The following is a 104550-nucleotide window of genomic DNA, read 5'->3' on the forward strand; positions in this document are numbered from 1 at the left end:
GATATGCAGCCTTCAAATCTGCAGCAAGTGCGTGATGCTATCATGACAACATGGACCAACACCTTGTTGAAAGAATGCCACAAAAAATTAAGGCAGTTCTGAAGGCAGTCCATCCCGGTCCTAGCAAGGTGTACCTAATGAAGGGCAGCCTTGAGAATATTGTCAAGCAAAGCTGATTCAAGAACTTGGGGGAGCTTCACACGGAGTGGACTGAGGCTGGAGTCAGTGCATCAAGAGCCACCAGGCACAGACGGGTACAGGAAATGAGCTCCAAATGTCACATTCCTAATGTCAAGCCACTCCTGAACCAGAGACAACGTTTGAACTGTCTTACCTGGGCTATGGAGAAGAAGAACTGGACCGCTGCTCAGTGGTCCAAAGTCCCCTATTCTGATGAAAGTAAATTTTGCATTTAATTTGGAAATCCAGGGCCCAGAGTCTGGAGGACGAGAGGAGAGACAGAATCAGAAGTTGCTTGAAGTCCAGTGTGAAGTTTCCACAGTCTGTGATGATTTGGGGTGACATGTCCTCTACTGGTGTTGGTCCACCGTGCTTTATCAAGTCCAGAGTCAATGCAATTCCACCTGCTGACAAGCTTTATGGAGATGCTGCTTTCCTTTTTCAAAAAGACTAGTAACTGGTTTGCTGACCATGGTATTACTGTGCTTGATTGGACTGCCAGCTCACCTGACCTAAGCAACCTGGGCTTCATAACACCTCAGCAGTGCCACAGGTTGATTGTCTCCATGCCACGCAGCATTTGATGCAGCAATTTGTGCAAAAGGAGCCCCGACCAAGTACTGAGTGCAATAATTAACCGCATTCTGTTTAACTTTTCAGAAGGTCGACATTTTGTGTTTTATACATTCTTTATTCTAATATTTTGAGATATGGATCATTGATTTCAATGATAATGTAAAAATCAAGATTAAAACAAGAAAGGCCTGAAAAATTTCACTTTCACTGACTCATGTAATGAATCTATGTGAAAGTTTCACTTTTTGACTTTACGGGAAAAAAAATTTCTTTCTCACGACATTCTAATTTTCCGAGATGCATCTAAAAAAGGTGTATATAGTGTACATACTACTCTTACTTTTCTACTTCTATTATATCTTGTACCTTTTCTATTCTATTTTTATTTAATCTGTATTTTCTTATCTGTTGTGTTGTATCTGGAGCTGCTGTAACAACTGAAATTCCCCTGTGTGGAATCAATAAAGTCCATGTTATCTATCTGTCTATGGTATTAACAACATCCACCTGAATGAATCAAATCAATCAACATGGTTCCAATTTATACTACTTTATGTTCTGAATATAAAATAAGTCATTTGAAAGGAAAAAAAAAATACTTTGTGGCTTCTAAAGTAAAACAAAATGCATGTCTGTAATTCACAGAACCACAACCGTAGCCAGCATTTTAGAAGTATTAAGGCCTAAATGCTAAAAACTCCATAATTTATTTATTTACTTTGTGGCTTGGAAGTACTAACAATACTGCAAGCTGCCTATACAATTCTGTAAGTAGTTAAAACTAGTGTAGAATTCAACATCAGGCTCTTAAAAGATAATATTACTCCTGCAAATGTGAGCAGCTCAATGAGGTTACAAGTAGACAATTAGACTGTATATTCTACATCAACGGTGACCGTGTATATTTGGTGAGAAGGCAGCTGGTATGTAGAAGTTCCTATAATAGTCTGAAGTACTATGGAAGAAAACAAAAGAAAAAGGAGAAAACATTTCACACAACCATCCATTACTTGTAAAGCAACTTTATTTCTCCTTTATCAGCATATTATTTTGGTACAAGAAGCACCGTTTCAACTCCGATATTCACAAACTATAACAGATGGCCTCTGTAAAATCCAAACCAGGTGTAAAGTCACGATCTAGCCACCCTCCGTCCACAGGGCAACACAGTGAGATGACTCGAGTTTATGTGGGCAAGTATGAAGTCCAATTATCTGCCTGCACACTGTGAAATCCAGTTACACAAAGAAAAATCACAGGGGGAGCCTGACAGTAAAAAGTACACAGACGCAGCGTTTGGAGAGAAGGCAGGGGCTGGTTACAAATAACAACCTCACCTTTCAATAATAGTTAAGACTTCTTCCAAATAAAAAAAAAAAAAAAAGAGGGGGGGGAATACATAAGTAAATTTACGAATAGGTGCCAGCACAGCGAAACTCTGCACATGCAAGACAAAACAAAAACACATTAAAAATGTAGTCCATGTACAATTATACACACAAAATAAACACATAAGAATTTAATCACAGGTGATGATAAAGATGCAAGTGCAACAGAGCAAAAGTTTGTTTGCCTCCTCCCATATACTACGGCAGGTTCCCCATTGTGACCGATATAAGGTAGCAAAAATAATCTCTAAATGTCAGGCTACTGGAGCCAAATTTCTATGATGAATCTTGATCAGTAGTCCTGTGATCAGTGTTTCAATTCTCAGATGCCTAATGACCATGGATTCAGTTTTAATCAGGAGGGTATGCACTGCACAGGGAACACATCATTATCCAAAGTCTTATTTTTAAACCCTAAATTCATAACCTAAACCAAGCTGTAACCTTGATCTTAACATTTAAAAAGCTACAGCTGTCCACAGTCTGTGATGACAAGCTTCTTTGTGGGCGTTCCTCCCTTCGTGCCCAGCTCTTCCATCTGCTGCACCACATCCATTCCGTCCCTAACAAAGCCGAAAGCCACGTGTTTGAAGTCCAGGTGTTCGGCTTTCTTCAGGGTGATGAAGAACTGCGAGTTGTTGGTGTCGCGCCCGCGATTGGCCATTGACAGAATGCCCGGGCCCGTGTGCCGAACGTCAAAGTTCTCATCCTCAAACTTGTTGCCGTAGATGGACTTGCCTCCTGAGCCATCACTGTTGGTGATGTCACCAGCCTTAAAGACCAATGGGGGACTTGTTAGTAGAGTTACAAAAGTAATATTGTACTTTATTAGTTGAATAATTATATTTTAACAACTTTAAAGCATGCATTCTGCAATATTTACATTAATATATGATATGGTCTATCTAGCTGTAGCACTGCTGTCTGAACATTGATGAAACACGAGAAGCCTGCACTTTGAACCTCAACAGATTTTGAAGACCAATGTTTCTTCATCCTCATTTTGATCTCGGCTCCATTCTGTATTGCTTAATAGTCCTGTGAGTTTTATTTAAATTTAAATGATCTTTTGATCTGTTCAAATTTACTACTACTACCACCACCGTCTGAAATAAATGCACAAACAGGACCTATAGCAACAATAAATGGAGAAATGTCAGAGCGAGGGGGACTGCGGCGCCACAAGCAGTTCAGTGGGGTTCAGGGGCTTGCTAAAGGCCTCCTTCGGCAGTGCCCAGGAGGTGAACTGGAACTCTCCAGCTACCAGTCCACCAGTCAACTCTGGTCCGAGCTGGACCCGAACCAGTTTCCAGACAAGTCCTCACGGACTGAGATGCTGCCACCCCTATTGTACTCCAGATGTTCCTAAAACGCAGCGTCTGTCTGACCCTTTGCTTGTCCCTGTTGCCCAATCAGTGAACAGGACTACTGTTCTCTTTACGCAAAATGAAAAATCTAGTGAGCTGTATGACGACACCAAACAATCTGAGAAGATTTGTGGATTCAACAGCACAGATGAGAAAAAAAAAAAAAAAACATGGACAAAAGTAACACTGTTTGCTGACTATGTAAAAGTGGAAATGCAGCAAATGAATGCAATCAATGTCTACCATGTCTTTTTAGATAGGCTGCGTGGATTCTGTTTAAATTCATTTTAACAAACTGAGTGTTAAGAGTTCGATTTTCTGAAAAAGTTACAGCCCTAGTGCTGAATGCCTGCATGGTCAATTAAACTACCCCTGAACCAGAGCTTGTATCTGAACTGTGTGTGAAACTTGATAACCTCCTCACCTGACACATGAAAGACGGTATGACCCTGTGGAAGATGGAGTCCCGAAACCCGAAGCCTTTCTCGCCGGTACAGAGAGCCCTGAAGTTTTCCGCTGTCTTGGGGACAATATGGTGGAAAAGCTCAATAGTGATGGTTCCCAGTGGTTGGCCGTCGGCTGCCACTTTGAGGAACACCTGTGGGTTAGTGTCTCTGGAGTGCTCTTGAACTCTGGACATCTGCGGCTCTGACTGGCCTATGCGGCTCTGACACTCGCAGAAGGTCTTCTTGAAGGATTCGGCTATCTCGGGGGTTTTGAACTTAGCCGCCAGCTGCTCCACCACACCCTCGCCGTCTGGAAAAAAAACAGGGAAAGACGAGAGACAGTCAGCAAGAGGTCAGCTGAAGACATTTCTATTGACTGTTATTAATTTTGGCATTACTGGCAATACAATTACCTTCTGTTGAATCTACAACTATGCAACACCACATATTTTGTAATCAGTGTAAAAGAAAGTAAGACAATAAGGTAATTGTTTAAAAAAAAAAGTTTAAAAAATGTGAGTTATCAGCGTACAATTATGTGATTTTAGACAAGAATTAACAGCAGTATGTAGGCTTGCACGTCTTGCATGACATCAACTGGCGCTCTAACAGGGTACCCCCAGGATTCTCAAAGTTAAATTTAAGACTTTTTAAAGACCTTTTTAATACCACCTAGGATGAAATTTAATACCAACTTCACTGCCGTATGAAGGAAAATCTTCCCCAAGAAGATTTTGAACATTCAATACTTAAATTTCCTGCATTATGGAAACATTTTCTGCACCAATTTAAGGTAGAATAGTCTATTTATATAAAAGTGGGACATAAAATTCAGGTGACAATTCAAACAGAATATAATGTAGTTATACATTAGCTTAAGTTACTTTTTTTTGGACAATGCACATTTGTTCTATATTTACATTGCATTGCATGTTCTCATTGTGTAAATACACCTTTCTCAAAGAATTTCATTTGTTGCAAGCCATTTTTCAGAACATATTTAATAAATGCTTTTAAAAGAAGTGATGGAAACAAGTCCCCAGCGTCCCGAGTGTAAATGAAACCTATGGGTGAAATGAATACTTTATTTGTCACATTAATAACTCTTATGGTGTGAAACCAAAAATAGAAAATAAATTGTGCAGTTTGAGTTCATACAATTAGTTACACCCTGGCTAGATAAGGTAATGTAATGCAACATAATATGCCAATGTAGATGCCAATTGCTTCAGTGATTATTCATCCTGTTCTGTTTTTGCATCTAAAGGCTGCTTGAAATATAGTATTGATTAGTACAGGCTTGAAAGCAGCAGGGACAAGAAGTTGGGCTCCGGTTTGTTTTTTCCCGGTGATCTGGGTGGTTTAAGTTTAAAGTGCGTTAGCATGTTGGATGTTTCCATTCACATAACGTTACCCTACAACAGTGGCGCAACGACACAACTGTCTCTCCGTTGCTGTTGTAATGTTAACTGACCAGTAACCTGCAGCGGGTCTTGATGCTCCGCTGTTCCATTAGCGCTCGCCATAGTGTGACTGACTTGCACTCCTGCCCGCTTGCTGCGCTAACCTCAGCGCCACTGCCTTCTATGCCCCAACTTGTCCGTATCTCTGGCCTTCTGAACCTCAGACACTTGCCCATTCTGAGTCGACCAACTAATGTTAGCTTGTTAGTAGCACTTCAGAGACGTTTTGTTTTCTTTCCTAAATAACCGATACGCCCCAGAGCTTAGATGGCAGAGCTTGTGCACCGCGATCACTCCACAGTCCAGAGCGCAAAGCGAAACACTGACGTAAACAGTACCATCACCAAATGGAGTAAATTATAAAGTCACACAGACAAAGTGTTTACTTATGATGTTACAGCATTTATTTAATCCTACGAAAGAAAAAATTTAAGACTTTTGTAAATGAAATTTAATACTTTAAAAAGGGTCTTAATTTTATAATATGAAATTTAAGACTTTAATACTTTGAAAACCTCACCGGTACCCTGTTTAAACATAGGAACCACAGGAAGTACGGCTGTGTGGTCCCTGCGAGATGCTTCTACTATAGCTAGCTAATTAACGCCAGACTGAAACTAACAATAGACACTTACAGAAACTGACTTCAAATCAACACTGTGTGTGTACCTGAGTAGTCGGTGGCAGTCCAGATCAATGCGTTGGGTGTGGTGTTCATGGGACGAAGTTCCATCGTCGTTGTGATGGTGTGGTTCGCACAAACCCTCAGCACCTGCTCTCTTCTCATCAGGATTCGGTAGAAATGTTTGGTTGGGTGGAAGAGGATCTTGAGGTCACCGATGCCACGCTCCTTCCACTGGCCGGGGTCCCGGTCCCATCGGAACAGCTTGGCGCGCTCCTTAAACAGGATTTCCTCGTCCTCCTCTCCAGACTTTGTCTCCACCTGAGAGACACACAATTGCGCAAGAATAAAATGTGGTCCTGTGTCTCATTCACTAAACTTCATGTGAGAAAATACCAAAACATTGGCGTTAGCAGTTGAAGATACCTCTGGTAGTGACACTATTGGCTCAAAGTGAATGTCCACATTATTAGTAGCATCCTCTTCATCACTGCCTTCCTCATCGCCGTTGTTTTTTGGCGCCGAGGTCGCTGCGGACCCAAATACCGTTGCTCCCGCGTTTGCCCATGAGAAGTTGTCTTCACATAAGGGAAAACAAATATGTAGCGACATGTAATTTTGTTGTGGCGAGGCATTGGTAACAAGTCAGACTGAACATGTCAACATTGAAGCAAACCTTGTTTTGCTCCAAATGCAAATCCGTCTGTCTTTTGGGCCAAGTCCGCAAAAGAGAAGCCTCCGAATGAGTGGAAGCCGAAGTTGGAAGAGTCTGCAGTAGGAGGGACAAAGTTATCATTAAATACTGAATTGAATGCAGTTTTCTTTTACTCCTCTCACTTTTGTATGCAGGATCCCTGCACACAGCAGGCTGGACACAACAGCAAACAACACTGTATAAAGTCATCTAACCATCTGCAGCTCTGCAATATACTCAACTTGAAGCTGAAGATGTTACTTGGTGGTAGCTAGTTTGAAATCACTTTATATGGTTAAAAACATTTTATTTATTAATTTCGTTTAGTGCAGCGGTTCCTCACCCAGCCCCCTCAAAAGATAAATCTGGGGGGTCGTGACATAACTAATTTGAAAGAACTGCACTTCTCTAATTTTACCTCTGCATTCAATAGCAGCGTTTAGAAAATCTAGCAAGGGAGACATTTCAAATGATATACAACCAAGGATCCTGTAAAACTGATAAAGTGAAAGTCACAGCTTCTTCAACTTAGAGGAGCCAAGAAGCAGCCTTAGGTCATTTATTTGCAATACTTAACCCACCACAAATTCCTAAACCTAAACTGTGGGAAAGCATCACCGCATCGTTGAGGCTTAAGCAGAACTACAGCTACACATATACTGTGCAGTTTTCACAATATGAGCAACAGTATGTGTTCCTCTTCTTAAACTTCTGTGCTACAACTTTCCTTTATATTATCCCATCAGTCAGCATTGTAGCATTCAGACAAACCTACTCAGGTAAGCAGGTGAACTGGTCAAGACACCAGTAAACCAGCATGTGTGTAACCAAAAGAGACAAAATCAGTATTTACTGAGGATGGTTGTTTAAATTTGTTTATAAAAGTTGGCAGGAACATTTTGACACCTGTCTTACATCAGTAGTAATGAACAGGAAGAGGTCTCTACCTTGACTAGCTGTTGTAGCAGTAGACGCCGCAGCTGCACTCCAAGTAGTGGACTCTGGCTCTGGGCTCTTCTTAGTTGACAGATCAATAGGAGAGCTGCTGCTAGGAGCTTCACTCTGAGTCTCTGCAGGCTGGTCTGAGGTCTGCTCCTCTGGAGTTGGTGTGCTGCCTGCAGCTTCTGTGGTGCTGGATGACGGGCCTGACGTCGGCTCTTCTGGGGCTTCAGCAGGGGGGCTGGAGGCCCTTTCAGCTTGGTTTAACTGGGAATCCTGAAACAATTTAGGAATTAAACTACAAAATACTGACAAAAACCAGCAACTGGTTAAACAAGCTCCAAATTAAACCAAATATTCTCACTGCTTTAGCCAAGAGAAGTAACCTACAATTAATGACATTGTTTCCTGTTTAGTATGATGTTCGATAATGCACTCTGAGTGTTCCTACATCAGAATTAGTGCTGGACAAGGAATTTTTTATCGTTATTAATCACATGATTTTCTTGCAGTGTTATATAAAATGTTACAAAAATTGGGCTATGAATAATATATGAACAAAGCCCTCTGTAAAAATCTCCTAGGTTAGTAGGTTACACAGTAGTAGGCTACTTTATATAGACACTATACGCTGGCATGCAAATTCAGTGCCCTTTCTGTGAGTGTTGTGTCAGTTACCAGGTCTTGCTGTGCTTTGCGAACTTCTGTCTCAAAGTCTTCAGGCTTGTCGTGGTCCGGATCGCTGTCTGTGGTGCTAATGCCGCAGAAGAAGGTGGGTGGCAGCTGGAGGCTTTTGGCCTTCTCCTCCTCCTCTGGCGTTGGCTTCTTCTCCCACACCACCTGGCAGTCGGGCTCTGAATGCAGTACACACAAGTTTAGGGTTAAGAGCATGACTGGCAGGTGGACGTGACTTTTAATCAAGTCCACATACTTTTTGCCATGGCGTGTGCAGTATACGTGGACAATATCCTCATTAATCTATCACAGCCCTAAAAATGTCTGCACAATCAATCGAACCAACATGATGCCTGACAAATGACAAAAATGAAGGCGAGAAACTGGATAAAATTGTGAGAGACAGGATGACATACCTTCACCACATGCTGCAGCCCTTTTCTCAGGAGGATCAAGGTAAAGCTTTCCATTCAGTGCTTTAACTGCTGACTCGTAGTCTTCATCTAAAAAACACATTAAATTACTTTTTGTTGATATCAAGAAAGATGTAGATTCTACAGTACCCACTTCACTCCCACAGATCTTGGACAATACCAGTGATTAACAATGTAAGTAGATTTGCTTCAGTAAAACACAGCACTGATAAAAGCACTGGAGCTTGTTCACCCCTCTAAATCATATTTTGTTTCATGAAACAGCTCAATTAATAAAAAATGACACCATCCATCGTCAACCGCTTATCCTGCGTACAGGCTCGCGGGGAAAATGACAACACCTTCTCTGTAATGAGTCATATTAGTCATTCTCGTTACCATGTTCACTTCAACAAAACACATTATTATACTTTGGTTTCAAATCTTTTGGTCTCACCATCCGTTTGATCGTCGCTGGTATAGCCTGGTTCGTTCTGGTAACAGAAAAAGGTGGGAGGCAGAAGAAGTTTCCTGGCTAATGCTGCCTGTTCAGCGGTGGGTTCCCTGACATACACAACCTCCACCTCAGAGTCCTCATCCGACCCTGCACCGCCTCCTTCTGCCTGAGGTGAGCCTGTGATGGACAGATGCGACAGAAGTAAAACAATACATAGTCAGGGTGGGAAGGAACTGCTTAGAAGAGAAGCCGAAATGAAGCTTCTTTATTCCCTTTACAACCACAGGTGTTAGTTCACACACACAAAAGTCATGCACAGCAAAAATGAATAGCATGCATTTCATTTACAAATGTATGAGACAAGTTGGATTAACACATTTCTGTATGCATGTCTCTGTGTGACTCCACCACTTACTGTTGGACACATGGTATTGTAGCATTAAATAGCATAAATACCTCAGCTAACTCTAATTAGCCTTTGCTGAGGTGCACATCACTGGCAGGAGCCAGACTAGAAGGGGAATTGCATTTCATACTGTTGCTACACATCCTGCACTAAAAATGGCACGTGTGACGTTCACACAACATTCCTCTCTGAGGAATCTTCTCAGCTCACCTTTCAAAAGGCTTTTACTGATGTGTCTCCTGTTGCTGTACAAAACTCTAGGTTTGATTCCGTCTATTGATTAATGAAATGCTAACTGGTCATTAATCATTTCCAAATTTATCTAGTTACTACACTACCACATTCCAATCTTAGAAACTTTACATTAGGGAAAGGGGAAATTTTAACTGTTTACATAGCAAAACCTTTAAGCCTGAACTGAATCACATTATGAGAACTTCTGATTGTGCTTCAATCTAAATTCAGGACTCACATAAGTTAGCATTTTACCTAGAACAAAAACAAAACTATTGAAAGAGCGCAAACTAACAGTTGGGGGGGGGGTTAATTTAGACAAGGGATCTCTGAACCACAATATTAAAATGAGAATTTCACCATGGCATACTTTTTATATAAAAAGATAAATGATCAAATTGAATCACTCAGCCATAATAAAAGGGCTGAGGATCTCTGATTGTAAAAATACAGATTTAAGTTTAGCCAGCTGTAAACCTATTCCTATAAATTGCCCTTAATGAAATAACCGCACACTAGTAACACCATCACGCTGATGAATTAGCTGATACACTTCCTCCTGATTGAGAAGATTATGACTATTATTACTAAATTTCTTTGTACAATAAAAAACTTCACCTCCACACACTGGACATGCAACATATTAGCATCAATGTTGTTTTCCACTCCGTGCATCCAGGTTATTTCTGTCTAGTAGTAAGGGCCAGCCAGGTGACAGCTGAGAAGTGTTAACACACACTGCAGTGATTAGAGTACCTGGGGGTTCAAATTGGGTGGTTGATGTGCTGGTCCAAAAGGCCATTGGATTATCTTTGAAAAGCCTAAAATCCAGTCCTAAAGGATGATGGGTTGTTGGGCGAAGAGAAACTAATTGTGAGGCTGGTATCATAAGTCAAAACAAGGCTAAAAGTGCTCAATGAAAACGTAAAATACTATACCAGTGTGTGCTGAATGAATTGTGTTTGAGATCTGAAGTTATGTTCAGCGTGTTCTCTAAAACCTCTTGTAGATGATTTACTGTATACAGTTTTACTAAAAAGGTACAGAGCATCTTCATATAATGAATAAGATGATAATGAAACAATTTATATAAAAAAGGGGCTACATGGGGAGGAGATGGGAACTCAGTGATTTTAATCCAATTCTGTGCTAGAATTTTTTGAAAGGGGTCTTGGCTGGATCAGCTAAGAAGATTATGGAGCAATGAGATGCAGATGAAACAAGACAATGGAGTGAAACTCAAATAAACAGAAACAGTTGTGATACTCAAATACAGAAATCATATTTTTCTTTACCTTTCTCTGGGATTTTGAATGCAGGTGCTGCAAGCGAAGCCTTGGCAGGACGTCCAGAATCTTTGGCTTTCAAGCCGGATGGTGAATCCTCAGCCTCAGAGTGAAATTTAGGGGAACCGAAGAACTTCTGAACGCTATCAGTCCCAAAGACAAACTTAGGGGGTGACACCACTGTCTTTGTGGGGTTGACTGGACTTGGAGACCCAGCTGCACATGGCTTATTGTCGGGGGAAAGCTCTGTGCGTTCCTTTGTGGTCTCTTCCAGAACAGCGATTGCTGCCTTCCCACACACAGTTGTAGCAGATGTCTCTGCAGATGCTGTGGCTCCACGGTCCTGAGGTGCGGCAACCCTGGATGTCACTGGAATCATGAGTTCCTCTTTTTCTTGTGCAACCTTGGCCTCTTCAAAGACCTGTTTGAATGTGTTTGCAGTGTCCTGCAGCTTGAATCTAACAGCCAACTGCTCAATATTTCCCTCTCCTACTTCAGCAAAGTCCAAGGCACTCCAGACCCAGGCCTTCTCTGCGCCCTTCATAGGTTCAAGCTTCATAGCTACTGTGATCCAGTGGTTGGCACAGATCTTAAGTACCTGGTCTCTCCTCATTATCAACCTCACTCGTTTGGTGTCATAATTCTGCAAGACCTTGAGGTCTCCAATACCCCTCTCCTTCCACTGAGCCAGTTCCTTATCGTAGCGATACAGTTTGGCCCTGTGACTGAAGACCACCTGTTCATTTTCCTCTCCTGTAGAAATCTCCACTAGATCAGGCAAGGGGACCACAGGTTCAAAGTACTGGCCATCCCTCTCCTCCTCCTGGGTTACATCCTGCTCGTCATCAGTACCCACTGAGGCTCTGCTCTGGTTAAGCTTAGCAGGAGACTTGGAGGGGCTGATGCCAGGTTGGAAGCTGAAGTTGAACCCACAAGTGGATTCCCCAAAGCGGAAAAGGTTCTTTCTCAGGGGGCTGCTGGCGAGGGGAGAGGCATAGACTGATGAGTCAGTAGTATCATCTAAAGCCTCTTCTCTTAGGTCGTAGTTATCCCACTCCAAGGTGGGGCCGGTGGTTTCGCCGTGAGGCTTGTTTACAAGGCTTGAAACATTGCTAGATGATGTAATTTCTACCTGGCTGTCGTCATCTTTGATCTTTGTTTTCTCATCTGTCAAGAAGGACTTCAGGTCTTTCAAACCAGACTTCATTTCCTCTGCTTTCTGAATGAGGCGTGCTGTTCTGCCTGTGTCAACAAGCTTGTGGGGTGTTTGTAGGGGGATGTCCAAGAGAAGTCTCTGACACTCTTCAAACTTCTCCTTAAACTCCCCAGCAAGCTCTGGGTTTTTGAACTTAGCAGCCAACTGTTCAGTTTTAGCATCGCCATCAGAGAAGTCATTGGCTAACCACATCCATGCTTTGTCTGAGCCTGACAAGGGCTTAAGATTCATGGTGGTGGTGATCCAGTGGTTGGCACACACCTTCAGGACTTGCTCTCTTCTCATCAGCACCCTTAGTCTGCCATTACTGTTGTTTTTCAGGAATTTAAGGATTCCTACACCACGCTCTTTCCACTGACCGGAGTTGGCGTCAAATCGGAACAGTTTCACACGCTGAGAATAAAGAACCTGTTCATCTTCTTCCCCTGTCACCAGGTTCACCTTTTCTGGCATCTGGACCACTGGATCAAACTGGATATTGTCATTTTCCTCTGTTTTATACATGTCGTCGTCATCCAGCTCATTTGAGGCATCTGTCTTGGTGGGGGTTGCTTGTAACGATGAGAATAACTTCTCACCAGCACCAGAAAAACTGGGGTTGTTCTGGCCAAACTGGAAGTTTCCCCCAGAGGAATTTGCCAAGTCTGCAAAACTGAACGCATTGGTTTTTCCAGCAATTAATGGATTTTCATCTTCCTCTGTTTGGCCTACTGAGGGTGTAGATACATTTTCTTTCTCCTTGTGTTTGTCAGCTATGCTTTTCAGGAAACTGGAGGCTGACCCTGATGGAGGTGTTGGATCACCAGCGGACGAAGTTTCTTTTGCAGGTTCCTCAATGCCAAACTTGAAGCCACCAGCTGAATTAGGCATTGAGAAAGAGAAGCCTGAAGAAGTTGTGGTACTAGATCCGGACTGAGGAACTTCAAACTTGAAAGAAGAAACTGAGTTAGCTTCTTTGTTTTGACCAAACTGGAAGGTACTGCCAGTTTCAAAAGGCATTGTAAATCCAGTTCCAGCAGGCTGGTTTGATGAACTCTTGGTTCCAAAGCTGAAGCTGAACGTGGAGGCAGAGGGAGCAGTGCTTGTTGTGCTTTTAGCATTTGGATTTGGTGTCTGACAGGCCACACACTTATTGGCAGAGGCATCATTTCTCACCAGACAGGTGTCACAATCCCATTCCCCATGCTTCTTTCCAAACATGACTTCTAAAGAGCCAGCTTTGTGTGGGGCATGGCAGGAAACACATTCAGCAGCTGATGCATCATTTCTGACCAAGCATTCATCGCAGTCCCACTGCCCATCATATTTTGCTAAATCAGCCCCAAATCCTGACACTGCTGGCAGATGTGATGGCCCTGTTGATTTAGCAGCAGGGTTGGGGCTTTTACATGCGACACACTTGTCTGTAGAGGCTTCATTTCTTACTTCGCATACATCACAGTCCCACTGCCCAGGTTTCTTGCTAAACTGGGCACCGAACCCAGAGCCAACAGCAGATCCAGAGGGCTGCACTGCCGGTGCATCTGCAGCTGGTGCGGTTTGTGCTGTTGCAGTTGTTTTAGGTAAGGCTTTAAGAGCTTTACAAGAAATACACTTGTCTGTAGAGGCTTCATTTCTTACTTCGCATATGTCACAGTCCCACTGTCCAGGCTTCTTGCTAAACTGAGCTCCAAAGCCAGAACCCATAGCAGATATAGAGGGCGGTGCTGCAGGAGCATCTGCAGCTGGTGCGGTTTGTACTGTTGCAGTTGTTTTAGGTAAGGCTTTCAGAGCTTTACAAGAAATACAACTGTCTGCAGAGGCTTCATTTCTTACTTTGCATATGTCACAGTCCCATTGCCCTGGCTTCTTACTAAACTGAGCTCCAAAGCCAGAACCAAACGAGCTTATTACTGTGTCAGCGGGTTTTGAGGTGCTGGTACCAAACGTAAATGAGGAGGGTATAGACGCTCCAAAAGCACCAAATCCAGTAAATGTAGAGCCAGAACTGCTGGGTTTTGATGAATCAGTCCCAAACTTGAAAGTGAAGGGACCGGCTTTGGGTTCACTAGCAGACTGAATGTCTGGCTTGAATGAAGAATTGGGATTGGCACTTTGACAAGCGACACATCGCATTTCCTTGGGTTTATTTCTTACACAGCATACAGTGCAGTCCCATTCCCCTTCTTTAAGACCAAACTGGGCTACCAGCGAATCAGAATCTTTTGAGCTTTCCTTTTTATTCTCATCGGGCTGACCGTGCTTTTCTGATGATTTGAGCACAATTTTCTGGGCTTCCTCAAATTTAGCTTTGAAAAGTGACGCTTCATCTACAGTTTTGAAGCGGATGGCCAGCTGTTCGGGCTTAGGCTCTTCATCTGCATAATCAATGGCGTTCCAGACCCAGGATTTGTCAGAGCCAGCGTTGGGTTTCAACAGCATATCCGCATTGATGTAGTGGTTTGCACAGATCTTAAGGACCTGTTCCCTTCTCATTAGGAGGCGGACCTTCCCTTTAGTGCTGTGTTTCAGGATTTTAACATTGCCAATGCCCCGTTCCTTCCACTCTTTTGTCTCTGTGTCAAATCGATATAGCTTTGCCCTGTTGCAAAACATTTCCTCCTCTTCCTCCTCACCTGTTTTCACATCTACTTTATCAGGAAGAGGGACAATGGGTTCAAAGTGTGGACCATCCTCATCCTCCTCAACATGAGTGCTGTCATTGTCGCTCTCCGCTGCTCTTTCCTCTTCTGCTGCAGACTGGACAACCCCAAACACTGGCTTGATAACATCTCCAAATTTAAATGGCTGGTCCACCTTGCTAAACAGACTTCCAGTGCCTGTGCTTTGCGGAGAATCAACAAAGGAGAAGCCAGTAACATTTTTATTGCCGAAGGTGAAGATGCCGGTTTGACTGGGGGGCTGCTCATGGGCTGAAGGCTTCTCTGAGGTTTCCAATACCTCTGTTTTAGTGGGCATGTCTGACGTAAGAAGACCAAGCAGACTTTCACTGTGCTTGGCCTGGGAAGCTGAGAAAGTGAAATCTCCATCGTTGGATTTAAAGTTTGAGTTGAATTTAAAAGCAGCTGAAGGCGTTGACTGGGCAACTGCCCCTGCTCCAAAGCTAGGCACTTTTGGGACTTCAGCAGGTGCCTGCTGACTGAAGGAGAGTTTCCCAAAGTCCATAGGCTTTCCCTCTATGCTCTTTGGAGGCTGAACAGGGATTACAGCTGGCTTGGTGAAGTAGCCAGGTTCAGGCAGTGGAGGGTTAGTGGTTTGGTGGGTTACACTCTGGCCATAGTATTCTTCACTGTAAGGGGAAAGAAGGCTTGTGGCTGGCGATTCAAACCGAAGAGGGGCACCAAAGACCTGCTCTTGAGGAGGGTAAATGCAGGCTGGGGCTGTCTGCAATGGAGGTGTATGAGTGGGCTGCTGGTAGGCATACATATGCTGCTGAGGCGGCATACGGTTCATACCATACATTGGACCCTGTGTAAAAAAAAAAAAATCATTCAGAACACTCTGAACATGTTTATTAATGTTAATTAGTGTTAAACAGTGACAATTATTACCTTGGTGGGGGTCACGTTTGCTGCTGTGCGCAGGAGATACTGAGAGTTATAAGCTGGAGACTGGTTGTAATACACAGAGGGGCCTGTGGTGGCAACTTAAAAGAGAAATATGTAAATATTTTGTTAAATTTTATAAACTGCAATACTTGCAGACAAAAATATGGAGCTTTGCTTTGGTTCTATGTAGTGTGCTGACCTGTTAGTGGGGCCCCATGGTAGGACTGGACTGGGGTAAAAGGCTCCTGTAGGCCCTCAGCCCCGTAGCTCTCCCCATACATCTTGTGATGAGGGGAACCTGCTGTCCCTGAAGAGTTGTGTCTCAGATCATGGACCTCATTCTGCAAAACAAAAAGCGTAATTAAAGAGAAGTGACGCAATGTGACTGATCTATGAAGAACATTTAACTTGCATTAAAGGTAGATTGTGTAGGATATCGACTTCATATACGGAGTCGTTCTCATGTTAAATATTGTACACTGTCAAAATAGTTGCAGGAAGAACCGGGCTTTTATTTGAAACAGGCCATTATTTATTATTTTCCCCTGCTATCTAAATACACATCCAATAAACATTTACTGCTGTAAACTTAAACTCTTCCTCCACATTTACTTTTTGTTAAAATAAATTCAGCATAATGTACCCATCTATTTCAATAATACCACACTTCAAACTCTATTGCTTTGAGTTTCTCTTTTATACTTTAACACTGTTCTCACTCATCAATTTATTCCTTCTAAGTGGAACCAGTGTGAAATGAAATAAAAAAACAAAAGATCATCTCTTGTCCCGACCTTCAGGGCTTCAACTTGCTGACACAGCATCTGGAGGAGACTTTTCTGGTCCTCCACCCAATGAGGCGGTGTCTTGGGAGAAATCTAAATAAAGGGGGAAAGAAATTATCAAGAAGTTACTTGTTTGTGTGGTGAAATCTCTCTGTATAAACCCATGGAAACATTAATATATAGACATTAAGAGATCTCAGATGGTCTTCTGAATGAGAACCAATAACCTGAACCTACCAGGTGTCTTTTGGAAGGAGAGACGATGCTTTTGTTAGGAGAGGGAGTGGAAAACTTTATGTGGGATATGGTGGCAGAGATTTCTGTGGGATGAGCAGGGCTGGAGTGGGTTGGTCCTCTTCGACCCCCCGCCTCCTCCTTCTCCTCCTCTTCATCCATGGCCTCCCCACTGTCCCCGAGCTGCTGGTTCACATCGTTCAGGAGGTCCACAACCTCCTCCATGGAAACAGGCAGCTGGAACACAAGTGTAATAAATGGTTACACAGCTGCAGGGTTATTCACATATACAAGTAAAAGCTCAAATAAATGGGACTTGCCTTCTCAATTTCATCTGCATTAGCATTGTAGATTTTTGACAAGTAGGTCCGGAACTTTCTCAGAAAAGTGATGCACCTATCTTGGGTCTCCTCAAGCCCGTTGCTGGCCTCCTCTGATAGCCGCTGATAGATCTGCCAAAGGAACACAGCACATCATAGAAGACAAATTCAGGTGCCAGAAACACTTTAGGGCATTGTTCTACATAGCAGCTTAGAGGATGTCTGTAACAATGCAGCAAACCTTGGAGGATTCAATGAAAAAATTAACAAATACAACCATACTGTCAGACACCATGGAAGTGAGTGCTTTTTATGGCATCAACAATGAATACCTTGAAATTCCACCTACTATTTTTTTAGGCAGGTGTAGAAAGAAGGCTGTAAAGTAAGAATGCTTTAAAAAAAAAAAAAAAAAGGCATTTTAGTTGTTTATAGCCAATTGTCTGCTTTTAACAGCCAAAGCGGGAATCATGTTTCAGCCAATCATGTGGTTCCACTGACGTAAGGGTTTGTTATTCTTCTACTGCGCATGCGTAGAAGTGGTGACATATGCGTAGTAGAATTATAACCGGACGGGGAAAACGCTTTTTAAACCTTATTTTGGGGCAAAGTTGTCAAACTTTTTCAGCGATTTTTTCCAGATTTTACTGCTGATTCAATTCATGTAGTTTTTATGTCCCGGTGACCTGTGCAGTGGTATTGTTAGTCCGAAAATAGCTGCCCGGAGGCGTTGCCAAGATGGCGGCCGAGTGGCATGACTTGCCTATAAGGACTTTGGTATGACTTACCTGTGCCAATTGCCAGATGGATGACATGTTATTGATGGTTTCCAAGGTAGCAATGGCCTCCTCTGTCTTGCCTTCGATGTCGAGGAGAGCCGCGTATGCTATCTTGGCTTCCTGTTCATAACCCCTAACAGAAGAAATCTAAACAGGAACACATACAATTTGTAAGTCACATGGTTCAACTTGGATCTGTCATTTGGCAAACTCTTCATTCTAAACAGCTATTAATTTCATAGGTGCTTACATATTTCATGTGGTGGCCCCAGTGGGAATCAAATGCCAAACCCTAAGATCTACCGTACGACCTACAGAAACACTTCCTGATCGAGAAATATCAAAAACCTGTGACACGTGAAACTACTACTTATTAGTTTCTTCACTAAAATCAAACATTCTTAAACTAAAACGTACTTTAACTAGCAACACACCCACAAGGTGTAAACACCATAAGATGAAGCACATCATTCATATATAGGAAAACAGCTTATAAGGCAATTTCTAAGATGGTTATTTGCAGGCAGTTTTGAGACTACACTGCCTCAGGATTTGTCCACCCATCAATACATACATCCAAAATTTATATAATAAAAAGGAAACCATTATAACAGTATTAACCTGAATATCTTTGGAGGGAAAGTGTATGAAGAGGGGTTCAAGGGGTTCAGGTATACTGCGTCGGTTCTTGATCTTTTCCAAAAGTGGAAGTGCAACTTCCCAGTAGTGGACGCTGCGGCCGATGTACTCCTTCTGATCGTAGTACGAGTGCACTCCATCACCCTGGGTTATTAAAGATGCAAAGACGGCTGAGCGTTAAAGAGAGAAGGTAAGCCTGCCGCATTAGGTGTAATGCGGGGAAGACAACATTAACAAGGTAAGACAAACAGTTAATTCACTTTTGACAGAAGACATTTCTTCAGTTGTTACAAATGCTACCATAAAACAAATGGACACATAGTCCAAGAACCAGCACATGTGGCAGTTTGGACATCTCGCTTGACAACTGCGATGTGATTAGGTGATAGAAAGGAGCAGGTGGAAAGGCATGTGTGTCTGTGCAGGATCTGGGAAGGTGCCGAGTTATCAAAGTGCTATTTTTCTGGCCCGGCTGCATGTCTGTGTGCGAAAGGCTGCCACCCACGACCATCTTAATAATGTTTAAAATGAAGGAACTGGGTCATACTGGTATATTTATATTGACGTTCATGGATCGCATACACTTGTCCTACACCTTGTGTTGCTTTGCTGTACGCTGTGACAGTGCTACAGTGTGGTGCTTATGTCTGGTTGCACATTACTCAACAATCTTTATTCTTTATGCAGAAGCAGAGACACTGCATAAAGGCAAAGCAAGTTATCAGTTACAATTTTTGTTAGCAAGGGCAGTTTTGAGTGAATTTTGGAATACTGTAAAAATACAGTCAAAAAAATCTCCTGCGACTCCATCTGCTAGTCAAGCAATCCTGCTTGAGGTCTCAACCCCACGACTGAAAAACACTTCCTTTCTTTTGTCTAGCTGCTTCTCGCAGAGCTTGTGGAAACATGCGCATGTGTGTGTACCGTCTGGCAGAGACACTGAGCCCAGTAGATGGCCAGTGCTGGTTGGAGCCCATGCTTCTCTCTGGCCCTCAGAGTGTTCAGTCCATGCTGCACAATCATCCGCAGTTTAGCTGACATGCCAGGACTACAAGGAGACATACAACAAAAACAGTGAATACACAAGATATTTACACCTACATGAGCAAGTACGCCTATCTTATCTAATGTGTGAGCCCCCTCAAAACTACTTGTGTTGGCCTGTTCCTGTCACTTATAGGAACAAAGTGAGGACAAAGTAAGTGAAGCAGGCAGACTGGTAGGCACCCGACTTTGTGCCCACACCTGCACTGTAACATGCATTTTGACAAGAGAATCTTTTTGGCAATAACTTTGATGAGGGCTGGACAATAAAACAATTATCTCAATATAATTGTTTTTCAACAACAATATAACAAATGTTCAATAAATCCATAAATGTTTGATTTTATTCACATCATACACAAATTAGGAATAAAATTTTTTAAGATATTTTCTTGAGTAAAAAGGACTGAAAAAAGCTTTTACTTCATTTTACTCATGCAGATTTGTTGACAAAGATTTTATCATAATTGTTGTTCTGAATTGAATGTTTTAGCTCAAATTTGTGCAGTGATCCACTGTTTGGCATCAAGTGTTGACCATAAAGAAGAGTTTAAACCACAATTAATCATCAGGTTACTTCCAAAATTCAATTCCAAAAATCAGCCATCATACTCGAAAGAAATAATGTTTTGATACATATCGTGATAATTATCGATATCGAAAGATGACACTTTTAACCGTGATAACATTTTTGGCCATATCGTCCAGCCCAAACTTTGATTAGTGTGTTTTTTATAGTAAACAAACTTAACCAAACATATCCAATATGTCAGACGTGGACAAACTAACTTGATATAATAATTTTATATTTTGGAAAATATGCTGCATGTTTTTTGTTTTAACCCTAGTTTTACTCACGCTGCTCGTTTGTGAATGAGGCTGTAGACGGCGTCCCACCACTCCCTCTGTCTGTCAGTGGTCAAGAGGCGAAGGAGGGGGAGGGGGAGGCAGCGAGGCTCATAAAGCTGCTGCTGTTGCTGCTGATTCACTCCACTGCTGATCTTCGCAGTCTCCTGGAGCTGACAGTGGCTACAGAACACCACTCCATATAAGAACACCTGGACGGAGTAGACAAGAAGCAGAGTTTCACAGTTAGGAGGAAATGCTAAATTTCAGAACCAATACAAGACCCGAGTAGCAAATGTGCCATTTATCAGTGAAGGTAAAGTCATTCACACATGTAGTGTTGTTCCATCAAGTACAGTTTCAGGGGCACATTTCAACGTTGTACTTATTTAGATGTTTTAGATAGTTGTGCATACAAGTAAAGTCTCAACACAGAAACCTATCCTTACTATACACCATAACTGACATACACACGCCAAAAAAATGTACAGAGCTAAGCAAATTCAGCTGTCTAATACCTGCAAGCAGCAGGTCAAGGGACCAAGTCAAAAGTGCATCACTCATACAGGTACACTACAGATTCTTTCTATAAAATAAATTTGGTCATTACAATAAAAGCATTTTTGACCCCTATGCTGACACTTTGCACAGCTGCAGATTTATTAAAACTACTGTTTTTTGTCTATGCTCACCTGTGGCTTTGAACACCTGATCCTGGGACAACTTATCTTACTCTATTAGTTTTTGAAAGACCTAATGTATTTGCTAAAAACATGATAACATATTATCACAAGCTCTGTCTGCCTGTTTGTTAAGCAATTGTTTATTGTAAATTGCCATAAACAAAATTTCCTGTTATTTCACACCTTTATTTGCATCATTAAATCATCTTTTATACATTTTATAACACTCTTGGGATGTACTGAGCATCATCTCTCCTGCAAAGCTTCCACCTGTGTCATCAGCCCACATGATTCCACCTACCTCCAGGTCTAACAGGCAGATGGACTCTGGCGCGTTGGTGTCCAGTTTGGAGGTTTCCAGAGTGAGCCTTGGAAAGAGCTGCTGTAACCAGTTCCGCAGGGCCGGTCTTTGGGCCAGAAGGGTCCACTGTAGCCCCAACCAGCTTAGGTGTTGCAAGTCACCACTATGCAGCAGGATGGAACCTACAGATGCATCAAAGTTATTACAACGTAGGAGTACTCAAAATGTCATAATAGCTACTTGGATGCAGAAAATTGCATTTTTAAGCCACTATTTAGTAGTTAGTCATACCAGCGTCCCATTTGGCCAGCTGAGAGAGATCTGGAGCCATGGTGTTAATGGAACGAATGTCATCATTGGCAATAAAGGAAGAACTAATGGAGGCCTGTGGTCCAAACAGGAGTTCAAACAGAGAGTCCTGCCCGCTACGGTTCCCAAACGCCTCCACCACCTACACACAGAAAACATTTGCTAAACATCAGCTTCAGTGTGTCAGTTCTACAAGTCATATTTTAAACATGCAAGTTAATTATTCTAACTAATATATTACAATGCCCTTCAGTGACACAAGGGAACTTTTCATTCCAGGGCTATATAACTTTTAACCAAACTAAACCAGAACACATAGACAGACCTCTCTGATCAAGGTGGATGAATCAGTGCTCAGATTTAGCAACATGTGGCCGGCCTGACTCTGTCGGTCATTGGCCAGCAGCTCCAGAAGCTGTGGGGCTGACTGGTCTCTTTTGGTCACTTTAGCCTTTGGTCTGGGGACCTGGTGGAAGGACAAACAAAACAAACTGTATTCAAAAGTTCCTCCTGGTCCTGGCTCCCGAATTAAGTTGTTAAATGGAAATTCGAAAGTTAAAGAACAAAGACTGCATTACTTGTCCTGTAAGGAAGCTGTCAAGAGTTTTAAAGTGGGAAGTTTTAACTTTTATTTTATATCTAATTTTTTAAATTTTACCGTCTTAAAAAGAGAATCCGTATTAACTGCAAGATTCAGGGTTTTGTTAATGGCTCTGGTAATATCCTAGCCTCATTCCTCACATGCATTTGGCTTATTAGTGCGTCAGTACCTGGTACGCCAGCAGGTAGCATAGTGCAGCCAGGTCAATGACAGCCCTCCAGGTCTGTTGGCGATCCTGAGCCAGCTTCAACAGCAGTGTGGCAGCATGCAGGTAGAGGTGACCTCTCATCTCCACAAACACTTCGCATAGATCATCTGTGTGGCGGCCAGCAACGCCGCTCAGCGTCTGCATAGCTCGGTCAAAACTACACACACACACACACACACACACTTTAATATACAGCACAGGAAATTAACTAACACTAACAAATCTGAATGAAGTGGTGTTTACTGTTTATTCAATGGATACAGCTTGTGTATACAAACACCCCGGGACATTAACGTGACCTACCCTGCGAGGGCATCGAGGCTGGGCTGCACGTTGCTCTCAGACAGTGTGATTCTCAGCAGGCTGCAGTGAGCCAATAGCAGCTCTCTCTGGAGACGACGACACATCTTCTCATTACTAGAGACGCTGGGCTGAGCTAGATACTCCTGCAACGAGAGGTCATCCATATTTTTTTGTATTATTTTGAAGTTATACAGGTTAGGTTTTTAGTTTATGAAATACAACAGAACATCACAGAAGCTTTCTAAATTGCACGCTTGTCCAACCCAGTCAAATATTGTGTACACTTCCATGCTGACCTGCAGTGTGTAACACCACTGTGTACCAGTCCAGACTGTGGCTCAGCATGCCCCTTTTCTCAGCAGCCAGGCAATGCTTAACGGCTTCATCCAGCCGCCCGTCCTGACAGAACAGCTGAACCAACTTCACGTTCACGTGAGCGTCAGCCGGCCTCGTTGCCAGCTCGGCCTGTAGGAGGTCAAACAGCCGGTTCCAACCTGGCTGACCCTGACGACTCAACAAACGCTCCTGCACAGGGTGGCACAGATAAACCAAACTGAGTCATTGTGGCATCCATTCCTCCTTTAGTTGTATATATGAATATGTATATGTATAAGTGTATATGTGAATACGATGGTAAGTTAAATACAAGTTAAAACTCATTAGAGGCATTAGATAACACCTTATGTGACACTCATACTGGAGATTCAGAAGAAAAGAAGCCTTACCTTCAGGTTGAAGACTGCAGGGTTTCCTGGCAGCAGCTTGGCAGCTTTCTCCACCCAAAACTCTGCTCTGCTGTCACATTCCTCCTTACTGACCAGTAACTCAGCCACCTTCAGCACCAGGTCCCTCTGGGCTGGGTTCAAGTCCACTGACCGCTACATACACACAGAGAGGTGCAGATGCACTAGTGTCAGTTTTAACAAAAACCTGCAGACATGTGATGATCTATCCAGAAGGGCGAGACTCCAGAAACAACATCCAAAACATCAAAAGTGTGAAGGAGACATTTAAATGGCTACTTTATTTAGTGGGATGTCTAATGAGGTTAATGAATAAACATGACGAATACAGAGTCTAAGGCAAGAGGGTTGCATAAAGCTCTCTGAGGCATATTTGTGATTTTGGGCTAAATAAAACTGACTTGATTTCAATGTTATTTTCATACTCTGTCTTTGTGACAACAAACTAAATCCTGAAACCTCCTTCTCACAATGTAAAAAAATAAATAAAATTTAGATTTTTTGTTAAAATTTTATGCACAATCAGGAGCTGCTTTTTATTTAAGGCCACAGCTGGGTGGGTGTCCAGCCTGAATAAAAATGTGTATGCGTGAAACAGACTCTAAACATTAGTGAAGGGCCATACTGACAAGCCCATCAACCTGAAACCAGCTACATTACAGTCAGTAAGCATTACTTCTTCTGATCATTTCGACAAGCATGAATACAGTAGCCTATATTACTGGAGGTGTGAATGAGACTGTCAAAAACTGCTGGATAGTCTGTAGGAACCGAAACTAGATTATTTTTAAATTTACACTTGCTACTGCAACTACATTCAGATCAATGTGTGTAATTTCCCTATGAAGGTATTAATATCAACCTAAAATACCAGTTTGGTTGGTTCACCAATTATGGTTAGTTACAGACACCTTGTACTGTAAAATATATGTCTTCATATTATCGCATTGCTGTGATGTAATCTTTTCAGCTCTGAGCACTTTTTTGTTGGGTGGAATGTCTGAAATGTTTATTGGCTGACTAAACAGACAGGGACCCATTTATTCTGACACACATTCCTAACTGGGAGTCTGTACACTTACAGAAAAAAGGAAGTGAAAGCTTAGGAATTAGGACGTTAGGAGAGTCAAATGCTAGCAGCAAAATTAGTTGAGTGTAATTCAAGCTGCAGCTGGCTCGTTAAATGCACTGATGATTAATCCACATTTTTACTAATTCCATCTGAACTGGGGTAACTTTATGAATCAATTTAATATTGCCTGTGAAGGTTCTCAGTCATCCAGCTTACAGTTATCCAACAAAGGTTGAGGTCAAGGGCAACTGGACTTGGTTGACAATACTAGAAGACTGACTGGTAGGGAAACACAGCTATTTAACCTCTGTGATCTATGAACCCAGTCAGTCAGAACTGAAAGTGTCTCTGGATGAGGGACAAAACGACTTCTAGTATCTTCAACCAAGTCCAGTTGCCCTTGACCTCAACCTTTGTTGGACAATATAATATTTCACAACCTTTTTTTCAGTCATTATTCTTATTTGGCACTTTTGGAAAGTTTTAAATCCAATTTGTTGGGAAACAAGAGCAAATATATACGTACAGGGTGCACTGTATGTGTGTCTTTGCCTTGATAACTGGGCATCCCCATCCTGATCTGACCACTATTAAATAAGAAGGTACATGTACTGCACTTACATAGCACTTCACCCACACGTAATCTAAGCCATCAGGAGCAATTTCAAGTTCAGTATCTAGCTCAACGACACTTTCACATATGGACAGGAGGAGCCAGAATTTGAAGCACTGCAATCAATAACATGAAATGCAGGGTCTGCAGAAGACTTTGATCATTCTTTTTTTTTTTTAAACAGTTGGAAGACAGCTTTGATTTCAAAGAGCAGCACACCATGCCATGGTTAGGAGAAAATGCTTTGTTTTGCACTTTCCCCACTCAGCGATTTGTTCTTCCTACCTTGTAACATCCTACTGCCTTGTTGATGTCTCCCTCTGTCTCGTAAAGCTGTCCAAGGAATTTGTGTGCTTTCGGATCTCTCTCCTGCACTTTGAGATACTCAGATACATGTCTAGGAATGAGACCGAAACGTGCAAGATTACTGTCAATATAATGAACACTTCTTGATGAGCTATAACAGATTTGGTCAACAACGGGGAAGCTTACCGTTTTGCAAGATCATATTCCTTTGCTTCAAAGTACAATTTAGCAAATAAAAACCCTTTGACTGGCTTCTGTGGACAGAAAACATTGAAGATGAACATCAGTGAACAAACAATATTTTATCTTGTTTTTTATTGCTTGTCTTGATAGATTTTATTGATGACAATAAAAAGGTACACATTGTGGTGGTAGTATAATGTACCCAGCCACCTGCAGTTTTGCATCTTTAATATCTTTACATCAAGGACAGTGATGATGGAAGTAAATACTTTTGTTTAGGATTTGGTCTTGTCATTCTTGACATGTTTGTAGTGAACATGTTTTATTGCCCTCATTCTCATAATGTAAAAAAAACAAAAAACTATGTTTTATGATATTACTGTTGCCCTTCATCTTGTCAGTACCTAAAGGATTCAGAAAACGTTTAGTGTAGCATTAACGTTAGAGACATTAGTAGGGCTGGGCGAAATTATTATGTTTTTCAGGTTTAAAGGCTGTTTTTTGTCAGAACATGACAAACACTTGATGCCAAAAGTGGATCACTTTACATATCTGAGGTACAACATTCAAAACAATTATGATAAAATATTTATTTAACAAATGTGCATGATTAAAATTTAAGGCAATTCTTTTTTTCACTCAACAAAATAAATATCCTAATAGAAAAATTGCTAAAGTGCTAATTCGTTTGTGATTCAAATTGACAACATTTATTTTACATTTGTTATATTGCTATTGAGGAAAATTATATTGCAATATTTCATATCATTATTGTTTTATTGCCCTAACGTTACCAGTCCTGTAACTTCTGAATGTGTATTAATTAAGCTAAATAGCAGAATATTTGTGAATAAGGTTCCGCGTGCAGCTACTCTAACGTTGCACGAGCTAACGGCTCGCGTCCCGGTCACGGGGGGGGGTTGAAGCCATGTTGTTCTAGATGTATAAAACTAGTGCGAGCTGGACAAGCAGTCTTAGTAGCTGCGTGAGTTACGGCTAACTAGGCTAGCACGGCTCCGGTAACCTCAACAGCCCCGTGCCGCGCAATTTTACAAGGGGAGGACCGAGATGACGAGGCGTCATCATGCCGGCTAGCTAAGTTAGCGTCTGCGCTGCTAACCACAGAGAGTTAACAGAGGTTACACAGACCACACAATTCAAGCCGACTGATTCAACGTAAGCTTAGTTAAAACTACAACTCCTTCTCATCTGATCCTGGTGTCCAGGTGGTTCCCTGGTACCGGTTGGCGGACACATGCTGGTCTGACGTGATGGCAGCAGCGTGCTAACGTTAGCCGCCGGTCCAACTTACCTCTTTGAGTGAGGGAGAGGAACTCTGTACCGAGGAAACGTAGCGGTCCACTTCAGCCTTGCTCCGCCGCATGGCTTCCAAAAACAAATACTTCTAAATCGGCTGTCTGTAGAGCACAGGATACAAGGAATGAACAAAATATAAAAAATGACATAAACGTCGGTTAGGCTGTCACTACGTTAACTCCCCATGTTTATTGCGCAGTCTCGTTACCGTCAAATGGCAGAGGGTCACGTGAGTCGTGAGCGCCTTGAATCCAGGCTCTTTAACCAATGAAAATCGAGTACTCAGAATGACGCACTTTATTTTGAAGGAGAGGTGGGCTCACCGGGGTGAACCCTCATGAGCAATTTCTATAATTCAAATATTTTGCAACACTACTAATATAATTATTATACACAACACTAATCAAACATTTCTGAAACCTTAGTGGGTTGAATTTTGCCAGAATAATTGGGTATTAATTGATAATTAAAGGGAAAGATGAAAATCCATTAATACTTGCAATGTTTTAAACAAAGTTATTTTATTAAGCCAACTAGGCCTTCATCAGGGTCAGTGTAAGTAATCTATGTCTAAGGACTATAATATCAGAGTTGTTTGTGCACCTTAACTGGGGTAAAGTTTTACAACATCAACTCAACCCACTTAATTTTTTCAAGGAATGGCATTTTAGCTTGAATAAACCCAAATATGTTACATTCAGCGTAAAAGGATCAAGCCAAAGTGGCTAAAACATTTAGAAACCCAATATAAAACTCCCTCTAAGTGTGATTAATTATATTTATTCAACCACAGTAATCACAGAAACCAAGTATGTTTGAGGTGAGGTAGAGCTGGAGGCAACTTATTTTAAATCTTGGGAATCTGCCATACTTTTGAGTGTAATTAAATGACACGTGAATCCTAAACCTGCTAGGGATATCATGTTACACTCCACAGAGGTGAGAAACTGTAAACCAAAAACATCACTACACAAGTAGCATTGACATATATGTTTATTCAGATGTGTTGATCAAATTATCTTAGATATAATGAAAAATAACTTTCCATTCAAGTTTAGAACATGCACTTTGGTGTGTTTACATGAATAAATGTTGCTTCTTGCCAAGTGAAGCTAACCGTGAAGTTAAAATACAGTATAAGAGCATTGTCTGTCTGTGTAGAGTCATCTAGTAAGATATAAATTAAAACTATTTTTAGCTGAGCTGAAGTTCTGTTTCACAACAAACAGTCCAGTGGATAGTTTTATGTCTACATGACACAACAGTAACATAGGCTTTGTATTTCCATAAAATAGTGGAATGTGTTATTAAGCTAATATGTAAAAAGAAAAAAAGACTTCTACGCTAAAATACTGCTTAAGTGAAACTATTCTTCCTCCTTCACAAAAGTTGGCTTTCAATGGGTCTGAGCCCTGAGGAAGTCGGTACCCCTCTCTAAGAGGATCACTCTCTCTGGATTACAAACAGCAGAGACACACGTTCCAACATCTAACCCTGCTCCCACATCCGGTCTCTGCACATGCCACAAGCCATCATGTTGTAACAAACACAGTTACCAGCTGCCATGCAATAAATCCTGTTACTGTGCAGCTTATTATGTTCAGTATTTGTGGACAGCAGCGTGTCAGAGGAGTTGCTTCGTCTCTAAAGTAATTTTTAAGCTGTAGTTATGGTGCTGAAGTGGACTTCCTTACTTTTAGAGGTGTTTCTAATATTCTGTTGACCTTACTGTAAAATGAGCTGAATATTATAAACTCAGGATTCATTTAAATGCAGTTGTATTGGGTTATATTAGATTGTACAAGTGAACCTAATAAACTGGTAACTCTGTTTGCATAGAGCATGTTTCACACATAAAATGCATAGCACATAACTGCAACATACTGCAGCCGAAGTTGAGTCCATTACTGTAGCACTAAGGAGGGTACAGTATGACGTCTGCAATTCTAACTTTATAGAGCTAAACACAAACTTATTTAGCAAAATATTAAAGACACATTCATAATACATAACATGATACATGTTGGTGGAAAACAGGAAATATTAGAGACATTATACACATATTCAATAAAACAGTATTTTCCTCTCAACTTTCTTTGGGTTAACAGCGTTATTATACAAGAGTAACATCAGTCAAACAGAGGACACATGGCTGGGCATCATGAGACGAGTTGGCAGCCTGTAACACAATTTTTATTATTCTCTTGTTTCTGTTCTCTTAAAGCTCATATAATTTTGAAATTCAGGACCGTCATCTGTTTTTAGGTTTAATATATATATATATATGTATATATAGTGAAATAAGGCAAGCGCGTGAAAGATATACAGTGCAGTATTTGAGCCAAAAGGCACTGAACAAGTTATTGTTAAACCTTCTGACTGACTGACCAACTGTTTACCCGTCTGTCAGTTTCAGGCTCATGAAATGCTCCTCACACACAAATGCTAGTTATAGGATTGTCAATTCTGGAAATGTGACCTGCATGGCCACCTCACGGTCTCATCTGTTTCTCCCTCCCGCCAGCTGCTCCACTGTACGTTTACTTTCGTGCCACAGTTTCAGACAGCTTCTTCAGCCTCTTCTTCAGCTCCAGAGGGAATTTCTCGTAGCACTTCTTGCACACTGGCTTCATGTCAAACTCCACAAACTTGTTCCTGAGGGAAAAAAGGGTTATAGCCATGTTTTACAGTTTGAAAGTTTGATGTCATCACACCCAGTATGTACATATCTGTGCCAATGATATGTCTACTAGCATGACCTCTAGCGCTAGTTACACTTTACACATTGGCAATCCAACATTTCATATCATTACAAACCACTTCTGCAACAGACGCATGAAAGGCTGGAATGCTTGAGTTATAAAAAACTAAAAACAAAACTACTTGGTTAAAGTGAATTTTAAAAATGGCCCTTTTCAGTTATTTATTATTTTCCTCACCATCTAAAGTGAGTTGTACTTTTGTTTTAACGCCTGAAATATTGTTATAGTGAAATCTGTCCTTATCCTTTGTACTCTGTCTTTATTAATAGTGCGATAATTTTTTTTGATAGTTCCTAAGAAACATCATTTTTAGATTACTTATCAATCTCTTAGCTGGTTAACCCCAAAACCTGTTTTTTGCCATTATTGATAGCAGATAGCAGAGAAAGACAGGACACATGGGAAGAAATAGGTGGAGAGATGGATGACGTGCAACAACAGTCCCAAATCAAAACTTGTTTGCAAATGTTTGGGACAACTGGTCGAAAGTTAGAACAGTGAGAGACCTGGATGCAGGTGCACATCGGGCAAATCTTGTAAGGGTTTCTAAACATTGTAGCTCTGTGCTTTTTAAACATGCTTGATATTTTTTCATGACCTACTGCATTTGCTTGAATGAAAACAATCATGTATCCCAAACCGATGGCAAAGTTTACAGATGCAGATCCGCATGCCGATTAAAATCTTCTCAACATTTTTTATGTTATTAAAAAATTGTGAGAACTGTGAAGCCTCGGCGGAGGTCAATGAGTTCCGTGACTGCATTTTGGGTGTTTTCTGTATTAACTGCCTTTAATTCCACTCATGCTGGCAAGCTGTCTGAACCTTTCCCCCCAGCTGCCCTGTACTACATTCCCTTCAAAAGCAGATAATCGCTGGCGGACCCAGAGCCCACGTTGTTGCACCTCAGCACTTCCACAGTTGCAGCCAGAAAGCTGCCGGAAGTGATTAAGGCTCTTTACACCCAAACAGACCAGGAGACCCATAAAACAACGCATTCCCTTCGCCATGTGACTTATCGGATTTCCATAGCAGAGGCTACCAGAGTACCAGCCTTAACCCTGACTAGTGTTTCTGGCTGAGAAATCCTCATGTACTAAAACCAGTGTTAGGTCACTAAAATATGTTCAGCCTGTGCATATTCCAAATGTCTGCTTTTGTCATTTGGCTTTAAAGAAAGATGAACTAAGTATAAAATTGATATGTGGGATAAAAGAGGCACGTAGCATGTTTGAAATATGACGACAATGACACAGAAAAAGAATAGAATAGAACGGAAGGAAGGTGGAAACTGACCAATGGAAGAACAGTAGAAGTGAGGAGAAAGGAGAAAAAGAGGATCACAGACACATGGGTATCAATAATTTCTTCTTCTTCTCTTTTGAGTCGCGTTCGCGCTTGGCCAGCCGGCGCTTCATGTCATCCGGCAGGCGCTCGTAGCAGTGCTTACACACCGGCTTCAGATCCACCTCCACAAACTTATCCCTGACAGAGCAGGGAGGAGGGAGAGATGGTGAGGAGTGTGAAAGAGACATTGAGGAGGCAAGGGGTAAAAACAGAGGAGAGAGGGCAGTAAAAGTGGAACAAGAGAAGCACAAAAGAGGACAAAGAAGACGGATGATGAAAGGGAGGAGAGGTGGAGAAACAAGCCCACAGAGACACAGTATTAAAAGAGAAAGGTGAAAAAATCAGAGTGAACAGGCTTGAAAAACAGAATAGTCCCAGGTGCAGGGTAGTTGTGAAATAGAAAAGTGACATGCAAGAGACCAATCCACATGTGCATTTCTGACACTTAATAACTTAATAACATAATGTAGGTTAAAATGTGTGAACTGATCCAAGTCCACAGTGATAGTATTAATGTTACAGTGTGTCATCTTAGACTTGTGTATTACTTACTTGAGGGTGAGCTTGGTGTTGCAGGTAGAGCATGCAAAACAGTTGACACACCAAGCCTTGTTGAGGGCAGACACCACTGAAAAAAAAAAATGAAGAAACAGAGTCACATGACTAGTCTTCATATGACAAAATTTACATGGATTTGGTTTAGTCTGAAATTCAGAAACAAATTTGCAAAGTAGACAAGGAATCTGCACACAATGTATAGATCAAAATACAATGTCATATAAAAGAGAAGTCCCAAGGTAAAAAAGTGCTCTAATTACCACTGATGTAAACAGGGCTGCACAACAAGTGACACAAGACCACTCCACCCATAAACCATTAAATAAATTTAATTAAAACAACTTCTCTCACCATCTCCTTCGATAACACGATTGCAGTGGTAGCAAACATCTCCAAACAGCTGAGTGTGACGAGGGGAGAGAAACAGAGAGTGAGCAACATATTCACACATCTTATAAATTATGATATTCAACAACACAGGCTCATACAACATGCTGAGTTCAAAAAAACATGCAAAGAAACACAGACATTTTGTAATCTTTCCAATTAGCACTTCACAACACAAGTATTGTGTTGTGAAAAAAAATACCTCCACTAGGTGGAGTCATTCCACTGAAAAGGGGGGCGGGGGTCTGTGTGATCAATCTCAAGTCACAGAAATAATAAAATATTGTCATAATATAAATGGAGCAAGAGGAGGAGAAATGTCATGACAGGCAAAACATGGCAGGTATTTGTGTGTTCAACATAAATATTCCTGTCGAGTGTTACCTGGTTATAGTGTGTTTCACAGTAGGCCAGGCCCTTGCGCTCGTAGTGACGGTGTCCCAGGAAAGGTTTCTCACACTTAGCACACACAAAATGCTGCAAACAAAACCCACGGCCAAGCACATGTGGTTAGCACAGCTGTCAGTCAGTAAATGATCACATTCAGGCAGCAGCCCAATCTGGCTCAGACATTTATCAGGTCAGACCACAGTCCAGATGTCCTGTTACTGTGTCCAAACAAGATTACGGAGAGCAGAGAAGGTGGACAGAACCGCGAGTTTGAGACAGTGTGCTAATCCTCCAAACAGACGCATCAGAACTTAAAGAATGTACACTATTTCTGATCATGCGCTCATAAATAAAGCACCCCTTATGTGTAGGAGACACCATGGATGAGTATGACAGAGCAGAGTTACACCAATAGATTTTGTTATTTCTTTGCAGAGAGTTTTGCTAGACAGTTTTGTTTTGTTGCCAATATTCAATGTTTTTACAATTTACCAATTTTTATACCAAAATAAACAACAGATTTCTGCCAGAATATTCTTGTAGTGTGTAAAACGCCACTGACTGAGCAGTATATATCATCAAACAATAAAACTCTTCAGAGACCCTGATCAACTAATTTAATCCCAAACTGTTCGCTATGCTATTGAGTACATAAAACACAATTATAATTTAAAAATTAGACTGAAAGAAATAGATAAAAAAAAGAAAATCATTAGCTTTCTTTAAGTTATATTCAATGTGATAATATTTTAAAATAAAGTGCAATATAAATGTTGAGTTAGGAAAAGTAACTCCTTTGAGGCAACTGGAGTGAAAATATGATCTGGCCTGTAGATGTCAAGTGTTGGACAGACACACTTATATTAGTGTAACCCTCGCATGGAGGGTGGGAGTGTCTAGCAGGGAGTAGTGTCACACGGGGCAGCAGTCAACATCAGGCTAATCCTTAATGCCCTCACCATGTCAAAGTGTCTCTCACAATAGGCGCGACCACCTCGCTCATAAAATGGGTGGCCCTGAAATGGGCGCTCACACACAGTGCACACATGATGCTACATGTGGGGCAGGAAAGACAGGAAAATGGCCATAAAATGTAGAAAAGACAGAAGAAAAGATGAAGATAGGTGGTGGAATGACGCCAGAGAGGAGATATAGGACGAAGGAATGATGCTCGGAGATGGAGCGTACTGAACATAACTGTGGAGGTAAAGCTGGAAAAAAGTATAAGTCAGACATATTACACTGGAATTAAAGAATAACTGCAACAACAGAGAGAACAAAACAAAGGCCTGAGACACGTACTCTTGAATGAATAGCTACCTTCAGTCTCTCAAATATGTACAACTTCAAGGAAATTGCATTTCCGCAGGAAATCCGTTAAAGAATTATTGTAAATGTTGGCAGCCTCTGAGAGGTCCATTCAGTTTCTGTATACAGAAAGTAAAAATCAATAACAGAAGTCTCTCCTAAGTTTTTAGTAACATCGCACCTCCACATGCCACTGCTTGCCCATAGCGTTAACCACACGGCCCTCAATGGGTCTCCTACAGGCCCCGCAGATGGGGACACCCATCTTGTCGTGGCAGGGCAGGCAGTAGAGCTCCCCCTTCAGCTCCCTGGCATCAGCTGTCAGCTCCTTACTGCAGAGATAAGAGGAGAATAAATAAAACTAGATCAGCTCTGTAGGTAAGACAAAACTGAGCAAATGCAGTTGAAGTTAAATAAACATATATGCACAAATAAGAAATAACCAAATCTGGTGGGAAAAAAGCCCCCACAGGGTTGACGCTGCAATTACAGTGCAATTAAAGACTTTTAATGAAAGATGTCATGAGTCAGATCACAGCATGGGTATGTGTTACCAAATTGGTCCACCAGAGAGCAGCACTTGGTCCATCTTGTTCTGACAGATTGAACATGCTGCATTTGTTGAGTGTTATAATAACAGATTATCTGACTCATCTAAATATATTCACTGGATCCCAGCCTCAAAGAGTAGTGCACGGTACGTGGAATTGAAACACCTCCATGTGCAAGTCAGGAGCATTTCAGGACTGTTCTCAACCTGACACAGCTTGAAACTGACTATCTACTGGAACATCTTTTTATCCCACTGCCTTCATGCTCTGAATGATTTATAAGGCTGACACAGCTGGCCAGGTTTGTGTGTGTTTGTCTGCTTGATTACCCGCAGTTGTTGCAGTTGAAGTGATCAGGGTGGTAAGGATCATTCTTGAACAGCAGAGGCTGCTCCTCAATAATGGCGTGACACTTCTGGCAGACGTACTTGCCGAGGCCCCGAGCTTTCTCCCTGTTGTGGCATGGACGACACAGGTGCCTGATGGGAGAGGGAGGAACAGGTAAGTGAAGAAAATGACACAAAAAAAAAAAAGATTAGATATTTTACTAATCTCCTTAGATAGATCAGCAACGTATCCGATGTGTTCCAGGGTCAGCCAACTAATGTACAGTATCTCCTCTAGCATGTTCTTCAATGATCTTTCCACTTGCACAGCCAAATGATGGTGAGTGGTTGAAGAGAACCTGACCTTCCAGCATTCTTTACAAATCCAACATCAGCGAGCACGGCCTCGCAGAGGTCACAGCAGAAACAGTCTGGATGCCAACTGTTGTTCATGGCCTTGATCACACGGCCAATGATGAACTCACCTTGGAGAAGAGCAGAAGATTGTGGAGAACTTTGAGAACAGTTATATGAACATTTATTGTTTAAAGGGCATAATCTCCAAGACCCAGATCCACATGGCTCTGAGTAGGCAGGGTCAGGGAAAGAAAACTATCGGATGGTGTTTATTCTCTGTTACTGCAGTTCCTGTACTTACCACACTGGTGGCAGCAGGGAGCAAACAGCATCTGGAAGTCATGTTCACAGTATTTCCTGCCTTCAAACTGTCAACAGAATTAAAACAATATGTACACAATTTCTGCACACAGCCGAATAATAATAATAATAGCAAGACCATTAATAAAAAGTATAATCCTAAAACTCATCTCACCCAAACCCTGTATACACAGATATATTCATATTGACATGTTATGTTGATAAAAAATGGCATCACTAATGTGTTTTTGTTACCCAGATAAAAAATCTGACTATTGTTTTCTCATGAAAGAATGTGTCACAATGCAGAACCACCATCTGTCACACAGTAAACGTAGCACTTCAGGCTGAAGCTGTTATATCTGACGACTCAAATGACTAAAGGCAACAGTCGAGGAGCAGGCTGGAAAGAATAGTCTATTCAGTTTAATGATGGCAGCTGTAAAATATTACTCAGCAACACTAACTGATGTACTAAAAGAGGAGGAGAAATGATGTAAAGGCAGAAAGCAAAAGAGAACGATTTTAATGAGCCCTCCAAGTTTTTTATTGTTTCTTAGAAAGCGCTTCTTGAAATGCAGTCATTACTTCGGATTTTGTTGTAACAAGCTCAAATCAATTGCATGTACTGAGGATATCACATTGTTGTCATATATTGTAAATAGTTCTTGGTGTGCATTTTGTTTCATGTGACTTAGTAAATTGCTTCCAAATATTTCATAAACAAAACTGTTATTATAATTCAAATGTAGGTAGCATTACTATCTAACTAACAAACCAGTGATGCTCAAAAACATCAACAAGACACACATACTGTAGGTAAAAAGAAGTCACTTTACCCATTGAGGCTCTAATGGTTAAAGGTTGTAAATAAATAATAATCTTTGTTTTGAAAAGGTAAAAGAAAGAAGAATTGAGTCTAGCAGCCATTAAATCAACACGAGCTGTAGAGTTTTCCGCGTGCCTGTGACAAGCAAAGACAAGCAAATGTTTTCTTTCCACTTTAAATTTACAAACTCAAGAACAGTATGATCTACCACTTCAAACTTCTTCTAATACATTAGCAGGCGACTACTGCTCAACACAGAGGAAGGGGTAATATTCTGTTGACTGTTATTTATTTCTGGCAACATGTTGAATTATTTACAGAGACTAAAAGTTAAAGTAATGTCCTTGGCTTTGATGTTCCTATCGATCGGAGTATTAGAGACACCTTCTCTTCGATGAACTGACAAAATCGAGGAGCTTCAGCCTAAGAGACATCTTGTCTTGAGCCAAGCCTGGTTAAGCAAACAGCTTACTGGAAGTGGGCTTATAATAATTCAATGCAGCATTAAGGTCGTGCTCATCCGCTCTTTATTTACCTCAACAGGTCCATGTGTTGGACTAACAACAGCCTTGCACTAAACAATGATCTAACTGTCTGTAGAGAGAAAGCCAATTCATGGGCATCTGAAATGTATTTTAAGTTAGAAAGACAAGTGTAACCATGGTAACATTGAACTTTTCACAGCAACTTCTGTTTTCAGCCAATAAATCAAAGCATCTATTGACTTGTCCTCACATGCTGTAATGTTAACTGTGTGTATTTAACTGAACTGTAGACACTGCAGCAAGTGTGTATCTGACAATATAGTGTATATCAAAAATCCATTGATTGACTCCAGACTGTCCAAAAGTCAGCTGCAAGGCATTTAACTAGAACAAATAAATATGACCACATCACCCCTGCTTTAGCTTCATTACACTGGCTCCCAGTAATTTTTAGAATAGACTTTTTATTGTTTACTTTTAAAGCTCTTCATGGCCTCTCGCCCTGTTATATCTCTGACCTTTAGTCCCATAGTACCAGCACGTACCTTGAGCTCCTTGGGCAGATGTCTGTTCCAGAGTCCTGACTAAAAACTAAAGGGGACAGAGCACTTGCAGTCAGGGCCCCGAAAATGTGGAACAGCCTGCCCGCCCAGGGCTGCTGAGTCAGTGAACTCTTTCATGTCCCTTCTTGAAAGATACTTTTATAGCCTTTGCCAATTTTATTTTATTATATATCTTTTACATTTACTTTTAATGTGTATTTTAGTCTCTTAAGTGTTATCTAGCTTTTATCATGTATTTGTTTTTATGTGTTTTATTGCCTTTGCACTTCATAAAGCACTTTGTAACTTGTTTTTGAAAAGTGCTCTTTAAATAAAGATTATTATTATTATATGAGCCCTGCCGACAGGAGCTACAGTGTTTTTTAGGCATGTCTATATCATAGACTGTATAAAAAAAAAGGTCTAAACCAATGAGTAATATTTCATTGAATCATATTGGCTATAAAAAGTCTAATCCCTTTGCAAAGCCCATTATTATTGTGATTCATTGCTCTCCAGGTGTGTGTACAGGTGTTAGTTAAAGCTGCCAGTTCCATCTTCTATTGAATGATGACGCACTGAAAAGACAAAGTGTCACCTCATAGAAGAGTCCCTCTGGGAACTGTTGGAAACACTGGGCGCACACGAAGCACTGCTCATGGTAAAGTTCCCCGTTACTGTTGACGATCTTCTCAGCTGGGGCGAAACCGCTCTTGCAGCGCTCACACATGGCATTGGCCAGAGCATTGGCCATGTTGCTGAGAAGGAAAAAAAAAACATTATAATCAGGATCAGAGGACACTTACGTAGTCAAAACATGCAGGCATTACAAATTTCATATAATAAGTAAAAGTAAAATGAACAATTGTACAGAGCATATAATGATGTTTACTGTACGCAGGTTTGCCAGTAGAATTCTGTTTGATGATTTATTGTAATATATATTCACAAATCCATATTAAATTTTATTTATTTATCTGAAATCATTATCATATAATTCAGATTATTTTAATGTATCATCAATTTGTTTTATTATCAATGTCATGTTTGTTAATAAGAAGGTGTTATGTTATGTTTTATATCTTACACATATATATGTATATATATTTTATTCAACTTAATTAAAAGCACAGTGCATCTGTTTTTAATTTCATTGGTCAATTGTTTCTGTAAGTCATATTTCGTTATATCAATAATCTGGAAACTGCTAGGCATGGCATTGGCCAGGGTCATTTCAGGACACACCTAACATCAATATTTCAACATCTATCACATGTTTCTCCTGTCGCGAAAACAGCTGGAAGATGTACTCAGCACAAAGAGAGAGGAGAGTGGGAAAAATGGGATGAAGAGGATATCAGCCCATGCAAACAAACGCACACACTATCTTGTTTCTAGGTTTGTTTTGGCTCTGCTTATCAGGGTGTGGGGATCAATGAGGCGGAAAAAAACCCATAAACTGTTGTCTTTTGAGAGACAAGGTGAGGTTACTGTTCATTCATCAGCACGGTTCAGTTAGTATGATATACGGAGCCAATAATTCTGCGTTTTCATTAAACATAGAATTGTTTTGCTGCCTCTCTGCAAAACATGACTGTAATATATCAACGGGGCAGGGCCCCACGCTAATAATTTTTTCCATTAGAGGCACTTGTGCCAGAACCTTCAGCCCAAATATGGTCACACCCAAAAACCGGCCGCAGTGCTTCAGAACAGGGTATTTAATTATGCTCACCATCACATTTGTTAGTCACAGCACAGAAAAGCAAAATTTAAAGTAATTAAAAATACCTTTAAATTCACTTTTGTTATAGAGATTAGCACTAGATAAACAATTTGATTGATATAATCAAACAACAAAACATGGCAATCTAATCTCATTTCTCCTACATCATCATCCAAACTGGATAAATATATGATTACAAATGTGTCAAGCAATTGCTGAATGGTCCGTCAGTTCATATTTACAACACTTAGTTTTTATAGTTGGTGATAAGCTTTGGGAATTTGAGAAGGCAAGTCATGATGTCATTTATACACTGCTCACAGGCTGATTGGTCCAGTATGTTTCTGAACAGCCTGAAGTTATTCTACAACGGATGTTTTGAAACTTTAATATCCTAGTGAAAACTGATACAAGGGTCTGACTTATTCTCCTATTTAGGAATACGTGTTATGGATGCAAAATCTGTACCAGTGGACAATTTTCTATCATCTCATAATATATATAGTCATATCGCCCAACCCTTTTTCTATAACAGATGTATGCTAAGGCTGAACCTTGGACTAAATCCATGATTAGAATAACAATGCTGCTTAATACCTGAAAGAAACTGGAAGTAACCGTGAACATGTTGCAGACAAACACATGAAAAGAGAAAAAGAGAAAGGACAGGAGCATGGGACCATCCTGGCTTCTCTGCTTTGTTTGAAAGGTCAGAATACCAAAGTGTGTCCAGGCAACACACAGTCACACACACAAGACCATGTCAGATTTTTATAGAGTGATGCCATCTGTTCACATTAACTTAGTTAGATCAACTCGGGAAATAACAAGAATTCCAAAAACTCCCAGACACACTACTCATCCCTTATATTTTTTGGGGGGGATCTTTACTCTATCATCTATCAACAATGCACATCTCTCTCTCTCTCAGATGTCTCAACTGATTACTTTAGCCGTGTTTCCATCTAAATGCAAATTAGATGCGTTTTCATCAACTGGTTTGGAGCGAATAAACTAGACTACGCAAAGTGTGGTTTTATCAGGAGTTGACATTACGCATGGCTGTAAAGTATAAAGTTGTAAACAGCAAACAAAACTAGTTGCATGGACCTGAGGACCATGGATCTGATCATACTTCAAAATTGTGCATAAAAATACATTGATGGAAACACGACTATTGAAACAAGATGTAGGAATAAACACAGTTTTCATTTGGTTCCACTCCTCAAAAACTGATCAAATACATATTGGTCTATATACCCTATCTGGCCTGATATCACACACTGACAGCCCTGCCCTGTCCAAAGGATTTATGGGAGGAAGTGATACATCCATTAGGCATTTCCACCCTCCTGTCTACCTCTAGCACCCTGCGTGAGTGAGAGACAAGCCTATAAGCAGTTGTCGGACTAAAGCAAAAAAGGTTTCTGTTTCAACTGCCACAGTCAGTAAAGCTGTAACATCAACTCTTAATAAGTATTAAGAGTGTGGACAGACCAGTTAGGCTGAGGAAATCATCAGCAAGGACATGATCCCTCACCATCTTCCCACCAATTGCCAATTGTGTTGCATGTGGTCAAAACAAAACCACTTGGTAGAAACTTGTACCTCAAACTAATCACAGAACTACTTTGCACCTTTATGGTGGACTACTAATCTGTTCAGCTACATCTTTTCTTTCAGTTTTTGGAAAAAGGTTTGTGGCAAAAACAGGTACTATAACCACATAGACAAATTTAGATTCCTGCTAAGAATCCATATGACTCTCCTTCTACCTTGTTAACCCCACCATGCTGGTCTGTGACTATAAATGGAGGCTGGTTGTCAGTAAAGGGAACGATGCAGACTATAAATTCTGTTATGAATACCTTCTGTTCCCTCCACCCTCCCTCCTCTGATCTGTTCAGTTCTCTTTCTTTTGTCTCTCCTCTACTTTCTCCTCTGTCCTGCAGACCCTGACTATGCAGGTAGTAGAATAATACGTCAATAACAAGGCATTTCTCTACACATTGTTTGTTAGTTTTAACTATTATGCCAATATTATGGAAAACTGAGATACAGATTGCTGTATGAATATCCAAAGCTCACCAATGTCTTTCCTGAGCACACACAAGTGTAAAGTTCTTGCACTCAACACTGACGTGTCCAGTTCTATTTAGTCCAGCATTTTCAGGTATCAAAAAGTAATTAAAGAATCCAAAATCACTGTACATTTGTGGTTTATTCAACTAAGAAGTTAAAGCCCTAGTTTGCAGCAATGTACATTCAAACATACTGACAGACAGGGGCAAAGTTATATATCTGAATATAACAAAAAATATAACCAAAACACTAGGAGTCACATAAGTCAGGCATTTTCAAATACCACATACAGGGGCAAAATGCATTCATGTCTCTTAAAAATAAATATGGGTCCCCAGTATGTCTAAGACTACCAAACTATAAAAAAAACATCCTCTCTTTTATTCCTTTGCTCTGCTATGTCTCAGCAGACATCCCCAACCCCTGAACTAAATACACTGCTTTCAGCTTTCAGCCCCCGATAAAACACAACACCAAGGGGTCACTGCATCGAGCTAAAACTGGAGGCTGTTCAGTATGTCTCGCAGAAAGTGCTTTTATGGTTATAAATGAGATGTAAATATTTTCTGGTTTTCCCAACTGTCCTCCAGCTGCTCTGCTTCAACTCAACTTTCCAGAGTGAATCTGATGGACAGATTTACTTGTTGCTAACACTACAGTAACCGCTAGCTACTGGTAACTGTATCTGCCGTTATCAGCTGACTCTGCCCAAACTGGGTGCTCCCAGCAAACACCAACATGCCCCCAGAGCAACAAGCATCCAGTCAGAGCAGATTCAGCTAACAGGACAGCTAGCTGCAAGGCAAACTGGGATAACTAGCTAGCGGCAGCTACTGTTAGCAGTACTTAGCGGCTAAAGTAATCGCTAACAAGTCATCTGTCCATCAGCAAATGCCGTAAATCACAAGAAAATATTTTCTCCATGAAATATGATCCAGTTTCACCAAAACCAGTTAATAAAGTAGTGTTTTTGTACAGTAATCAGTGAGGCTTAGTTTCACATCGCCAGAGATCTCCATACATCATGAAAGCGCTGCGCTGCGCCAGTTGCTGCTAGTGATGTGTCGGTCACCAATGAGTCAGCTCTATGACACCAACACTGAGTTAGAAAAGGCTTCAAAACATCCCTCACAAACCTGTAGGTGACCCCATGTCTATGTTTTCCTCCAGCCTATGATGAGGCTGGATCAGTCAGAAACACAGCATGTATATTTAGCCTTCCTGTCCCCCTTGCACACATACTTGGGATGCCAGTTGACATATTCTACTTTGCATAACAACTCTGGCACAAAAATAGCCCTTCTTGTGTGCTCCCTCCCTCCTGTAGCGCTCAGACCTATCCCTGCACAAACATGGCACCTATAAGGCAGCTTGAGCAAATCAAACCGGCTGGTAAACTCATCTACTAGAATTTTTCACATTCTGTAACAGTAAGCTCAGAGCATACAGACTTATGCCATGTCAGTGTAGGAGCAGACCGCCACACACATCCACATCCTCGCACCACTGTACTCAGTGTAACCGGCATGTCAGTTACCTAACATCAACATGTATTACCTTTAATTTGCGATGGTAATTCAGTGATGTGGCAATTCATCCACCAGTCACAACCATCCCACAACCAAGCCAGGGAATCAAACCATAGCTCCTGTCATGGTCTATGTTCCGTGATGCTCATGCAGAGGTACTACAGCTAGGCTTTAATGAGTATGGGTTCTTGTAGGATGAAAGTGGAGATGCCTCTGACTATGAAACAGTCTCTGACACAACCATCAATACATTTTGATGGTCAGCATCTCCATTAAAGAGGATGAGGCAGGTTTCACTGGCTGCTGAGTAAAATCCTTTCAAACCACACTAATAGGATTTCTCTCATGTACAAGAAATAAACAACAAAACATATTCCCTAGGTATGGTTTAAGGACCAAATCCCAATAATCACATCTTGTGGCATCATCTGGGCTAACATTTATTGTGGTCTAACTAACTAAAGTGCTTTAACCCTTGACTTCTGAATGGTTTACTTACAAGCGAGCATAAAAATCACAAAATTCCTTGTAGACTTTGACATCGCTTTTCCGTCTCTGGGACTTGGACACCGGGACTTCAGCCTCTCCCCCGTCACCACCCTGAAATCTCTGGTGGTAACCGTTCATCTCCTCATGAGAAACATGGTCCGGGGCTTCTCTGTCCTCAGGTATTGATGGCGGCAGGGCATGGCCATTCACCTCCATACTCATCTACAACTGTCTGAATTAACAACAAAAAAAAACAAAGTCCACCTAACACCTGTAGTAAAGTCAAAAACTAAAACACTCAACAATAGATACCCTCTGTGTTTGGTCAATGTACGTTTCCGGTAACGGGAACGACAATCCAGCGAGCAGTGGGAGCTGTAATCCACATAGCAAGAAGGAGACCGAAACACTGATCGGAGTGCTATGAGAGTACTCTCTCTCTCTCTCCCTCTCTCTAGCTCACACACACACACACACACACACACACTCCCTCTTCCTCTCATTCCCACATCAACCCTTTCTCTTTTTTCTCTCTCTCGTTCACACACACACACACACACACACACACACACACACACACACATCTCCTCAGTCTCCCCTCCTGTCACACTCGCTATCTATTCTTGGGCAGGTTGCTGAAATTTAAGTCCACACTGACGCCTGTCCAGACAGAGGTCACTATGCCATCACACACACACACACACACACACACACACACACACACACACGCTGTATTTCAAAAATGTTTTTGCATCCCATCAAATATGGCCAATATCTACCCATACTATCAATCTGCTTTTGTTTGTGTGTGTGTGTGTGTGTTAAACAGCTGGACCTCTCAGCTTTCTGGGAGATGTAACAACGTGGCTCCAACTCAGTATTGCGCAAAGTGGGAATGTTGCACAGGAAAGCAGAGAAGCTAACGTAGTAACATGCCAGTATGACATGAATAGAACCATTACTGTTGATTCACTCACTGTATAAACACAGTGGAGCAAGAAATCAAATGACAGTATTTTAGACAAACACATTGGGCTGAAATTGGAGCCAGATATTATCTAATCAGTGTCACCCGTCTGATATGAAGGACGCAATGCCGCTGGTTGAGTTACATTTAGCTATAACAGATCAATGCTACCCTGGTTGGGATCTGAATGTGGACCGATTCAAGTGCTTACATTATATGGTATAACAAGGGCCACATTTGGCTTTGATCGCCAGTGTGCACATGCTGGCTAGCTGAACTGGAGTCTTTGCTCGCCCTCACCATTTTCAAACCTACTGGTAAACCATGCCATGTGATTGTTTATGGACTGCAGAACATAATGGAAACATGTGCATGTGTCTTCTCCAAGTGAGTCTACAAAAAGGCTTGAACATTAAGTTTAAAACATCTGAAGCCATCTAGAGCTACAATTATAAAATATGTTAATCTTCCTTCAAAATCCCATATCGGTTTATGCCTTGGCATTCCTTTAAACCCATGAATCTGTCTCCTCTGGGAAAATGATAGCTCGACTTTATGTGGTTAAACTCTCAACTGGCACCTCAAATTAATGACCACTTCCGAAACCATCAAAACAACATAAAGCCTGATCTGGAAATACAAACATGTTTGATGATCCACTGGAGAACAGCTGCTGTGTTCATCCTGCAAAACTAAGAGATGTACAATAAATACACACATCTATACCTGTCCTAAACCTGTGTGTGTGTGTGTGTCCAGCTGAAACATGTCTCTGAGTCCTCAGTATATATTCAGTCATTCTACAAATAGACACCCAGAAGAGCCTCAATTCCAAACTAGGTGCTGGCAGCTGCTGTTTTGTGTCTGTGTATATGTGTGTGTGTGTGAGAGAGTTTGTATACATAGTAGGGGCCAACTCTAGCTTGTCTGATCAGGACGGCCAAACTGCGTTTTTCCCCCCCATTTAAATCCAGCTTTTATAAATAATGGGAGTGATTTGATTTGTTCTGCAGCATGTTTTGTAAATGCTACATTTTTAAAAAGACTGTCCTATAGACACAAGCAGTTGTGTATTGTTGTGTAGTGTATTCAGTACAGCGTGACACTCGCTCAACTTTATACACTTTTCAACTTTTCAGTCTCTAAGGGACTGTCTGGGTTTTGAAATGAATGACATAATGAGCCAAACATTTCACCAGGCACAATCTAAAGCTTTAGGAGCCTTCCCAAAACAGAACAATGACTGCAGAAAAGTCACCTGTCCTGGGCTGGGGCTATGTTGGGAATCTCATCCACTGGGAACCAGTGCTGAGTGACTGGGGTACAATAGACAGAGGGTGGGTGCTTTACAGGAAACACGTAATCTTTCCTCCTGACATTGCCATGTTCCACCCTAAAACAAGAGCTTGGGAACTATTCAGCTGCCTGGTGTTCAGATTAACATTGGGCATTGTTCATTCGACTGAGGCAAAATTGAACGTTGAACATTATTAAACAGAATACAAATTTAGAGTCAAAATGAGGTTGAGGTTAAAAATGGTACAATTTACTGACAAGTAATTAGACCAGTTTTCAACAGGGATAGAACAAAAAAGTCCAACACAGCTTTTCCTTTCTTTCTCACTCACTGAAACACACACATAAACAAATAGCAGAGACACTGTAATAAATTAAAGTTGCATAACATTTAAAGCTCCTTCCAGTGAAATTTACAAGAAGACAAAACACTCTCTTGCATCTGCGCAGTGAACACTGTTGTGAAAGTACTTTCCAGTTTGTAGTGTTTGTAGTGTGTGCTGAACACCACAGTGTCAACCACCAACCACGGTAACAAGAGAGTGGAATATCGCTTATAATATAAATAGTATTAATAAAATAATGGGGTTCAAGCTGTTTTTCTGAGAGGATTTTTGTCTTTTCATTTCATTACAATTTAGACTAGAGACTTCTCCTTTGTTCATTACTCATACATGGCTGTTCAGTCAGAGGCCACACAAAAATCATGATCTTTTCAAGATGTTCTCTACAGTGTATTAAAGACAGGAGAGGGCCCTTTTTCACTTGTGTGTTGAATATGGCTGACGCAAGTCACACTAGACAAGAAAAGTCTTTCTGTCATGGACTCCTGAGGCCTCTGAGACACAGAATGGATTGTGTAGTGTTTTTATAAACTACATCACTTCTACTAACAGTCAGAATAAGGAATAATCAGATATTTTAGCAAAGAGAGCCATGGTTTTTCAGTGCCTGAGAGAGAGAGACAGAGAGAAAGAGAGAGAGGGAGGGAATGTGAGCGGCGATATGAATGTCAACCTGAGCTTAAAAATGGCTACAGCAACTGTCAGCAGTGGACACGGTGTCTCTGGTGTTTTCCCTCTGCAGGATAGGATTTTAAAACTTCCCTATGGTCATTAAGGGTCACAGGTCAGATCATCCTTGGAAAATGAGGAAGGAAATTTACTGTTCCAATGACCTAACCTCTGTTGCTATCACAGAGGTATAGCCATTTATTTGTGCATATAATCTACAGCAGTGATTTTCAACAGTCCATGTGCGACACGGTCAGAAACATTTAACCCAAGAACACACTGACAAGCATTTGTCTATTACATTTTCCATCTGCAAAGACCCCCAGACAGATTTTGCAAATTCTAAAACGAAGGACCATGTAGGCTAAAAAGGACATGGAACTTTTACAGCTTTGACACTAAAGACATGTATAAATATAGCAGTTAATTCCATGAAAGAAAAGAGAAGCTACAACTCCTAAACCCCCACCGATAATCAGACAATGATGTGTTTAAAGTGCACCACAGTTACAGAGGACAAGCCTCCATTCACTATCCTGGAGGAGTCTGTTTTCAGTTGGTGCTTAATTTGGATTAACTTTGTTTTTCTTAGTTTCCCACTTAAACCTCAACTAATGACATATTTTTCTTGTGACCATCTAATAAAGGATGGATTAGGCTATAAAATATGCAGGATTCCCATTTATAAATGATTCAGGCAAGGAAACAAAAGAAATATGTTTTGCAGTGGTTGGGCATATCTGCCTGAAAAATGAAAAGTATATTATGCAACAATTTTGTTTGTTGAGTGTGTGTTAAGGTTGGAGTCCCAAGAAACAACCCTGACTCTCAGCCGGTGCGAGACGAGCAGATTCAGGCCAAAGAAACAGATCAAACACACCCTGTTCATACACCCACACTCCCGCTCATACTCTGTGTCAGCAGCAACCATGGAAACACAGGCATGAAGGTTGCTTGGGTACAGCATATTTCCTTTGGCAGGGCATAGAGCGTTTCCACACTAACGCGCGCACACACACACACACACACACACACACACACACACACACACACACACACACACACACACACAATGACACACACTGATCCAGTGACTGTGCAAACATAATTCATGATTAACATTTCCTTTGTTTTTGTTCCTGACGCCCATTTTGACCTGAACTATCAAGGGCCCAGTCCAACTGAACTCTACAAGACAGCCAGGAACACATCCAGCCCAAAGGATTACAGTAACACGGAGGACTTTCTCAATACTGTAACGCAGCTTTTATCTTACAAATGTAATTGGTAAAAAAGGGGTTTAACAGGTTCACTTACAGGCTCATTTAAAACCCCGAATTAGGGCTGAGCAATAAAAAAATTATTCAAATTATCGCGATATAATTTTTCTCAATAACAATAGAACAAATGTTTAATCAATGTTCAATAAATGTTTGATTTAATTCATTTGAATTTGAAAAAATCAGCACTTAATTTTTCTATTAAGATATTTAATTTGTTAAGAAAAAGGAAATGGAAAAAGGCTTTACTTTATTTTACTCAAGCATATTTGTTGAAAAAATATTTTATCAGAATTGTTTTGAATGTTCTACCTCATATTTGTGAAGTGATCCACTGTTTGGCATCAACTGTCTGTCATGTGACCATAAAGAATAGTTTATAGGCACATTTAACCATCTGGTTTCTTCTTCTTTTACTCAGGAGCAAAAATCTGCTTTAAAACTCGAAAGAAATAATGATTTGACATTTACCATGATAATTATTGATATCGAATGATAATTTTTTATTGTGAGATCATTTTCGCCCAGCCCTACCCTCAATGTCCAACTACTATTTTGTCACATTTTGTATATGAAGGACATGTTGAATGTGACTGCTTTCACATATATAAAACTTAAAATCAGCTGTGCCACTTAATGATAATCGTGCTTGGTGTAAGTGTGTAAGAAAACAGATGCTTTGTGAAACTAGTTAATTTTTATTTCATACCACACACACTTGTAGAAAGCACCAGTTAAATCTCGATAGCACTTAGCTGCACCTCTGTGAATACACTTTTTAGGGAAAGCACAAAAAAAAGTCACATATGGCAATGGACTGTATCATAGACTGTATGGACTGTATAAGACTCCGGGCATAAATGTCCTGCTAGTTTTCATAGCTTTGTCATAAGTCATAAGTTTGCTTCCTTTAGAAATAATTGTAAAACACTTTCATAATGAGTTTATGGTGTCATTATGTTAATTTGTAAATTATAGTCCCATTTTAGAGGAAAATAGACGACCATAAAGCAGGGTATGCTTTAGGGTGTGACTACCATATGATTGACAAGATACTACCATGGCAATCCGACATTCAGGCTAGTGGCGACTTGTATCCACCGCACTGTATAAATTTAACCAGTGCCGTTGAAAATGCTTATTAGGAGGCGGTTTGCCAAAATTAGCATCCCAGTTAATATCACAGGTGAGGTGAATTTTGGATTCACCTAACCAAAATATCAAATGTGAGGTTTCAAAACGGTAGACCACAAACCAGTGGGTGACATCACGACGAATACGTCCAAGAACAATTACGTTGACATGTCAGCATTGTGGAAGCATTTTAAAGTGTTAGCAGACAGTATTCTGCTGAATTGTCTCCAAGCACATCTGCTCCATCTGTGGCTGACTTCTTAGAAAAGGCAACAAACGGTCTGATCTGCTTTGAGTGTCACTCATTTCTGAGACGGTGATTAAGCTAGCTGCACCTAAAATTAGAGTGCACATGTATTCAAGCCTTTATGGTAAATCCACTGAAACGGATCAGTGCGAGCAGCAGGCAGGTTAGAGACTTTATCCTGTCATTTTCTCTCTTTACAAAGAAAAAAGTGTTGCAGTATGAGAGTCCTACCTCAAGAGAGGCTATGGTCTTCATGTTACGCGATACGAGAACCACATACAACATTATTTATCAAATTGAGTCGGACTGAATATAGCGTGAGGGTATAGATGTGACAACATCCATTTTTCTAAATAAGGTGTCTATACAGTATGGAAATAAATTAATTGGATTATATTCACAGAAAGTATAAAAATATTACATCATGTGTACATTAAAAGTAAATGGACAAATGTAATTTACTTCACCGGGCCACAGACCCACCCACCACAGCCTCTCCTTCTCTCCTGTGGGAAACACTGAGTAAAAAGCACATTTTGACTATTTAATTTATGTAGTGGTAAAAAAAAAAAAAGGCAAAATAAATGGAAAAAGTCTAAATGTACTTATTCGGTGTTTGGCAAATTTTTTCATTAAATTCGGCTTCGGCCAACAATTTTCATTTCATGGAAGATTTTATTGGACTTCTACAAATGTGTACAATGATGCGCAAATATTTCACTATCTGCAAATATGTATTTGTACATTTGTGATGTGTAAAATCATATCCACAAAAATACAGGGTGATGTGTACACACAAAACTGTTTTTACACATTTGCAGATTACTTGTGTGAATTTGTGGGTCACGTTACATTTGTAAATACACAAATGTGTAAAAAGGAACTTACAAAAATTAAATCATTGTACACATTTGTAGATTGTCTTCTGTGGGTTACAAATATTAAAGTCCAAAAAAATCTTCCATACATTTCGGTGCATCCCTACTTTACTGCAGGTAAACTTTAATTCTCAAACAAGAAGTTTGTGAAGTTTTCTGGGTCTTCTGCTTTGCTTGCTCAACACAGTGACCCTGTCCAGTCAGATCTCTACAACAGTTTTATTTCCATTAAATTATACATAGCACAAAGATTGTGCTTAGGATAGACTGCAATATAAAGGAACCCATCTGACACATATTTTTGCATTGCATGAGAAGAAGGGAGGCACAAAGCAAGAAAATAGTGTTGACTGGGGAATCCTCTAAAGAAAGGGCTCCCTCTTTCTGTCCACATTCCTCACATTACTACATTCCTCTAATCACTTCAGGATCACACACACACACAAAGAGAGAGAGAGAGAGAGAGAGAGAGAGACAATGGGAGGGACAGAAAAAGAGCATCCAAAACTCAATGATGTGATCGTGTTGCAAATGTCTGCATATGTTGCACGTTGTCTATCGCTGCTGGTCACACAACTCAGAGGAATTCCGCCATCAGCTGCAGTATTTACAAATCAAATACTCCACTACCCCTCACCTTATCTATCCTTGTCAATACATGACACACAGAAAAGGACTTTCCTTCAAAGGTTCCTCTGACAATGATTCTGTTTTCTGTAACACAAGTGAACCCTCTCTGATTACTTACATGATGCAAGACAGCTCCAGCTCCTGATAACAAAGCTGATTACCAGTTAATGATAACCAAGCTGATAACCAGCTAATGATAACAGAACCAACCCAAATGACCACAGGACACCAAATTAAAAAGTCAACATTCATTGCACAAGATTAAGCCCAGTTAATCCTGCCTATTAATACAAAAAATAACTTATAATGAAATATAAGCAAAAAGTAAACCTTGCAATGAGCAGCAGAGAAGCTAAAAAATAGTGACTGACAGGCCATTAGCTGATCCTGAAGATCATCAGAAGCATTTACACGTCATTTATCGTATTTTCTTAGACAGCCTACGGAGATGCTGGACATTCGGACAGGCACACATTTTTTTTTTTACAAGCCTGGTATGGTTTTTGCTGATTTCTTCATTCTTAAGTGTTTCTATCAGGAGCCATTTAAAACTTCTTACATAGACTGCTATAAGAACCCAAAGGGGTTGATGTCTCACTGCATAGTTAAAAAGTGCACACTGTCTGGTACATACTGAGTCTCACATACAGGTGGTGGGCAGAATATCTGCGACACAACATACAATATAATATGAGTAAAGCACCGGCACAGTCTTCATAGAGGAAATCAACATTACAGTCCCACCAATAATTAGACATTTGACAGAAAGTTTTAAACTTCACAAAAGGTAGACTCACCTGAGGCTGTCCCGAGCCACACTTCCATAGCTGTCTGGTCTCTCTTGTCTTCGCCTGTATAAGTCTGAGTTTGACAACTCTTTTAGCTTCAAAGAGTTCATCTCACCTTCGCCTCTCTCTCTCTCGCTCTCCCTCCCTCCCTTCCTTCCGTACTTCCTACCCTGTGTCTGCTGAGAACAATCAGTCCACAGGAACAGGAATACTCCAAGGAAAATGTGTGTGTGTGTGTGTGTGTTATGGCTAAAGCCAAATAAAAAGATTAAGTCTTGTGCCGCTCTTGTTCTCCCTCTCAATCACGCCTCCAGGGCTCACACCCTTGAGGAAGGACATATACAGAGGTGTGGTTTCACAGCCTGCACACCTACCAAACAGTCCTTGCTCCTCCTCCTCCCCCTCCTGCAGCAGGTAAAGGAGGAGAACGAACGCCTAAGAGGAAAGGAGAAATAGTTGCAGAAGAAGAGAAAGGCATTGTGTTGCCCTTTTGGCCTTTACCCCCCATTGTCCCTATTTACCTCCTACTTCTCTGTGGCTCCTTTCTCTGTTAAAAAAGAAAGCCCAAGATGGACAAGAGACAGCGCAAACAACAGAAGAGACAAAGAAAGGCTGTTTTCCACACACATTATACAATGGCAGGCTGTCAGTACTGATAACTAGTTATGTTGCATAGAGATGCGTCAATCATCCCAACAGTGTCACTGAGGTCAGCATCACAGCCTGACTGATGCTGTTTGAGGCTAAAACCAATATTTATACTTAAGTTAAAAAAAACAACAATTCATATTTATGCACAATATATTTGGTAAGGATTCCTGTTTGGGCATTAAAGAGCACTTAAACAATAAATTCAATAATAACAGGAATATGAAATAAGTTAATACAGACAAACAAGGATTCAGAAAAAAAGGGGTTGAATATACTGAAAATGTCATCTATAAAACATGTACGTACTTCACTGTCCTTTTTATGAATGTATCAACCTACATATCCCACAATTTCCATGTATAAAAAAGTCTGCCTCAAAGAACTTCTAAGCAATGGTGATATCAAGCCCACAACAACATGATGTACCAATGTTTTGACGATAAAAATGATGATCAGTCAGCAAGCTGCCTCATCCTGACCAGGCAATATAACAGTGTTTTCAATACAGTAAGATAAAAAAAAAATGCAGTCAGCGTTTCAATCTGAACAAGAACTTGTTTTGAAAGATGGGAACATATAAACCGAGTAAAGATTGCACAATCCGGAACAATGCCACCGATTAAGGGAGCATTATTTTCATGTTTCAATCTCTTCATTTTGACTTGAACTCCTCCACTGTAAACTGTGAGATTATTTTCCCAGCAGAAACAACCAACTATTGAAAAAAGGGGGGTAAATGTCATTCTATGAATAATTCATCACAATGTTACGTGGGAACAAGAGATCCTCTCCAACAGACGCAAAACACACACAGACACACATTTTCAGATGGAGCTGAAAGTTGCCTCTCAGCCATGGTTAATTACGAACAAGAAGTTGGAGAGGACATGAAACCAAACAAGCAAAGTCAACAAGCAGCCGAAGAAGAAACAGATGAGCACAGAGCACAGGCTGCGGCACTGTAAAACAGAACAAGCAAAGTGACTGGCGATCTAAATCTGAAATTGCCCGTTTAGGTTGGCCTAATTATGTTAATTCTGTGTTAGCATTCAGCCAATACCTGTACCTGTCATTATACGTAGATATTACAACGGTGTGAACGTTTGGCTGCGGGTGGACTAACAGCTGGAAAAACCTAGACAGGTTAAATATGTACGGACAGGTTCATGCTCCATGAAGAGTTCACACACTATGCAGATTCACCTTCAGCAGCTTGCCTTGACCTGTTCGGCATTCCACAAGGGTCCTGACGAACACACACGCACACACAAAATGTAGAAGCGTAGAATGTGAATGTTGAACTTCAACATCAGCTTCACATCCTGAAACAGCTGCAGCAGGTCTCAGTAGCGCAGGCTGACATGTCTGAGTCCGCCAGAACATTCACCATGAATCATCAGTTTTAGGCTTAACTTACCATTCAGTCATTATAGGCAGAGAGCATTTCCCTCAAAATTCAAAAATGGGGTAATTGTCATATAATTTCAATCTAAATTGGAACAGTAAAATGACAACACATGTTTTCGTCATTTGCTCTGGATTACACAGTGTAAGTGCATGTGGTGTTTTAGTAGTATAGTATAGCTAAGACTGTACTCTGGATCTAAGTTGCATGCAGCCAACGTTAGCTGGTATAAATGAGCTGAGAAAGAACACACAGCCTTGTGGCACTATCTACGTGGGGACTTGTCATTGACATGATGCATTCCCTAGCCCCTTACTACCCTAACCTTAACCATCACAACTACATGCCTAACCTAACCTAGTTTTAACCTGAACACTAAAATCAAGTCTTAACCATCGAAAAGCCCTTTAAACACACAAGCATGTGTGTCCACACAAAGCTGTAGGACCCAACAACTATAGTGGAATCCTGTTTTTTGGACCCCACGAATATAGTAAATCAAGCCCTCACACACACAAACACACATTTGTTCCTTTATCCCAGTGGGTAGGCCTACCCTAACCTCAACCATCACAACTACATGTCTAACATTAACCCTAACCCAATCCTTAACCCTTTGGTAACCTAAACCATATAACAAAGTCTTTAGCCCTAATATAAAGCAGCCTCTACCCATGGAGACCCATCGGTTAGTGTCCATTCAGGTAAAATTCCCCACCGGGATTGAGATTCACACACACACACACACACACACACACACACATTTCCATGCCCAGTGTCACTCCAGAACCACCCTCTCTTTCACATGAGTGCATTGCCACCGTGTGGACAACATTGGTACAACAGCTATTCTATCAACTTCTCTATCTCAATCTCGAACCTCATCTATCCACTGCAAACCTCAAACACTGTGATGATGATTAAAATGTATTCCATCGATAACCAGTTGACTGTGGGATTACTGTTTGTTGGACTCCTGAAATCAGCAACGTGTGTAGTATTTTCAAAACAGACACAACAAAGTGAACATTACTTAATTAATTTGTTCTAGTTGTGTTAAGTTGAATAAACCGTTTTATATATTCTGTTCATCTTACAACTGCTTCTCTGCTGTAATGATCCTGTTTCCAATACAAACTATTTATTATTCGTTTAAAGGAACAGGAATCTTGGCATCACTCACGCACACATACTGTATGTTTAAGTGTACAAACAAGTGCATTCAAAACAGTCCAAATGCAAAGGCACAGTGTGAAGATCTATGCAATATAACATCACTGACATCAAGCTGACTTCTTAAAACAATACTGAAACGGTACACTGAGGTGTTGCACCATGCACACTCCATAAAAAACATAAAACCATGGATGCTTCTAACTGAAGCAAGTAATGGAGCCTAGCTGCAGCTGCTACTACAATTACTAATACTTTTAACAGTAATATAAATTAATCTTACCAATGTTTCCTGTCAGACTGTATTGAAGTTGTTTCCGTTGTTGCTTAAGTCCCTTTGCTGTCACTATGAACACTCCTACTGCTATTATCTCCGACTACATGGCCACATCACTTCCTGTTTGCTGTTGTGTTCGTGTGTTTCCACTTGAGCCTATGTGCCAGTATGTGTTTGTGGAGAACGGCTGGATGTAAAGCCACCACACACTTCTAGCCCTGTGTGTGTGTGTGTGTGTGTGTGTGTGTGTGTGTGGTATAGGCCTTTGGCTCCCAGACTGCCCATCAGGAATGAGATGGGGTGTGAGGAGGAAGAAGCAGGGGAGATCAAAAGCAGTGTAGAGGAGAGGTGGAAGTACTAAGGAGGTGAGGGGAGTCTTCAACGACCACACTGAATGGATAATAAAGCAGTTGTCATGGACCTGCCATGTTAAGTGTGTCTCTCCAGTTTCCACGGAGGAGACTAAAGTTCAAACGCAGCGACCACACTGACTACACATAATCATGGGTGTGCCTGGAAATATGTAACACATCTCTGTCTCAACGCATTTATAGTAGGAAAAAAATCTGACTGTTTCACAACTGCTTGTGTTACTTAACAACAAAATAATAGAAATTTTATGGAAATTGGCTGATGCAAAAACTATGTAAATAACAATAAAGCTAACAAAAATAGGTAAACACACCTAATTTGCAATGCCATACTTACAGAATGTATTGGAAGGAAAGTTGGGATCACAGCATTAGGAAATGCGTGCAAAAAAAGCATTAACATATAAATAAAAATATCTGCAGTATTAAAAAACATTTTCTAGGAATAACCTGACATGACGGCCTGAAAACAGATGTAAGCTGCTGGTATTTTGAGAGTCTGCATGACTCTCCACTGTTCACTGGAAAGGTGACGCAATTCTTGCAGATAGCTGACTTATGAATCTGTAGGGGAGCTTTGCACAGCCATACTCCCTACTTCCTTCTGTATCGGTCAAGCAGTTATTAATCATTGGTGTATTTAAACACACACACTACATACATTATACTACGAAGAAAAACTCAATGAGAACAGCATGTTAGTATTTCTTATAGCGATCACACAGACAACCCTTCAGAACCTCTTCTTGTGAACAGAAACCACAGTGACGTCTAGTTTCACAGCAGTGTGGACCAGCGCAAACAGGAGAACACACACCATTGTGTCGCCTTTGTGGAAAACAAATACACATGAAAAATAAATTTAAAGTTTTCAACATAGCGAGATAATATTTTGACTATCTCTTATGAAGGAAGTCCATTTTCTGAGTCAGATCTCATAGTTTTAGCTCACCCATGTGTAACACAGTAATGCATAAGACAGTTCTTCCTTGTGCATAATATTTATCATTAACGAAAGCAGTAAAAGCTTTGTCAAAGCAGGTGCCTCTTCTGTTCTGTTCATTTGTTGCAGTAAGCAAACGTTGATGCATGAATCTACAATTGAGTCTGCCTCATAATAAATGCATTTTAATGTGAAGACAGTGGTGGGCCTTTATTGTGCTTCTAAATCATGGGACAGACAAGTCCTCCAACCAAATGAAATGACTCTAGAAACTTACTGTACCTCAGGTCAATAATTTAATGTATCAATATGCTACAGTGTGTGTTACTTGCAATAAACATTTCACACAGTCCAAATCCTACGTCTCACAAGTTCACCGTTCTTCCAAACAAGGACAAGTCCACACTGGAGACTGGGACTCTAAGCTCTAGTTGTATCAACACAGAGTGGAAGCAGATCAAAATGTAATGCTTTGGGAATGCAGCAATCCGCAGGCCTTTAAAAGACTCACCCTCTTCAGCGTTTAGAGTCCTGAGTGCGCTTTATAAAAGCCAGATTCATCCCAGGCCATAATTAACTCAGCAGCGCACAGAGTAGCCCTCACACTGGTAGAAAAGACACTGCTCTGAATAGCAGTCACCAAGCAACGGATGGGCAGGAAGTGGTTTAGAAAACAGTGCGTACTGTCCAGTGAGTTTGTGTGGAAATTCCTGTGCAGGGAGGAGGTTGATCGCCTGGAGGACCATCCTCTTTTCTTATTTAATCACTTCTGTCAAATGTGTGTGTTGACATAAATATATCTAATTGCTTAAAGCTACATTGGCTTTTGATTATTAACACTGTGCCATTAGTGTGGACAAACCACAATATATATACGATACAATATACAGGAGGATTTCGCTGAACTTTTGAACTACCGTAAACCTTCAATTATAGTCCCAATTAAATGCCTGTCCCTTTTACTGGCCTGGTGTGGCTCCTTGTTTTGACAAATAAACACTGGTCTCAATTAGACGCCTATTCTGGTTTTCATAGAAGTTTATTGAATGTATAAAGCCCCTAAAAGCCAACCGGGTCACCCTCTCGAGCTAGTTCTAAACTCCTTAGATCCCACACACAAATATAAATGTTTAAAGTTTTGTCAATATGAACATGCTACGCATCGTTAGATCAGTTAGATTCTTCACAATTCAATCATTCAGTTCATAAAGTCTAATTCATTCAGAACCGGCAGTGTTTCCCATACATAGGCTTTACTTGGGCGGGTCGCCCAGGTAGATTAACAGCCGCCAGAGTAAATTTGGCGACCCATTTTAAAATCGTTCTTGATTGCAGCACAGCCGCACAAATCTGTCCAACACAACGCTGTCAATGTCGGAGATCCATCTTCAAAACAGTTATTAGCAAGCATGTAAGGAGTCTAGCTAATAAGGAGAGCTATGTTAACTTTGGAAAACACCTGTTCGAAGTTACCATGCTGTAGTACCGCAGGTAGTCTACAGGTGCGCTCGAGATAACTGGCTGACTTTCGCCAACTTGATAGATAGGGGAATAAAAACAGCGCCGTCAAGTCAGACACAATCTGCGTGAGCTTAGTGAGTTTATAACAATGATCAGGCCTTGCTCCCACGGGGTCTAGTGACGTGACACCTCGCAGGAGGTAAGGCTCTGTTACTGAGAAAAGAGGTGGATGCAAATTTTGGTAGGTAGCCTACAATATCGTTTTTGCCGAATTATGCGATTCACTTCTAAAGGTCCTTTTAGGACACTTTGCTGTTTGAACGCGGTTAACGCCACATGTTTTTGCTGAATCTCAAGAAATGGTACTTTTACTAAGTGTAATAACATATTAACGATTCTTCACGTTCATAAAATATATACTGATCATTTATCACTATTGATGAACCCCACAAAGAATACCACAGCTACGCTGTCAATCTGTGGGAAACACTGACAACTGAGATTTGTTTTATGTGAGATGTGTGACTATGGAAATGATTCCAGAAAGCCAGATAAAGTAGAGACTTTTTTGGTAGAGGTTGTGAAAAACATGGATTTTCAAATAAAGCAAATATTTGGGGGAAATACTATAAATATTGCTATGAATTAGCACACTGGTTAAAAATGCTAAAACTGGTAGAAGTTTCTGAAATCATTATCATCCACTCTAAGTGAGAGATAACGCTGGAATACGTGTGGATGTATTCACCAACACCACCTTACAAGCTTTAACAATTGAATGAATCAAGTGAAAATAAATGCAGTGTGATTATCAAAGCAGAAAGCATTCAAATGCCTTAATAATGCAATAAAATTGTATCCTCCCAAGAGGGAGTCTAATTAGCTCTAAAGCAACACACACACAGCAAGTATGAAAGAAAGAAGAAAAGGAGTAGCTTGAAGAAACAAAAAGAGGTTTAGTTTCAGATTCCACACATGTATTGACATATTTTATTAAAACCTACTGGCAACAGGGAGGATACCTTTTCATAAAGGAATTATGCAACAGAATCTCTGTTGCTTCTTGGATTTCCTCCTTGCAGACAGTTTTGGTCTACATGGGTTAGAAATATTAAATCCAACTTCAACTAAACAAAACTGTAGGCCTACTGATTTTCCTGAAGTTGTATTTTAATTATTGCTAATGTATCTGACATTTATGCTAAGGTAATGCTGCATATTAAGTTTTTTTGCATTGTTAGCAACAATAATATTTAAATATACATTATTTTCAGACCTGTTGACCCTGCTGTAAGACATCTACATGTAACGTTAATCTAGAAAACACATTATTTTAAGATAAACTTCAACGGACAGGTTCTTCTCAAACCAAACTCCATTCAGAATTTTGTCATTTTAACTGAACGACAGTTTAACAGGTCTGTACGTGTAGGTTTTACTTCTGCATACATCTGATAAACAGTTTACTATTTCAAGAAAAATGTGACCTGTGCACACACACAGTAACCCGCCAACTAAAAGCATACATCAATAACACAGTGGAGGGCGCCAGCGAGCAACTTTAAAACCAAATTGAGATTGAAGCTAACGTTACAACATTAAAGTTCATTAACGACGTTAGCTACACACAGCTGTGTTACTAACGGACTTAACTTTCCGGGATAAAAGCAAGTTTCTGCGATGCACATAACCCAGGGTTTTGTAAGTGAAACGCAATATTAACGTAGGAGATTTTTATATGGGTTTATCATTACAGTTTTCCAGGCCCATGAGAGAGTGGAACAAACCGGGGCTGTGTTTCTTTTTCTTTCAGCGATAAACTGTCATCTTCACAACTTATCAGGCAACTGTCTCTTTTCGGGAAACACTTTTAAAGTTCTCACTCACCCGTTTGTCATTTCAGTAATGCCGAGCATCGCTCCGCTCCCTCGCAGACCAGGCTTGTGTATTTATGACTTCAGTTGCAGATGTCCAGATGTTGTACAGTCTGGGATGTATCGTTAGTTTTCACACAGAGGAGCAGAATGGCGAAGACGGGCCTCGCCTTCCACCAACCGTCAAGACGGACTCAACCGATTACTGCACTTCCGCTTCTAACTTCAAAGTAAAACAATAAAATGTCTGATGAATCCAACTGTCAAAATACATACTAAATAAAATAATAATGTAAAAGTCTATTCTGTCATTAAGATTTTTTATAACATAATTGACCCAAAATAATATATAAAGTATAAAGGAATGTCATTATAAGAAATAACATGTTAAAGAATTTGAAAATATAGCCTATGTGCATGTGCCTGTTATTGGCACAATATCTTCAGTTTATTCTTTAGATAATGCCATAAATTATTATGTTTTGGTCTCAGATCTGTTCAACAAGCTGTCTTGTAATCAGATATGCACAAAAGCACATTAATCTAACATGAAATACATGTACATTACTGCGCAAAAGGTTTTGGGAAAGTGTAAAAACATTCTGTAAATTTAGAATACATGAGACATGTAACAGATTATATTTATCAATTGACAAAATGCAAAGTGAGTGAACAAAAGAAAAATCTAAATCAAATCTAAATCAAATCAATATTTGGTGTGACTACCCTTTCCCTTCAAAACAGCATCACTTCTTCTAGGTACACTTGCAAAACGATTTTGAAGAAACTCAGAAGGTAGGTTGGCCCAAACTTCTTGTCCAACTACTTTAGGCAGCTTCATTGCTTTTCTTATCTCATTTAATCCCAGACAGACTGATGTTGAGATCAGGGCCCTGTTGGAGCATACCATAACGTTTAGGTCTCCTTGTTCTTCTTCACGCTGAAGATAGTTCTTACTGGCTTTCAGTGTATGTTTGGGGCCGTTTTCATGCTGCAGAATAAATCTGAGGCCAAACGGATGCCTCTCTGATGGTATTGCATGATTACAAAGAATCTGCACTTCTCAGCATTGAGGAGACTAATAATTCGGACCATATCCCCAACTTCGTTTGCAGAAATGCAAGCCCAAACTTGCAAAGAACTTTCACATGCAGACATCTTTCTTGTACCGTTCTCCAGCCCTCCGCGGTACAAGTTCCTTCTGCCAAATATTTAAAATGTTGACTCATCAGTCCAGAGCACCAGCTGCCATATTTCTGCACCCCAGTTCCTATGTTTCCCTGCATAGTTGAGTTGCTTGGCCTTGTTTCCATGTCGAAGGTGTGCCTTTTTGGGGATTCTAGGAGGAGGTGATTGAGAGGACCATATTGTCAACATGTTACAGGTACACAAACACTCTGGGCAAGTAGTCAGTCCATAAAACAAACTCTTAAAATTAATTAAGCGAAATCTGTGCTTTTATTTTGAAAACCACCGGGTCAATGTCCTGTATTTCTGTGTCTCTGTGGCAGCTTCTCATTCAGTCTGTGAGCTTCCACCGCTGGAGAATGACTATATCGGGTTTGCAGCAAGAAAACGGCAAGACCCGCCCTGCCACCTCCGTGCAAGATGTTGTTTGTATCAACAGATTAAACGCGTATTACTGGATTTATGCAGGCTGCTGCTCCTGCATCCTCTGTGGCCTTATAATATCACTTAGCCTACACATGAAGCATCAGTTTAGGATATATGGAAAGTCTCATTTTCTGGCCACCGGAAACTAAACAGAAGTTCAACATGGCGAGTGGATGCCGTGGAGAAAGCTGCCCCACACACCAGCAACTTAAATTGTAATAGTGAGAGAATTTTTGAAACCATCAACATGTTATCACAGACATGTTATGATGGAAAGAATTCGCCTTCTTACTACTGCTGCTCTGCTAAAGAAGATGATAGAATGAAAAGCAAAGAATCATTAAGAAATGTATCAGATAACAGCGAGGTGTTAATGAAGGTGCTGCTCCCCAGGGAGCTTAGAGCTTACAGTAACATGTTTACCATTCCTTCCGGTGGCAGATACAGAAGTCCAGCTATTATTTGTTGTTTCCTCCCCTGGCTGCGTCATGATACTAGAATCACATATATTTCCTTAAAAGGAAAGCCCCTACACCCCATTCCCTCCTTATGGAGGGATGAAGACTTTCATAGCACGGAAAGAAATTAACAACTACAGGGAAAATATGGATACACCAGGTCACACAACAATCAGCTTTCCCGAAATTGAGAAACTCGATGTCTCCATGAAAAATGTGGGCTACCCGTGGAAATGGTACAAATAAAGGTATAAATAAGGTACTGCCCCAGTGGCAAGTATTTTGTACCATATCATGGCAAATTTGTGCTCAGTACGTTTTATCACATTTGTGAAATCAAATGTTCATTATCTATCACTTTTTCAAACTTTCAAAATTTAAGTCATAATTTGTGGCAGTATCACATTAAAACTGACAAACATTGAAACAAGCAAAACTCAATCAATAAAGGATTTCATATTTCTTATATTAATGTAACACTCCACTGTACAATATACACTTCCCTGGCAGTATCAACAAATCAAATATAAGTATAAGATATCAGTATAACACAATAGTTTTAATAGTACATCTTCATTTTATCATTGTAAAGATCAGTGTCCTTGTCCATGCTATCAGGTAGCACATGCTCCCCATGTTAACAATACAAACATACTCATTTTAACCACAAGTGATACAAAGTTGGCTTTGTGGGCGTGGATCACACTATATCTTTAACTTTACAACTGAACCTAACACCATGTTATCTGAATCTCTGTGCCTCTTACTCTGTCCCCTTTAAAAGATCCATTTAGGTTTGAGCGCCCAGTGAAAGTTCGGAGAAGCAAATAACGTGTCTGAGTGTGCAATGCTACAACTATTGCACATATTCAGATGTCTTCATTTAGCCTAGTCAATGCTCATCAGTGTTGTTTCCAGGATAAATTAGTTTATTCGCTGTGAAATTCTTATACAGCCAGTCTCTAGCAGGCTTCAGTCTAAATATAAAAAAACCCCATCTTTTTTGTTTTTTCTTGTTTTTTGATTCTGAAAACAAAAAGAAAAAAGGGATCTGAACCGTGTGAGTGTACACGGATCGCAAGGGCCTTAGAATTCTTCATCTCAGAGGTATACACAGAAACAGAAGTCAGGTTCAGTCTTGTAAAGTAGCTCAAGGACTTCAGAGATCTGATTTTCATCCGAGTGTTTGAACCCCCCTCACAAAAACACCAGTGCCTAAAATATCTGCCAGTTCCTAAAAGCTGGGGACCCATACTATATGTTACTTACACAAAGATTTGGGCTAATAAACACTTCCGGATTCACAATTGGGCTCTATAGGCTGGTCAAGCTGCTAATTAAAATACTATGACCCTTTGAGGGTACATGGCAGCAGTTGAACCTAGAGAACATGAATGGACCTCAGCTGTATGACCTTCGTATCAAAATATGAATAAATAAGAAGGTTTAATGCAAAGTAGCCGCAAACATTCTTATCCACGCTGACTTTATTTTAGTTTACAGTTGGAAATAACCAGGAAAAAACAAGAACTGCCTTTGAAATAAATTGCTCTGCAGTGATTTAGTTAACACACATTAAACGCTCTTTCATTCTTATACAGATAAGATTCTACACTAGCGTCTAGTCACATTAACCATCATAAATATAAACCCCTTTGATAAAAATACATTCACTTGCTTAAGGAATCACAAAAAGCTGCCACTGGAATGAGAAATTTAACAGTTAACTTCATCATTGGTAGGACACAAGCAAAAATATATTAAATCAACGTAAGAGCAGGTGGATGTGTGTTTAACAGGGAGGGGGGACTTCTGTGCAGAAATTTCTTTTCCCCACCTCCACAGGGAGGTCAGAGGTCATAGTAAGACACATTAAATGCAGCACCCATGGGTCTGATTGGGAGTCTTGCTCAAGGACACTTTAGCAGGGTGGATGTTCTTGCTTTCATGGTGGCCGTCCTTCAACAAGACAGCCTTGCAGATGGAGTTGCAACAAATCTTCAAACAACAGCACAACTGACAAAACCAAAAAGTACAAGACAAAATACAGAACTACAATAACAGTTTGGCATTAAATAATAACAACCACAACAAACAGTAACAACCAATTACACAGTAACCAGAACAAAATCAGAAACCAACTGTCAGTACAGGATATAATTAATCAAAACCCATGGATTGAAACTTAAACTGCTCCTGAGGCATTAGTGAACAACTGCAGAAGTAGTATAAATATATAAATGATATTATGATAATGTTCTGTCAGTCACCTTGGTCAGGTAAACCTGAGAAAGTAGAAACGCACTCCTTTGTACTTGAAAGACTTAAACGGACCACTCAGGAGGTTTAGCATGTATTTAACATTGCTGCTGATTGTTTTCTAAAGCATGCTGCATTTTCTTAATGCCTTTTTTCTACCTTCCAGGCAACAACTAGTAACAACTTAATTTTCATACTGCAAGGAATGGGGGAAAAATGGCTGCCACTAAGGTAGTAAAAACACTTCAGTATGCCCTTGAAAAATGTTCACAAGACACATAAAGCAGGTGTGATTTGTACTAAAAAAAGCTCAAACTCGAGTATAGTCCTTTAAGTGTACTGCACTACAAAGTACTACTACTACTGAAAACTATAATCAAGTAATCTCATGTCATTAACTGCACCCCTTGATTAATTCCTCCTGCCACAATTTGTGCACCTTATGTGCATTATACAATGTGATTATAACATAACATAAACATAATGTATTATATCCACGGACATTTTTTTTCATAGTGCTAATGATGCCTTTTAATGCCATATGAGCTCCACTTCAAGTAGGTGTAACCCTCATGTCCAGTAAATGTAAATACAATGTCAATAGTAAGGAAGACGGACATTTTTCACAGTTAACATTCATTGGTAAGAGACTAATGTAACTATTGCACTGCAAACTCAAATCAATATTCGTGTCGAATGTTTTGGTTTCATCTCTACCACACGCTGCCATTCTTTTCTGATACATTCCTCGGGCCCTTCATTTGAGTTCCCAAAATGATGTAAATGCCCCAGTTAACATCACACGTTTGCCAGCATTTCGAATGTACTGCATCACTGCTTAGTACAGGTTTTCACAGAAAATAAGGCCCAGTAACGTCTTAGCGCTGTGCTTCTATTGTTTTTGTTGGGTTGGTTGATCATCAAGTCTATCTGATCCCAGACCAGCTGTGGAGATACGAGGTCCAACCTGAGCCCCGAGCCCCGGACCCCTCTTCCTCACCTGCACAAAGGAGATCAAAGCACACTTGGTTATAAATGATGGATATTACTGACAGTAAATCCTATAGCACTTCAATAACAGGGAGAGAAAGGTGTGTGTGGGAACATAACCATGATTAACCATTTATTGGAACATGTGTGTGCTCTCAGATACTGTCTGTGTGCATTGCTGTGTTGTTTGTGTGATACAGTTAATTACAGCTACAGATTTGTCAATGAAGCAAATCACATTTACTCACAAATACATACACACCTATTGTATATGACATATTGTATTTTAGGTGCACTGGACAAAATCTGTAGTGAGACGCAAAGCAGTATGTTTCAATTTTATAAAACCTGTTCAACTAGTACATACCATGCGCAATGGCAGCCAGTTTGCTTTTCTCCTCCGGACTGAGCTGCAGCATTGTGTGAATGACGGGCAGAAGCGCCTGCCTCTCGCTGCCAGACTGCAGGAAGATGAACTGCAGCAGGACGTTCTTCAGATACTCCAGATTGGCCACGCTCTTCTCCCTCTCCTGGTTTCGCTCTAGACGCCGCACTTCACTCTTTAACAACTATGGGGTAGAACATATCAGGCACCTTAAATAACAAAACCCGGTGCTTTTGCAAAGTCTCTGCATATAAAATTAATAGCATCCCAAAACAATGCATACCAACCAACACATCAATCTCTGACTAAATAGGCTGTCTGACAACATGGAGGCAAATAATGACAAAGAATACATCATAAACCTCTTCTTACACCGTGTTAACCTATTATTAGATTAATAAGTTTTGTTGGTTTTAAGAGCAAAACGCGATCTTTACACCAGCGGCAACCCATTTTGGTCAGCGCTGCTTTCCGTAACTTTACGCCCTACGTCACACAACAAATATGGCGGCGCAGCGCTCCAGTATGTTGGGAGAGAAAAGTTAAAACAAGCGTTATTTAACGTTTTCTGAACGTATACTGTCGCGTGTCTCTGGTTTAATAGTTGTAGCAAACGTAAAGCCATTTATCGCCGTGAAAATGGGCTTTGAGCGTTTGCTCTGCGGGGCACTGGACTGTTACTCCGGACAGTTTCGACTCGTTAACATTCAGCTTAAAGTCAGAGTCTTTCAAAATGCGTCGATGTCCACGCAGAGTTCCCCGAGCACGTCAGACATGGTTAACCGGTTTACAGCTGTAGCAGGTCTGTGCAGTAGGATATTTGTGCACACAAGCCGCCCCGGTGCCGCTCACAGACAGCTGCCTGGCCGCCGGAGCCTCTGCACCTCCGCCAGCCCTCCAGAGACGTCACCCTGTTCGAGCACGACAGGACCCGCTTCTTCCGGCTCCTCTCGCTCTTCTGCGGCGGCCAGTTTCTCTTCTGGACATACCTGGCCCACTTCGCTTACACCGGTCTCAGAGACACAAAGGGCGCCGCAGAGAAAGGAAAAGCCAAGGCGACCACCACCACCACCACCACCGGGCTGGCTGGGATGTGGAGTTTTGAGATGAACCTGGGGTCAAACACCTGGAGGTACGGCTTCACGCTGGGATGCCTGGCGATAGGAGCAGGGATGGTCGGCCTCGGGGTTCTGTTCTGCCGGCGCTCTGTCAGCCAGGTGGTTTTACACCAAGGTGGGAGGATGGTGACAGTTTCCACACAGTCACCTTTGGGACCAGGCCGAGGACGGAGAATAACAGTCCCGCTGTCCCAGGTGGCCTGTCATGCTCACAGGCAGGAGTCCCCCTCATTCATCCCCCTCAGGGTCAAAGGACACAAGTTCTACTTTCTCCTGGACAAAGAGGGGACCCTGAACAACTCTCGGCTGTTTGATATCACTGTTGGGGCTTACCGGCCAGTTTAAGTTATTACACCGTTGCCAAAACTGTTGGACACCAACACTGATCCACATGCAATTTTACATGGCTGCCAAATAAATATGTCAGTTTCTGTTTGATTGTCTCTCTTCAATTAAATACAATCTTTCAGATCAAATAAGGAAATTAGGTTAATTTACGCATACTATCTGACATGACATAGCCATGTTGTTGATACCATCACAGTGAGATACATTTAAAGAGGGGTTTTAAAATAGATTCATGAAATATATTGAAAAATATTTCATATTTTAAACGATTTATTAAATTGTAATTAAACTGACAAGAAAATTAAATGAATTAATGTCTTTGTGCTATGTGTGTAGTGCATATATACATACAGTGATCTGCTCCATGAGAACCGCATTGGTGGCCTCAGTTTCATGTAGGAGGCTGTTCATATGCTCCATACTGCGGGTGGCTGTGCTCAGCTTTTGACTTAGCTCTTCTTTGGTAGGCTCCACCGTCCACACAAATGGCTCTAAACCAAAAACCAAAGACACAGGTTTAAAAATCTTGGTATGGGAAGAGAAGCTGGTTTTGCTCAGTTTGGGCCTCAAGTAATCATACATAGCATAGATGATCACATTTGAGTCACTTTCAGAAATGCAGTAGGTTGTTTTAAAAACCATATATGGTTTCCTTGCTGTTCTTGTTTTTGATCACCATTTTGGGTCAGATATTGAATTTTTTTAACTTGTGAGACAATTGTATGTAGACAATGCTTTTATAAACTGAGTAACTGCCACAAGGTGCACCTCTTCATTCAAACACACCTTGTTTTGGGTCTGGGGACGTGAGAAGCTGCTCCAGAGAGAGCAACGGCGTAAGAGCAGGAGAGGAGCTCTCCGTCTCAGTGGTCTCCATGCCCTCGCCCTCCTCCCTGGCCATAGACTGGAGGTCGTTGAGGGCCATTAGTCCCAGTCCCGCCTGGTTCTGATCTGCACTTCTACGCTGGGGGTCTGAGGACAGCGGCTTACGGCCGGACTGGATCGACACAGAACCTGAAAGAGTGATAGATGAATACAAACACATTAAAAAGCAGACAAGCAACAACAACAACAAAAAAAAACTACATTTCAAAATAAAAGTATGTTCAGTTAAGGGTGAGTTGCTTAAACTAGGATTAGCTTTAAAACTGGATAAAATAATAAGTTATCTTATAATTAGTCAAGCTTGAAACCTACTAAAAGTATCAGATACCATAAACCATTATTTAAAGAGGTGCTCATTTATGCTAATTTTCAGGTTCAAAATCTTAATTAGGGGTTGTACCAGAACAGGTTTACATGGTTTAATTTTCAAAAAAACACCATATTCTCATACTGCACATTAGTAATCATGTCTTATACAGAATGTTGTTACACTGATAATTATTTTTAATTTAAATCATAAAATAGATCAAGTTTCAGCTATGACCAGTCCTATTCACCACTGGTGTGGAAACCCACCCTTAATGTACTGCCATTAATTATATAAACTGTTTATTGTATTTGTTAAGTTCAACACAAAATTATTTGTTATTTATTTGCTGCCTGATGTTACCCAGTTTGAAAGTTGCATATACATTTTTTGGATGTCTACTTTGTCAAAGAGCACCTCTGGACTGCCTGTGCTGAAGCAGTATGATCAATACTTTACCACATAAAACAGATTCCCTACTTAATTGAACACAAAGTTGTGAGTCTGTGTCCTTCTTCAATGTGACATGAAGAATGGGGCACCAGACACACTCTGGTATTAACCAGTTCAGCTGGCATAAACAATGACCGCAAATGTGAAGAGTGGTTGGCGAGAGAGAAGGGTGAGGCACTTTAGAGAGTAGGTGGACATAAAAGAAGATTGTGATCAATGGACCTGGAACTGAACCAAAAGACCAGACAATACCCCAATCCCCTCACCTTCCCACCTCCAGGCTGGTCCTCTACCTCCTCTCCCTGAGCGGATGAAGGAGAAGAGCAAGACGCTGAAGTCCTGCTACATGAATGTATCAGTTTCTGTGTGTGTAAACGCATCAAGAGTTTGACCAGATGTTGTAGTCTGATCAGAATTTAGAATAACTAACAATTAGGCCTGATGGCATGAGGCCAGTAGGAAAGCCTGGTTGGCACCTAGAGTTCACTGTGCCATTCAGACAAGTGTGGAAAAATCTTCTCCTGTCACATCCTCCTTATTAAGTGCTTTAGGATGTGCACAGATCTAATGAATCAAAAAAGTTACAGCCTCGACACTCAGGAGACCAGATTCAGTATAAATCAAGCTGTAGTCGTAAAAGAAAGCTACGAGTGAAAAAAGGACACCAATTCATAGAATGAATTTCCTGGACATGATATAAACCACAGGTAAACACTGACTCTTTGCAGAGACACAACAGTCAGCAACATAGAACAGCAGCTGCCTCCACTGGTTTATAACTTATAAAACACTGTTTTTGGAATTAATATTCATATTTATTTATGTACTGTTGATTTGTTTAGGAGTAAATGGAACAAAACATGACAATGAACATAGATCAGTTTGACTGTACATTACAGCTCATTCATAAAAGATATATATGAGGCCAGTATAATTGTCCCGGGGCCAGCAGTTTTATGACCTCCCTGCCAGTAAAACACACCACTGTTGAACCCTTTTGCGTTTTAACTGCCATTAAATCCAAATATATTGGTAAGAAGGCTTATACGTGATGTTCAGTAATGGCTACTATTGGCCCTGTACATCGGGCCAGTCCTGGCGTGCATGAGGAGCCGCTAATGAGGAGTCTCTCCAGATGCCACAGTGAGCTGTTTGCCACACTGAGAGGTGGGAACAGAGCTGAGGAGCCTCGCCAACACCTGGCCATACTGAAGAGACAGAGAACACGAACACACACACACACTCTCTTTCCTTTGCTTGTCAAATGTGTGTATTTGCTGTTTGACTCTAGAGGGCAGCTGTGTGGGAGGTGATGAATGAGCTTCCAATGCTGCTCTGTCAATAAACACACCAACACACCCTCTTCCTCTGTTCTCTCCCGCTATTCCTCTCATAGAAAGCCAGAGTAAACAAGATGAAGCACTCTCTTAACACTTGATGCTTTGATGGACCTCTCTATACGACACCATTCATGCACACCGTGAGCTTACTGCGGTCTGTTTGAGCAATATTCTTCAACCATTTTAATGGATCGAGTTTGTAATTTCGTAATGCTTACTGCTCTGGCTCTGCAGGTTGAAGAGTTGCTCCTCGACGCGGGTCAGCTGGCCCTGCAGGGTCTCCACAGTGGCCCGGTGGTCGTCCTGCAGCTTCCTCATCTGCTCCCTGTAGATCTGGCGCTGGGCCTCGACCTGGGAAGACAGGTCGGCCTGAGCCTGGGACAGATCTGACCGCAGAGCCACGTTCTCCGACTGCACCGACATCAGCCTGGAGGTGGAGACAGAGAGAGGGGAAATTAAAGGAAGAATTTAGAGACTCCTCATTTAGTAGAGAATCAGTAGGAATGGCATATGACAGGAAAGTGAAAAGAAGAGTGAAAACTATTTTCCAGGTCAAATCAGTTTATAATAGATAAATTGTTCTAATAAATCATAAAGGCAAATATGAAGTGTGACCGAACATTCGATATATCAACATGGTAGAATGGTCAAGTTCAATTGTTCAAGACAGGGTCCAGCCAGCTCACCTCTCACGGAGCTCAGCCTCCTTGCAAACTGTTTCCTGGAGGATTTTGTTGTGTCTCTCCAGCAGAGTGTCGTGTTCGGTCTGGAGCTGCTGCAGCTCTGCTGTGCTGCTCTGGAGGCTCTGCTGGCTCTCTGCCAGCCTGGACCTCAGCTGCTCTACCCGAGAGGACAACTGCTCCCTGCCAGACACACCATATATTACTATATTCATATATCACTCTTACAGTGTTGACCGACACATGCTGCTATTTAGTGTTCACTTTTAATATGGTTCATAGCTGCAATTCTGCCCACCATCTGTCTGCATGTTTTTCTGCCCTCTCAAGGCCAAAAATGTATTAATGCATCTTTAAGGGTGTTTGAGGATATTCACATTCTGGGTGGCCAGTGAAGGAACAGTCCTTTTAATAATCAGAAGGAGGTTTATTGCCGAGTAGTGTTTTACACATACAAGGAATTTGCTTTGGTGTTAAGGTGCTACACACAGACAGACATACAGCTGACATAAATAGATGTCGATGTAGATAATACACTGTCTCCTCAATTTCAAACAGTGACAGGGTTATAATTCTGCCACTGTTGACCCAATATACTGTAGATGTGAACACCCTCAAATTAAAGCTGAGATTCATCCTGTTAACCATAGAGTCAACATTTTACTTAATATCCAATGTGCTGGAGTACAGAGCAAGCACAACAACAACAAAAAAAAAAAACTGTCCACTGTAGGTTACAAACAGGATGCAATTCACCATCACCCTTTCCGATTGCCTCCCTGCGTCTTCCTTGGTTGTGTGTATTATTCATACTGGTATTGTCCTTACCTCTCAAATTTGCCAGAGTCTCCTTCACCCTGGGCAGTCGTCTTGCTCTTCTGCTGTTTGAGCACATTGTGTACTCGCACCTTGTAACTCTCAAACTCCCCAGCCGTTGCCATAAGCTCAGCCTGGAATCAAAACAAAGATTAAGCAGATATATACGGTGACGCACAGGTGACCCAAGGACATAAACTATATTTTTATTGGTTTAGTTTTATTGTAGACATCATTTGATGTTTGTCCAAATGGACAAAGACCTGTATGTAGTGATTATCATTTATTCACAAATTACGTTTCACATAATGCATCATATAGTCACCACCCCACTGCATAACCCTTTCTCCTATTTGATCTAATTGTTGATGTTCAGCCCACTTCAGCACTAACATTCACTGCACCCACTCACCTATTTCTGGACAAACACCAAAAGGTTTTTAATGATGTGTGTCTGTCCGTGCAAATGTACATATAAAATTTTCTTGTGCCACATTTCTTACAAGATCCCATATTCGCATTATAAGACTCAGATGAGCTATCTTTACACTTTTAAATACTTTTACATTTCTCATCTTTCCCACATAGTGATTTTCATGCACTACCCCTTTGCCAAAAACAGGTGGTTTAAACCATCCAGCAGCGATGCACTCTTTCATTCATTAACCTATATAAATATCGCCATTAACAATGGGCCGAAACACTTTTCACACAGGGCCATGCAGGTTTGGATTCTTTCATTTAAAAACTTATGTGTTTCCTTGTGTTATCTTTGTCTAATATTTCAATTAGTTTAATGATCTGAAACATTTCAGTGTGACAAAAGTGCAACAAAAAAATAAGAAGTCAGGAAGGGGGCAAACACTTTTTCACACCACTGTACGTGTTAACGCGAGTGCTGATTTAAGAGAAAGGAGAAAGGGGTGTAAGAGGAATAGAAGAATGGGGGTCAGTACATGACACAACACCTACACAGATTTTGATTAATGCGATGTAGAAAATATTATAAACCTCCAAGCTAGACCTGTTAAGACAGGAGTCATTAGCTGACCCCACAAGTGTTCACTTCCAGCTCTAGTTATTTCTCACTTGTAACTGCCCTTTATAGAGAGACAACTGTTAGACTGATAAGGTAGAGACAGTAGCTCAGGCATCAGGCTAGCAGATATCAATCTTCTCTGGGAATCTGGCAAGTTTGAGTCTTACAAGAATGTTTACAAAAACATACTGGCTCCACAGATTAGAGTACAACTCATGAATAGTACTAGATTCAGTATGACAAAGCGTTGGAGTCTAAACATCAGATAGATTTGTTGTTCTAGGTTACGCCCCGCTAAAGATGATCTAAGAGGGAAAACCTACAAGCACTATGGTGGAAGACAGAAACATAAAAGGGACAAAAGATCCTTCAGATTTGGATTGTTTGTTTTCACATATTGTATGCTGGCACTGTATCTCCTCGGCCAGGTGCAATAAACCATGTTGTGCTAGTCTCCGAAACTTCTTCATCAAAACTAAACAATATTTCTTCAACAATTTCAGCTTCTTAATTAGGAGAACTTTACTTAAATAAAAGTTGTTGCCTCGGGCATTTGGAGCTTATGAGACATTTTTACAATTTATTTTAGATTGTGAAGACTAAATGATTAATCAAAAATAATTGACACATTAATAATGAAAATATTCAAGAGTTGCAGCCCCATTTAACATCAATCTGTAAGTACTGAGCACGAGCTGGTGCAACATTCACTTAACTTCATCAACGCTGAAAGTGTGCTCTTATCATTTCAACATCTCAGTCTCCTGCTGATGTGCTCTTATGCAATGCACTTCACTCATTCTGGTGGAGCAGTTCAGAGGTCAGTGTGTGTATTCTGTATGTAGTCTACATGTACGTGTGAAGAGGAAGATTGGTAGATCCTGAACAAAAGATCAAAAGAAGAAATAAAACATTGAATGTGTGTGTACCTTAGTAGTGTCTCTCTCCTGCTGCAAGCTGTTGATGTGTTGCTGCAGGGAGCTGCTGGTTCTTTGTTGCTGTTCCAACGCAGACCTCAGTTGCTCCTGCAGACGATGGCGCTCGGCCGCCAGCTCGCACACCTCGATCTCAACGCACAAACACACGGCACACACTTTAATATGTGACTTGTGCAGGACTGAAATGTTTATTTGTATAACTATATATATTATCAAAAGGGATCACTGGGAGACGGTTTGCTGAGAAGTGTTGGCTGTGTTACCTTGGAGCTTTCTAGCTGCTGTTGGTTAGCCTCCAGCTCTCCTTTCAGAGAAGCCTGCAGCACCAGGAGGGAGCTCTCCTGCACGTATGCACACACAGTGAACACTGAAATGCATACACCCATATATGCAAACATGGCAACATACGCAAAATGATTCACTATTCCCAACATCTTCGAGGCATCTCCAACAGTTATTTCCACATATCGTTGCATAACACTATTTACATTCATCAGGCAGCAATGTTACACAGCAAAAGGAAATCCTGTGAGATGCACGCACACACACACCTGTTTCTTGGCATCGGCTAAGTCTTTTTTGGTCTTCACCAGCAGCTGTTTCATCTTGGAGGTCTTCTCCTCCCCCTGGTCCAGCTGGGACTTCAAAGCCTCTGGAAACACACACACACACACACACACACACACAGAGACAAATAAAATGGTTTAGGTGAAATTTATGCTGCAGTATTTTTATTTAAGGACACTTTCTTCAGTATTTTAGGAGTGGTGACGGAGCAGTGGATAAGATGCCTGCCTTTGGTGTGAGAGACCCGGGTTTAACCCCTAGTTGCTCCAGAGGTGTGCGACCTCTGACATAATTAGCAATTGTAAGTCGCTTTGAATAAAACCGTCAGCTAAATGAATAAATGTATTTTGCCTTCATTACACAGCTTGACAGTGTGGAGCAACAGGAAACATGTAGAGAGACAGAAGAATGACGTGCAACAGAGGCCCATGTAGTTGCTTGGTAGACAGTGAATCACTAAGGCGCCGCAGGAATAACAAACTAGGTTGGAGCAAATCCCAGGCGACACTGTAGAACTTGTAGAAGTATTAATCTATGTGATAAAGTGTAAATGTCTAAAACATACCGATTTCTTGATTGAGCGTGTCTTCCTTCTGGGTCAGTGTGTTTATGTGGGCCTTTAACTCCTCAGCACGCTCATCTTTATCTAAGAGTTTGGCGTTGAGTTCTTTCACCAGGCGTTCGTAGTCGGCCATCTCCATGTCCAGCAGAGAGCTTTGCTGTGCCTCCTAGTGGCAGAGCCAATATGCTAAATCATTACAGGAACAAAGCTAAAACATCATCTCCCCGTCAGTCAGGTCATGTATCTCAAACTTTTAGGGGAAGAAAATACGTGGTTTGTAATTAAAAACTAATTTTAATACTTAAAAATACATTTACAGTGTCCTGCAAATAAGAGAAATATTTGTTTGTTCAGTATCAACCTCAAAAGTAATGCATTTGCTGGGTTGTACTAACAATGTGACAAAGTCAGACTTCCCGGCAGCTTCCGTGTACACTACTGTACTATGTAGGTCTCCACTAATGGAAAAGAAACAACAGCTCTTGTGCTGTGGGCTACAATTGCTCTCTTTCTCTATGAGAGGTGCTGCTGTTGCTGCAGGCCGCCATCACCAGCCAAGTCGCTTGACTGGACAGGCCCTCAGAGACACACTAGTATCTGAGAAGCTGTGTGTGTGTACCTTGCGTAGCTGCTCCAGCTCCTGGGCAGTCTGCTGAGACTGCTGCTGCTGCTTGCGGAGCTGGGCTGTCAGCTCTTCTACCTCCTTCTTGGCAGATGACAAGTCCTAGGGAGGCAAGCACACACGCACACACACACACGTTGAAAGGTTTTCAATATGTATATACTGTATGTTTTATATTGTTATATCAAAAATTTACAGCAGTTTCAGTCTTAAGACTGGTTTATTCAGATGTGAGGAAGCCTAAAGTATTTGTAAAATTGCTCTGTCTAACGTTTCGCCCTCTGTGTGGTTATTTTATAAATAGGGCGCAGAGGATGGCATTATTAGTACACACAAGTAATACAAAGAATCCATCTCTCCTTATTTCTACCTTGATCTTCTGTTCTTTCATAGTTCTCTCGGCCAGCAGGTCTCTGTCCAGACTGGCGGACTGTCTTTGCAGCTCCTGGTTTTGGGCTTCCAGCTGCCTCACTGTGTTCCTCATGGTCTCCACACTAGCCAGCAGGTCCTCCTTCTCACTGCTCAGTGTCTCCGTCTGTAAAAGCATAAAAATTTCATGTTACTATCCCTGTCAGGTGATGGACTTCTCAGGAAAAAGGAGTTTACTGGTAGAGAGAATGTGATTTAATGATATTTGTGAAATGAACAAGGGTGAGGCAACTTAGTTAAAGATGAGCTATAAAATGCTATTTATATTCAGCTGTCTTTTATCTGACAAAATTCATCAGTTTTTGTGATTTCACTGTCAAGCGTATCTAGGGACTACTGATTATATGATATTCTATGATCTTTTAAAACCCCACTGAAAAGAAGTGGGATCTCACGCAAAGAGAGAATGCTGTGTTTTACTCATTTCAGATTTTCACCAGGAAATGCACATTTAGGCAAATGCACCACACCTGCATGGACACATGTGACACATTTCAAAGTCATTCATGCAAAACTGACAGCGTTAGGCTCTGAGGGATTTCTCTGCAAGGAACACTGAACCAGCAGCAGCAGCAGCAGGAGCAGGTACCTCCCATCATCTGTCAGCCAAACACTGAAACTATGATTAGTAAACAGAGATGTCCAGACGTAGTCATAGATCCCAGACGAGCTTTCAGTCTCCCCCCCACACCACCCCCGAGACCCATAAGCGCACACAAGAATAAACCTGTGCCTCAGAAAATGGTGCTGCACTCGCACACAGCAGATGGAAGCTATACTCCGCTCCATTTACCTGCCTGTTGTTCTCTCATTGGAAAGGAACAGTTATGAGCTTTGGGAGAGGAGTGTATTTATATATAAACAAAATCTCTCCCTAGCTCACCAAGTCACATCTGATGGGCTATTTGTGTGTTCCGGGCTGTCAAGCATAGCAGGGTAAAGTATCGCTGGCTAAAATGACTCACTGTAAATCAGAAGGGGACTGAGTTATGCGAGACGTATTGGAGAGATGTATTCCCGGACAAAGTGGCACTGCTAAGATTTACTGGCGGGTGAGAGCAGTTTGTGTGCTTGTTAGTGGTAAAGCGTGGGTGTGCGTGATTGAGTGTGTATCTGCGTTACCTGTGTGACAGCACTGCTGAGTCGTTTGGTCAGCTCAGCGATCTGTCTCTCGGCCTCCTCCGCCTTCTCTCTCTCCTTATCCAGTTGCTCCGTCTGCCTGTCGTAATCTATCTGCAGGTTCTACACACACACACACACACACACACACAGACATTCATTCATTACTGGAAGCCGGGTTGAACAGCTCAGTGAAGGAAAACACTATGCATCTCAGATATCAGCAGCGTTTATATTTGCGTACGGGACAAAACTCTCATTAGACACAACAGAACGGTTTCTCCTCTAATGGAGAAACAGTCGTAAAGCAGAATGCAGCTTGAGGGCTGTTTATGAAGACCTCTGGGAGTGACATCATGCAAAAAGTCTGTTTCAAAGTGAGTCAATTAGCAACATATCAGGAAAGTATACAATTTGTCAAACTGTCAACTTCATTTTGGGTCAGGCTAACCCGTGCGTCTCTTTTTAATAAAAATGTCTAACTTAAATTCAGATGGCGTGACACATTTGATATACCTGGACACCTGTTCTGCCATTTTCAATGGAGGAAAAGGCACAGTGTAAATATTGCCTTCTGTTGTCTATATTCTTACCTGTCAAACAATAAGCAATATGGATTACATTATATAGTTATTGGTGCTATATTATAGAATCTACCTTAAATATTATTAGTTTTTCAGTTCATCACTTGGTACATCAACTGAAATACTTACAGTAAAATATGTATTCCTACTACACATTATGTTAAATAACAAAGCTTTCTGAGCTGATTCACAGCTTACTACACAATAGCGCAGTGATAACAAGTCATTGTCAGTGGTTAATAATTAAAGTGATAGCAACACAAAATCTTATTGTCCTATCTTTGGGTGGTGATGGGGCAGTGGATAAGACACATGCCTTTGGTGTGAGAGACCTGTGTTCAACTGTGTCATAATGCATGGCCATCAACCTGAAAACTGACACTTAACAACAGCTTTTCCAAAAAATGTCTTTGTGGAAATAACTTTTAGTTTACTTCAGTAAAATGTTCTTCTGTCCCACATAGTGTCCTACCTTGTAGCCTTCAGCACCATGGATGATATCTTTCATGGAGCTGCTCACTTTCTCTCTCTCTGCTTTCAGGGATTCTACTTCCTCTTTGAGGGTTGCAACCTGGAGAAAAAAATATTATGGACTAAGCTGTGAACAATCACTAATCTGCACACTGAGGAGAAAATCTATCCGTCTGTTTATCAAGTGTCCTGAACATGAAACACTTCTGATAGTTCTGATACTATGCACTTTATAAAGAGTTGAAAGCTTTATGACGTTATAATTTCTTTCAATTACAACTGAGGTTATGTTTCTGTTTCCTGACTTTGTGTAAAAACCCCTGCAACATGTTAATTCCTTTGTGTTTACATTAGCAATTTATAAATGTCATGCTTCACTTTACCTCTTTCTTACTAATGTCCAGCTCCTTCTTCGCTTTAATGGCGACTGCCTTGATTTTGTTCATCTTCTCATCCTTTTCTTTGTGCTCTTTCTCCAGGAGAGCTGAGGGGAGCAGCAGTTACAAGGTCTGAACTTACACTCTATAATTTATCACTGGTTCCAAAGGACAAGGCAAACAACAATGTTTTTGAAGGATGATATTTTTTGTAAATTAAATTTGAAATATTAGTTTATTTCATTAACTAACATGGACAAGTGTCACATACATACCCATTTTCTTTGTGATCTCACTCGCAGCATTTTCCTCAGAGGACGCAGACTGTGCGGCAGACTCCTGAGAGAGTGACAGAAGAGAAAGAGAGGAGGAGCAAAGAGCAGAAAACAGAAGAAAAAACAAATCAATCACCAGTGTTTTTTTTGGTTTCAAGCTGCATCTAATATTTTTCAGAATTTTCCACAAAAGAAACATTCTCCAAACATCAATAGTATTCCTGGTAGAGTGGATAACCCTCCTAGAAACAACTGCAATATTTCTAGAGTTGCAACAAACATTTTATTTATCTATCAGTTAATCTACCATGTTGTTTATAAACTGAGACAGCTGTTTAGTCTACAAAGTGTAAAAAAAATATTGCCAAATGACTGCCTACAGGATTCCCATGTGGATGTTTTAAAACTGCTTGCTTTTTTGACCAGTCAAAAAATTTAATAAAGCAAACAAAGACCTGTAAATGTAAGCTGTTTTACTTGCTAAAAGACTTACGTGCAAGTTTAAAAATTTCTGATTTTGGCAATTCCAAATGGTGGTTTCAGAAAAGGCACCGTTACAAACAGCAATGCACTCAATCAATTGTTGTGGCTGCATGATCACGTGTAATTAGGCAGTTAAAGTAAAATATGGTCAATCACATTCTTATAATTATATAAGAATATTTAGTAGTGAATATAATCAGTTATTATAATCAGGACAACCTTAACTGTCTCATTCACATTTCTTGTGGAATAACATTATTCTAAAAAGAACCTGACACATCAGGAGCTCCACTCACCTGGAGAGAAGCCATCTCGGTCCTCAACTGAGAGATGAGGGAATCCTTCTCCGTCAGCTGGTCTTTGAGCTCTCTTCTCTCTTTCTCCACATTCTCCATTTCCCCTTTCTCCGTCTCCTCCTTCTCTTGAGTCACGAGGGAAATGTGAGCCAGCAGTTTCTTGTTCTCCTCATTAACCTTCTCATTGGCTGACTTCATATCCTCCAGGTCTTTCTGCAGGCCTTCGGCATCCTTCACCACCTCCTCCAGGTTCTTTTTCAACATGTTCCTCTCCTGTTCCAGGTCTGTGATACGAGCCTGGAGCTCCCGTTGCACCTCCTCTGATGTTATCACCCCTTGAGCCTCCTCAAGACTGCTCCTCAACAGGCTCCTCTCCTTCTCCAGCTCATCTACGCGTGCTTGGAGCTCCTCTACTCCTTCGTAGGAGTTTCTGAGTATCTCTGACTGATTTTCCTCTAGTGCTCTGATGGTGGCACGGGCCTGCTCTGCCTCTTCTGCCAAAGATTTCAACTTTGACTCGAGGTGATTCTTTTGAGATGTCTCCAGCTCTAGCTGAGCCTCCAGGGCTGCCAGCTTTGAGCCCAAAAGCTCCCTTGCTTCCTGGGCTTTGGAAGATCCCTCTTCCAATTTCTGATGGAGGTCAGCCTTTTCTGTGGAGAGGTCTTTGATGGCCAGCTCTAAAGCCAAAACTGACTCCTGCCTTCTTTCCATCTCCTCTTTCAGGCTCTGTGTGTTTTCCCTCTCATCTTTAAGATGTTGCACTACAGCCTCCTTCTCTTTTGTCAGGCTTTGCAACTCCTTCTCTTTCTCTTCCACCAGTTTCTCAATTTCTTTCGCTCTCTCATTCAGCATCTGCATTTCCTCTTCTCTGTGCTTAAGCTGGGAATGTATTTTGTCTCGCTCTTCAGTTAGCATGTTGACTGTCTCTTTTAAGTCTTGAGTCACATTTTCCTTCATCTGCAGTTGGGAGAGGATCTCCTCGTTCTGCCTGGTCAGTTCCTCCACAGATTGCTTCAACTCACAGGCTAAAGCTGCTTGTTCCTCCACAGAGTACTGGAGTTTCTGGCCCTCACCTGTGGAACCTTCAAGTTTCAGATTCAGGTCTTCTACGTTCTTCATCACAGTGTTTTTCTCCTCTGTAACCGCTTTCACCCTCTCAGACAGATCATCCCTCTCCTGGCTAAGTTCTTTGATTTTGTCTTGGAGCTCCCGTACAGTATTGGCCCCTTGCTCCTTCATGGCTTTGTACTGAAGAACAAAATCTTTTGTCTTCTCACTCAGTTCAGTCTCAAAACCTTGCAGTATGTTTCTCATGTGTTGACACTCAGCCAGGGCAGAGTCTCTCTCTCTGGTCAAGGCCTCACACTGGCCTTAAGCTCCTCTGCATTCAAGAGGTTTTGGTCCCCAGGACTGATAGTAGAATCTTTTGATTCATATGGGAGAGAGTCCTCTTTATCTTTGTGTGCTTCACTCTGTAGCTGGAGCTCCCCTTGGACTCTTGTTGGTCAGGATGCACGCCTATGACTTGGTCACTGGAAGAACCTTCCCGGTTCAGCTGCAATTCATTGATTTTGAACTCCAGCTCTTCTCTCTCCATCTGGAACTCCTCCTTAATCCTCTCCAGGTCCGCCTCAAGCTCACCCTTCACATTACTGAGCAAGGTGAGCTCATCCTGTAACATGGTGTTCTGCGCTTGAAGTTCTTCCAAGGCTGCACTCAGTCTTCCTGTCTCGGTCTCCTCTCCATCACCGGGATAGGAATCACCCTCACTGCAGCCAGACAGCTCCAGCATTTTGGCGATCCCTGAACCGCGGGCAGGTTCCTCGTCCTCCTCTTGCACATCCTGCAGGTAGCTGTCTGGAAAGATATGGAAGGTGTGCAGAATTTAGCAGCATCTAGAGGTGAGGTTGCAGATTCCAACCAACTGAGAACCCTTCCTCACCCTCCTGTTCCAAGCGTGTAGGAGAACATACGGTGGGCCCTAAACTCAAGCAAAACGTGGAAGGCCCTCTCTAGAGCCGGTTCCAATCCACAGAGGAGGACCTGATCCCTCTGTAGATATAAAGGGCTCATTCTAAGGTAACGAAAACACAACGATTCATATTTTCAAGTGATTATACACGCATGAGGGAGTGTGAGAGCGATAACACCAAATTTAACACACCTGCTCCCCATTTACAGGTGAGACCTTCTAACACGAGTCACATGACACCGGGGAGGGAAAATGGCTAATTGGGCCCAATTTGGACAGTTGGGGGTGTACTCACTTTTGTTGCCAGCGGCAGACATTAATGGCTGTGTGCACTCACTTTTGTGAGATACTGTATATGACAATGAAATTATAATATTAACGTCTCATTTGTCATTAATTAATTAGTTTATGCCATAGCAGGGAGCATAACCAGATATAATATATATATATATATTTCAGCAAAATGTGTGGACAGTCAATCACACAAAAAATATTCAGTTGATGAATCAGTAATAAAAATAACCCTTTGGTGCATAGACTGCATTTTTGCTTGGACTTGTGAAATCACATGCAGGAAACAGAGAGTAGATGTTCACTGTGACAGACCTAGACCCTGTTCCGACCTCTGTCTTGTGAAGGGCTGTCATACCTTTCAGAGCGAGCTGCTCGGTCAGCTCATCGTGGAGCAACATCAGACGCTCCCTCTCCATTTCACAGTCCTCTTCCAGAGCCCTCATTTCCTCCTCGTGCTGCAGACTCTTCTGAACCAGCTCCTCTTTCAGGTTCTCCACCTCCTGCTGGGCCTCAGTCAACTTCCTCTGGTAGCTCTCCTGCACCTCATCGATCTCCTGAGATTTTCGCTCTTGGATCGCTTCCAGTTCAGCTCGAACGGTTTCCAGCTGAGCTTCTAAGCGACGGCTGACTTCTTCAGCGCTCTCTTTTGCGCTGGCATTTTCAGCCAAGTGCTCCCTCTCTCTTTCACTCTCCCTCTTCCTGTCACTTTCTTCACGCTCTTTCAGTAATTTCTGGAAATAAGACACTTCTTCTTGGTGTTTATTGTTGGATTCCTCAATGCTGGTCTCTAGGGTCTTGATCTTCCTTTGGTGATCTTTTATTACATGGTCAAGCTCCCCTTGCAGCACCGCTAGATCTTCCTGCACATAATACCAGTTATTTTGGTGTGTTATGACAATCGGGTTTCATATTAACATACATGCATAAATTAATGGACTTTACAATTACACACAGAAATGTTATAGTGTATTCAGAGAAACCTTTACACATCATACAGTATGTGTGTTGTATTTCACCTTGGCTTGTTGCTTAGTCCTCTCTAGTTCTTTATGAGACAATGTAAGACTTTGCTGAGTTTCTGCCTTCTCCAGTAGTAAGGCATCCATCCTCTCAGTCAGCTCCTATTATACACACAAACACACACACGATTTGAATGATACAGCATGTTAAAAGAGGAATATTTATAGCAGACATATGATGAGATGCCACCCTACAAACACACCTGTATCAGAGTGGAGTCATCTGAACTGCTGTTAATGTTTTTGGATTGCTGTTTGAGGGATTCAACTTCTTTTTCCAAATCTGCAAAGGGAAATAATGTCACATGCGTGTACACTACTAGCCCACAGAACCAAAGCATCAAATACTGTTACAGGTTTTTATAGCATTTATAGCTACCTGCACACCTGCCCTTCATCTTTTGCATGGCAGCCATCTGCTTCTTGGCAAACTTGATAAGGTCATCTTTGGACAGTGTGTCCAGCTGAGAATAAGACAATAAGAAAAGAGAGAAACATGAATCTAAAACACTACAATCTAACAATGAATATTGTTAAACAAACACAAACATTTACAGATATGCAATTGCCTCTCTGAGCTAAAATGTGCTTGTGGATGTGCAGTACCTTTGACTTGGCTGCACCTGCTGGGATGGAGCTGTAGACTCTGCGCTGGTACCACCAGTGTCCTGTTTCAGCAAAAGGAAAAAGGAAGAAATGACAAACATAACTAGGTACAGAGTTCAACTAACCCATTTATGGTCAGGTATGCTGTGTTTCTTGTTGTGTTTTTGACTGCTTGATGTAAGACCTGCCCTGAGAAAAGACCAGTCTTGCAGTCAGCACAGTATTTCCCTTGAAAAATTATTAATTTAAAGTTGCAATTGTTGATAGAGCATGTTTTTAAAGGTTTTATGCTTTCTTTAGAAGCCACTTTTCATTCGGCATACATAAGTAGCTTAAAAAAGGTTCGTCTCTCCCAGTGTCAACATTTACACAAATACACTGGATGGCTAATGCGAGCAGCCTCCACGTATTCGGAAAGCTGACTTTGTGAAATACGGTTAGGCGACATGGTTAATATATTTCTGTTGTACCAGAAGAATATAACGTTAACGCGTCAAACGATTGTCATGTTCTAACTACCAAGTAACATAACGACATTAAGCGCATTTAAATAGTGAGGTTAAGGTTTTGAAAGCAGCAACGGAACATGCACGTGTTGCCAGACCTGTTTCATCCCCTTTAAACGTGATTATCTTAGCGTCGCAATTACAAACGACAGAGCATTGTATTATCAGCTAACTTGAAGATACACGTATTACTAAGTTGTGTGCAGACTGGCTAAAGCTAATTCCACGATACTGAACATTTAACGTTAACTTACCTCCATCTTAGTCGAAGTTCAGCTACTTTTCAGTCGTCTGACAAACACGGAAAGATAACCGGTAAGTCGCCCGGACAGATTCAAAGTTATATCTAAAATATTTTCCAATTTCTTGACGATTTAATACAAAAACATCCCCTCTGTTTTTGTTTTCAGCTCACAGGCTAAAGCAACGACTTACTTCCGCAAACGTCAACCTAGTGACGTGAGTATAATTTACGTCACACATTAAACCGGATACAAGCGATGATCAAAAATCAACACGCGCCTTTTCTTTCCTTTTTTCCTTCGACAGTTTTTTGTAGATTGACACTTATGAATAGTGCAAAGCTAATCTGAATTTATTTCAGATACAATTATATCATCTCTTTTCCTGTGTGGAAATGAAACTACTGATATTCTAATTTAAGTGACACCTTCAGGACACAGATGGTCCCCAGCAACCAACTAACAAGAATTAATCTTAAACCACTATTGCATAGTTGCATTGTATGTCTTGCCGCCTGCAGTACAGTGTTGTGTCTGGATGAAAAAATGTCATCAACAACACAGTGCATGACCTGATGTCTGAGGGCCTCCAGCGTGTGTCATAACTGAGTGATGAAAAGGTCAAATTAAAACCTGAAACCTGTTTTGAGAGAGCTGGATAAAAGGCCGTTATATCAGGGTGTTCAAATGAGATTCCAATACAGAAGAGAGAGAGGGATAAATACTGAGGCTCAGATCCTCAGGCCATATTTGCTGGGACCATACATTTAATATGTTATTAATAGAAGTTGGTATTACACAGACATTTGGAAGCGTTATGAAAGTACATTAAGTCTGTGTGACTCAAAGTGAGTATGAACCTATAGGCAAGAGAGATCATTTGTTTACAAGAAAAATAAATTGTAGGTTAGAGGAAGGCTATCCCACTAATTCTACCAACAGTATGCCAACATGAACACATTGTATGGTAAACATTTAGCAGTGTGCTGCTACAAATGTGGATGTCATGGTCTCGGCCTTTATGTACAACATAAATATAAGATCCCAGTAATATAAGATTTTTATCAAACATTTCTCAGTGCCTTATTGTCATTCTTCGTTCTTGTCATTCAAATAATACAATGTCTTATTACACAATGTCCATAACCATTTTGTAGCGCAACCAATTGTGGAAATATTTATTTTATAGACTATATTCAAATGTTTATCATAGCTCCACAAATACACATACTGTACACACAAAGGTTAAATAAAGTTTTAAAAAAGGAGAACTCGTAGCTTGGGTACAGTGAGATGTGTAGCATTTATTTACTGTGAATTGTGCATTAACACATGCAGTGGAGTAATCAGAATAAAATATAGACTCATCACTGAGTCTAATCAAACACGTCTTAACGATAATTAAACACATGTCTTGATGACCAGTAATGAAAAAGCTCCAGCATGAAAATGAACAGAACACACAGACCTTGATTAGAAAGAGAGAAGCGGATCTACTGTATATATACAGCTTGCAAGACAGTTAAAAGGTGCGTGGTATATACAGTAGAATATAAACCTTAACTGTTCTGATAGAGGTTGGGGGGGGGGGCGCTTATGCTGACATCAGGCCTGTCACAAGCTCAACGGATGGCCTAGCTGTGCATCTGTATTCCTATCACGTGAGGTCCAGTTTTATCTGTTGAATATGGAGAGCGTCTGTTTTGACACAAGTGATAGAAGCATTGACGGAGGCAGCTTAGCGAGATGCCTCTCATCCTGACAAGGCCGGGATGCTCTGGGCAGAGGGGCAGGGGCTCGGCCAACTCCCTGTCTCATCTGGAAGAGACCCATCTCTGCCATCCACCGAGCCTGGGTCAAACTCATCCATCCATCACAGCCCCTCCCTTGTTTTCTCCCAGGGCATCTAGCAGTATTTTGCAGCCATTTTTCTACCCCCACTCGTGGCCGTCAGTCAGGGACGGCTTTGCAGTAATATAACTGACACTGGCTGGCGATCAGGGAGTAATGAATAGCCTAGCTGGGTCTATGAGGAGGAGAAACACACACTCTTTCATGCTTCTGTCCTTCTTTTTGCTCTCCCTCACTTTATTTCTCGCTCACTTTCTCCAGCTAGTTGTGTCTCAACAGTCACCACATTTCAAACTAACATGGACAGCGAGATGCATTCACCTTTTTACTGCCTCTCGATTTCACACCTCATTTCTTTGATTTCAATTAGGAAATGCCAGATAAGGAATATCGTGCAGGCTCCTTGTACTGCTTGAAATGCAAAGACCTTTTGGACTTGACTTGACTTGACTTTGCAAATGTAAATGTTGCGTAAATGTTGTGGTAAATAAAAATGACACTCAGGGAGCATCATAAACTTCTAATTAGTGCTGGCAATGAATTGCATTGTGACGTGCAAAATTTAATAATTAATAATGAATTCTAAAGTAGTGTTTATTAATTTAAATGTAGCTACTGCTATATACACAAAAGTGCAATAACACGTGGTTTGCAAACACTTTTTACCACTTTTTACCAGCAGTATTCCCTTTACACAGCAGCAATAAAATATTTCTTGTAAATCTCAACTTAAACATAATATAATATAATCAAAGCAAATATAAAACCAAAGCTATTAAACACTGCCACGGCATTTCCTTTTATCTAGCTTGTTAAAACAAGTTACCATCAGAGTCCAATTTTCTTGTGTTTTTTCTGAATAGGTATCAGCAGAAACATTGTTCTTTTATCAGGGAGCAGCATAAACAGTCTATGTTCAGTAAAAGTGTCCCTGTCAGAGTGAGGTGAAGTGGTCGCCTCACGCAAACGGCCACCTGCTGCTTAAGTTGAACGGTCTTGAACTTTTTGTACAGGTCAAGCAGCACAAATCATTGGAAGAGAGACTGATCCTCGCTGTTTGTGAGTTTCCAGAATTGATTACTGTTTACTAAATAGGACATCAACAGGAGGGAATTTGCATGGCAGAGCATCCCCGCAAACCTAAGGCCTGTCAGGTAAAATTATGTAGCCTATAATTTTAAGTTAAATAGGCCACAGCTGTGTAGCGCACAGTAGCCGTTGCTCTCCATAGAGCGTCTGCTGTTTACTGGCGCTGTCTACTTCTCCCACAAGCTGCATCCAGAGTAGTCTGCTGAAGCCTCCCTCCGCTGCTTGTTTGGGTGGGTGATTTGCAGGCTAATCAACATCCCACCCCTCCTGTGACCCATGGTTTGACTGTATGTGCATTCAGAGCCAGTGAGCAACAGACTTTCAAAATAATAATAATAAAAACTGCGTTAACCTGAGATAAAATAATTGTCGGTGTTAATTAATTAATGCGTTATCTCGATAATAACACCTTAACTTGCCCAGTCCTACTTAGAAATGCAAGTATTTGTTACAGAAAATTGACTCCCTTCTTTGAAAGAAGAAATTAAATCTGTTTCTGTATCTGATTTCACTTGCATAGATGTATGTCAGTCTACAAAGATACACAGGCTACAGGACACCGTGTACATGCAGAGACACCCTCATCTGCCCGGTTTAGTAGTAGGCCTATAAATGTCTTTTTTACATGGCTATGAAGTGATGTCAAAGTGATATCAATAGCTGTGGAGCCAAAACTGTCAATGTAAACCTTCCCTGTGAAACATGGTCTTGTACTAATGCTGTAAAAAGCTGAATGCACATGTTTTGTAATGTTTACATAGGCTTCAAGTGTTAGACTGGTGTACAGGGTGTCAAAAACAGGGAATAGACAGCTAGTTTAGAGACCAAAGGTTCTTGCCAGCCTCAATAGTTGGTAGGTAGGCTACTAGCCTATATTTCCCCAGTTGTGACCAGCTAGAACACTGTCTCAAAAATCATGAAGGAATTGGACATTGTGGTAAAGACTCTTTTTCACTGTCTTAGCAAGAGAGACAAGATGATTGATACCACTGACTGTACAGTAAATATGAAGCTGCAGCCTGTTAGCTTAGCTTAGCATTAAGATTGGAGGCAGAAAACCAAAGAGTAAATCCAATGTTTTGGTTTGGTTATGTGCGAAGCTATTTCTTGTTGGGATCAATGAAACAGTCTGGCATTTTGTTACCATTAGATAGAGCCAGGCTATCTGTTTCCCCAGTCTCCAGTATTTGTGCTAAGCTAGGCGCATGCCTGCTGGTATTAGCTGCATATTTAGCATTATAGGTGGTATGAGTAGTATTGATCTTAGCAAGAAAGTGAATTGAAAGTGTATTTTTAAGACTATTTTGAAGAAATAGGAAATGCTGAAATAAATGGGTCTCGGAGTCCTCCCACTTAATTTCCTGCATCCTAGAGACATTTTTTGCTCCAATTTATGGTAGAAATGTATTTGTATTTATATAAAGGGAAACAAAAACTTCTGCAGGCAGGTGACAATTCATAAATATAAAAATATAACAGATATAATGCAGTAATCAGGCTTTACTGAATTTGACTGCTTCATAAATATACATTAGTTTATGTTTAACACCAGATTACAGTACCAACATCCATTACTTTACAATTTTTATTAAAGCCAGTGATGTGGTGTCAACTTTGAACTGAACATTTTGACCGTTAGTCTTAGACATCTCTTAATCAGTGAAGTTGTAGAACCACTGATGTGAGGGGGACAATGAAGTAGTCGTCCTCTCCAGCCTCCATTCCCTTTTCCTCCTCAGTTCGCTCCTGCACTCCACTGCACTCGACCTCCTATACCCAATCAGTGAAAGGTGACTTTGAGGGTGGCGGGTTGGAGTGGTTATGTCACTGACCCCCCACAGCTTGATTGAACCCTCTCAGTGGGGCCCCTTCAGAGGCCAGGGACGATGGAGTTGTAGATTATTGCCTGAGTAAACAACAATTTGACTGTGAAAACACTGTAATTTTGATTTAACTGATTCATAATAAAAGAAAAACTCTATAGATAACTGTAAATATAGCATTAAGTTATCCCTTTTTTAAATTCTTGAAGAACTCCATTTATTCATTCTGAGGAGCATCTTAAAGTCTGTGTAATCACAATACCTGTAGTGTTTATGTATTTTCAACTGCCTTCATCACAACACTGGTATTTGCATTTGTTTGAATGAATCTCTCAGATAAGATTATTACATTTACTCAGCATTTATACCGGTCCTCCCCTTGTTTTGTTCATTGCGTGCATTTGTTTTCTTCCTGACATTTTACCTCAGCAGATTGGCAGTACCATTAATAGCCTTGACATTTTAACATATAGCTTTGACATTTTAATGTATTAATCAGGAAATTGAGTGTTCTTTTCACTATAGATCCTGAGTGTGAGTGGATATTCTAATAAATGGCTAAAGCTTATACTCAAAATGACAAAATATGTCATTATGTTCTGAGCTGCTGTTAATAGCGTTGGCTCTGGACCAAATAAGTTAATAGTTAATAAAGCCTGTGTGTCATAATCTCAACAGACGGTAATCCGTCAAAGGTTGTATATCATTAATCAAACTATAGATGCTGTAAATGAGAGATCAATTCCCTTTTTATGCTTTTTATGAGAATTCATAAATTAATAAGGTTGGTTGGATTTTTATTTTATGAAACCGCGAACTTGTGGTGGCTCCGTTATTGGGCAACACTTGACCCTCTCTCATCACTAAGGTTCTCGAGAATGGGGCATTTTGGCTAGAGGATGTTAAGACAAGGAGCCCTATTTTCCCGTGACTGGGAAAGAATCACATTTAAAACACAACACACTCTGCTGTCATTGCACTGTGAGTTGTGTTTCTGTAGTTTTGTAGTTTTTGTAGCAACTACATTTCAGATAAACAAGACAAATAGTTTACAGCCATGCTAGCAGCTCTGTGAGGCTGTACATGTGGGAGGATATACAGCACTTTACCTTGATTGTTGTGTTTGTCCAGGTGTGACCGAAGCAGTGCAGGCCCTGCCCTGATGCTTGTCTATTATTGATGATGTCAGAGTCGCATCCTGTCAGCTGGGGCCTCTGATCTGATGAATCCAAACTGTGCAATTGACCTTTTGATCTAAGCGATGACCTGACTCTCAGGCAGTTCCGACTTTTCTGAGGCAGGAGCCGCCGGGTCCACCACAAAAAGTCGGAGACAACCGACCATCGTCAATAGTTTTAGAAAATTTGTTCTAGACTACATACCACCTAGGTCAGGAGTCAGTCATCAGCTGTTTCCTATTTTATTATTGATCCAAATGTTGGTGGCAAACCATGCTGTGTCTTAGTTTGCCTTTGTTTCAATCTACCACTGTTAGTAGAAGGACAGAAGTGAGGGATCGAGTGATTGGGAAGAAAGAGCAGTAAGTATAGCAGTTTTTTCTTCCGTGCCCATAGGATGCCAGTTTGTTGTATAAATAGTTTGGTGGCTCAGCAGGAGAACAGCACTTCATCAAGGACCACGGGCACAACCTGCATCCGTCTGCACTTGGACTAGTGCTCAGCCTTGATTACAATGTCTTCCTCTCTTCTTCCTCCTAACTCAATTCCCTCTTTTGCCCTGCTCTTATATGTGCTTACGGCACATTTTGCACATCCTGTACAGATGTTGTACATTCACATTTGTTTCCTCCTACAGTGGAGTTGAAACAAGGTCATGTTGTCGCCTTTATCCAAGATAACACAACAAAATAATCCCTGGCCCAAGGACTTTGCTGATTATCTGTATCTGGAATTTTCTGCTGTTTAATGGCTTTTACTTTTTCTGTGGTGATAATTATGCTGCACTTACGTGCTGAGCAAAATGTCTAACATATTGCACTTCCAAGTTTAAAGTTGGACAGCATTGCACACAAACAACTCTGTTGAGAAATTAAAGGCAAACCATAAATAAGCATAAACTGTTGTAGAGGTTACAACTCTGTGGCCTTATCATCAGAATAAATTGCCATATTTTTTCTCATCGACACTTTCCTCAAATTAATACAAGAAACCAACATAAGTGCTATATTTCCATCCCGTTTTCTACAAGCGGGAAGCTCACAGTCAAGCGAGGCCAACGCAGCAGTACCTTAAACCTGCTTTCTATTGAACGACCAGCAGGAGGCAAAAAGAAGTCCGGTTCCATTAGAAATAATAGTAGAATGACTCTACTTCTCACCTGATTTATTACCTCAGTAAACACTTTCCTGATGAGTTTATGGTCTCAAATGCTAGTTTCATGTCTTCTTCAATACAATATAATGTTCATTTAGTAAATTATGGTTCCATTTAGAGGAAAATAGACCATAAAGCAGAGTATGCTTCAGGTGGGACTATCTATGATTGACAAGTCGTTACCATGGCGACCTGTCAATCAAGCTAGAGTGACTCTATCCACGGCACTGTGTAAATTTAGCCAGCGCAGTTGAAGCTTATTAAAAGCTTATTAGGAGTTGGCTGTTCATTTTCTCTGGCGAGAACATTTTGTTTTAACTTTTTTTTCGCTAGACAGAATAATCATCCCAGATAAAAATGACAGCTAGCCAGCCCCCCATGGAGCCATTGGCTCCACTGTCTCTTCCAAATATGGTCACATCTGGTGGCGCAAAAAAAATCAACATGGTGGCGCCCTAATGACCAGACACGGAGTTTCAAAACGGCAGTCCAGAAACCAACGGGTGATGTCACGATGACTGCGTCCACTTCTTATATACAGTCTGTGGTCTTCTACAATGTTTTTCACTGTTTGAGGTTTGGTTGACGCTCATCTAATGATCCTCTTGTTGCACCCTCTTCTTCTGCAATAGTTTAATGGCACCAGACTGGAAAGTGAGTGCGGGGCTGTTTATCTCGACAATCCAACTCTAAAAATCACATAATAGTAGTGGATGGAAACGTGCATTCATTTGCATTTTCTTTTGCCGTTTTTCTTAATATTCAGTTACAATTTATTCTACATTTTGATGAAACCTGGCTAATGTCACAGAACCAGCATAAGAGCAGCTAACTACAGTAATAGCTCATTTTTACCACAATTGATGATGCTATGCTGATTTAAGTAAGAGGTCTTATTTTTGTAAGTCGACTTGAGCCTGTATAGTTGTTTCAGTCTTTTGAGGGCCATTTTTCTATTGTGGGTGTAGCTAGGTAGCTAGCGAGCTACGTAAGATGATGACACCCTCATTCTTAAGTACACCAACAAAGCTATGATTTGTCAAGTGTTTCTCCAACTGAGGGTTATAGCCTTGAGTGAGCACAACACCAGACATATTTAAATCACTGAACAAATTGATGAGGGCAGTGTTTCAGAAGCCTGCAACCAGACTAGCAACTTTTCATGCTAGATCATTTTTGAGCTCTAATAGAGGTTTGCAGTTGGCTAGGCCAGCTGTTGTAGAAATGCAAACTCTTGTTCAAAGACCATGAACAAGTATGTTATTTTTCATTGTCAGGGTGTTGTACATTACTCTATTGTGCAGTCACTGTGGAAGCTAATGTGCACATTCACTCAGCCTAGTGAGGCAGCTATAAAATGACAGTCCTGTTTCATGCATGGTCCTTTTAAAAACACAACCCAACACGTGGATACAAAACACGCACACACACACACACACACAAACACACACACGTACGCACCCGCGCACACGCACATGCATGCAGCAGGCCAGTGTTGATTTCATTAGCAGTGATGGAGATATAGCACAGTAGCTGAAGGTTTAGAGAGTGATGAGGCATCTGGATTCACCACTGACAGCCGTTTGCTAAGTGTGACTGAAATACTGTTTCCTCCCTTGCTCTGCCTCTCTCTCGTGTTTCTTTTCTCTCCATCTTTTCCTCCCTCTCCTGCTTCTCATCATTCATCTTCAGTTTGAAGGAGCTGTGGCCTGTAGCTGTGTGTGTGTGTGTGTGTGTAGGGAAGAAGACTCTTAACCTTAACTGAATGTATTTCATCTGCACTGCCTCAATTTCAATCAGACCTAATGGAGGCGCTGGCCAACGCTCAGCTCAGTCCTGGTCCTCATCACACCCACAACCACAGCACTGCATGGTCACTGTGTGTGTGTGGGGTAATACAGTCTGTAAAGACAAGCTCAGCATTCACTGTAAAACTGTAAAATCTTTATACCTTTACCTTACATCAAAAAATGCTTTTCAGCTCAGAGGCACACATGATTGCCCCAAAATAAAATTAGTATAATATAATAATAAAAAAGGCAGAGACAAAAAATAATGTTGTTGTGGACAGTTTGCAATGTTATATACTTTATCCTGTCTCAATAGAAACCACCGTACACTTTTTTTTCAGTAAGTCTACAATTTGAAATTCAGTAATTGCATTACAGGTACTAATACTAGAAATACCAGTGATACCAGTGATACCAGTGATACCAGTGAGTTCTTGCAAACATTCTTGTAAGACTCAACCTTATACGATTCCCAGAGAACTCTGATATCTGCTAGCCTGATGCCTGGGCTACTGTCTCTACATTATCAGTCTAACTGTTGTCACCCTAACAAGGACAGGTACATGTGAGAAATAACTAGAGCTGGAAGGTCAGTGAACACTTGTGGGGTCAGCTAATGACTCCAAACTAGACCTGTCTTACCTTTCCCTGTTACATCAATAAAGCCCCCTGAGAAATCTCTCTAAGAGATAATATTCTGCAAATAATTTGCCCAGCACTGATTGTGTCTTTAGTATGTGACTATTATTTGTACTGATTTCACAAAGACATATTGTGCCTTTTTTTGGCATCACCTCAAGAAACTTGCAGTAACAGATTTTGTTATCATTTATCGTCACCTTCAATTTACATTTCTGTTTTCATGGATTTTGACTCAGTTGCTGCCTATTACATTGCATACTTACATTATGTCATATCTCACTTTTTTCTCTCACTTATATCATTATGTAGCATTGTTCCTTTTTGTCATATTATATTCACTCATACAGAAATTGCATTTTGTGTTCTACCATGAAATACTATTCTTCATTTAACCAGTTCCAAAGTGTATAGCGTTGCAAAATAATGGCTTCTCATTGTGTTCATGAGAAATGAAAGTCCTTCTTCAGCATTCCTATGAAGACTTACCATTTTAATATATCCCTTGTGACACCCAATAGGATGTGCTTAAGTGTAACACGTCTTTGGTATCCTGATGAGTGCTCCTATACCTCTCTGTAGCTGCAGTTATGCTGTATTTAGCAGGAAGCCCTGTCTATTTTTTTCAGCAATTAAGCAGCATCAGTCACTGTCTGAAAACTGGCCCTGAATGGTAAGCACTCCATTAGTGGAATTACAGCAGCAGCATCAGAGTGCTGCAGAGAGAGACGGAGAAATGAGGGAAGTTAATCAGTTTCAATTGGTAATCCATCAGTTGTTATATGCCTTTTGCAGGAAACACTAGCTGTGTGGACTGAAGCAGATTCTGAAAAATACCCTTTCTCAAAACCCTTCTTAAACCTATAGTCTACACTAACATGTAAATAATGAATTGTTAGCATATTCAGGTGGAAAAGGGCAGGAGCAGCAATTACAGTGCGGTCTGCGAGCTCCAGACTGGCTGACTGGAAGACTTTGTCCAATGCCTCTGTGGCACAAAAAAACAATAAAACAACAATTGAGTAAGTATGCTTAAACAAGAGTATAATGCCTGTTTCAATTGCGAATTAATGTAAAGTATGAGTTTATTCATAAATTCGGCAATTACTGGAGCGCTTTCTTCACATTCACACTTTGTCCACATAACGTAGTTAAATTTGAATCTGATCTTCTGTTTTTGCTTTTTGGCTGCCAAAAGTGGAGACAATATCCACATCCTTTAACCATGATGGCGATGTCTACCTAACATTAACTAATGTTAACCTTAATCCTAAAAAAGTACTTTTTTTCTCCTATACTCAACCAGACCTTAACTATAGAGTTGGAATATCTGAAAACATATTAAGTGGGCAGACTGGCTGTTTTGGAAGACAAGTGACCTATTGTTAAGTTACCCTGTGTTAAGTGATACATCTGAAAATGCCAGTCTCACCTTTTAGTGTGGATAGATATAACGGAGCACTTAAGTAAATTATTCCCGACCTTACAGGCCCAGTCAAGTCCTTCTGTGTAACAGTAAGCATTTTCTACATCCATATTTTTTAAAACATTAGGGACTTTAGTCAGCTCTTCATGTTTTTACTGTCTTGGCACACACAATCTATTAATTAAATAAATCTGGTTGTTGTCTTGTTTCTAACAGGCAAATGTATCCATAAGTTGTTTTCATTAACAAGTGACCAATGCTGTCTTTTTTTGCAAATTGAACAGTGTCAAGTCATCTCACATGATTTTCTTTCGTCCCTTAACCCTGTGCTGTTCAAAACATCCTTGATGATACACTTTTGATTTACTGATAGCCAACTAAGAAAATCTCTTATGTGCAGTCCTAGGAGGGCAGATAACTATTAGCAGCTGCTAAGTAACCAGGTTAGTGAGGTCAAAGGTGGGCAGGCTGGTAAGTGATAAGTTGCTCCGCTCACCCTAAAGCCCTGGATAAGCATTCACGGTGAACTCAACAGCCTCTACATTTCAAATCAAACACTGGACAAATGAAACTAAAGGCTGTGATGGCCTTTTCCAATCACACTCTGTAACCTCCTTCATTACTCACACTGAAAGTTCCTTTAACACGTAATACCTTTCTGTCTTTTGGTGCTTTATGGACATCATATACACATTTCCAGGGGAATTCTTGTATACTTCTGTCAGTGCATCTTCCCTGTGTGCGCTGATCAAGATGAACTGCTGTGTGCAGCCCAAATTCAATCCAGCGAGACCCAGACATCAATAATATATTAGTGGAGCAGTTAGCGGCCTAAAGATATCAGTATTGATCCCCTACTTAGATTCAGCTTGTTTGGACTAGGAGACAAATAGCCTCTCCGCCTCTCTAGAGGAACCCATTTAATTTTACAGAAAGAGTTACTCTACAGTGTTACTGCATCTCTGCTGCTGATGTCATTCACATCATCTTCTGTGTAGAAGTTACATTAACAACGAGTGGATATGGTGGACTAGAAACCTTTTATTATTATTATTTCCATTTATGCTTTTACAGAATGCTGCATTCATTCATTATCATTTCTATGACATGGAAAAATTGAAGACGTGGAAGTGTTTATGTTCAGACTTGTTTATGGGTGTCAAAATGCCACGACTGTAATTTTCCATCAGATTGATGGGAAGCATTTTCTCCCGATCTGTGAGCATGGCTTCCCTTGGGTCAATCAATGCCCCCTTCTCTGTCTCTTCTGCTGTTGTTTTCTTTTATAGCTGCTCTTTGTCAGACGAATCAATGCGAGGGGAACATTTTGGTGGGCTGAAAGGGTGGAGATCCTGCAAACCCTGCGTGGCCAAAGTTGCATGCTAATTGTGACATTTCATGCTATCTGAGCGTCATGCCTCTCTTTAATTTTGCCTATTGTGCTAAATTTCAAATAATGAGATAATAAATGTGTGCAACACTGTTTTTGTACTGTGTTGTAGTCCTGCATTTATCTACAGTCTGTTAATGAATGACGAAGAAAAACCTAACAGATTTTAAGAATATGTTTGAGCAACAATTCCCATGGAGTAAAAAAAAATCCACTTATTTCAGCCAAATCACTGTACATTAGGTCTGATTTCAGGAAATATATGTGGCCCAAACAAAAGAACTTATAATACAAACAAAACTACGCAGAACCAGTAACATAACCAGCCAATAGGAAAAGTAGACCATTAAAATCTTCCATCGCAATGTGGGGAGGCGGTTAGCCTCTACAACAACAGGATAAATACTTCTTCCTGTAAAGCGAAAGTTGTCTTATTTATTTATGTCTTCTTAGCTGCCAACTAGCCACCATTAGCTTGGCCTACATTCGGTTGGTAAACTGTCAGATGAGGACGGTACTTCTCTAGAGTGCTTTATGTGGTCAGTCACTGGGGCTAAGCTAACGTTAGCTGTTAAGAGTCAGTAAATACCTCCTGGCTGCTTGGTTTGGTGTTGTATACTGTAAATGCACCTTTGATGGGGTTAGGTTGAACAGGAAAATTAAAGTAAGGAGTAATAGGAAAGTATAGTAACTAATTACATTTGCTGTTGAGTAATTAGCCATGTTGTTGAGAGATAAACACAAACTTTACACATTTAGGCAAATTAGAAGATTAGCAAAATTTTCTGTGGTTTGTTTTGTCCATAACTTCAGTACTGCAGGATGTAAAGAACAGTGGAGCGTCCAATGGTTGCTGGCTGCTTTATAGAGTTTTTGATAACTACATTTAAATAGAAGAGAGCACCGTGTGATTAAATAAATTGAACTAGGAGATTATTAAGCATGATCTTTTTTATCCACTATACACACAATAAGCAGACTATATTCTATGCAACCAGTTTACCGTGTCCTTATCAGTAAGCGATGGTCATGCAAATTGTGTACCACTGCATCAGCATCCATTCTGGGTCAGCTTTTGTATCTAGAGCAGACAGACCTTTTGAGATTACTGGTGTGTTGTGCCACTGTCACTCAAACACTTGGTGTTTCAATGTGTGTTTTTGTGTGTGTGTCTGTTGTTTTCCTAGCTTCATCACAGTCTTCAGGGCTTTATCCATTTAGCTCTCCACTCTGACTGCCCCAAACCAAAACCCACATCTACAGATGATGCACTTTACTTACTTAAAAAATTCAACACAGAGAAACATGCAGTCAGAGAAGGCCGGCGGTATTTTGTAGCAGATAGCACAGATATGATGTTTATAATGACGAGAACATAATAAATATTCATGTCAGTCTAAAATGTTCTGAAGTGATACTTAAAAACAGATAAACTGAGTTCAGGAAGAGTTTACCCACCATCACATCCCAGCATAAAACTAATCTAATATAAACATGCATCTAAACACAGTTGTAACTCCATAGTTATAGTAAAGGAAGAATAAGAATGTGAATCTTAAACAATGGGATTTCCATTTTATTGATCTTAGGAGCCATTCCTCTGCTTTTGGAAAGGGTGTCCCAGTAAGTAACAGGGGCAATAAATTGGTAAATGGGTTAGCTCATGTTAGATTTAATTATCTTTCCCCATTCAGAACAGGTAATCTGATTATCCTCTGCTGCTTCCTGTAGTGAGTCGAGGGACACATGAATCGGAACGGCAGGAGTACTGAAAGCCCCAAACAGTTGTTTGTGAAATTTATGACCCAGTCCAATCATTCTCTTTCTCGTCATCATGCTCAGTTATCTTGGTGATAAGCATTTAGAACATAATTTTACATTAATTACTCTTGCTCATTAAATTATGTCCTGACAGTCCAGTTAGTGCAGCTGAAGTTGCACACAAGGAGATCTTTTCCCGGTAGGTATTTAGAGCAATTACATTATGGGAGACATCGCTTAAAGAACCCATAAATATTCCCTTGTTAACTGCGTTTTCTGAGCCTGCATCAATGGGCCTTTTGTAATAAATGGAAAAATACATTCATAAAATAGAAGCTCTGCCAAACCATCTACAGTTTTTCTCACTTGCTTTGATTTCTCGAATCATCCCTAACATTTGCAAAACGTGTTTCTCGAAACATATCAAACAAACAGTACAACACAGTGGATTTCCTGCAAAAGCCCGTAACTTGCTCAAAATACTTAGTCTATCTCTCAAAAGCAAATCTTTATGTCATTGAACTTGTCAGTGCCATCAGAATGACAAGTCCATGTTCAATATAACAGTGTACTCTGTAAGTGTGTGATGTAAACTATGGATAATGTTTTGATGACAATGGTTGAAAATGCACAAGGCTGCAATATTTATATTTATATCAATATTTCTTATCAATTTCAACAGTACAAAGTTAAACATTACAGGAGATTGGACAGGATTTACAGTTACGTTTTTACTGTTTGTACTAATTTGTTGACAGACCATGTCATTGTGATGCAGAAAAGAAAAAGAAAGGACTGACTGCATAGCACGACGGTAGAAATAACAAAATTAGAAATGTAAGCATGTGAAACACTCCTTAGGCTGATGTTCCTGTCTGTCAGGTCACAGATTCCCATCCACATCATAGTGGATATCTTTATCAATTACAGTAAGAAGACATGTACAAAAAAAAGTCTAATTGGCATGTATAGAAAATATGATTGACAGATATAGATGATCTCTCTCTCTCTCTCTCTCTATATATATATATATATATATATATACATATTGATTACTTTACGCTTTAATTACTTGTTTAATGAAATGTATGGGGTTGATTGTTCTTATGTTGTATGTATGATGCTTTGGTAATATTGTTGTTACACATTCATGCCAATAAAGCTAATTGAATTGAACTGAATTGAATTGTATTGTGTGGTCTGAGGGCTGTGTTGCTACTGTAGTATGTTGTGATTTGATGTTGCCACTTATTTTGTTTATGCACATAGTCTGTACGAAACCATTTCGTTCATCTATATACTTGAATGTGGAGAATGATAATAAAGTTTGACTTTAACTTTGATTTGACAACGTGTTCAGCCATTTTGCATGTAAGACTATTCAACAGAGACTGGTATAATACATTGTGATCAGCATGACATAACCATTTGATAATGTAGGAAACAGCAGACAATTGTACATAATCATTTGCTTCAGTGTGTCAAAGAATTTGCAATATGTTCAAAATAATGAGAAATTGCTTTTATGATGTGCACAAGTGACGAGATGATGTGGAGGCTGAACAAGTAGTTTTGAGAATTTCAATTCTGATCTGAGAAATGTACCAAAGCGACTGTGAAAAACTGTAATAAGCATAGCCGTAAAGGTGTGTTAGTGTCTTTAGACCTCTTTGCAAATCAGAGATGCTGAATTATTTCAAAGTTCAAGTTTAAGTTCAAGTTCAAGTTTATTTATATAGCACATTTAAAAACAACACTAGTTGACCAAAGTGCTTTCCACAATAGACAACAAATATACATGACAACAGTAGAAAAAGTAAAAAAATGTCACTACTCAACTCTGTTTGAAGGCCAATGAATAAAGATAGGTCTTTTGCAAGGATTTGAAAGTGTCAGGAGTTTGGGCATTTCTTATTTGAACAGGTAAAGTACTCCAAAGATTAGGAGCAGCTACTGAGAAGGCTCGGTCACCTTTAGTTTTTAACCTGGATCTGGGGACATCAAGGAGCATCTGATTGGATGACCTCAGTGCTTTGACCGGAGTGTGTACATGTAAAAGTTCTGATAAATAAGAAGGTGCCAACCCATTTAAAATTTTAAAAACAAGCAATAAAATCTTAAAATCAATCCTAAAGCGGACAGGAAGCCAGTGGAGCGAGGCTAAAACATGGGTAATGTGCTCACGCTTTTTAGTTCCTGTTAGAAGTCGGGCTGCCGCATTCTGGACTAACTGTAACCGATGGAGAGATGACTGATCCACTCCAACATACAAAGAGTTATACTAGTCGAGACGAGACGTTATAAATGCATGTATTACTCTTTCAAAGTCTTTGCGTGGTAGGTAGGGCTTGACTTTGGCCAACAGTCTTAGCTGAAAGAAACTGGCTTTTACTACAGAACTAATCTGTTTTTCAAACTTAAAAGCACTGTCAAAGATCACACCTAGATTCTTGGTAAATGGACAACTATATGTTCCTAAAGTACCAAGAACATCTATACAAGCACTTAAATCCCCAGGTAGACTGAACACAACAACCTCAGTCTTACTTTCATTCAGACAGAGAAAGTTCTGATTCAACCATATTTTAAGATCTCTCAGGCAGTTGAGCAAGGACTGAGTTGCAGCTTTGTCATTAGATTTTACAGGTAAATAGATTTGTATGTCATCTGCAAAGCAATGAAAGGAGATGTTGTGTTTTTTGAAAATGGACCCCAAAGGCAGCATGTACAGTGAAAAAAGCATGGGGCCCAATATGGACCCTTGGGGGACCCAAGAAAGAGGGGCAGCAGATGAAGAAAATTCACCTTGGTGAACAGAGAAACTTCTGCCAGAAATGACTGAAACCATTTGAGGGCTGTGCCCCTAATGCCGACACACTGTTCGAGTCGGGATAAGAGAATGGAGTGATTAACCATATCAAAGGCAGCAGTCAAATCTAAAAGCACCAAAACAGCAGAGTTTCCAGAGTCAACAGCTAAAAGGAGATCATTAAAAACTCTTAAAAGGGCAGTTTCAGTACTGTGACGGGGCTTAAATCCAGACTGGAATTTTTCCAACATATGTTTCTCTAGAGGACTTTTTGCTATTACCCTTTGCTTGGCCCTTTAACAGAAAGCCTGTGTTACAAACTGGTGATGTCATTGGTTGCATGATGAAAAATGGATGGAAATGTAAGATCCAGCATCCATATACTGGGGATATCTCAGCCTGTGCTGCTTTGATTTAGACCAGAGGTTTTCAAAGTTGGAGGCAGGTCTCCCCAGGGGGGCTCCAAACAGTTTCAGGGAAGGATCAGTAAATGGAGGTGAAAAAAGATTACATTTAGTTATTACTGTCCAATGTTCCCACTTTCCCAGAGTCAGAAACGAATAAATGCCTTAGGGCATACCTTTTTTAATGTATTTGTGTAGTCTGAAGCTATGCCTGTCTTCACTCACACTTTTTTAATTTACAGTGTTTTTCTCACAGCAGTTACTCTTTGTATTGCTCCAAGTTCTTGAAAAAATCCAACAGCCAGTTATGATTTTAGTCATTTCTGCCATCCTGGCTGTCCAGTGTTACCCTGCCCATTACTCTCTGAACCACCCACCACTCTGAAGACTGAATCATGTTTTTCTGGGCTGCACATGGATAAACGTGCACGGGGTCATTAAGAGATGTTTCTTTTATACTTTTATGTACAAGTTGTAAACAGTGTTTGTCTGTTCAGTTCTTGTTAACTATGTGAAATGTCACAATTTTGAAATGGCACGTGGTTAAGATCAGATTCCGCAGTTTGGTTAGGTTTAGGCACCCATACTACTTGGTTAGGTTTAGGAAAAGATCATGGTTTGGGTTAAAATAATGTTACTTACTTAACTTACATAAGTTAAGTAAAGCAACTTACATAACCTATGTAACATTCAATGTTGACTTTTTGTTATACACAGGAAACAAACACCGGTATCCTGGGTGAAAATACAGTTTCTGGCCCACCATACACCCCAACCACCTCCTTAACTCAGATTTTCTGTTAAATATCCCACATATACCTACCTTTGTGTTGAAAACTGACACTACAGGGCTTTCCCCAGTGTATTAAACTATGGGGATTAAACTTAGGGGATTCCCAGTGCGTTACAAAATGAAGCCAATGGGTCTTCACCATGCATCCATATGTGATACCTTGTGGGTGAGAACCTGTTAAATGTGCAGGTTTGCATGACCTGTTGTTGGGATTTGGGAAAGGTGCCTAAGTTTACCCATAACACCCTTCTCTAACGTTGCAGGGACGTATCTTTAAAGAAACAGGATTAGATTTGAACTTGTTGCAATCTTTCCTTGTGGACAAAAGAGGCTGATGTAGATCAAAGACTGCTTAATGAAATTTAAATTTTATTGTGTCACTTGGCACTGTATTTGGATGATGTGATCCTAATTGCATTGAATGTATTTCTCTGCCTGGTGGCATACTCCATATATGCAAGCGCTGAATCACATTGGTCAGGTGAGTCGGGAGAAATGGTCTCTTCACTCTGAAAACCAATAGTTATATTACCTTCCAGCCTTCTTAGGAGGGTGTTGCCCTCTGGCTGCGTTGTAGTATAAGATGACATTTATGTTGCAGTACAAAAACATCACAGTACTATCTTTACTGCCTCAAGCTACACTCAAAACAAAAAAGAAAAGAAAAAAAAGAGACCACTTATGTCTCATGCTTTTAAGTTGAAGCTTTTCAAGAACATGTAATTTCCCTCTCTATCTATCTATCTGTCTATCTATCTATCTATCTATCGATCTATCGATCTATGTATCTATCTATCTATCTGTCTATCTATCTATCTATCGATCTATCTATCGATCTATCTATCTAGCTATCTATCGATCTATGTATCTATCTATCTGTCTATCTATCTATCTATCTATCTATCTATCTATCTATCGATCTATCTATCTAGCTATCTATCGATCTATCCATCTATCTATCGATCTATCTATCTAGCTATCTATCGATCTATGTATCTATCTATCGATCTATCTATGGAAACCGCTCTGTGTCTGCTGTATACTATAATTAGATTTTGTTGTGCCACTGGAATCAGTTTCTCTTGTTAATTAATCAATTATTAATTGATTATTTAATAAGTAATGTGTCTGTTCAATTAGTGATTAGCTATGGGACTGTGGGAATCACACCAGCCCAACAAAGTATATTCTGTTGTGCTTGGGTTGTAGTCATCATGTTGCTGTGGTTTCATACCCCACACCACACACACACACGTAACAGAGAAGATGGCCAATATCCAGACTCACACTCAACCATTCCTCTTGATTCATGAGGGATGTAAAACCGGAAAAAATAATCAAATAAATAACCAAGACTACACTGGCCAAAACACACACACACACACACACACACACACACACACACACACACACACACACACACACACACACACACACACACCACACCCACAGCAGCTGCTCATCCATCTCTGCCTCTCTGTCCGCCTCTCTGGGTTGCCTCCTCAGCAGCTGTGTGTGTGTGTTTGTGTGACGACGGGGGATATTGGCAAGCTATATCCCGCTTCAATCATATGTCATCTCTAAATGACAGGAGAGCAGAGTGGAGGACAGGGGCCCTGCCAGGGCTTTGTTAGCAGGATAAATGTTTCTGCCCTGTTAGCCTGTTAGCCAGCAGCTGATATCACTTCTAATCAGAAACACATCCTGCCTGCTGCAACAGGTGTACAGATACAGGTACAGATACGGTTTGACCGATACATCAACTGATCATTTTGTCTTTTTTGAACTATTAACTCTTGTCTACGTGTTAAGCGTAGAGCTAAAGCCAGGATCCAATAGAGCTCAACAGTGACCTCCCATTTTTTTCATGGCTCCGGCTCCAGAAGTAAATTCTCTATTGATTTAACCCATAGACTTTTCCAGAAATCCCTATATAAAGTATTTTTAGCCCTGAACCAATCCAGATAGCTACAATATGAATCATGACCATAAAACATTGGAATTGGAGCAAAATAACTACAAGAAAAACAGACAAAAGCCAAAGGTGCACGACTTTGTACATTTATTTTATTTATTTGTACTTTATTTAAACGAGTGAAGGAAGTACTCATCCCATAACCCATTGAGACTTTTTTCAAGGACTTAACAACCTGACCTAACAATAGTTTAGCAAGCTTGAATTGAATCCTTCTCATAGTGAGTTGATATATTGTAGTTTGTGTTGTCATTGACATGGTACAGTTCTTTACTCGTGACTCTAATCACTGCTCAGGTGTCCAGCAGTGTCGGATCTACTGATCCCCCACGAGTATGATGGGGAAGAACTGATGGAGCAGATATATAAAGTAATGTTACTCATTTTTTTGTGATCCAGCTACATTTGCATAACTAATGTTATGCTAATATTACGTAATTTAGTTACTGTAAGATAAATCAAAAGTAGGCTACATACATCACTGAAGTACTTCTCTGTGACATTGCAAAAAAAATATATTTTTCTTAAAACGAGGCTGATATTGTTTTTACATTTACTGTTCATATGGATCAAACAAATGAGATGCAGTATGTTCATTGGTGAGCTTTAGAGGTGCTGGTAGATAGATTTAATTATGTTTACACGGAGTCAGGCTAGCTGTTTCCCCTTGCTTCAAGTTTTTGTGCTAAGCTAAACTGACTACCAACTGTCTCTCGCTTCATATAGCATACAGACATGAGAGTGGTATCAATCTTATCGAACTCCATAAACGCATTTCTCAAAATGTCACAACGCATTAAGGCATAAATAAGATATGCATTAAATATGTAAGACATTTTTGGTCACTTTTAGGAAACAAGC

At 40.6% G+C, this 104550-nt stretch overlaps 4 protein-coding genes across 11 annotated transcripts; 1 reads left to right on the forward strand and 3 right to left on the reverse strand.

Moving 5' to 3' along the window:
* Positions 1-1762: 1762 nt before the first annotated feature.
* Positions 1763-27406, reverse strand: ranbp2 (RAN binding protein 2). 4 transcript variants are annotated; one of them, XM_038720235.1, is made up of 30 exons: positions 27192-27406; positions 25883-25950; positions 25676-25787; positions 23688-23840; positions 23263-23487; positions 22963-23111; positions 22621-22816; positions 22176-22316; positions 21833-21992; positions 21542-21723; positions 20570-20769; positions 19592-19715; positions 18650-18811; positions 18038-18175; positions 17250-17381; positions 16933-17166; positions 16705-16788; positions 16110-16251; positions 15914-16008; positions 11156-15830; positions 10617-10694; positions 9221-9397; positions 8767-8853; positions 8354-8529; positions 7684-7951; positions 6719-6811; positions 6469-6620; positions 6090-6363; positions 3936-4267; positions 1763-2916 (listed from the first exon to the last, which is right to left on the reverse strand). In XM_038720235.1, exons 1-30 carry the CDS (start codon positions 27261-27263, stop codon positions 2611-2613), a joined length of 9387 nt encoding a protein of 3128 aa, XP_038576163.1. In that variant the 5' UTR covers positions 27264-27406; the 3' UTR covers positions 1763-2610. The 4 variants fall into 4 exon arrangements, with proteins under 4 accessions (XP_038576163.1, XP_038576160.1, XP_038576161.1 ...); XM_038720232.1 differs by lacking the exon at positions 10617-10694; XM_038720233.1 differs by lacking the exon at positions 10617-10694 and having other exon boundaries at positions 2611-2916; positions 15914-15996.
* Positions 27407-28171: 765 nt separating this feature from the next.
* lims2 (LIM and senescent cell antigen-like domains 2) lies at positions 28172-59737 on the reverse strand. 5 transcript variants are annotated; one of them, XM_038720238.1, is made up of 10 exons: positions 59566-59737; positions 37937-38096; positions 35484-35550; positions 35190-35310; positions 34829-34978; positions 34130-34280; positions 32635-32727; positions 32215-32263; positions 31858-31933; positions 28172-29851 (listed from the first exon to the last, which is right to left on the reverse strand). In XM_038720238.1, exons 1-10 carry the CDS (start codon positions 59592-59594, stop codon positions 29737-29739), a joined length of 1011 nt encoding a protein of 336 aa, XP_038576166.1. In that variant the 5' UTR covers positions 59595-59737; the 3' UTR covers positions 28172-29736. The 5 variants fall into 5 exon arrangements, with proteins under 5 accessions (XP_038576166.1, XP_038576167.1, XP_038576165.1 ...); XM_038720239.1 differs by lacking the exon at positions 59566-59737 and adding an exon at positions 56729-56877; XM_038720237.1 differs by lacking the exon at positions 59566-59737 and adding an exon at positions 51407-51614.
* Positions 59738-63089: 3352 nt separating this feature from the next.
* Positions 63090-83306, reverse strand: LOC119903673 (GRIP and coiled-coil domain-containing protein 2). The gene is given in 25 exon segments (XM_038719897.1): positions 63090-64883; positions 65241-65442; positions 67076-67215; positions 67511-67738; positions 69928-70136; positions 70396-70572; positions 71218-71339; positions 73174-73311; positions 73446-73523; positions 73734-73834; positions 74315-74477; positions 74931-75035; positions 75304-75468; positions 76485-76604; positions 77538-77636; positions 77920-78020; positions 78189-78252; positions 78968-80347; positions 80349-80824; positions 81589-82093; positions 82250-82354; positions 82456-82535; positions 82632-82716; positions 82859-82920; positions 83282-83306. Coding segments are annotated over 25 exon segments (5004 nt in total). The 3' UTR covers positions 63090-64809.
* On the forward strand, positions 65507-66812 carry tmem223 (transmembrane protein 223). The gene is given in 2 exon segments (XM_038720242.1): positions 65507-66144; positions 66147-66812. Coding segments are annotated over 2 exon segments (822 nt in total). The 5' UTR covers positions 65507-65897; the 3' UTR covers positions 66722-66812.
* Positions 83307-104550: the final 21244 nt, after the last annotated feature.

Source organism: Micropterus salmoides, unplaced genomic scaffold, assembly GCF_014851395.1.
Source record: "Micropterus salmoides isolate LMB-PRFRI ecotype aquatic unplaced genomic scaffold, ASM1485139v1 Ms_hic_scaffold_15, whole genome shotgun sequence".
Taxonomy (NCBI): domain Eukaryota; kingdom Metazoa; phylum Chordata; class Actinopteri; order Centrarchiformes; family Centrarchidae; genus Micropterus; species Micropterus salmoides.

Excerpts from the sequence above, each read along its gene's own strand:
- lims2 (XM_038720240.1), bottom strand. The coding sequence starts at position 43,386 with ATGAGTATGGAGGTGAATGGCCATGCCCTGCCGCCATCAATACCTGAG. Across the intron at positions 34,979-35,189 it reads TTTGTAAAGAATGCTGGAAG|GCACCTGTGTCGTCCATGCC; the intron begins GTCAGGTTCTCT and ends CTCTCCCATCAG. Across the intron at positions 32,264-32,634 it reads GTGAAACACACTATAACCAG|CTGTTTGGAGATGTTTGCTA; the intron begins GTAACACTCGAC and ends CGTCACACTCAG.
- ranbp2 (XM_038720235.1), bottom strand. The coding sequence starts at position 27,263 with ATGCGGCGGAGCAAGGCTGAAGTGGACCGCTACGTTTCCTCGGTACAG. Across the intron at positions 25,951-27,191 it reads CCTCTCCCTCACTCAAAGAG|AAGCCAGTCAAAGGGTTTTT; the intron begins GTAAGTTGGACC and ends TTCTGTCCACAG. Across the intron at positions 22,317-22,620 it reads GCTACCTGCTGGCGTACCAG|GTCCCCAGACCAAAGGCTAA; the intron begins GTACTGACGCAC and ends TCCTTCCACCAG.